At 39.6% G+C, this 143,688-nt stretch overlaps 5 protein-coding genes and 1 long non-coding RNA gene across 9 annotated transcripts; 3 read left to right on the forward strand and 3 right to left on the reverse strand.

The window, feature by feature from the left end:
* Positions 1-3,520: 3,520 nt before the first annotated feature.
* Positions 3,521-13,366, reverse strand: ALDH5A1 (aldehyde dehydrogenase 5 family member A1). The gene is given in 11 exon segments (XM_064422597.1): positions 3,521-6,324; positions 6,477-6,535; positions 7,286-7,455; positions 8,771-8,929; positions 9,622-9,765; positions 10,629-10,772; positions 11,203-11,319; positions 11,455-11,625; positions 12,555-12,638; positions 12,772-12,966; positions 12,968-13,366. Coding segments are annotated over 11 exon segments (1,833 nt in total). The 5' UTR covers positions 13,352-13,366; the 3' UTR covers positions 3,521-6,118.
* GPLD1 (glycosylphosphatidylinositol specific phospholipase D1) lies at positions 13,345-36,732 on the forward strand. Of its 2 annotated transcripts, none has more exons than XM_064422594.1 (25): positions 13,345-14,530; positions 17,373-17,428; positions 17,918-17,996; positions 20,552-20,649; positions 21,460-21,570; positions 21,828-21,876; positions 22,359-22,413; positions 23,042-23,149; positions 23,836-23,863; positions 23,944-24,083; positions 25,014-25,079; positions 25,310-25,430; positions 25,938-26,074; positions 27,090-27,276; positions 28,212-28,322; positions 29,346-29,420; positions 29,884-30,040; positions 31,726-31,867; positions 32,417-32,516; positions 32,618-32,711; positions 33,294-33,470; positions 33,764-33,924; positions 34,178-34,204; positions 34,297-34,347; positions 35,497-36,732. In XM_064422594.1, exons 1-25 carry the CDS (start codon positions 14,434-14,436, stop codon positions 35,572-35,574), a joined length of 2,505 nt encoding a protein of 834 aa, XP_064278664.1. In that variant the 5' UTR covers positions 13,345-14,433; the 3' UTR covers positions 35,575-36,732. The 2 variants fall into 2 exon arrangements, with proteins under 2 accessions (XP_064278664.1, XP_064278660.1); XM_064422590.1 differs by having other exon boundaries at positions 13,348-14,530; positions 25,307-25,430.
* A 184-nt stretch (positions 36,733-36,916) lies between these two features.
* On the reverse strand, positions 36,917-49,487 carry MRS2 (magnesium transporter MRS2). The gene is made up of 11 exons (XM_064422606.1): positions 49,277-49,487; positions 49,007-49,080; positions 47,456-47,492; positions 46,760-46,872; positions 46,170-46,343; positions 45,386-45,516; positions 44,590-44,706; positions 41,783-41,935; positions 40,561-40,678; positions 39,682-39,795; positions 36,917-38,712 (listed from the first exon to the last, which is right to left on the reverse strand). The coding sequence occupies exons 1-11, from the start codon at positions 49,470-49,472 to the stop codon at positions 38,602-38,604; spliced, it is 1,338 nt and encodes a 445-aa protein (XP_064278676.1). The 5' UTR covers positions 49,473-49,487; the 3' UTR covers positions 36,917-38,601.
* Positions 46,342-48,122, forward strand: LOC135302079 (uncharacterized). The gene is made up of 2 exons (XR_010363774.1): positions 46,342-46,849; positions 47,685-48,122. It is a non-coding gene; the product is annotated as an uncharacterized LOC135302079 (long non-coding RNA).
* Positions 49,488-51,701: 2,214 nt separating the features above from the next.
* Positions 51,702-107,969, forward strand: DCDC2 (doublecortin domain containing 2). 3 transcript variants are annotated; one of them, XM_064422605.1, is made up of 11 exons: positions 51,702-52,540; positions 60,167-60,218; positions 68,834-68,848; positions 73,453-73,529; positions 73,649-73,780; positions 78,366-78,509; positions 79,309-79,363; positions 80,836-81,022; positions 93,225-93,325; positions 103,752-104,087; positions 105,364-107,969. In XM_064422605.1, exons 1-11 carry the CDS (start codon positions 52,455-52,457, stop codon positions 105,469-105,471), a joined length of 1,293 nt encoding a protein of 430 aa, XP_064278675.1. In that variant the 5' UTR covers positions 51,702-52,454; the 3' UTR covers positions 105,472-107,969. The 3 variants fall into 3 exon arrangements, with proteins under 3 accessions (XP_064278675.1, XP_064278672.1, XP_064278674.1); XM_064422602.1 differs by lacking the exon at positions 51,702-52,540 and adding an exon at positions 55,499-55,908; XM_064422604.1 differs by lacking the exons at positions 51,702-52,540; positions 68,834-68,848 and adding an exon at positions 55,499-55,908.
* A 10,610-nt stretch (positions 107,970-118,579) lies between these two features.
* On the reverse strand, positions 118,580-126,921 carry NRSN1 (neurensin 1). The gene is made up of 3 exons (XM_064422611.1): positions 126,656-126,921; positions 120,751-120,948; positions 118,580-119,745 (listed from the first exon to the last, which is right to left on the reverse strand). Exons 2-3 carry the CDS (start codon positions 120,937-120,939, stop codon positions 119,347-119,349), a joined length of 588 nt encoding a protein of 195 aa, XP_064278681.1. The 5' UTR covers positions 120,940-120,948; positions 126,656-126,921; the 3' UTR covers positions 118,580-119,346.
* Positions 126,922-143,688: the final 16,767 nt, after the last annotated feature.

Below are 143,688 nucleotides of genomic sequence, written 5' to 3' on the forward strand. Positions count from 1 at the left end.
TGCTTCTGATTCTGGTTTGATTGTTCCACCTGCTTGGAAGGAGAAGTTATTCCTCTTACCATAAGAACAGGCTTGCTTTTAATATGTGGCACTTGCACAGAAGCTGAAAGCAATAATTTCTGGCTCAGTGAATTTGCGGTATCACGTTTGTGTCACTTGGCCAAGCATGTTTGTCAGAAATTTAGGAGGGACTATAGCAAGCCTTGTATCTTGATTCAGTATAATTGTTACTTCTAGAACTACTGCCTTTTTGCAGAATGTCAGTTCATACCTTGAATGAAAGGGTTAGAAAACTGGCTGTAATGGTGCAAACACAATGGCAGAATTTGAATTCTGATCCTTTGGTTCAGATTATTATAGATTCCAAGCAGGTTCTCAGTCCTCACATTTACTGCTGCACTCTGTTTTCCTTCACATACAGAAAGAGTACTAGCAGCTGATTTATAAAATTTCCAAAAGACTCATCTGCACTGAAAAGCAGAGGAGACCAGATAGAGCTTGTCCTGTGTGGCTCAGAGTCTACTGAAAATAAAGAATAATTTAGTTTGGCACTGCTAAGATACTGCCTCTTGTTGAAGGCAGACAGTGTAGTAATACGTGCAGTGCCTCATTGCCTTGAATTGTAAGCACTGAATTTTCATTTGCATCTTGATTTTACATGCACAAGGGATTGTCCAGCTATGTAAAAGGACTGCCTTTTTTGCATTTTAAGGAAGGAGTGTATTTTGGAAAATATTATTTATTTCCTAAGTAATAAACAGGTTCACTATCCAATTGTAGTATTCAATGCAGTACATACACAGCATGAAACTGCCATGGCTGCAAACAGGTAATTGTCTTGTGGATTTTATTTTCCTAACTAAAATCATGCTGCAGTATGGAAGAAAGTTTACCTTGGCAAATCTGTTGAGATCCACATCCAAACTCTTTGCCCTGTGGTTCAATCTGTCATATTAAGTAGAAAAAACAAAGCAAAATGCAATATGTCTAATTACAGACAATTGTTTATTTATATAGGCAAAAAAATAGTTATTCTTGCTTTGTGAGTAAGAATAGATTATCAACTCTGTCCTTTTAGTAAACAGTCTTACTCTCCGTCAGATGCATCAGATAAAAGTACTGTTCAAGTGTCTGTTTTGTGCTGTTAGCTGTTTGCTTATATGATGTCAACTTTCCTTTGCTTTATCTCCTTTGGGCAATCAGAAGTTCACACACATGCAAGGAATTTAACAGTGAGACAGTGAGTGCATGCATGTGTTCTCTGTGTTGGTGCAAACTTTCCTCAGAAACTCTGATGTTGTTGAAATAATTGAGTTCCTAGGCAAATGTTCTATTCCTGTTTTTATTCCTGATCTATTCCTGCTCACCTCAAGTGAAACTAATTTTGCCCCCCAGTATACCAGTAATGGGCAGTAGTCAGGTGGAGCTTTAGGGTGGTGGTAATAAAAGAACAGTAAGTCTAGTGTCTAGTCTTCTGACATTTAGGTGAGATTTGAGAGAGGATAACGTTCCTCCAGGAGAAGGGAAATGGCATACAGATTAATTAGTTTCTTAATGTCAGTTATTGCTGATCAGGGATCCCTAACTTGAATACTAATCCTATACTTCTGCAGCAAAGAAAAATCCATTTCATGTACCTTTCATATCCTTAACTCCTCAAGGCAAAGGATGGAAATATAAAATTTAGAAATAAAATTTTAAGAAGGAGGCAACAAAGGCAAATGATTTTTGTACAGGCTATGAATCAGGTGCAGATGAGCTGCACATCTGTATTTTGTCTCTGTATGAAAGCACTTCTCCCTGTGGGTGGATGGGTGAGCTATTACAGAATTTATATTAGGAATCTGTTTCTAGAAAATGTTATTTATTGCAAATGCTATTGTATTGTAACTGGAACCATTTCTGAGCTGAAATTACTACATTTATGTAACTATTAATAAAGTTTTGTCTTTCCTTTTAGAAACTTGTCAGATACTCTTTTAAGCATGGTATTCTGTATTGGATCCAACAAGTCAGGCCAGGTTCATAGACATACGTTGTCTTCCATAGCTTGTCCATACTCAAAAATAAAAGCAGTGCAGTAGCTGATTCCTTCCCTCCCTACTGGCAGAAGCATCTTTTACTAGAGAGGTGACATAATTGAGTAGGTCAGAGAGCAGGACAAAAATAATTTACTGCACTTCACAATAAATTTTCATGTGGTGCTTGTCCTTACTTGGTCTAATCGGCTGTGTGTAAGTAATCACCTGCTGTTATGCCAAGTGTGGTGGTTTCATGGGTGTTGTGGCTTACTCTGTAACAGATTCCATACTTGATTCAGCTGCTTAGCAGTAATCAGAGATACAGGTGTGCAATATAACCTAAAATATGCTGTTAGAGAGGGGTAGCTTATGCTGCTTGTTTCTGAACTGGAAAAGAAAAATCCTTCCATCATCGTGCATTAAATTTTGTGCCGAATAGTGATAATAAAAGGCACTATGAGATACAAGTGTCTTTCTGTAAGGAGAGAAATCACTATGAAAAGCAACTTTTCAAAGTCTGTTTGGATACATGGTGCCACAATCTAGGTGGTACCTCAAAACTGCCACTGGACTGCAAGGAAATCCTGGCAGCTGAATGAACCAATGAGATAAATGTGTCCTTTTTTGAAGAACGGAATCTGCCCCTTTGTTATTGCACTGAACATTTGGCAATAGCAATAGCCTTCCTCCATCCCTGTGAGTAAGTGGTGCAGCAGAGGATAACTGGCATGACTCCAAAACAACTTCTGCTTTGGCACTCACTGATGAAGCAACTGAACCACCAGCTTCTCATGGTTCTTCTTGGAAGGACCTAAGCAGGAAGTTTTGAACTAGAAACCCTTTAAACAAGTGGTAAAATGTAACTTAGATCTTCTGAACACATACTTAAATCTTTAAGATAGCTAAGTTGTTAATATCTAGTAGAAAGGGGAAACATAGTTTCTTGAGAGCTTATTACACAGAGAAGACAGGCAGTGGGTGTGTGTTTATGTTTGTGAAACAGCTGTTTAAAGACTAACTTAAGAAAATAAAATTAATCTTGGCCATGACTGTGTCAAGTTGGAAATTTAAACAGTTTCTGAGGCTTCAAGACTGTATTAAATAAATAGAAGTAAAAGAGCTCCCAAAACTCTATTTTAAATCTTAATGAATGAAATAAAGAATTATGCAAGTAATCACATTACAAAAGAAGGGAACACACTCTGATCTGTTTTGTGATTAAAATGTTTGACTCAGCATAAAAGACTGGCATACAAAACAACTGATGGCATATTACTATGCCCAAGTAGTCTCATCTATTTGATTTAGATTCAAGGGACTGTACTTGGGGGTACCAAAATCTTACACTATATGAACATGTGGATGCAAAGAAGTGGTGTCTTTTCCAGTGATAAAGCTGTCAGAAGAAAGTCTTCTGTGCAAATCTGAGAGATTGAACTTAATGTGGCTGCTGTCAATCTGTCAATTCAGCACTGAATAACATCACAAACCACAAAATGTGATGCTTTCACAGAAGTTATTTATTAACTGAAAACATTTTTTTAATCTCAGTTTTAATATCCAGGAATTGCTAAACTATCACAAGTGCAATCAACACAACTGAGGTGTGAGAATTCAAGTAAGTCTTTTGTTGAGAATCACAGCTTTTGCTATGAAGACAACTTTGATTATTCTGTGCTTAACTGATGTAGACTTTACTGACATGAGGATAGTATGCTGGAATCCAACCACACTCCAATCTAGACAAAAGTATTCCTTAAGTTTCTTACAGACATTATCTTTAATTATTGTTTGTGCTTATTATCAGGCATTGTAAAAGGTATTATCAGAAAAGCACATTAAAAAGACATTAAGATTTTAAATGTACCAATGCATCACCAGTAACTTGTAGTGAAGAGAGCAAGGGTTAAATAATTTATCCTCCAACTGCACTGTCCCAAGAAGTACACTCACATTAAATACTACACTGTCATACAGCTATAAGTAAGATGGTTTTAATTTTGACCTTATACAGTTCACAGGCAGATAAAATTGAATTTCAGTGGCAGATATTCTACCTGTGTACAATACCTGTAAGTATGCCTGCATCACTGTGTTGTGGAAACTGGGAACCTAGGCATGACCTTCTTTTACCCATCTGTTTTTTCCAATTAATACTAAACACATTGGTAGTCAGGGCTGGCAAACAGCTTTCTCACACAACACAATTCCCCAAATTCAGGCAGCTTGTGTGTGTAACTTAGATGTTGAGTATAGGAAAGTTTTTTGCAACTAGTGTAGAAAGAGGCCATCCTTTTTGTGTTTTTGACAAGCACAGATAACAGTACTAAAGTCCTCACTACCACAAATATGTGGGTTTGATGCATTGGGAATTGTTGGAGGGGCAGTAAATACACTTTAACTGTACTTCAGTTGGCATGATGCACACAGTACTGAAAGATAATGTGCTCCAGACCCCCCTCATCTCAACTGCTACACAAATACAGCCATAAAAAAATATTTAAAAATAAGGAGTAGCAGTCAATGCTACTTTATGTGCGCTTTAAACAAAAACCCTGTCAAACTATGTTCCAGCTTGCTCTCCCTCCCTCTCCAAGTCTTGTGTTACCTGATGGGATAAAATATTTTAAAATACTTCATTTCAAAGGGTACATTCATTACTTTATAGGAAGAAGGATTCTGTTGCCTTCTTTTATTTATTTTTAATAATGAGCACAAGAAACAAAATTTATTCCACTTAACTTCTGCCATGCTGATTTATTCACCAAATCAACATTGCACATTTAAAGTGCTTTGTTTGACTGCCATTAAAATGTTTTTAACAACATTGTTTATTTCATATGAAGGAAGCCTTACATCATCTTTTGAAGATGACAGAATAGTGAGGGCAAGCCAAAGGTCAAAGCCTCGCCTCTAACCACTACTATTTAAATCTATATTAGGTCACAAATAAGCCACGTTCAAAGGTTTTTAAACTTTCCTCTCTAATGGACCTTCACCTGTGTAACCACAAATCCAATTCAAGACACAAAGCCCACAGGGATGTGGGCTCCTGTTCTTTGAAGGGAGTTATATTGCTTTAGACACTGTGCAATATTTACATTAGGGACTGTACTCCTACCCAAGGAAAGTCATGGTCTTTTTATGGAAGAGAGGGAGTTTATCTGGATCATCATGTCACCACTTGTGCTTTCTTCACACAGCCCTTACAGTCTCCCCTTATAATTCTGCAAGTTGTTCCTATGAGTATCTTCTCTTCCTCCTGCTTCTCACTAAGCCAGCAATTCTTTGTCCTGGACTGTCCTGTTCCCAGGACTGCTGGGGCTAACAGGCATCGAACAAAGGCTATATTTCATCCTAGACATGCAAGCTGTTAAGCCCAAAGTACACCTCTTTGCTCAAAATCCTAAAGCAGCCCTGCAGTCATCATTAACAGTGCTGAAAAAGCTGTCTGATAGCTTATATGGATGCCTAGATATAGCTCAAAACAATTCTTCACCTTTTGTAAGCAGCAGATTTCTCCCACAATTAAAAAAAAAAACCACCCCAAAGAACAAAAAACAAACAACAACAAAAAAACCAAACAAAAACAAAAAACCCCCCAAAAATATCCCACACACTTGCTTCTAAAGGAGGTCACATAACCACATTAGAAAGAGTGAGTATTTACACAAAATTCTAAAGGGAGACTGCCATCCCAAAGCCTCCCTTATCCACACTGAACTACTAAAGGTAGTAAAAAATGGTGGTCTAGTTTCCCTTGCTATAGGTCACAACTTCTTTTCATTATGCACAAGCCTCAAAGTTCTCCTAGTTACACAGGGATAATCCAAGAACAAGAAATCCCTACTCTTTACTAAAAATAATGGACATTGTGATCACATTGCTTAAAAACTGGATGTATAAACAAAGACTATGTAAAAACATTTGGCAGCACAGAATACCGTAGATATCTCAATACACATACAGGACAGGGCTGATTAGTTCTAATGAAGGTAGAAGTTGCATTCATACATATTTCTGGCTCAAAAAAAAAAAAAAAATAAAAACAACAGCACTCTTTCCCATGTTGTGGGGATTGTGCTGTTTGAAGGCTTTTATAATCCTCCAAAGCAGACATATTTTATTTCTAAGTATTCATCAATGCCATATTTTGAACCTTCTCGCCCTAAGCCAGACTCCTTTACCCCACCAAAAGGACATTCCGCTGATGAGATTATGCCTTCATTAACACCAACCATTCCAACTTCCAGCTGTTCTGCAACTCTCCAGATCTGAGCTGGGTCTTGGGAGTAGAAATATCCTGTTGTGCAGACACACAGATACAGGAGTGAAAATCAGTACGAGCAATTGCAGGAGACTGAAAAAGAGACTTAATGACATTCAAAATCATCACCCCACAGCACTAAAGCTCACAAAACTGCAGAAATACTCTTATCTGACAGAGAAACATACCTGCTAAACCCACGTTAGCTGCATTTGCTATAGCAACAGCTTCTGCTTCAGTCTCAAATCTGTCAACAGAAAAAAAAATAAAAATAAAAATAAGGCCCGCAGTTCACATGCCGTCTTGTTGACTTACTGACAAGAAGCAGTGTTATTGGGAATTAAAATGTCATTTTAGTTTACCCAAAAGTGTACATTAAAAAGCTAATTTAACTTTCATTTTGAAACACTGAAGTGTCTACCTCTTCTCTTAATTTAAACTGCAGTTAAGTAGTTAAGATTGCCTTTGTACCTCTGAGGTAGCTGGACAGTACCGAGACATTTACTTCACATGCGTTAGCGCCTACCTATTTCCCCAAATACACAGCACTCTCAAGTCTGAGAGATAAATGTATGTTCTTTCATCACATCCAATTGCTCTGCACAAAGGCAAGGAAGGCTTTAAGGAGAAGAGACAGCTCCAACTCACACTCTGTCAGAAAAGCTTAGGACTAGCAAATCACATGACAAACTCAAAAGTCCCGTCTCCTATTTCATACCACAGATCATGAAGGCGATGAAGGTTTTGCTGCTATCTAGCCTTGCTTAACCATTGAGATACTTTAATTTTCAAAAAGTTCCTGAGATACTAAGATCAGATCAAGAAAAAGAAACAAACAAGCCACATATCCAAAGTATGTTTTCACATGTGTACCCCAGTCTTTTTACAAGACTTGTGTGATCACACAAAAATACTTTTTTGTCTTTCAAATTTTGTTTATTCAAAATAATATTTCATTGGTTTTTTAATTGTTAATCTGTGGAATTAACTATCTCACCTGATAACTGGTGCTAAAGGGCCAAATGTCTCCTCTTGGGTGCAAAGCATTTTTGTTGTAACGTTAGTTAGTAATGTTGGCTCAAAGAAATTCTTCCCCAAGCTGTGTCGTTTCCCTCCAGTCACAACAGATGCTCCTTGAGAAACTGCATCCTTAATGTGTTTCTCTACCTGAGGTATGCATAACAAAAATCTTCAAGTCAGCATTTAAGAATGAGCAATAATACATTTCCCACTGAAGAAATAATACTCTGCCAATATTTAAGAGAAAAATTTGAAGAGAAGTTTACATTTTGCAGAGGATCATTTGCAATATTATCTAATTTCTCTTCATTTCTTGTTTCTCTCAGTCTAACATAATTTCAGAGAGATAAATTATGAATGTGGCCCCAGCCCACTTTTCTGTAGAAATCAAAAGCCTCCACCTAATGTGAGAAAAAGTCTGTGCAGGACTAAAAACTGAATCTTATATCAGTGATCGAGCACTATGGAAATGAAGCGTATGACTTGCCATGGAAAGAGAAACAACTCTCAAGATGAACCTGGCATTCCTACATCTATGATTCGACCTACTCCCCTATATTTACAATTCATCTAAAGACAACAAAGTAATAAGAAAACCAAAGTAGCAATCCCCACCTAGAATACTGTCCTTTGAAATTACAGAAATTACAGAAAGGGACGATATACAGTGTTTGTTCATTTGTATATACAGTTGTACCTGATACACTTTTGTGATGCAAGAAGGGAAAACGTGAAGGAAAGAAATTCAAGGACTATATCCTTTGTCTCCCAAATAACTGAATATTTTCCCCTTCTTTTATAAAGAGAATCTGGCAGCATTCATGTATAATGGATTCAAACCAAGCCTGCATGCAACTGTGCTGTAATATCTTATACAGTATGGGCCACTTGACTCAATAATCTTTAACCTTAGGAAGAGTGAAACGTTATAAAATATGTGACTTAGTAGGATTTTTTTAAAAATAAATATTCCTGGAGTTGCAGGTCACCCAAAACAGAAGACCCAAACCATGCACATGAAGTTTCAAGTGATTACAACATCCAGAGTTTTGGTATTTTTAACTCTGATAAATTATTCTGCCTAACTTTTGCCAAAAAGAAACACTGCTCCTCAAAAGAAATCGTCAACCACAGTGCTTCAGAACTGCAGGATCACTGTACAGCTCTCACAATGTATCCAACTTCAGTGAATGGACTTGAGAACAGCTAAGGAGTAATCAGGAGGAATCAGTTTATCCTAAAGGAGGGCTCTCCCTTAAGGGAAACAGAGGGATGATACATGAACTGTCCACATCTGTTTGTCTATATGTACACATGGACTTAGGGGACAGAACACACTTCCAGCCACACTGCAAATATCCTCTAATAAAACAAGGGAAAAAAGGTGAAACATAAATGTAAAGTTATTTTATGGATCACAAAAAGAAAATTAGAATGTTAAAAATGAAACATTTACTTATACCTTCTCCACTGCTTTTTCATTTATTAGTGGTCCTTGGGTAGTTTTTGCATCAAATCCATTTCCAACATGTAGTTCTTTGTCTATAGCTTTAGCAAACTTTTCCACAAATTCATCATGAATTCCCTTTTGCACCAGGAAACGGTTTGTGCAAACACAAGTCTGAAAACAAACAAGATGAGACAAAACCCCGTTCATTTTTATTGTATTTAATCCATCTATTAATTCATTCTGGCCTTCATGTCACAGAATCAGGTTACTACACTGATGTCCCCTGCCTCCTCCCTCATCCTAAGCTGTTACCCAGCTATGCCATTTCTTTCACCACCCATTTCACTTCAGAAATACAAATTCAACAAGCTGTCAGTGGGTGTGGGAAATATGTCACAATGCTAAGTTGCTTATGCTGGGGAAATATTCTGCGAGTTTTGTGGACTCACATAGATGGATCAACTAAGGTCCAGAAGCTGCATGAAATACCTTCTAATTAGACTGCAGAATGCTGGACTGAGCAGCAAAAACTCAAGTCACACTTAGTGGTCAGGGGTCTTTTCTCTAACTCCTTAATTATCTGAGTTTGATTTTGCTTTCTTCCTGAAAGCTGTTTATAAGTGCTTTCAATGGTCTATTTATTTGTGCTACCCCTTTGCTCTGACAAAAATATATGGGATTTCACTGTTGCTATTTAGACTTGCTGGTAACTGGCTTTAGTGCCCAGAGCCATTTGTGAGTGCAGCACCTTTCTCTTCACAATGAAGTGTTCTATGCTTCCCTTTTACATAAAATAGCTTATTTACAGCTTAAACTTTATGTACAGCTCTTCACTGTCTAGAAACAAGGACAAAATTCCTCACCTGTCCTGAGTTTCTATACTTAGAAGCCAGGGCTCCTGCGACAGCCCGGTCCACATTGGCACTGTCAAACACAATAAAAGGAGCATGTCCTCCAAGCTCCATGGAAACTCTCTTCACAGTACCAGCTGCGTGTTTCAGCAAGATCTGTAGGCAAAAGAAGAGACACACTCATCTGCACCTCTAACAGATGTGAACAGTGGAATCATGGATGCAAGGGAGTGAAAAATTAACTCTGGCAAGGAAATAATCTGCATCTTCTCTACAATGTTAGACCATCTCCTATGACAAAAGCAACTTTCATCCATTAAAATCCTTAAAGATGAAATTCTGGCCAAGGACTAATGCAGAGAAAGATTTTGATGAACTTCAGGTCAGGTTAAGCTTTTATATACTAATATTGTCAACTTTTTTTTGTTTGTTCTATTTGTCAAGGTAATAAAATCTTGGTTACTCTTATGGTAGTTTTCCAGGATCTGACACAATTTGGTATTATGATTTGCCTTGATACCAGACCTTTGCTTCATTCTGCATACAGCCATCCTAGAGAACTGTCATTTTGTAGCCACACTGCAGTTTTAGTGATTCAGTTAGAGATGGTGACAAGACTTCTAATTGACTACGGTTGATAGCAGAGATTCCAGGGCCTCACTCCTCTAATACTTTCTCTCAACTGCTGAAGCCATTCTTGAATGGCTCCTTTCAAACTCAGTTTCAGTGTTCTTATTAGTATGTTGTCACCTTACGATATAGACCAAGAACATAGTGTACAGGACTGTTCACATTATAGTTTAATAAAGGGCAGTTATCAAGAATTACAGACAGGCATCGTTCTGTGAAGTACTGACGCTAAAACATATAAGCAGTATTTCAAGAGTTACACAATTATTTGGACAATCTGTCCACAGCAGCCAGAAAAGAAGGCTCTCTATAAAGGCACACACTTTCCCCCTACCTTTCTAGTATAATCACAGTAACAATCTTCAAGGATATTCTGTCCACGTATGTACCTTTCCTGTTGCTGTAGAGCCAGTAAAAGATATTTTGGATACCAATGGATCAGTGCATAGAACTTCCCCTACAGCTGCAGTCTGTTGTCTGGAACAAGGGACAACATTATACACTCCTGCTGGGATTCCAGCCTGGTTTGCAAGCTGTAACAAAAGAAAAACAGAATTTGCATAATTAGTGCATTTTGTAAGAGGAATAGTCACTTAATGATTGTTCATTGTTTTGAAGAAAACAGTCTGTAAGTCAATGGAAGCCAAGAGGACTCAGCACAACCAGGAACAGGTGCCACAGGTGCTGGAGAGAGCAGCTTTGCTCCATCTGTGTTCAAAAGAACCAAATTAGAGATATAAGGATATTTTGAGTATCAAAATGGCCCAATCCACTTTGAGGCTCTAGACCATATTAGAGGCAATTTGCAAAGATTCTCACTAAACTAAAACACCTGCCTGCATCAAGTCAGTTTGTCCTTTCTTTACATATGCAGCTGGCCAGAGCTACATTCTAAGCCCATCTGGATTCCCTGTTTACAGTATCAGTCAGTTGTTGAGGTAAATCTTTGTACTGAAAGCTCACCTCCCCAAGAGCTAATGCTGATAAAGGTGTGTCCTCTGCAGGTTTCACCACTACTGTACAGCCAGCTGCCAGAGCCGCACCAACCTTCCGGGTAATCATAGCGCTGGGAAAATTCCACTAGGAAGAGAGAAAATAGTACAATCAAAGTTGGGAAAATTTTGCCTCCTGTTTTTGCAGAAGTAAGTGACATTTTGAATGGGGGGGCTGAGCTGGAAACCTTAACGTGACTCAGAAGAGTTCAGCTGTGCTTACCGGGGTTATAATGGCTGCCACTCCTACTGGCTGCTTCAGCACCAGGACTCTTCTGTCCTTTGCAGATGCTGGAATAACATCACCATAAATCCGCCGAGCCTCCTCCGCAAACCACTCCAGAAACGAGGCTGAGTATGTGATTTCACCCTGTGCTTCTTTCAGAGGCTTCCCCTTTGATTAAATCAGATTGAAGATACATTGTAAGCAGCAAACAGAAGCAACACAAACAAATTCAAGCAATTACGGAGTTTCTCTTCTTTTCAAAGTACTTTATGATCCCCTCCCTCCGACGCACACTGTGATCTCCAGCAAGGATTATATGATTGCAGCAGCAGTAGTTGTGTGGATTCAATATACCATCATTGTATAGTCAATAATTTGTATGCTGTGCCTGGATTCACACCTGCCCAGGACAAGGAAGAGAAATAGCAAATGTAGTATGCATTTATTTACAAACTCTAAGTTAGCTGCTATTACCACTCTGAAGAAAGACACAAATCACGTCAAAACAGTTACAAGTTTATGCCAGGGTTATTTGTTTTGGCAATATTGCTTTGGACCACCCCCAGGTCTGATCCTATGGACCGAACGACCATTAGCAGCAGTGACACAACAGAGGATCTGCTGAAGTATCTTCCAGCAAGGTTTTGTCCAAAAGGTCACCAGTTTGTGAGCTCCCAGACTACTCAGTGACACCAACTGTATGAATCCAACTTGGAGACTTGCTTGATTTTTCCCAGTTACAAGCATTTCTGCCACGGGGACCATGGATGGTGAATGTACCCTTTTGCATGCCATGAAGCAAAACATGGGTCTGGTTTCCTCTGGTTAGGTACTACCCTTATCAAACCAATGCACTTTATGTATGTCCGGAGGAGGAATGTTTGAAACGTCACCCAGTGACGTAGCAGAGCAATGTGAGTGCACAATATGCCCAAAATTATTTAAACGGACATGATGGCTAACTGGTGAAGCACGCAGGGAGAGGTTTGACGGGTGTCACTTTTAATGGTGTCCCTGTTCGCCTGCCTGTGTTGGGTTTCCCAGCGCGAGTGGCAGCACGGGGCAGTGCCCGTGCCCACTCCCGCCGCCCCACTCACGTTCTCGGCTGTGATGATCCGCGCCAGCTCCTCCTTGTTCTCCATCATCAGCTCGTACCATCTGCGGAGGCGCGCGCTCCTCTCCTGGGAGGAGGGAGAGACAAGGCTGCCGCGGCCGCCGCACGCAGGGACGGGGAAGCGAGGCCCCGGGAGACCCGACCGGAGCGGAACGGACGGCCCCGGGGCCCCCTCGCCGCCACCTCCCGCGGCCGCTCACCTTGGCGGGGAGGCGGCCCCAGCCGGCGCCGGCTTCGTGCGCGGCCCGCACAGCCGCCCGCGCCTCGGCCGCCCCGCAGTCGGACACCCGACCCAGCTCCTCGCCGCTGGCCGGGTCCTGCACGGGGAAAGCGGCGGCCGTCTCCACCCATCGGCCGCCCACCAGGCCGCCCCGGCGCACCAGCGCGGCGGACAGGGCCCGGCTGGCGGCCCGCGCCGGCCCCGGGGCGAGCGGCGCGGGGCGCAGCAGGAGGCGGCGGCGGGCGGCGGCGGCGCCCCGCGGCAGGAGGGTGGCCATGGCCGCGCTCCGGCGACAGGCGGCACAGCCGGGCACGGCCCGCCCGCGCCGCCCCGGAGGAGGAGCTGCCGAGGGGCCGGGCCAGAAGCGGCGTCTCGCCGGGACACGGCGGCGGGTGGCGCCCGGGCGGGGGTGGGAGCGTAGCCGCGGGGGCTGGGGGCGGGAGGGGCTTCTGCTTCCCGGAGCCTCGTGTCCCGCGCCCATTGAGACCCCCGCTTCGTAGGGAGAGGGGAGGCCTGGAGTCACAGAGTATCCTGTGTGGGAACGAACGCACAGGGATCATCGAAGTCCAGCTCCTGGCTCTGCGCAGCACAGCCGGGTGTCACATCATGTGCCTGAGGGCGTTGTCCAAATGCTGCTTGAACTCTGTCCGGCTTGGTGGTCTGACCGCTTCCTTGGGGAGCCTGTTCCAGTGTCAAAGCACCCTCTGGGTGAGGAACCTGCCCCTAATACCCGACCCAAACCACTATTGGTACAGTTCATGCCGTTCCCTCATGCCCTGTCACTGATCACCACAGAGAAGAGATCAGTATCTGCCCCTCCTCTTCCCTTGGTGAGGAAGATGCAGGCTGTGATAAGGTCCCAGGGCTCTCAGTCTGCTCCAGGCTAACTTGTGCTTAGCTGCAGGAGCAGTGGCCCACGGGAGCCTGTGGGCCACTGGCTCCCATGGCAGCGGGTCAGTCTGTGGCACAAGGACCACGTGAAGCCCCTGCCCAGTGCCACCATCTCGCTGGGGACTAGTGTGGTTGGGAAATGCAGGGTGTCCAGCCTCTGCAGCCAGAAGTTTGTAGCAGTACACTTGGCAGGAGTACTTCCATGAGTCTCCCACATATCAGCTGGGCTTTCAATACTGACCATAAGACCCAGACATAAGTGTGCAATATTCTATCAGCTCACCAAAAGTTATGAATTTGGATCATCTGCAACTCAGGAGCTAGTGTTTTTCTATTAATACTGGTTTGGCAATTGGCTTTAATTTCTTTTGTGAAATGAGATATAGTTGCTCTAAGGCAAGCACACCATGAGCTGGACAAACTATGAGAGGACAATCTCTGCCACGCTGTTGGATTTAACAGAAATCTCACTGCTGCTGTTCAGTGATGCACTGATTACACTGCTCAAATCCCAGAGATGTTACAGAATTCAAGTGGGGAGAACACCCACAGTTTATTTCTTTCTTTATATAAATCACTTTATTTGCAGTAAAAGAAAGCATTGGTATAAAATAGCCTTTCAAATTTGGCAGTCGTTTGCTTGCTGTGTCAGCAATATGTGTGAAAGAAAAGGCATGCTCCGTAACCTACATTTCAAAGGTCACAGTGCTACTGCTCCAGGCTTCTGAAAACCACAGTTGGAGCCAGCATCATGGTTGGTCTGAAGATTTGGTCTGTCTCGCTGGTTATACTCTACCATTTCTGTCAGAGATGTATCCCATGTGGAATTTCAACACATGTTGAAATAGGTAAGACATGTTCAAAATGGATTTTCTTGTGTTCTGAATTTCTTGTGAAGAGAGGTAAATCCAGATTCAGCTGGAAAGCAGAGGGAGGAAATAATGTTAAAGTAACAAGCAGTCTACATAATTTTAAAAATGTGAATAACAGATAGGCTAAATGAGCAGTTCGATTTTGGAGTCTGAAATTTTACTTGGTTTTGTAAGTAAAATGCTTGAATTGACTTGTGTTGTGTATTTTTCCGTCTCCTAAGACACGGGCATTATGTAACTGGAATGTTTTTGTCTGTGAGTCGTACACAGACAGAGTTTTGCTTTGGAGAAAGAAAAGGAATGCTTTAGGCAATTTGTGGGATTGTTATATTTAAATTAAAGAATAACACAAGTTCTTTGTGGTATCTCTGTTTTTAAATCACAACTGTATTAATTATGCCATACCTGCACAAGTAGATAAAATTCTGTAATGTGTTTCTCTCTGTAACTAACAGCATAAACATTTTGTTCTGTGTCTCTTTCTGATAGGTTGCTCTCTGTAGCCAGAACAGCCTAGATTTATTGAGAATGAAGGAGACAACTGAGTGAATATCAAAATGGAGAAATACTTCTGTTTTGAATTTCCTGTTTGTCTGTGCTATTTTTAAAATCTGGTTTCTTCCGCAGTTTTGCAAGCACAAAGATGAGCAGTGTGAGGTTATTCTGAGTTACTCATAATAATGACAGTTTAAGTTGTTTTTATTTCTGGTTTTGTTTCTAAATCCATTGCTCAAACAGATGGTAAAATTATTCAGGTAATTTTCTCAGACTTTAAGTACTGGATACAATATATGCAACTTTGAACAATTTAAAGACTGGGATTATTTATGGTGTTTGAGACTGGAGTGTGTTCCCTTACTGAGTGTTGTATCCATGGTCAGCATCCTGGAACAATTTGCTTTTCCTAACAATATGTCAAGAAACCCATAATAATCTGTAGGAGAAGTCACGCTGCCTGAGGTTAGGCAAGTGCACACAACCCTGCAAGCTCCAGGCTCTAATTACCAAGTATGAGCTTCTGAGGACTTGAAATAACAAATTAGCCAGAATAGAGTGTGTTTGAAAAAAAAAAAATCTACAAAGAGAAGCTTACAGATCTGTCCCAAAACAGTATTTTTTTTCCTTTTTCTAATCAAGGGAGCATGTTGCAGAAAACTCGTGTTTATAGAATATAAATTGGTTGTCTGAGGAGTTGTGCATACACTGAATCATTGGGTTATAGATTACAATGAGTTTTGTCCATGTGTCAGAAAATTACATTAAACTGTGATCAACTCTGATGTTGCTGAAATGAGTACTCTTATTGCTCACATAAAAGTCTATGATGATAAGATGAAAATATTTGCAAAATATTTGCAAAATATTTCCAAATTCAAACACTGAGTACTCCAGGCAAACAAAAACAAGCAAACAAGCAAAACCAAAACAAAAACAAAAAAGCAAAATCAAACCAAAAAACCCAAACAACAAACCATAGGAAGTAATTCCTCTTACTCAAAGCCAGCACCGAAGAAATCCTTAAGTTAAAATGGTGAAAAGCGCTGCCTGTTCAGAATGTTGATCGTGTTCAGTATGCTTGGCAGAGCTGTGCTGTGTCCTACTTGCATGGCCCTGCCGGGAGGCAGGTTCCAGTGGGGAAGCTCTTCGCCCTAGGGGTTACTGTCAGACTTGAGAGGCTCTGTAGGACTGTGGGGATCTGGCATAAAATTCCTTGTGAAGGTGGTGTTGTAGAACCTGGTCCCACTTGAGTAGTGAGAGAAGTGCGGGGGAGGTGTGAGGCAGAAAAAGCAAACTGCCAAACTAAAGCTCTCCCACACTGGAAACAGAGATGTGTGTAGAAATGTCTGAGCCTTAAAATTTTAGAGTATTACTTACTATTTTGTTGCTGTTTCTCTTCTGGTGCAAGGCTGATCTTTAAGGTGTCTTACTTGCATAAGGATTATTTAGATTATTGGGTAAAATTCAAAGTGAAAGATCATTCAAACCCCCACAGTTTTGTCTAGATCTTATTCCAGAATAGTAATGGATTGTTTTGGATTTGGTAGGGGGAGTTTTTTGTTTGTTTCTGTTGTTGTTTGGTTTTTTGGGCTTTTTTGTGATGTGATTTATTTGGTAAGGAACTAATTAATCTTTGAAAATAGCTTTAGAGGAAATGTTGGGTGTTTTTAGAATAGTGTCAATAGATTATTCCTGGGATCTAATATTAATTAGGTGACCTCATTAAAGAAAAGGATGTAATTTCATTTAATTCACTTGTTTTGCCAGCTAAATAAAGATTTTGGCAGTAAAAATATCTGCCAATTCAGTGAATAAGTAGTGTTATTTACCTTGCTGATTTACCTTTAGATTTTTGTTACTTTTCATGCATGTTAAAAATTAATCAAATTGTTAAACACCCACATTGATTCCCAACATACCTTTCTCACTGTTAAGGGCACAAATGAAGCTTGAGTACAGTACAGTTAAAACTTTATGGTCCACGCTTTACATGTGCTGTGTGTGGTCATGTCAATTCACTGCTGTAGCTCATTTCTGGACATGGGGAGTTCATTTCCCTGTGTTTTCAGCTTGGTTGGTCAGCTTGGGAGCTAGGGATTAGAGAGATTGAAGATGCGCCACAGAAAGAGCACTTCCTTATTAACTCCCTGGGCGAGAAAGCACACCTTCTCACCGGTTCACAGTTCTGTGAGAAATGGTGTTTCATGTGCTTGGTTTGGGTATGAAAATGTAGGGTCTTGTGGTTCTGCTGCTGCTTCTACCAAAAAGTGGGCCTGGACACAGTACCTGTAAATTAAAACTTCAATATATTGTTTTTCAGCACATAGAGCTCTGGAATTTTTCAATAAGCATGAAGGGAGTGTTAATTATAGACAGGTAGGAAGCATATTATTTCTTAATTTTCTACACCTTTTTTTCTGAGTGCTTTTCTTTCTGTCTTCTTGCCTTTCTTTATTATTCTCAGTAATGTGTGTATCAATATTGTGCCCGGACTGTATTTTTTATCTTTTTTATTCAAAATAATTTGACTCCTTCTGAATATTATTGCAGAAATATAGCAATTATACCAATGTGTGTATATATACACTTTGTGTGGTTTCTTTCATGTTTTCCTATCTTTTTTAGTCATATTCTATATGAGCAGTTGTATTATAAGAATCAGTAGAGGACTTTGGAAAAGCAGATTTAATGAACCTAAGGTCAGCAAAATGACAGCAAGGTTTTGTGCACCACATGGTGTATTTTACCAAGATACTAGTTGTATTTTGCTGGGTATTTAGAATATATCTTTGATGTTGGCAGTAAAATGTGGTTTTGTGCTGTGCAATAGCATTCTGATTCCTTTCCTCCACATCCTTTCCCCAGTTATTACTAAATCACCAAGATGCTTTTCAGGCTGGAAGCATTTATCCTGATGCCTTTTATTCTCCAATCTGCAAGCGTGGTAAGAGAAGCTTTATAAGTCCAATATTATAACAATTACATTTTTATGTGGAAATCTTACAGAATTTAGTGGGTTGAAAATGGCTACATTGTAAGAAATGAAGTGTGGCCAAAAATGCTTTCCTGCAAAAACTATCCAACATTTTTGTTAGAGCCTTTTTGTAGAAATTTATAATAAAATAACACGTTTGAAAATGTTTTAGAAAGTAACTCTTGGGTAAATTTAACTATTTAATGGGTAGGACAATTTGATAGAGGACGTTGTTTGACTAAATTAGGTCAGATTACTGAGTACAGAGAGAAAAAAATGATTACTTTTTTATAAATCTTAGGGAAGGCCTGAAGCTATTTCTGTGTTAAAAATTATTTGTTTCTATTAGATCAGCAAGAAATAGGATAGGACAATCTAAAAATCCCACAGCAACAAAATAGTGTAGGACTTGCTGGGGGTGGGTGGGCAAGTGTTAATAACATCCCAGTTTAAAGCCTTTTTTTTTCCAGAGTGCAGTCTTCTGCCTTTCACTCTTCTTGTTGGAAATTAATGTCGGTCTTAATTTTGCTGTTTGCAGATCAAAAGACTGCAGTACAAAAATAGCACCCTCTTGCAATAGTTGTAAAAAGTATGTCTTGACTTGCAAGTGGTCCCCTGATTTTTCAGCTCTGAAAGGTCAGCTCTTGATCATAATCAGGTTCTTCAGCAACATTAGGGCTATAAAACAGCCAGCTAGGCCTTGCTGTAGGATATTTGCTACTGAAAGGGTAAATCTGCATAGTGAGCAGTTAGCAAATGGGATGAAGAGCCTATCCTCCAGGTACAAGCTATTAGGGTGTTTTAGGCAGATACCAGAGACGGGGCAGTGGTAAGTACTTTGTGTGAGGATATCTGGCCTTACTGGCTTCAGTATTATTGAGATATAGTGGAAGTTTAAAATACTGGAAGTAGCTTATTTTAGTGGGCCATGCAAATTCCATGAAATTTGAGGGGTAGTTAGGATCTTTGTTTGGTTTAGAGGCAAATCACACAGTTGCAGCCAAAGTTCTCATTTTTCTCAGACAGAGATTGTTGATGCTGCCTGTTGGTTATGCCGACTCCAGGCTGCCTGGTTCATATCCTGATGTGCTCATCACATCCAAATCACCTCTCTGTTCTGGCATTTAATACTGGTTTTGTCTTCTATCACTCATTGGGTCACTCATCTCTGTTTTCTGTCTGGCTCTGCCAACTTCTTGTCCCAAACTTCAGTCTTGCTTTCCTTGTTTGTAAAATACAACACTTATTTTCATGACTGATGTTCTCCTGGGATTTTTTTCAGTTCCTACTTCAGCTTGCTTATACCCATCTGCCTCATCTTTCCCTTCTAACCATTTTGACCTGTCTTATACCAGGTCACAGCTTCTCTATCTGCAGTATCCAATCTTCATTCCTTCACTAACCTTGGAGTCCATCTTGCCTTGTTAGAGTTGCACCACTTGTCAGCAGTTTCCTTAGTCAATATGGAAGAAATAGCTCTTCAGAACTGAGCTGTTTTAACTGAGTGTGACAAGATCAAGAACAAAGCCATCCAGACTGCCTCTGGGCAGGAGACAAGCTTAGATGTAGAAGGCTACTCTGAATTTGCTAAGCAAGAACCATCCTTCTTTTATCTATTTTAGCTGCACTGTTAATATGTCAAGAGGCCAAAACGTAAGTGAATTGCCCCTGAAGGTCTGCTCTCTCATTGTTTAATCTACCCTAGTATTGTGCAGTTTCACATTGCTGTGAAACATGCACTCTTCCTCCAAGAGTACTGATGGTCTGAACAGTCTCCCACCTACCTTCTTCCCCCCTTAGAGAATTTAACATTGTGTGGTGTTTGATCTCTATGTCAACATCCCTTTACATTTAGCTTTATGTAGGTACACAACATTTTTAGGCAAGCTCGCTGTTAGGTGCAACACAATCTTTCTGCCTAAATTCAGGTGAGACTAGTAAATGATTCTTCTAAATGAAACCTATTTTTTTCTGCTTTCCTCCCTTTTTCCCCTCCTACACTGACTGTATGTTGGCTAGTTTGCCTTTTTCTTGAAAATTATTGTGACGATAATGATGACATAGCCCGCCTCTGCCCTGTGGAAACTGATACCTGCCAGACAACATGACATTTTGAGTTGGCTGCCGTTCCCTATAGCTTTTCTGCCATCCAAGTGGATGCATTAATTTAGTCAGCAGGTTCTCTGTCAGCTCTCTTTACCCTCTCTGCTTGGGAGGCAGCTTTTCATTGTACTGTACCTAGTCACAGGCACAGAGAAAAGGAGCAGGCACCAATTTTCAGATGCTTCAAACCAAAATCATAGAAGGTAAATCTAGTATCTGTTTTGTTAGTATAAATCAGATAAAAGTAAGTCTCTTTTGGCACTTTTCATGAGCTGGAGTGCAAAATATAGAATCTGTCTGACATTAAATTGAGCAAAAGTCTGTGGGGTTTTTTAATGGAGAAAACCCCTTTCTTTTCTTTTTTTCTATTTCATTTTTCCCCAAAGAATGAATTAAATACTGATATAATTTTATTGCAATAGGAGTGTTCCATGATGTGTCTGAAGAAACTCACTGGTCACCATTTCTCAAAGCAAGTATTGACTACATCAGAAGGAATTATCCTCAGCCATGGGAAGAGGTAAGAAAATTTATTAACTTTTGTTTGATTGACTTTGTTTTCAACTGTTTTGTTCACCTTCACTAGTTGTAATTTCATCATTTGTGAGGTGTAGAAAAAACCCAACATTTTTATATTAAAGTCTCTGCTTATACAATAACACTTGAAATCCTCTTTTAATCTTTACCATACAAAAAACTTACAGTTTCCATATAAAGTCTGTCAGTTATTTCCACTGTGGTCTGGTGCTTATGATACATTTCATAGGTCCAAACTTTTAAATATAATTGGTGGTCTTGCATTCCTGTGAGATCTGGTTCAGGGTTTGCCATTTGAATACCAGACACCTTTTAGATTTCTTACTTATGAAATCTTGAACTTAGTCCGGATTTGCTCTTGTAATGGTCTGTAAGCTATGTAGGAGGAAATGAAAAACAATTTGTCAAAGTGAGCATACAGAGGAATGTATTTCTCTCCTCTGTCTGCCTACACAACAACCATGGTGGCAGAGGGAGTTCAGTCTTTGGAAGTGGAATTGTTTTTCCTTGGTTCAGAAAAACAGTTTGGTACACATTTAGCTTGAAGTATGCAAATTACCCTCACATCAACATGTAATTCTATGGCCTTGGACTGTTTAAACTGCTTAAAGCTTCTCAAGTTACAAAAGTTGACCACAGCATCAAGCAATGAGCTGTTAGCACTTTGTCCTGATAAACTCTTGGACTATAAGAGCTTCTTACCTGTATCCTTGTTTAATGCATATACATAAAATGCTAACATTTTCTTAAAGACAGGAATAAAATGACAGACAAATGGATTGTTGTTGTGTAGGCTACAGAGAAGCTGGTGGCTTTCCTGTTTGGAATTGCTTCACATATGGTGGCAGATGTTAGCTGGCATAGCCTGGGCATCGATCAAGGATTTCTAAAGGCCATGGGAGAAGTAAGCCTGTATTATTTTATTTATTCATACAACTGGATTTATTGGAATGGATGGCTTTGCTTTGGACTGTGGTGGGGAGGAAAGAGAAAAGATGGAGCCCTGCTTCAGGAAGATATTTGGAAAGACACAATGTCACAAAATTCATAAGAGTGAAGTTGGTCAGGTTTGGGACCACTAACCATTAGTGTCTCTTGGAGAGTTTGTTTCTGCTCATATGAAAATAAACAGGCAGTTCTCTTGTTTTTCTCTTTCTCCAGATTGATTTTCATGGTTCATACTCAGAAGCTCACAGTGTTGGAGATTTTGGTAATGTTTCTGTTTGCCAATCATAGATCCTTTTATTGGAATAAGTCCTCTTCAAAACCTGGTGGTTGATTCTGGCTCTTGTCCTGTGCAATGCAGGAATTAAGGATGGCATATGGACACTGTATTCTTGCCCTCCCCCATGGCTTGCAAAGCCCTGCTGTACCTGTCCTCAGGTTTCAGGAGATGTGATAAGGCATATGGACATTGGGATTAAAGGCAAAATGCAGACCAAAGGATGCTAAGATATGGATGGAGTCACTACTGTGATTTTAAATTATACATTATTCTCCGGAGGTATAAAATGTGCAGCATACTTTCAGGTGAACCATTTGTGTATTCTAAATACATAGCTAGAAGATCTGCCATATAAATGCCTATAGAAGAGCCATACATAGCTTCATGCACACTGTAACCCATGACAGAAAGCTAACAGGTTTTGTTTCTTGGGCTGTGTGCGGTTTTTTTCATTCTTTCATCCTCAGGAGGAGACGTAGTGAGTCAGTTTGAGCTAGACTTCAGTTACCTGGCGTCAAGTTGGTAAGATAATGAAGTTGTCTTCTTTCATATTTAATGGGTTTTTTGTATAATCATATTTAATAAAATTACACATAATATAATTCTGTTTTAATCTGTTTTAAAAAATTCTTTCCTTTATTTTTCTTTCAAAAAAGACCCTTGCAACACTTTTAAATATTGTGAGTTTGATATTCCTTATATGCATATTTAGTGTTCTCTGACATAAAAACTGGAAGGACAGAAGAGAGTTTTATGTATAGGAACACAGCAAAAAAGATTAAATTATTTGTGTCTTAAGTTATAAGTAGTTATATGTAAAATAACTAGTGAAAACCTTTTGCTGGAATGTCCTAGCAGCTAGTTAAATAACTCAGTTAAGTGACAAGCTCAGTGAGATATATTTAAAGTTTGGGAAGTTCAGGATGTTTAATTCAGTTTTAAAAGCATAAAAAGGAGCAGAAGACTTAGATATCCACTTTTTTAAAACTCACAGTTGCATGTGCAATCCTGGTATTTGTGGATCTTCATGACTTTATGTAGTCTTTTGAAATTTGGAATATTTTGTAGGCTGTTGTTATTGCAAGAACTGCAATATTTTATCAGGTGGTGTGGACCATCTGTTGTTGTAATACATTCTTTTTGGTTTTAGGTATGTACCTGTCAAAGACCTAGCTGCTATCTATAAGGAATTTTATGGAAAAGAGATCATAACTGAAAGCACAATTGCTGAATGTACTTATCTGCTGTTTTTTGAACTGTAAGTTGAATATCTCTGCCTGAACATTTGTAAGTGAAACATGTAGGAGAAATATGATAGTCATATTTGAAACACTTTACACATTGATGTCAGCAATGAAGACTCCCTCCTAGACCCCAAAAATCACATCCGAATTTTTGTAATGACTAGGATTCAAATTTGGACTACACAATGACTGCTAAATTATTATGCCACTGATGGTGAATCTTGGCTATTTAATGCATTTGTACATTTAACATATTTATGCTTATTTATTTGAGAACAGCTGTGTCTTCAAGTACCATTGCACTGTGGTGAGTTAACAGTATAATTATCATGCACTGAAGGAGTCTCTAGATACATGCCTCATCTACACTTTATGTAGATCCCTTCAAGTGAAAGAATAATTCATAAAGGACTTTGGATATCTGACAGTGTCTGCTTTTGAATATCCTGAATAGTTTAGCTGTTTCCTGTAGTTCAGTTAATTACCAATAGTCACACAACATTTACAAAAACCAAATCCTTCAAAATTAAGGGCAATAAAGTTGATATTGTTTTACATTACAACTTTAAAAATATATTAACAATCAACACGGAAATGTAATGGCTTGCATAGTATTTACCATATAGGACTTTTGAAAATAACTACTTAAACTATTAAGTATTAAATTAAGCAAGTTTTATTTCTGATTTTTTTTTTTCAGGCATGGAGAAAGGCTTCTTGTTGGCAAGGTTGGTTTTCTGTTTTCTTTATAAAAATGAGCATAGAGATGATGTGATTCATCTTACTGAGTATGTTGCCTATCCCTTAGCTTTTTCCAACATTTGCTAGTAAATCTCCATTTCTGGTGGAGAAGTTCCACGAATATTTCCTTGGGGGAGTGGATGACATGGCATTCTGGAGCAACAACATTTTTGAGCTGACGAGCCATATGCTAGAGAATGGAACCAGGTATAGTGTGTGTCCTAAACTATGAAATGCAGTAGTCAAGCGCTGACACCCACTTAACTGTTCTTCTTAAGGCAGGATCTTTCCTAGAATAGGTGCTGAGCTTTAGATCCTCACTTGGACAAGGGGATTTCTATGTCTGCCTTTTACCTGGGTGCACAGGGTTACATAGGCCTTGCATTTGTATTTTTTATGTGTTCATGCTCCTTTGCCCTAGCATGCCTCTGGCATGCCCAGGAGACACTTACCAGAGAAAATTTGGGGCATTCTTTAAGACATTCTCAAGGGCGTGCTTAAATGTTGCATAGCCATCCCCTGAGGTTCTGCCTAGACTGGCAATCTGAGTCTGCACCTTTTAACTGCTGCCATCACTCAGCAAAGATGTCCCTTGTGAGGAGAGATCAGATATTACCTTCAGACTCTGAAGGCAAATAGGATTAGAAAGAGTATGAGTATATATTCTAGTGTTTAAGCTAGTGCTTCTACTCAGAATTTCATATTGTTACAAAAGTTTAACCTTGTACAGCTCTCTTACAAATACAACCTTTTTTCTTTAGAAGACCAACAGTGGCAATTAATCTATCCATTTATATGAAAAATACCTCTGTTGCTATTTTGGGAAATTATGCTTGAAATACAGAATGGCACAATCTGTTATGTTCTTTATAACACTTTGATTAAAAGCACTTTAGATTCATATGCATGCATGTTACAATAAGTTTCCTTCAAGAGCTCTATAAATATTCATACAGAATCTAATCAAGGTCACCAAGGTAGGGGTTTCTAAGGATTATGATGATGCTCTGATTTTGATTTTCTCGAGAAAACTGATGACTTCTGACAGAGAAATCAGTAAGGATAAAAGTTGTATTTTTAGTTTCATTTCCGTTTTGATAAAAATCTTTAAAGTGCATCCTCTGTATTTTTCTTTAGTGACTGCTACCTGCCTGAAAACCCTCTGTTCATAAACTGCACAAAGGAGCACAAGGACAGCCACATGTAAGTAGAGCTCTGATGATTCAAAGCTTCAGTCTTCTGCTAATGTGGACAGTGAGATACTGAAAATTAGAGAATTTTGGGTAATCCTTTTGTGTATAAGTTTGAGATTCTCTTAGCATGAATAACTAATTTTTGTATAAAGGAACTGTGCAGAACCTAAGAACGACTTTTACCTCGAGTCTTTATTTCAGTTATATTAATTCTTATCACTGTCTTCTTTATTTTAGCAGAAACAAACAATCAAAACATGAACATCACAAGAATACAACTTCTTTGCTTCCAGAAACCCTTGAGAAGAATATAAACTATACAGAGAGAGGAGTTCAATTTGACATACAGCCTTGGGCAACAGTAAGTGAGAAGTAACAGATGTGTCAGGTAAAAGTAATCTCTATACAATATTCTTTTTGTTTCTGTCTGAAATGCTGCATGAAGGAGCAGGATCTCTGGATGGTCTTTGACTTCATGGACATTCCAGTACCATTGTTAACGTATATATGTACATAATAAATACTCAATTTTTAAACTTTGCTCATTGTACAGTGAAGTTAGAACACATCCTGCAATGCCAAAAATGACAAAATATATATTTAGTATTTACATTTACAGACATATTATGGCTTTTTTGGGTTAAGAACTCCCAGAAAAGCATAGCGGTGAATGATTAGTAGTGCTCCCTTTAAAGCATACTGATTTTTGTCTTTTTAAAATGGTGCCTATGATGTGAGTCAGACTCCTCTTAAATCCAGGTGCTGATTTCCATTGTTGGTGACTTGATTTTTGAGGTGTCCCAAAACATTCAGGAGTTTCAGCCTATGTTTTAACTACTGTTGTGTCCCTTTATTATTTTTATTTCAGAAATCCCTCCGCTTGATCAACCATGCTTTTAAAACCAATGTCTGGAGAGCATTAGGAGCTACACCTCAGAAATCTAAGCACATCTCCAAGGCAGCAGCTTCATATTTTCTGACTTCACCCTATGCTAGGCTTGGATGGTTGGTAATCTTTTCATCCCACTTTCCTCTTAATTTCTGAAAATTTTAAAAATCTACCAAAATATTATTGTTGGTCCTTTGGATACTCTTCAGAGGTAACACTGCAAATCAATTGGTACAAATCTGAGTGAATGTCTTATATTGTATGACCAGAGCAGCAAGTAAACGTATAAGATTTTTCTTTCAGATGTTGATCAAGCTTAGAATGTAAGGAATCAACATCAGAACTACCATTGTCTCTAGTTCTGAACTGCAGAGAATCGTTGCTACCCTTTTTTGGTTTTTGAATTGTGTTTGTGCAAAATTAATCGTCTGTCATGAGCTGATAACTGATGATGTCTAGTGAGACCTCTTGGAAATACTCTAGACTAGTAGGGAGGTCAAAGACAGATTCAAGACAGAGAGAGGCATATTCTGTCTCCTTGCCAATGAGGTTTTACCTTGACCTGCAACAAAGAAGAGTAATAAAACAAATTTGCATTGATGCTTATCTAACTTCCCTTATGCTGTCTCAAAATTTGGATCTAATTCTTGAGTTTACTTCACACTGGCTAAATTAACAGTAGTTAGTTTTTTCCCTAAACTGTTCCCTCTCTAAACTCCAGCATTTTACTGAGACCTGGGATCATTTTGCTTATCTCCTGTTAAGTTCATTGATTAAATCAGATGTTAAGTTTAAAAGATATTTAATTTCTTTCTTTTTTTTTTTAGTATTCTTTGTCATATGCAATCAGCCCTTTTTAATGCTCCTTGCTCTGATTGCTCTCAGGTGCCTAATGTCAGTAAAAAGCAGTTCCTAAAGATCTCAGATGCATTGATGGAAGATGATTCTTCTGGTTTTACTTAATTCAAGAAAACACAAATAAATATATAATATTTAAAATCGGTATAGATATTTACAAAACCATATGGGGAAACACAAGTCCTGGTTTATCTGAATTATGGGTTTTTCTTCCACTAATGTTGTGGTGGTCTGGAAACAAATGCTGATTTTGTTGACTCCCTTGCTGTACAGGGCACTGATCTCAACTGACCTAAACCAGGATGGATATGAAGATCTGGTGGCTGGAGCACCAGGGTACAGCAGCATGGGCCGTGTTCAGATAGGAAGGGTGTATGTGGTCTATAGCAACCAGTCAGGTTTGCCACCAGAGGACATGGATCTGGATAGGAAAGCTGACCAAGTACTACAGGGTCATCAGGTAAGGGGTCAAAGCAAAAATTTGTCACTTAAATTTTTTTTGCCTGAAAATTGGTGAATTTTGAATGAGCAATAGTATCATTAATGTGTGTGAGTATTATTCCTGAAGCACTCTTCCTGATGTCATATGCTTTTCAAGAAAAATAATCATTATTAAAGTCCCAGGAACACTTGACCTGATGGTGATCTGTAGTTTCACTTCCATTACTGTACCAGATAAGTGAGTATTAGGCCATAAAGTGACCTTAAATAAAATTCAGGTTGTGTCTCTGTAAGTCATAGTATAGCTAATTCTGGTCTGCATTTAAGAAAATATTGTGTTTCCTATCCTTTCTAATCTAAAACTATTGATTTTATATATTTTAATTCCTTTGAGGCTAAATTTCTTCATTAATTGATAACTTCTCTCCAAATAATTTTGTCTGTTGTAAGAGTATTGAAAAAAAAAAAAAGATAAAACTCTGATTAGACATGATGGTGGCTAGTTTGTAAGCAAGAAGTAAGAGCAAATGACCCTTTTGGGTGTTAAATATGATCCTCTGTAGAAAATACCTTTATTCATAAAGAAGATAATATGGAGAAATGAGATACATTTCCTTTTTATTTGTTTCTGTGATTATAAACTGTGGAGTAACAGCTTCTGTCTTCATACAGAGTGTTTTAGTGGTTCCCAGTCACAATGCTGTCAGGAAAGACCATAAACTTGATATCAATGGTGTACTGGACTCAGAAGAGGAAATAGCAAAGCAGTGCCATATTACATTCAGTTGTCCTTAATTTTAACACAGTTGACTTTGAATTAAGTATGTTGTCATGGGGGTTATTACTTAGAAGAAAAAGAATTTTTGGGATGGACTTTTGTCATCTGCTCCCAGTGCAAATGCACATTTGGTTTTCATGGTTTTTACTGGAAAACATGAGAGCAATCCCTTTTAGCCTTCAGGAAGGTTTGGTTCTGCCTTGGCAGTCCTGGACTTCAATGAGGATGGAGTGCCAGATCTGGCAATTGGAGCACCTTCTGTGGGATCTCAGTTTCTTACTTACAAAGTAAGCAACAAACATGGGTTTACTGATTTTTTTTTTTGTTTTGGTTTGGTTTTGGTTTTTTGGGGGGTTTTTTTGTGGGGGCGGGTGTTAAATTCTCCAAAGTGAATGTTTTTATTTATACATAATTTTTAAACACTGAAATGAAAAAGAGAATTTCTGTTGTTGCTCAAGGTGACATAATTTAAACAGATGTTTATAACCTTTGTGGGTACTTTGACTGCAGCAATGACAGCTACCTGTAGTTCTCTTTCAGTGGCCTTTTTGCACATTAGAAATCTAAACCAGATTGCAACTTTGCAGCACTGAGTTGTAAGGGGCCATTCATTAAACATAAACATACCCTTTTTGTTTAGGAACAGAGAGTCTGGAATGGACATCCTGTGTCAATGCATTTTGTCATATGCTGTCACAAGGCCAACAAATAATATCTAAAATATGATATGAACACAGACACACTTGCTAAAATAATCAAGTTACAGAGGCTTAATGACTTGCAGCTTACCAGATAAGCCTGTCTTTGAATATTTTTAGGCCATGCAAACTGAGAGGCAAAAATATTTTGATTTAAACTATATCTAATAAGCTTAAAACTCTTCAGAATTTTAGATACTAATTTAGCTGTCTAAATAAGAATTTAAGTTGCTTTTATTTAGACTCACCACTTGGAAAATTGTGTGCATCTGTTGTGCCTGGCACTGTTTGCCATTGCATTAAATAATAATTGTCAAAATTTGAGCCATCTGAACATGTGTATTATGAGTAGAAATACACTGTACTCCCCTTGTTCCTTACACACAGTATGAGCCCATGTACTTCTCTGCTTTGTTGCTTGGTTACAGCAGTACCAATTACTCATGGATATTCTTAGGTTTGGGGTGGGAAAGAAAGTATTATGGGAAAGCTCTGAGAGGGAAAATATAGCCCTTGCAGAGCTGTTCCATTCTTTGTGATTGACCTTGCATTTCATACTTGATACTGACATGCAGGTGCTCTCATGCCTTATTTTCTTTTTCTGCTGTTCAGGGTGCTGTGTATGTCTACTTTGGAATTGAGGGAAGAGGCTTGGCACCTCAGCCAAACGTTACTATAACTTGTCAGGTATATTGATAATGTAATGTCCTGTTTATGCTACCCCATTAGCCAGGCTAACACTAACACAGGGCTACACAGGCAGGAGGTGAGATAAAGGGAAAAAGAGCTTATGGGCTTGAAAAAATAATGTTAAAATTCAACTTACCATTGCAAGGAAATTTAGACTGATGGGGAGGGGGCAAGCAGGTGCTTGGTTAGATTGGTTGTGTTTGGGAAAGACATTTATACCCCAGTGCAGGAAGGCAGCAGGATGACTAGAAAGGTGCATAGCCCTCAAAACCAAAAAAAGCCACCCAAGAACCTTGACCCAAATCAAACAAAAAACCTAGGAAAACAAAATTGAAGCCAGGGAGTGGGAAGGTAATTTGGTCAAAAGTAAATTTAGTTCTTTAGAGTCAAGTTGCTCTATCTTGCTACAGAATTGATGGTTTCAGTTCTATTTCAGGCTTAAACTAACTGTTTATTGCAGTATTCCTACTGTAATCTTGGTTGGTCCCTCCTGGCAGCTGATGTTGATGGGAATGGAAATGCTGATCTGGTTGTGGGCTCTCCATATGCACCCGGTGGTGGGAAGCAGAGAGGACTTGTGGTTGCATTTTACTCTCATCTCAACAGGAGTCACCAGGGTAATATTAATTGAGTAAATTAACCCTCCCATAGTTTATGTGACTGGTTATTTGTTCCTTATTAATCTTGGCATAATTCAAGTTTGAAGTGATCTCAGAGGGTGTCCCTCCTACTCATGCTGTGAAGCCAAACCAAATTGCTCAGGGCTTTATCCAGCTGCATCTTAAAATCTCCAGTGGTAAAAATTGCAGAGACACTTCGGGCAGTTTTTCTACTTCTTGGTAGTCCTCATAGAGAAAAAAACTCTTGTTGAAGCCAGTATGAACATTTCTTGTTTCAGTTTATGTTCATTGTCTATTGTCCTCCCACCATGCATAGTGACCTTACAGGCACAGAAAGCATGGAACATCCCTACTAAACTTGCTCCAGTTTGTCAACATTTTTCCTGTTATGGAACAACGTATTATAGGTCTAATCTAGGGAACAATCACTTCTCTCAGTCTCTTTGCCATGCTCCTGCTTACATAGTCTGAGGCACTGTTGGCTGGCTGCTGTCAGAACCTCACAATCAACTCTGCTCACCAGGATCTCCAGGGCCTTTTCCACACAGCAGCTCCTCAGCTAGTCTGTCCCCAGTTGTGTCAGTGCAAGGGCATCTCCTTTCCCAGGGTCACTTTGCATTTGTGCTCACTGAATTTTGTGATGTTCCTGTCAGCCTGTTACTCCAGCCTGCCTGGGTGCCTCTGAATGAAACCACCCCCCTGCAATCTCAAAAAAGGGCAGCTTGTTATAAAAATATTTTATAATAAAGTGACCATCAGGATGAGTCAAAAAATTGATCCCTGAAGGCACTCCACTTGTTGCAGGCATTCAGAGAACAACACATGGTTCTCTGCTCTTGTCGGAGGGATAATCTCTACCAGGTTTTTCCCATCTGGTTTTCTGTCCATCTGGACTGCAATGTTCCAGCTTGGATGCAAGAACGATTGTGGGAAACTGTGTTGGGAACTTTACTAAAGCAATGGATTCAACCATCTATTGTGAGTCCGGGGTAGGCTCACTGCTCTTTCTTGGAAAATTGCAAATTAACCTCAACAAATTAATATTTATCATTCTGTATTTCCCTTCATGTGGCTAAAGAGGAATGCTACAAGTGAATACAGTTAATGAGGACAGGTGATGAGGTTTCTAGTGAATGAGGGAGGAAATGTTATATATGGAACTAAATAATAAAGCTTGGGCAGCTTTGTCAGAATCATGTAATTGAGATTTACAATAATGCTTAATTTTTGCAGCTTGTTCTAATTCATGTACAATTAGAAACCACAAGAACATGGGTTCAAAACACTACTAAATGACATTTTTGTAAAATCAAAGCACAGAATTAGTTATTTAAATTATAGCCAGAATGGTCTGAAGCTCACCCACCCAGCACCCTTGAAGAATTACAAGTTCTGATAAACAATAAGTAGTTTAGGGCAGGCTTGAGTGGTAGTTTTCATGTACTTCATGTAGGCTGTTGGAAGGATTGAGAAACAGACTGTGTCAAATGAAAGCTTTCACCAGCCAGTAGAGCTGCATGGTGAGCAAGCAAAGTCAACAACTACTGATGCCATGTCATGAACACTGTAACTTTGCACAACTTGAGAAACTTGTCATAGGATGAATCAGTGGAGGCTTGAAAATGGGTTTTTCAATGCCAGGGTACACCAAGATTTAATTTATTTTTTTTCTGGTCTCTCAGGACTTCTGTCAGTACAAGATGCCAACTGGATGGTGCAGGGGGAAGAAAACTATGCTTGGTTTGGATTTTCACTTGCCAGCTGCCAGCTGGAGAATGTGACATTACTGCTGATTGGTAGCCCTACATGGAAGACTTGTTCTAGGTGTGTTGCATGTGACAGCTTGCTGCCTTCTCCACTCTGCTCTACTTCTGCAAGGTTTAAGGTTTGCAATAGATTATACTTCCAGCTTTTTAGGAAGTTTCCTTTTTGTTCTGCTTAGAATATTTTTATTAAATTAATAGTTTTATGTCTTCACCCTTCTTTATGAAGACAAGGATTTTAGACCCTCTCTAGAGCAGGTATTTGTTATTTAAAGACACCTAAGCATTTCTTGGGTTTCCTTGAGAAGGGAGGAGAGAAGTCACAAAAATGCTGGTGAGTAAATGTGCCTTTAATAACCATATGAATAGCTCTTACTTTGAGATAGCATTTTTAAAAGCAAATTAAATATAAAGATGTATTGGATGATAAAAAAGTGGATAGACAGACCAAGTCTACACTCTAAGTATTGTGTAACTAATTAGAACAAGTATGGGAATTACTAAAGTAGATTTTTAGAATTTATCAGGCATTATTATTCCAAAGTAAAAGGGGAGAACATGTGTAATAATATGTTGTTACATACAAATTTATTTTGCATTGTAATTTCAGCTGCAGTCCCCTCTTGCCGGATGTCAGACAGAGTGTTGGGAAGGTGTATGGGTATAACCCACCAAGTATGGAGCGCTGGTTTGAGATAACTGGAGACAAGGTAGGGCTGCTTCTTTAGTGTGGGAATAATTTATGAATATTTGTGAATAATTTGAAGTGACTTTCTGTAGAAATTACATAGCTGTTTTAAAAATCTAACAGGAGATGGGCAGAATGGGTTTGTCTCTGGCCAGTGGTGTGCTGTCTGTGGCTGGGAACACAAGGAAAGTTTTGGTGGTGGGTGCACCTACTGCAGGTATGTCCTGAAAATTTGAGATCATTTCTGCTTAAGGATGTTTGTTTCTGCATTACTTGAGTGGAGATACAATATTTAAGGGAAAAGGGACTTATAAATTCCATATAATTAAAAAAAAAATTAGAAATCACTGTAATCACCTGTATATGCCTTACATATAGAGTCCTCTTTACTGTGCCTCAACTTCAGTGGGTCTTCTTCCTTCCTTAAAATAGGCTTAACAGCATTACCATTTTGCATTATTTATGTAACAGTGATTTTCTAGTAGACTGCATATTTCTCGGAATTGAAACAACACAGTATTTTGTCCTCACTGTGGCAGTAGACAGAAAGGAATTGAGGATGTCAAACTGCAGAAGTCTAACTTGAATGCATTTCTCCTCTGGTACTATGACTAAAAGATTTTTTTCCCTATGCTAATTAGTGTTAATCCTATATAATTGTTGATGTCATTTGATACATTATATTAATTTTGTCCACTTTATATAATGCCAGTATTACCTATAATTTTAAGCATTAAACCTGAGTTCCTATGTCTGATGCTCAACATCTGTTTTTTGGTGTTTTTTTTTTTTTTTTCAGACAGCCTGTCTAGGGTTTTATTTATGTCCTCAGTGCTGCATCAAGCTGGACTGGCTCTGGTATATGACCTGTCAAATAGCACCAAGCCTTCTCTGCTCAGCGCATTCAGTGGGGACAGGAGGTTTTCTCGTTTCGGAGGAGACATATACTTAAGTGATCTGGATAGCGATGGGCTAGGTAAAACTTGATGAATCTAGACCAGAAGCGAAGTATTTGACTTTTGGCAACAGGAAAATTGGTCACCTACATGTTCATACAAGTGCTCAAGTGAATTGTACTAGTATTCCATTGTGCCTTACAGGGAGGCCTTTCTAAAATCCCAAGCAACTCAATCAGAAATTGAAACATTTTAGTTGCCATCATTAATAGGAATTGTGGCATCTAGAGGCGTGTCAATGCCAGCTCTCCTGTGTTTTGGTCTACCATTAATTCACTTCTGCTATGCTATATCCTCTTTGTAATATGTGCAGATGAAATGATTGTGGCATCCCCACTGCGAACCAACGGTGTCACCTCAATCCTGTCTGGTGGGGCTGCTGGCCGTGTTTATATTTTCAATGGCAGACAGGAATCCTCAGGGAATGTGACAGGCCACTGCACATCATGGACATCTCCTTGTCCTGAGGAGTGGGTAAGAATACATGAAAATGGATTCTGGACATAAGTTTAGAATGACAATTAATTACTAATTAATTACATCCAGTACAAATACCAAGCATGTTCTGCCTTCGTTCCAGGTTTTCTCAGGTTTCTGAATCTGTGCAGAACTCTTAGGCTCCTCCTGTTTGTTCTTAAATTACTTTGCTGTTTAGGAGCTGGGGTTATCATACTGGTCTCCTACTCTCTTCCACTGACTTTTGATTTCCTTTTTTTTTCTTCTTTAGGCACAGTATGTCCTGATTTCTCCTGAGGTAAGTAACCAGAAAACAAATTACAGAGAGAAACTAAAAAGTCCTACTTAAGAAAACCTAGCAGCATTATAACCAGCAATGTTATTTTACAGGAACTATCAAGATTTGGGAGTTCCGTTACCACTGTGAAATCTGAAAAAAAGGTGAGAAAAATTACTGTGGTTGGTTGTTTCACATCATCCTTCTACCTCACTCGCATATACTAGCTAGCACCTCACATATATCTTACACATTTTCAAGTCTTAAGTTCTTTACGTAGTTAAGTTACTTTCTGAACCAATAATTAAGCCCATTTTATAGACTGATGAGCTATGGAGTTGCTAAAATTTTGGCACCTAAATTAAAAAAATTTGAATCACTTTAAAGCAGCCTGAATTCAAAACTTCTTAGGAGTATGCTGAAAGGTTCTATGGGAAATGCAGCATAGGTGCCTCCCAGCTTCATGCCAACCTGTATGCAAAGTAGATGCTCAGCTGTGGAGCAAATCAGGCACCCAAAACCTCATTTAATCTTTCAGGCTTGCTGTCCTGGCTATCACCTGCAATGAATGCCATTCATACATCACATGTTTCTAACCACAGAAGTCCAGTTCCTACCTGACTGTTTTAGGATGTGTTTGTGTACCTGTTTCTCTTTGCTTCCCTCAGATGCCCATTTTTTTTACTAATTCTTACCATTTTTTTCTACATTTGTATGATGCACTGAGGAGCCTAATTTTCATCTGGTAGGTTACTTAGTGCTTGTTTGGCCATGTTCCAATGTTCTGCTCACTCTAACATTACCTCCATGAGGACTGGAGTTCTCTGTGTGAGTACAGAGGAAGCCTCAGTACCAGGCTGAGAAGATCTTCAACAAATGGTGTTTGACTTCTTGTGTTAAAACATGCAATGGAGAAACACCTGGAAATTCTCAGCTAGACTAGGGTGCATAATCCAACACCTGAAACACAGGCACTGTTAAGTCCAAGTGAGACCATTCTCCAAGCAGTTGCTTTCTCTTGCTATAGCACCATTTAGTCCATGTTCTCCCTTCATTCCTATTGATCTTAGCCCTGACAGGCAGTTTATATGGGCAAGAGACTCATTTCATTTGCTTCCAGCTTGCTCCAGTTCCCCAAATGAAAGTCTGTTTTGCCAAACTATCATCTTAACTGCTACTCCGATGAGGTGGGCTGCTCTCTCATTTCCCATCACATTTCTATATTACACTGATGAGACGGTCAAAATCCACAAAGGAAGCTTAAGGCAGCCATGCACCTGCATTTTGCTAACCTTTGCTCTTTATCCCTGCAGAAAGAAGTTGTAGTGGCAGCAGAGAGAAGTTCTGCGAAAGCTCGACTTGGTGGAAGGCTTTTTGTCTACTCGCTCTAGAAGTTCGCAGTAGCCTTAAAGACCAGGCACACCTGGTCTTCTAGTGCAGAATCTCTGTAGTATTTGTGCTACTTTCCTGAACCCACACAAACCAACACACTGTGTCAGCAAGCTTTTGCTGAATTCTGTGGTGGGCAGCAGCATCGCTTATCTAGAACAAGCAAGCTGGTCTGAAAACCTTTGAGAGGTTGAAATGAGCAAGCAGCTGCATTTTTGGTAGTAGTATTTGGCTGTATAAAGAATGCTCAGTGGCCACCTTCTTTACTGGCCAGATTTGAGTATCTTCTTGACAAAACTGGGAAACTGCAGCACAGCATTTACAATTCTTACACACTGTGATAAGGATTCTAAGTTATGGAAAGTTACTGTCAAAATAGTAAGCATGGAGCAGGGGCAGCTCTAAGACTGACAGAAAGATGGGTGCTGATTAAGAGGACTGTCTCTTCTCTCTCTCAAGTCTTGAGGCATGCATTGAGGGTGTACTGCAGCTTGGATCTCCCAGGAAAAAAAGAACAAGACTGATAAAGTTTGAGGAAATGCAATTTGGCTGATTACTCTTGACATCCTTTCTGCTTTTATATAAAATTCCATGACCATGGTAACATGGAGTTGTTAATGGCTTTTATTGTTAACAGTATTGTCTTTAACTAATTAACACTAATTTTGTATATGCAGGTTTAACAGTGTGCATCAATTATCTATTAAACAACTTGAGCAGCAGAATGTGTTGATACAATTATTACCAATGCTAGTCTGTAGACACATATGTGTGTTTTCTCTCTCTTGCCTCCTTCACAAAGGCAAGGTATTATTTTTATTTGAAATAAAATTTCACATAATTCCAAAGGTCATACTCCAAAATTAAACACCTCAACTTACCTTCCTAGGAATTCTCTCTCAAGGATGTTGCTGTAAACAAATCCAAAAAGGCAAGGTGAACATCAGCTTGATGTACAATGCCTTCTGGTATCTATTTTGAGGACTTACCCAAATAGCCAAACACTTTAAAAAAGAAGTTAAAGCTGAACTTTGTGAATGAAGTAACTGGCTACAACTAGGATTGCAGTACTTATGTTACAAATCTGTTAACTGTGGTATGAGGCAAAACAAGCAGTGTACTTTCAAGGGCTGAATAAACATTTTCTCTTCAAATCAAAATTGACAAAACTAGTATGTTCTGTAGCAATTCCATTCTGAACATACATTCTCTACTGGCTTTTTTCTACGTATGACCTCCACATAATTTAATTGCACTTGACTGCATTTTGATTACTTGAATTTTAAGAAAAACTTTAAACATTTGCATATGCCTATAGATAAAAAACAGTCTTGTAGAAGACACGTCTTTCACTCCATGTTTTATTGTGCTCTGAGTCAGTTACATACAGGTAGAGTCAAAAGGAGTTCACAGAAGCCTCCCTGCAAAAAAAGCTTATGAGAAAGCTTCCCTAACAGCTGCACCAACACGTATCAGTTCTGGCCTAAAGAAACTACAGCTCATTTGAAAATATCAGGATCTATCTCCCTTCACACACTGAGATTCCTGGGGTTTATCAGTCAAGGCATGCAATTGTTTTTTTTCATTGGACTGCTCAGTTGGGTGATTTTTTACTCCTTTACCTGCTAAGCTTAAAGGCTGCAAAAAAAAAAAATCAGCTAAAAAACTCAAAAGCATAACAAGCCCCATTATTCTTCTCACCTCCTCATGTCATTAGTATCTGTACTTAAAGTCACGTACAGAAGAACTGTTGGAAAGGAACTACATACAACTGACTTTAATCAAATCAGAATCACAGGCCTGGACAACTTTAATTTATGAACCTTTTTATTTCCATCTTTGACTCATTAGTCCTGAGAAGAATGTTCACAGCTACAGCTACTGTCTTTTCAACCCTGCCATACAATGATTTACATGGTAGCACCTAAGGAGCCGCTCACTGTGTTACACATAGATTAAAAAATTCCAAAAAGGAAATTGACAGAGTGTGACGTGATTTAGACACACTTCATGCTCCCTCTACAACCTGAGAGAAACCAGTGGAGAACCACACCATTAAAGAGAAGTCCTAAGAAGAAACAAATAGTGGCCATAAGGCATTTACTCCTTCCTTCAGCCTATCACAGGACATCAGGCTTCCACACCTTTAACCCGGCTACTTAATGTGGTGCAGGCTAGTCCATGCTTTGTCTTGGAGGGAAGAGAGAAAGCACAGCCCACCTTAAGAAAAAACAACAATCCATCTGATGATTTTTACCAGAATTTGAATTACGGCAACAGGAGGTGTTAAACTGCAGCCGTATCAATGTGTGTTGAAACAGTGTCAGATGGAAAACTCAAGTGGGCATTCTCCACAGGCCTGCTTGCCCTGTTGCTAGAACAGCTGTTTGAAGCCTAAATTAATTGTTAAGGAATATACAAGATCAGCAGCTACATTTCAACACCTTTTATTGCTCCTTTTTTTTCACTGCTGCCAATCTAGAAGTCATGCTTCACAAGAGATGCAGGTATGCTTTTTACCTTAGAAAACCTGTTCTGCACAATTAAATAGGGCCTTAAAAATCCATTCAAGAAGTCACTCTTGGGGTGGATTTTTCTTTGAAGTCAGATTCCTAAATCTGCAGTTCAGAACCAGAATTATTGATCAATCCTGACTGCTCCCTTCTTTAAGCCAAAAATTCTGTCCTCTGTAAGAAAGACCACTAAGCAAAGCAGTATTTGACAGAAACACTACAAATGAGAATGCCCAAAAAGAAAGTACATGTATGTGATACAGAAAACTAAAGGCACATACATGTGGTGGAGGTGAAACTACTATAGAAAGCATTTTGCTTTGAGAGCATTTGCTCTCATGTTTCTCTCCTTATGTGCATGAGCATTAAAAATTTCATTGTAGTTTTTTGGCACAAAATATATATTAAATTAGCAAGTTTAGAAATTCTTGCAGTTTTCAGTAAGGAAGAACAAATACAAGGAAAGTGTCGAAAGTCCACCCTGTAACAACAAAAGTCTCTTCATTCCCGCTGTTCCTACTGGTTTGTTAATGTGCTTCTGCTCAGCCCAAATGTTTCTCCTTTAAGACTCGTCTTTATGTCCACTCTTCCAGCTGCTGGTTGGGATTTTTTCAAAGCTGCAGGAACCTAGGCAAGAAACAAAATAGCCTGATTACAGGAGAAGCTGCTTTACACGTAGCAGAAGGAAGTAAGGCTCCACAGATGTTTGAACCCTGATTTTGCTCCCCTTATTTTCAGAACAGTGTCTTTAGCTTCTCCCTCCCTCCCTCCCTCCCAATATGTTTCTCCAAGTCAGTCAGTATGTGCTGGACTTGGTTTCAAGCTACACTTCAGATATTCTAGTAAATTGTAGCCATAGTCAACAACCCACAACTACTGCCAGCTGATTCTTAGTAGCAAAAGAGGAGAGAGAAGAAGGGGAGTTTATCTGAGCCTCCCTTTGTCACTTGTAGCAACTTAACTTTTGACTTTACTGATAGGTCTGCTATAAATATTACAATGCAGAGATAAGGTAGACAACACAGTTCCACAAGTCCTGGAAAGTGCAGTCAATAGGGAAAATGATCCATACACGCTAATCTGAACATGCTCTCTTTGGAAATCTTCCAAGAACTCAGTACCTCAATGACAAAGATAACTGGTGTGTATGTAAGAAGCTATTAGAAACTTCAGACTGAGAGTCAGGACATCACAACCACGGCACTGTTCTCCAGAGAATGTTACAGCTAGTGCTCGTCCTCATCGTCCTTTTAGCTCTGCTTACTCTTGTAAAAGTCAGGGACTACAGATCCAGAGTTAGTATGAGGGTAGGAGGACAAGGACTACTTCTACCATTAGCCCCCGCTCTCCTTGGGCTTCCAGGTGAAAGTAAACACAGCACTTCTCATGGAACAGCCTGCAGCTTCACTATGGCTGGTGCTTGGGCTCCCCATCTCCTTCAGTCCAGCTAGGGAGCACTTTCTCTGTCATGGAGCAGAGCCTGAGCTGAATTTTGCCATGCTTTGTGGCCTACCCATCTAAATCATCTTATTTTCTGCCTTAGGAATGGACTGTACATGCAGAGAGTGAGGCAGGAGCCCAGCCAGCCATACGTACGTGAGGAGGTAGTGGAGGATCCAGATGACGCCCAAGGAAGGAAAGTAAGCGCCGCCAGATCAGACCACTTCCCAGAAACATAATCCCTGTCACCAACCAAAATATCCTGGGGTCCTACCAACAGAGCACTCCCATTAGTCATCCAATTATCTCTCCAGAAAAGGGATTATGCAAAAATAATCTCTCACTCCCCACCAGTGTTTTCTTCCTTTATGAGAGGAAGCAGTAAACTCTTCACTATCAACAGCCAAGCCCTTACTTGGAAAAAGGGCTGTTTCACAGCAAAGTATTTTATTTAGGATCACTACTGTATTCAGTTACTGTTCCATGCAGTTTTCCTTCCTTCATTGGGAAGTTTGAAAATTCAACCCTTATATTTAACTGATTTGAAAAGGAAGAAGTCTTTGCTTTCCTTGTTTATTCTAAAGGTAGCATGTGCAGTTTTAAAGCTGTATCCCCCCTGCCCCAGCCTGTACCTCTTTCTCCCCAGCTTAGGTATAAACAATTACTGACAGTAGAGTACTGCCTCTGATGTGCTGGAAATGCCCTGGCTGCTTGACAGATACCCTTGTATTTGGAAGACAAAGCTGCTCTTGTCAGAATAGATGATCATTAAGGAAACTTTAATACTTCTTTATAATTAATTACTTATACAACCAAAAATTTGTCTTCCCATTTCTTTTCCATGGACATGACACAGAAAAAAGGCTGCAATACAATACTGTGCAGTTTGCCATGCAGTAATTTGCTTACAGAAGAAGTGACTGTATGAACACATCAATCACTGTATCTTTGTCCATGGAAAAAATGAAATCGTACCAAATATGAAATAAACTGTAAGAGCAGGATTTTATGATAAATGCAGGACTTGTTCCTTACCTCTTCAAGGGATGACTCCAAGTTCATACCAAATGCAACTCCTATGAGTCCAAAGAGAGAGACAGAGAAAGTCCCCATGGTCAGCTGCAAGTTCAGCCTCATCATCACATTACGGTGGCTAAAGAAGGGAGAAACATCTGTAAGGGGAACCCAAAAATTTATTTGCTGCCTAAATTCTTAAGTTCCATATAAAATGCACTAAAAACAAATAGTGAAAGAGAGGAAGTCATGCTGAAATTAGGTAACCCAGTTGCAAAGATCATGAAACAACAATACAAAGAAACTACTGTTTTGACATTGCTACATCCGGACACCTCTAAAGGTTCTTAACCATCTGCTTAACCATCATCAGACTCTCCAGTATTGCTTACTTCTCAGAGGTACATATATAGAGTAACAGTAAATTCCTGCTGAAATTTGTGACCTCTCACCACCATCTGGATGGAATTTCTATGTCTATATTCACAATGGACAAGAATTTATTGTTACCTTGCAAATTAATATATTTTACAAAAAAATGGAGTTGCTAAATGCTACAGACTACAAACTTCAGTCATTTTGGGTGAATTCCATATTCAAGTCTTCCACAAAAAGATTTTTTGTGGTTTCCTGATACAGCATCCACTAAGTGGTTCTACAGATAACTCCTCAGTGCAGAGGAGAAAGAATACTAAACCCCACCCTCAGCGGCATGTTCTTGCAAATGAAAGCTACAATTCTTTTTCAATAAGAAATCTGAAAGTGAAGAATGTAGCATACAGAGAGAAAGAGAAAACTTGCTCCCGAGTTTTTGATTTTTATATCACTCTACAGAGTAATAATGTAACTTGTACTGGAAACCTGAGTGGCCTAGCCAGACTCTGGCTAGTAATCTTTTCTGAACAGAATTTTAATATGCTTCTCAATTTGCAGACATTTCCTATATAGGAAATAGCTCCCCTGAAGGGTCTAGAAGAAGATGGGTTTTGCTGCTAGGGAAGACTGGTGCCTAGCTACAGAGGTACATACTAATTACACACACTAATTAGGCTATCTTCCTGCTTTGCTTTATCCAGTTCATGACTAGAAAAGCGCAATACAGCTGCTGTGACTACAAGTCCATTAAGACATGAAACTCACTAAGACAGAATACTCCAACTTTTCTTGTAGTAAAATTTGAGAAAATTTTTGGCCAAGAAAGTCTAAATTCCAGATTTTGGTAATCTAACAGATGGTAGCTAACCTGTCCAGGTTGATAAAGATGATGCTTTCTGAGTCATCAATCAGTACTCTGAGTTCACGAGCTTCATTCAAAAGATCTTCTGCTTGCCTGTAATAGTTTTCCAACAGCAGCTCCATTTCCTCTGCATGGTCAATCCCAGACGTACTCTCCTCACTGTGAGCAACAATTTATATTTTCCTGGTTATATATACATATATGTACATACATACATATTGTATGGAAGTGTATTACCGATGTGGTAAGGCACATAATCGTTGTGGGGAAAAATATTGCTGTTAGACACTACACCACAAATCCAACCTTTTGGTGAGGAACTTCCATCAGTTCCAGCAGCACAAAATAAAATACTTTTGTATTTATCAGCACCTCAACATAGGCAGTTAATTATTTTAAGAAGCGAAGTTAACATTTGATGTGCCCAAAGTATGCAGACCACCACAAATCTTAAGTTTTTCAGATATTGCAAAGTTAAAAAGTTGAAAAAATTTTATATTATATATTATTGAGTTATTATAAAATGCTAACTATTTTGACAAATCAACGTTTTGGTGCCCTCAGGTGGTGAGACCTGATAACAGTGCAGTCAAAAACTCCCAACAATGAACTAACCAAAAGTCAATACAGAAACAATTACAGTCATGGAGATGGTTTAGGTTATATTAAAATGGTATAGTAGTAAAGCATTTGAGCTATACACAGCAATTGCTGCAAAGCAGTCTTCAATCCCAAAGCAGCCAAGGAGTGATCATCTTAATGAAAGATGCTCCTCTCTTAAGTGAAGTCTGAAAGACTTTCATCTTACTTCAGAGTGCTACTGCTGGAGCAGCAGCCTTCCTCTGAAATACATGTTTCTGGCATTGTGTAGATGAAACTAAGGCATGAGGCATCTGAGATCCACAAGAGCCTAAGCAAAGGAAACTAAGCAGCAAAGCCAGGAAGATTGTTCATATTTTTTTGTTTTGTGGTATGATCTCATTTCTCTAGGGAAACTGAAGTTTTTAATGGATCTCCTCCTGGCATTATTGACTGCTAAAGGAACATCTCTGAAAAAATAGTTTTCCATGAAAATAAGTGGTATGTCTTACAAATCAACTCAAGTAAGCTCCCTGAGGACCTTTAACGGAGCACCTAGTTTCTCTCTTTCTGGGGCAGAAACTGAGTGAGCCAACCTGATTTGAAAGCCCTCCAAACCTTTAGGTTTCCACTGCATGGAGATGAGAAAGTGCTCTAAGACTTTCAGACTATCTGCAGTATTACAGATTCAGCTCAAGGTCATACTTGATGAGCATCTTTACGTTTACATCAGCTCCTCTGGGGATATACAAAATAAAGACAGCCATAAAGACATGAAAGTAACTGCCACTGGATGTGTTTTCATTAACTATCTCATGAGTTTTCCACATTCTGGTGTTCCTTCACACAAAGTTAAGAGGTCTGCTTTATCTCTCTGAGCTAAGTTCACCATTCTGCTGCAAAAGACCTCTGACAGCAACTATCTGCCTAACTGGGCTCCTCCACATCCTTTCAGGATGAACTCAAATTTGAATTCACCAAACACCACCTATCTTGTATCAATCCTGAATCCAAAAAGAGCTGTTCACACATGGCCAATGTGCTTCCAAATGTGTTGCCATGGATTGTCTTTCCCAGTGTGCCTTGTGCACAGACTGCCTCACTGCATCCTGCAGCACAGCTCTTCACACAACCCCCTACTACCTCTCCTACTGGTGTCTGAAAGAAGGGATGCCTGTGGGTTTCTCTTGACACAAGCATAAGGTGCCACTGGGATCTTTCCTAGATCCCCTACACACCGTCTACCGTGAGGCAACAAAGGCTTTGCCAGCAGACTGTATTACATCTAAAGGAAGGCTGTGAGCAAAAGCAGGAAAAAGACCAGCTACTGATACAGGAGCAGCTGGAATTTAGAGCTACCTCTGATACTGCTCCAGAAGATGCCTTAGAAATGCAAACCATGTCCCACTTCTAGAACACTGAGTTTCTGCTGCACATTTAGATTAAGCTCTGCAGGGCAAGACTTCAAACCTGCACACCGTGTGAACAGGATTAAAATGTACAGGCAATGCAGTCAGGCAAAAGTATCATTCAGCAACTTCACAAAGTATGCTGGAAGATAACTTCTGTTGTCTGCATATATATAAAACACATATTTATGCCTGAGAGCCCAAAACATATTTGGAAATTGTATACATTATCTTTCTGGGGTTTAGTTTTTATTAAAGTGACCAGTGCTGCTGTTGCTGTGTGCTGTTCTTCAACAGAACCCCAGAGTGCAATATGATTGTTTCTGCACATACATCTCCTGGAATGCTGCTCTTCAGGTGCCCAAGGTTGCTCCAAGGCCTCTTTCTTTCAGGTTCTGCTGGTGAGCAGAATCTAGGAGCAAGGCATTCAGAACACTTCTAGTAAAGGAAGTGTGAAGTCTTTCCTATTCAAGCAAGCATTAAAACCTGCCCTATTTTGGTGAAACTGAAGAAAGTGCTCCCAGAAGGTGTTGATTTATATTGAAAAATAACATTTGCTTTTTCTGCCATCCTGCTCCTGTCCCACCACATACCACATGATCCAGTCTGATATGTCAAGAACTATTTGTAACTGCAACAATGGAGTTCCTCTCCAAAATGGCAACTACAATAGTTTCTGAAGTAGCAAGCATTAGGGTTAAAAAAAAATTATAAAGACTTTTTCTTTCTGTTTTTTAGCAGTAAACATCCAGTTTAGTGTTCAAGTTCTTCTCAAACAAAATACACTTTAAAAAAAAAATGTATGAGGTTTCAAACTATACATACAATACTTGTGGATCAGTCCATTTAGACAGACAGAGTTCTTCTATTACTTCTTCTTCATCTAAGATCTCCAGAATCGTTTCTTTGAAAACTTTAAGATCTGTTTCCAGTTCTGACAAGCTGAAAGACAAACAGGCAAAAGGTCAAGTAATCCCCAGTGGCACCAGTGCCCAAAGGTAATCTCTACATAAGTTTGCCAGCCAGCACCCTCGCCAGACCGAGTGGCCAGGGAAGACTTCCTTGTAGGGCTGTAAGAGCTCATTCAAAACATGTTCTACAATCCACACACTTAGCTGTGGCAGTGATCTGTCTGAGGACCAGTGAGGTACAGACACACACTAAAAGGCATCCAGATGTGTTTCTGGATGTATTTGTAAGCCAAAAAAGGAAACACTCTTTGAACACATAGCAAGCACATGTTTGCACTATCATATGAGAGAGGCCAATACATGAAGGCAGCACTGTAGAAGTAACCTCAAAGCACAGATGTACATGGGTTTACAAAGGTTTACATTAAGGGGAAGATTTTCACACTGTTTGATTCTCTTAGGTATTATTTTGTTTTGTCAAATGCTATTTAAGAAGCATGACAGTATTTCTGGCTATTCGGGATTTCTTTCCCTTTTCCCCCTTATCATTAGGTAATTCATATACTGATTTTTACATTTCCAAATAAGATGCACAATCCAGCATTACAGTAATCTAGGAAATTAATATCAGATACCATTTTTCTAAGACTTTAATGCATGCCATTTTCTATGGTCATCTTCTAGTGTCTTCACAGCTTATTCTTAGTTACCTCTTGCCATTTTGCAGAAGAATGTGTAGTTTACTCCTATCCACAGATAAAAGCTTGGGATCCACTAGGGCTTCCAGTGTCTCAAGGATCTGAGGCTGCAAAGTGTTAAGTCTTCCCTGCAGTTTGCTGATCTAGATAACAACATGATCCTTCATAAGAATTAAAATAATTCATTTAGAATGATTTGGGCAACTGACTCCTGTCTCTCAACACAGAATTCACAGTAACAGGTATTTAATACAACATGCTTTCCAGTGCCTGGGAAATACTTCCTATATGGATACCCCATAAACACAAAGCCAGTGCACAATACAGTATTGCATAAAAAGTGAACTGAAACCCAGTAACAACCACACCAATAAGGCTGATAAAGCTAAAACACTGATGTCTATAAATGTTACATTTGAATTAGCAAGCACCGATTTCTAATGACAGCTAGAAATCTCATCCTGACTCCTCCCGCTCAAGAGGCGAAAACCTCAGCACTTTTCTGTGATTTTCATTCCAGCTACAACATGTCTCTAGAAAGGAATTCTAACTTGTTTTTTAATTATCCAAATGGTAGTGAAGCCGTCATATCCAAATAGCACTTTATTGGAAAGGGAATGAAAACACACATACACACAAAACTGTAAGAACTAAGGGGTCAAAACAAAAAAAGAGGAAGTGCAGAATACATTTAAAAAACATGTATGTGTAAATATTAACACAAGTCTAAAGTCATACTGCTCTTTCTGTGTAGCAAGGACTTCCCAAACATTTTAAAAAAAATGAGATAGCTCACCCAGTATTGCAGAATTGCTTCTATGGCTCGGAATTCAAAGGGCAGGGAATATGTGACTAGTTGACCTTCCCCAGCCAGCTGAGATGCTAGCTCATTGAGGAGCCAGTGTTCCAGACTTAAATTACGATAATCTAGTATCAGAAGAAACTCTGGTGTTATGACAGCCTTCAAGAACTGAAAAAGACAGTACATGTAAGAAGTTCTGAAAAAAACTCACTGAAGATTTCTCATAATACTGTAGCAGATTTGATGATTTGAGCTTTGATAAAACCAATCTTCAAATGTCATTTCAGGTAAGAAAATAACAAAATCTCATGCTAACTGCAAAGAGGCTCAGACACAGCACTGTGCCAGCGATTGAGAAGAGGTTCTGCACCAGCCTTTACTTCTGTGACAATGTTAGTAATGTTTCTCCTGTGCTCAACAAGGAAAATGGTCACTAATGTGCACAGTTGGAACTCACACTCTGGTTCCAAAGAAACATTTACTGCTGGACTGCATGTCACAGAAAGCTGCTGTTTTCTTGCTGTGCAAGAAAATCAAAGCACAAGGATGACACAGGGTTTACACTCAGCTACAGGGACCATTACCTCCATTCTCATGATGATCCTGTTGTTCCTGGTTGCAATGCTCATCACATGTTGAAATCTTAGATCTCGAGCTTGAAGACCCAACTCCTGGTACAATTCTGTTTTCTTCTTTTCTATCATGAAAATATTTTTAGATGAAGATGCTTAGAGGACAAGCACGTATGTTCCAAAATTACATCCTAGTGTGTTATCAAGTCCCATAACAAAACAACCCAGCTATTCTTAAAGGTTTTCCTCCTATTGACTCCTCAATCTAAGTTATTTTCTACAAAATTTAAAAGACTGTATCTTGAATGGAAAAATTCTAGATGTAAGTGAAAAAGTTGGCCACGACAATTAATTTCATATCAGAAACAAGTGACTCATTTGAGAAAGCACAGGTAATCCTACATGGACAGACAAAAGGTTGGTCAAAAAGAAAAAAGCAAAGCAAAAATCACCTTCCTGTGAGAGATGGTAACACATTATTTTCAAAATATTACTTAATGTACAAAAACTGTAACAACAGAGATGCTATGAAGGCCCAGTGGAAGGCAGCAAAACAGAAGAAATGCTGCAATATAAACTCAAACATAAACACAGTGAAGTATCCAAAACACAATTTTTTTAGCCAAGTAGATTTCAATTGGGCTTTTCTGTATTGGACAAGGAAAAAAACTCAAAACAAACCCAAACAAAACCACAATAAAAACTTACCAAAATAAGTAGTATTTCCCTCTTTGTCAAACTTCATCTGGAGGAATGGGAAAAAAAATAAATTACAGAACCACTATAAAACAATAAATCAATTTCTGAAATTATTTGCACTTCCACAGATGCCAAATGGAAAACACATTATGAAAAGAAAGCAACTTTTATGCTCTCTATTCACAATTAAGCAAAATAATTGCATGAATTAACCACCTTTCACTGTGTTTGTGACCAGTGTCATCTGCATGACCATGCTCCTACCCAAACCTTGTTAAGGTGATTTACAGAGGATCCGACTTAGAACAGACTATTTCTGTTGGAAGAGACCTAAAATGATCAGTCCATCTGCTTCACCAGTTCAGGGCTGACCAGAAGTTAAAGCCTGATATTAAGGATGCTGTCCAAATGCCTCAAATGCTGACAGGCTTGGGATATTGACCACCTCTCCAGGAAGCCTGCTCCAGAGTCTGACCACCCTCTTGGTAAAGAATTGCTTCCTAATGTCCAGTCTAAACCTCCCCTGGCACAGCTTTGAGCTATTTCCATGCATCTTATCACTGGATCTCACAGAGAGGAGAACAGCAAGGCATCTTACATCTGGGATTGAAAATTCAGCTATTTGCTCTGTAACACTCGGAAAAATTTACAAATAAAACTTAAAAAGTAAAGATTACCACAGACTGTATGGTTAAGCTTTGTGCCCACATCAAGTATTGCAAAGACATACTATTTAGCTTGTAGCCTGCACCTAAATACTTCTTGTCTTAGCATCTGTCACTCATATTATTCACTTAATGCTTGTATTTCCTAGTAAAATTATTTTCTTGGCAAGACTGCCATGTCTGGATTAATAATGAAGTTTACTGTTTTTCCTCATAAACAGTGTAGCTTAATCCAACATTACTGACTTTTAAACTGACTTTCTAGCTAAGCATCCATTCCAGTAGAGCTGCCGTGGAGGTTACATGGCACCTTCCTGAAAAGCAGAATGACTGCTTTTTGTTATCAACAAGGAGACCACATCTTCCTTCACTGGCACTAATAATGTGATTTTTCACCAAATATATATTTAAAAGAAAAGCATAATGTGCAAATGAAGCAGCTTGGAAACAGCCTTCAGTTGCCTTTAAAAAGACAGCATAGAGAGAGCTTGTTTTTCACCAAATTCTATGTTTGCTTAGAGTTGCAGCTATCAAGACACAGGACTAATATTTCTAAAAGGTATTAACAAGCCTTGATAAACTTAAGAAGAAACTTCTGACTGGAACACTTCCAAGAGTCGACTTGCCTTCACAATGAGAGCCAGAGAACTTCCAGCAGATGCCGGGCCTTACAAAAGCATTTTCATCAACACTGTGTACTCTAACTGGTCCTCAAATCAGAGCAGCTCAAAGTAACAATTGAGAACTTAGGGATGTTCTCCCGGACACAAATCCATCCGGTTTTATGACGCCTTGAGATTAAAAAACAATCAACAGGGAACCAAACAAACAGGAGAAAAGCACCATCACCTAGCATCGGCCGCCCTCGCTGGTGGAAATGCCTGCAGGTACTCACCACTGCAAAAACAGGAGACACGCTGGCTAGGGTGGCTTGGGAGGTCTCAGTGGGAGCATGTTGGTAAAATCTACCTGCGGGGAGAGAACACAGCTCTACTTCCAGCACACCGCCCTTGGCACTGAGCTGCGCGGTGCCCCGCTCTCAGGCCCCGCCACAGACGTCAGGAAGCGCCGGTCACAAGGCCCCGACGAGCCCGAGCCCGACTCTCCCGGCCCGGCCGCTCGCTGCCCCCGCCCGGGTGTCCCCACACGCCGCAGTGCCGCTCACCGGCCCAGCGCAGCCCGCGGGCGCCCGGCGCCGCCGCCACGGCCGCGGGCCGGCCCCAGGCGCGGCGCGGCGGCAGCCCCGGGGCGGCCCGCGGGCGGGAGCCGCCGCCCGCCGCGCCCGCCCAGCCGCGGGCCGCGCAGCAGCAGCAGCCGCCGCCGCCCACGGCGCGGGGGAGCAGCGCGGCCCCGCGCAGCATCGACCCCGCTCGGCCCCTCGGCCCGGCACCGCTCCCGGCGCGTCCGCGGCGGCGAGGGAGGAGCCCGGGCGGAGACGGAGGAGGAGGAGCCCGGCGGGGTGACGGCAGTCCCGGCGCGGCCTGACCGGAGAGCGGCTACGGCGGTACCGCCAGGGGGGGCAGGCTGGGGCGTTTTCGATTTTGGAGTTGCGGGTCCTGCCGACCCGCTTCTGTATTTCTGTATTTCTGTATTTCTGTATTTCTGTATTTCTGTATTTCTAAACGCTCTGAGATAACTTAGTGGCGCCCTGGATGTTCGTAGCCAGTGTTGTGTATGTGCACAGATCCTTCGCACAAGCTCACCCAGGCTGTGTTCAATCCCACTGAAATTAACAGGATTTTGTACATGATGATTTGTGAGAATGGGGAAAAAAAAAACCAAACAAACCCAAGCACCCCATAAAGGTCACCTGAGCTCCTCTAATGAGGTAGGTCCTAATTGAAAATCCAATTCAATGGATAACTGTTCCCAAAGGTGTAAGTGTTCTTAAAATCCCAGCTCCAGCAGTGCTTATAATGTGAGCACACTTTACTGTGGCTGGGATTTTCCCAGTCGCACTTGGCCACTTCCGGATGATCTTCTAAAATACGGGGGGTTTTTCCAAGTGAAGTACAGGTTTGACTCCAGCAAATGTCTTGGAATTAAATTTCCTTATCCTATTTCTGTGTCTAAGATAGAGACAACCTGGGTGGTTAAGATGTAAAAGTTTCATTAGCAGCACACCAGCTTCCACTGTTGTATATCCTTTGTATCCTTGTATATCCTTTTGAAACTGCAGCTTTCATGTACAAAAGTGCAACACAGGTAGTAGGGGTCCTTTGGCTAGTCCTGCTGAAGTGTGTAAATCGTCCTGGAGGCAAAGCCTGCATCCAAACCCTGCAGCGGAACATGTTTTCAGAATGTACTTGGAGGACTCATTAATCCTCAGCAGGGAAGTAAAAAAGGAAGTGATTAATGAAATGATCCGTGCAGCATGGCTGCTCCAAGAGGAAGGCACAAATCTAAACACTGGTCAGAGTTTTGAAAACAAGGGTGTCACCAAACAGGACAAAAGAAACTTACCCAACACCAATTTGATGTGAATAAGCAGACCCTTCTTTTTTTGGGCACTGGGAATACACAGGATTACTGCTCCAAATGTGTCCCACTTAGTAAACAAAATTCATCCATTTTACATACATTTTTGCGAAGTCATCATTACATAAGTTGCTTTATGTACTATGCATAATACATCCGCTCCTAAATTTAACCTTTACAATAATTTGTTTTGCTAGTTATATAACTTCATTAATATTCGTACTCTAAGACAATCTTTGATCATCTCTGCTGAGCTCTACTGAAAGGCATCCTTGACATTCAAATCAAGATGGGAAGGTAAGGGGTTTCCGAGCAGCGTAGCTGTCGTATATGATGGTCTCCATAGTTTCTTGAACAAAACATAAGAAATCCAATGACTTCTTGATGAGGTTTCTATGGTTGCATATTTTAAACACAGTACTCCTACCATTGCTATATCTTATACTTTGCCATTTTCTACTTGTAATAATAACTAACTCTTTTATATGATTATACTATCAGAATATTTATAACAATTATACTATCAGAATATTTATAACAACACTATATTTATAACAACTCCTTTTCTTTCCTGCAGCTGATGACCTATGCATGCATGCATGACCTATGTTTGTTTGTACATACATACATACATTAACATACACAGATAAGCCTTTGTTCCAAGTGGATTGACATGCACAGAATCAAAAGGATAGTTTACACACACCTTGCATAAAGGTGAACGACCTCACAAGCAAGTAATTCAATGAAGAAGTTCCTCAGTGGTTATGGACAGCATGTATATGTAGACTGAAGCCATCAGATGTTTTCAGTTAAAGGGTAACCTCACCTGTCTGCAAATGTTGTCCCTATCCTACTTGAAAAAGCTGAAATCTACTCTAAGGAGTATTTTAGCTCTGGTTTTGGTTAATCTCAGCAGGTGGCAGTATGTGCAACACTAATTTAATTTCTTGGATGTCAGAGATACTTAATATTTGTAAATACCAGACACAGAATACACCTCAGGAAGGCAGGAAACCAGTGCACACTATTGCTGGAAATTAATGGCAGCTTATGTTGGCTCTGCATGTTGGAATGCAAAAACTAGGGAAGCATCTAAAGGATATCTGCCAGAAATTTACATTAAATGAATGTGCAGTAAGTCATACACAGCTGACATTTCAGAAAAAGCTGCTGGGTAGATCTGTTTGTTTTCCTTTGTTCATCTCTTTTTCTGGCTGCTAAGACAACAGAAGTGTAGGAAATAAGATGATGTAACTTCTCCCTGAATCTGTACTGATACAAACTCTGCTATGCCTGATCCAACAGGCCAAAGTAAGCACTGGCATTGTAGCTCATTACACTGCATTATCAGCCACCACTGTGACTGTCTGGAAGGGCAGAAAATAACCAAGTGTCACCAACTGCTAAATAAATGGAAAAAGAAAATAACCAAAATCCCCAACTTCCTTAGAAGTGAAGGCAGCACATCGGTGTGCACTGGCAGCCAGGGACAAGTCATAAAGCACACACACAATGTCTGACTTTACACTGCTGCTGACAAAAGATAACTGCAGATCTAGAACTGGCATCTATTTATTATAGCTCTAAATACCAACAAGCTGCTTGTTGATTCTGCTATCAGGTATCTGTCCTGCAGTGCCGACCTTCGGGAGCAGTTTGCTGAATTTCATCAAATAAATAGTGCGCCAAGCTCATCTGCTGTTTATTGAAGGTGACAAGGACAGGCATGACGACTGTTCTTCATTCAGCCAAAAAGAAAGGATAGCTCCAGCACAGGCTTGCTTAGTCATGAAACTGCCATCCAAACCAGAAGCTATTTGTGAGGTTGAATGACACGAGCAACTAGTTGCACTGCCAGCTGAATGTCAGTGCAGACGTGGGGGACAGCTCTGATTGCAGCTGGGCTTTGTGCAAAGGAACACCAAGGAAACACCAAGGAAAAACACAGGTATCATCAGAGAGGTCCTCATAAATCTCTGCTGAAGAAAAGCTCAGAGAACTTTTTGGTAAAATTATGGTAAAAAGGCATCTTGGTCTACAGACAGTTCTCAGTGAATAACTTGTCCATTTGATCAATCTTTTTTTATATACAAATATGTGTCTGTACCTATGACCTGTTTCTTCTCCTAAAAGAAATGCGCAATTTTATTCATATTGAGAAAATAAAAACCAGAACAACAAACAAAAAGGCAAATTAACAAAAAAAACTAGAGTTGCTACCAGACAGTACATAAGTATTGAGTGGATGATGAGTGCTACACAAGAAGAGAGAGACAGAAAAGTCCCCATAGAAAAATTGCCTAAAAACCCCACTCATGTTTACAGTATTGCTCTTACACGAATGAATCAGGATTATCAGGTCCCTTGATCAAAGGTAGCTACAGCAACACTCTGAAAACTCTTTGCTTAAGAAGGATTACTTCACTTTCATTACTCTATACCAAGACCACATAGAAGGTATCTTTCAACCTTTTCCTTACTTAAGGTAACCCACTGGAATTTTTTTTTCCATGGAGAACCATTTCCTTTTGTGCCTCTAAGGTTTGCTAAAGCCTTTTCCCTATGTAATCCTTGGCCACCTCAAGAATACTGTTGGATAGAACCTGTGCAGTCAAAAGCTGTGGCTGAAACTGTGATTGTCTAAGGTATTTTTTAAAGCAAAAATACTTGATCATGGTATTCTAAGGAGTTTTGAATCTGGCAATTGAACAAGGAGATGTATTTGCTATAACATGGGCTTTAAAATTTACAACTGCATTGGTATTTTACTTTTTCTAGTGTGTGCATGTGAGCTGAACCACTTGGTATTTATGTGCTTTAAACTGCCAGTGCAGACAGTTTGGCTACTCCAGACTTACAGCTGGGAATAAAGTAGCTGCTATTGCTTAGTCTGATTTTCTGATAAGCTGCACAGTTATTAAATGTGATTCTCAGCACTGTGTGCAATAGAATAAGCTGAATTTTATTCTATGTCTAGAAACTTCATCCTTTTCCATTCTGTCCATTTTGTTGGTCTTTTCTTCAGCACATTTCTGTCTTCCTGACTTCATGTTTTGCTGTCAGTGAGCATAGCTGGCAAGGCCCTCAACAAGCTGCAAGATCTTTCCTTGTTCTGAAATAGCAGAGGTCTCATGGCATTTTGGTGCAGAAAAAGTGACCCTCTTTGATGTTACATTATGCCATGGCTCTGCTCTCATCACATCCCCCAGCATTAGTGTATGTTATGCTCCTTGTGTGACCTCAGGGGATCCTGACACAGGACCTGACAGACTTCATGTAATGCACCAGCCTCATGTAAGATGAGAGGTCTGATGTTGCTCCACCATAAAGAGATTATGTGTCTCTGCATTTATCTTAATCATGTCAGTGGGTCCAGCAGCTTAACTCCTTGCTGTTGAGAATGTGATAGGAAATGGTTTAGAAGGTGAAACAATAGTGGAAATAAAAGGTCAGACCTTGGAAAAGCTGGGAGGAGCAAACTGTCATGGTTCAAGGCACTGCTATTATGGACTGAAGTGTCCAACCTTTTCTTAGCTTTGGTCAGCGGTTGTACTTAAATGAGATGGAAAACAAAGATTTTTGATGTTCACCAAAATTAGGCTGCTTTAAGGCTAGCAGTGGTCTGGTGCCATTTAAGGGATATTTTATTGCAATCCATAAAGTGATTGCAACTAGTGTGGCTACAGGTAAAGACCAACAGTATTTTGAAGTATCAAAAGTGTCAAAATGGGTGCACTAACAAAATATTCAGTGTCTTACTCCTATGTCAAAGATGTTGTGTGACTACAAATTAGACCTAAGATCACTAAATGTGGTAGAATCTGGTATAAAATAGCAGATGGTTGACATATCATTACTTGAATGCAGAGCAGTGTGAGGGTCATCAACATTTTAGGTTTTTACTCAAAACGTATCTTTAATAACAGAAATTTCCTTACAGGTTACAGTAGTTCAATGTTAAACAGTATTAATTCGAGGATGGTAAATGCTTGGTTCTCCCCTTTATTAATCAGAAGGAGACCAGGAACGAGTGGGGAACTTTAGTTGTTAACCAATAACAGTAGCATGTTTGACTGCCCTCACCCTGAAATTGCTGTTTTTGTAATGGTTAACTGCTCTTTTGTAACTCACAGCAGGGGGGTAATTTTCCAATCAAAGGAGGCAAGATAAAAGGAAAGAAAATTCTTTCCACCCCGCGTGTTAAAACCCATTTGAAAAGAAAATCATTACCGTACACTACACAAATTCAAGTAGGAAGGTCTAGTGCATTTTCAGACTTGAGGCTATCGGCGGGGGAAAGAGGTTGTTAAAGGAATTACATCTGAGTTGAAGGCACTTCTGTTTTACTTTCTCTCACGTTTTACGGCTTCTTGTCCCCAGGGTGTGCCAGAGCGCGGTGCGGGCGCTGCGCCGCCTCGCCGCAGCTCCGCCGCCAGCCCGGCCCGTCCCTTGTGGGAACAGGCGGCGGCCGGGCAGGAGTAATAAGAGCGGGGATTTCCCTGTCTCCCTCGTTCGGATCCCGTTCCCTCTGCCCCCGCGGCCCGCCTCTGGGAATGCCGCCCCTCTCCCTCCTTCCCGCGGTGGCTCCGGGCCGGGCAGGCTCCTGGCAGGCTCCCGGCTGGCTGCCCGGCGGGCAGGCCGAGCACACGCAGGGTAAAGTTTCCCAAGGAAAGCAGGCTGGCAGGGCTTCCCGTCATGGCAGAGCCGGAGGGTGAAGGCCCCCGAGGCTGCGGGTCCCCGGCAGTCCGTGTCCCGGCTGTGTCACGCCGCGTTTTCCCGCCTGGGTCGGCGTTGCCCGCACGGCGCTCCCCCGGCGCCCGGAGCACCGCGCTGGTTGCCTGGGAGGAGCCGCTGTGTGCAGCCCAGGCAGCGCCGAGCCCAGGCCCCGGCGGGCCGCGATCGCTCCCCGGGAGGTGTGTCCATGTGCCCGGCGTGGGCGGTGTCAGGGCCAGCGGGGTGCCCGGGCAGGAGCCTCTCCCGGGCGAACAGGTGCGGGCTGCGCAGGACGCACGGAGCCGCCAGCATGGCTAGTCCTGGCACAAAGGCGTCGTGGCTCTCGCAGCCCAGCGTGAAGAGCGTGCTGGTGTATCGCAACGGGGACCCTTTCTTCCCGGGGCGCCGCATTGTCATCCACGAGAAGAAAGTGTCCAACTTTGATGTGTTCCTGAAAGAGGTGACGGGCGGGGTGCAGGCGCCCTTTGGAGCGGTACGAAACATCTACACCCCCCGGGGTGGGCATCGTGTCCGACAGCTGGACGAGCTCCAGAGTGGGGAGCAGTACGTGGCTGGTGGCAGGGAGGCCTTCAAGAAGCTCAAGTGAGTGGCTGAAACGTAAGATTTATACAGAAATTAATAGCAGCCTTTGGGGTTTGGCACTGTGGCAGTGCTTCAGACGACCCCTCACCCTGTCCCTTTTATGAGTCATTGCAGAAGGAGAACTTAGAAGTTGTGACCCAGGGCAAAAGGAAAAGAGCTTTAGAAGTGACCCCCAGAAAGGGTATTCGTGCCATGAGTCACACAATGACAACTCCTTGACGTGACAGTAGAAAAGGAGAAACAACCCCTTAACCCGAAGGACGTGAGGGAATTGCATGTTGTTGTGATGTCTGTGCTTAGCTGAAGGGCCAGTATCCGTGTTTGTGCTCAGGGGTAATGCAGTGAAAGCAGTAAAAGGTGGAGCGTTGACAGTCCTGCCACGAAATTGATGAGCTTGGGAATTCAATACCCAATGCTTCCTTCCTTGTTTATTTTTTTTAATTCTAAAGTATTCTATCCAGGTATCTGTGTCTCCATCACTTCTGTTCATTTTGGGCACATATGTAGCCTTTTAGTATTTCTCCTGTTATTTAAAAGATGACCATTTACATTCTTTTTCCTACCTGGACACCAAGAATTAAACTGCCAGTTTGTCTGTTTTCTAGTGAGTCACTGGGAGAATAATGTGAAGGAGGTCAGGGCTTTTAGGTATATTTCCCGAGTGGCTCTGAATGTCATCAGTAACTATTCTTAATTCTGTCAGTGAGTGTCATGGTCTCAATTGGCCATGCTGTCTTTTGCTTTGTCTTTGTGGGCATTTTTCCTACAGCTGAATTTATGGAAATGAATCTCAAAATTAACATCCCCTTTCCAGAGCCGTTTGAGATTTCATATCATCAACTACCACCTTTACACTGTCTTCCTCATCTTGGTTCTGTAGAGTTGAGGACATTATATTTTTCAGGAGAGCTCATTAGTGGCACATTATGTTTCAGGACAAAACTTTCTGTGTAATGAACAGGATCTCTATCATCACCCTTACCATTTCTGTCACTAGCTGCTTCTAAAGATTTATTAAAGCTTCTTGCACTTCAGGAGGAAAGCCGGAGAGAAAGATGTATGACAGGCTAAATATAAGCCCTTTTCTAGCAGTACTTACTCTTTTATGTGTTAAATGCGGCGCTCAACGCTAATAGAGATCTACCATTTCTTTTTCATATTAAATCCTTTGATTCTGTGGATAGCTTAAAATTGTTAAGTTATCAGCACATCTTGTTACACCTCCCTAAATGTGTTTTGTCTTGATAGGCTACAAGTAAGTAAGTAATTGTTTGGCATTAGCATGCACTGTTTAGAGAATTGGGCACTCTGGATTTATACTGCATGGGGAAAAGTATTTCTTTTGGTCAGATTACACTATGGTCAAAATTTTATGGTGAGACTTTTTCAGACTTTTATGGTTGCAACATTCAACAAGGTACCTAATTATTTAAGGCCAACAAAGATAATACTGAAAGCAAACCCAACCTAAGTGACTAGCTAAAACCATGCTGTTTTATATATCCCTTGATAATATGTCCTAGTCCTGTGCTGTAGAGAGGATAAATGGGATGACTTGAGATCCTTTCCATTTCTGTATTCAGAATTGGAGTTGTTCACTTATTAGTATTTGTTTACATAGTGCTGGAAATGTTGACAGTGCTTTTATGAGCATTAAAAAGAAGCTGAAGGGCTTAATCTTGAAGTTGGTTTGTAGATAGAATGGTTCTTAATTGGTTTGTAGATAGAATGGTATTTAGGGAGACATTTTGTACAGAAAAGTCAGAGGAGAGGAAGGGTTAATTGGAAGGAACAGCTTTCTGGAAGGAAGTGAAGGAATTAAAGAAAAATGTGTATGTTTGTATGTGTCACAGGTAAACAGTTACAGTGTGACAGACCAAAGCATCTGCCTTAAGGGATCTGAATCTGGTCTGATGGCAGCAAGCAGTTTGATATTAAAAAAAAAAAATTTCTTATTATTTTCCCCCAGTGATTCTTATTGGACATATTAATTGCTATGATGGACTATGCAGGGCTGAACTTTGAAAGGGAGGGTCGTGGCACTCATGTGTGGGAGCTGTGGGAGTGTAATGGGGAAAGTATTCAAGGAGTAGCAGAAGTTGAAAGTGTCATTGTTCAGCTTCAAGCAGTGCATTTGCTTCTTCTCAGATGCCTTACACTGAGAAGTGAATCTCTTTCTTTCTTGCTCACAGGGAATTCAAGAAAAAACTGTGCTCACCTTTAGCACATGAGCCAAACCCTGACTCTTAACATTTTGAGGCTGATAGTTCTGAGGGCATATATTCTAGATAAACTGTTGAATAATTTTGAAAATAAAATAAAAATATCAGTATTTAGAAATTATGATTTTTGGGGAAAAAAAGTAGGAATTTTCTTCAATGGAGGAATTTTTAGTCAATGTTGGTAATTTTTAATGTAACATATAACAAGTTTTCCAGCTTGTTTTGTCATTTAAAGGTGTCCTAAGTTAACACACCCATTTTCATTGTATATGTGGTAAGGTGTGTTGGTATATTGGAGTTGCAGTGGTGAGTGAGAATGCACATGTAGGCTGCACCCCTGTGGAGTTCTTCCCCAGCTCTCAGCTTCCTGAAAGAAGACTGCCTATGCTGGAGCTGGTTTCGATTTTTAGCTTTTTTTCAACATGCTACTCCTCCATCCTCCTCCCTTTGCCCATTTACTTGTATCTGTGCTCATTCATCAGTGGCAGATTGTCCTCTTTCCAGCTGTGTCTTTCTAAACAATGCTTTAGTTTCATTGCTGGCTTGGCTAGCCATGGGTTGGAAGCAGTTCTGCTTTCTCAGTAAGTGAGAATGAATTTGTAAAATTTTTGGTCTGAGTTTTTTTTTTTTTTTGAGTGTCATCATCCGAAAAAAAAAAAAAAACCTTTGCTCTTATTTAGAACTTTTCAGATTTGCAGGTCCTTGAAATTTGATGAATTAATGCCCAGACTTCTGCACAATGATTTTAAGCCTTTGACTATATATTTGCTTTTCTTTGTCACTTTTCTTAGTTCTTGGTGATGTAATTCACAGGTGCTTCGAAAACAAAACCACAGTCAGTAGCAGGCTGTTGGAACCATTTTGCCTGTGGCACTTATTTCTTTTCAGTCTTGTAGGCTGCAAGACTTCTTGGTTTTGGTCTAAAGAGAATTGGTTCCTTTTTATACCAAGAGCTTGGAACAGTTGTTATTATTGGTTACTAAACATGAGGCTTTAAAAAATTGTGCACTTTCAAGCATGGCCTTGCAGCTTTGCTGTGTCTTACTGTCTGTCCCCTCACAACAAAGCCTTGAAATTCCTGTCACAATTCTGTGGTCCCTTGATAAATGATTGTCATTCCTTCAAAGAAAGGATTATGTTTTTTCTTTCCTTTTTTCCCCCTCTTTCCTGGTTTTGCACCTTCACTGAAGCCTCATGAATTCTTAACTTTGGCCAAGTAGGAAAGTTTCTTCTGGCAAATGAATCTAATCCCAGTCATTAACTACAGAGCATTACATTACTGAAGGGCTGCAGATGTTGTGAGATCTGAGGTCTTTTCGTGAGCTTGCTCTGGTGCTTGACTTTAGGTAAACCTGACTTCTCAAATAAGGTCTTCTAGTCAGAAACTCCTGGTAAAGCACCTTCCTACTGGAAGTGAGATCAGGGAATATCACAAGGATAACAAAATATTGTCCAAAGAAATGTATTTTGTTTGCTTGTCCAGTTGAGGCATGCATTTTTTCCATAAAATAATTATGAAGCTATTATTGGTTCATCCAGCCATGAGAAATTAAATATTCAGATGTGTCCACATTCTATTGAAACCTGAATGGTATAAATCCTTTTAAACTTTAGCTGATGCCCTGAGTTAAACTTGGGTGTGCAGGCAAAACTTCAATCTATCAGAGACTTACTGTGAGAAACTAAGAGGCAAGATTATGACTTTGAAAATTCTCGTAAGGTGATACTCTGCTGAGATTTATTGATCCACCTCACAGCTGTATATGAGCTTCTTTCTGACAAAGGGGTTATTGATGGTCTGTTCTAATCACCAGTGACATGAAGGTAGATGGTTGGTTCTCCCCTGTCTTTTATATTAACCCAGAAGGCTAGCCTGAAGATTTACATTAAGTGTTAGTTAATATTTATAATTACTTTCTTTTTCTGTTATTTTGAAGCATAACAAGTTTTAAAACCTTCATGTGTGAAAAAAAGTGTAGAATATTAGGTATTGTGTAAGTTAGATGTAAATAATCAAACCTGCTTTCTTTCCACAGCTATTTGGACATTGGAGAAACAAAGAAAAAACCTGCTGAAGTCAATAATGAGGTAGGATGGCTGAAATATTGAAGAAATAAACCTACAGTTTATGTTAGTGACATGCCTGCATTTAAGTCAGATTTTTTATTGTACATTTATTTTATTTAATTTTATAATAATACAAATATCTACCATTCTGTACTTATTTCTTCAGTGATTATTACTCTGGTTGCTCTGAGCTGATATACTGACTGTCTTCTGCTCAGCTTTCTAAATTGCCACATCCAGTTAAAAACTCAGTACGAAAAAAGATCTTCTGTTGTCTTCTTTGAATCTGGTCATAAACCTAAGGGAGATTTGTACTTGTAGAAAAAAAAAAAAAAAGGTGGGAATGAGACTTTTGGGAGTTTTGGACCAGAAAATTTTCTTCAAAACTTGGTATTTCCTCTGAAGAAGAGATATTTTTGTTTTAAAAATGGCAGTGTAAACTTTTAACTAGATCTAGTCTATAATTTGCCAAGCTCAGTTGTTTCTCTTCAGCAGTGCTTATGCTGTAGTTGGAGGAGATAACTGCAAGCTTCAAAAAGCATCATGTGGATTTGTGTGAGATGTGTGGCTCTGTATTATTTTTACTGTTTTATTGTGTATGGAGGTAGCAGTGACTCCCAGCAAACATTTGAGTTACAGCTTCTGCCTCACAAGAAGGATCAGCTCACTTGTTTGTCAATTTCTTTTGCCTTGTGCTCTTGGGCTGCATTTTCAGCAATTCAGTGGTTTGTATAGCAGGTGTCTTCAGACTGTAGGACACTACAAGATCCTCAAAATTGCCCTAATAACCTTTAGTGTGATATTCAGATACTTCTTATTCAGAAGCTATGTAATACAACAATTTTTTAATTTAGCATAATTTGTAACCTGTATTTTTTTGAATGGACTCACTGAACAGGAAGATCAAATTCAAGTTGAAGATTTGATATGCTGCTGCTACGACTATCCTGTAGATTTATTCTTAGTTGGATACTTATCAGTACAACTACAACCTTGCTTTTTAAAGGCTGGTTTTAAGGCTGATTATTTTGATGCAAATCCTTAGAAGATTTTTGATATAACAGAAAATGTGTGCAGTTTTAGAAGTTGTGAGGTTTTTTTACTTACAGTTGCATGTTTGATAAAAGAGGCTTTTATTATTTTGTCTGGAATAAGTGCTCATTATATATTATCTTAACACTTTCAGCCATGTCTCAGGGCTTTGAAGTAATCCAGTATAAACCCTCCATTATCACAGCTTTCTTCTTAATATTTGACTTATGTTTGCAATCTCCACTGTCTCCCTATGGAGAGCTTAAATCCCTGTGCTGAATTTAACTTTAACATGATTGATTTATCTGGGGAGAGAAGTAATAAAAATGAAATTAAACATCTTGGTAGTCCACAGATTTTTATCTGGGCTTATGAATAACACAATTGTCTTTATGCCCTAATAATTTAATCCTGGGAGTGAACTTTCAGGGGACTAGTAACAGAAGTTTTAATTCCTAAATTAGTTTCTGTTAAAATGATATGAGGCAGCAAGTCCCAAGTTATTTCTTTTTTTAGATGTTCACTTAGAAATCAAAACCCTAGATTTGTTGTAGGACCAAGAGAGGCAGTGTTATTCCTATCCCGCTTAAGTACAAGGGTATTGATTCTGATTCTATCAAGCACGTGTAATTTGGCATTTTCGCCACTAAAACAATTACAAATATCTGATTCTGGTTAGTGTTCAGGGAGTCAAAATGAAGAAAACTTTATGCAGCAGATGTACACTGTGTATTTGTATGCAGCTGTATGTTTTCTTTTGTGTTAGTTAAACTGCCAAATGCTTGACATCTGCTTTTGGGAGCACTTTAATGTTTTTCTTGCAAGGCAACATCTCCATTACTTTAAATTTGCAAATAACTAGAACATGTGTGTCAAACTAGAATTAAGCAAGTAAAAATTTATATTCAAGATGTGGTCTAAATCCTCTGGCAGAGCTATCATGCTGCAATAATATGTCTCAAAATTTTAAGATTTGTGTTACTAGTAGGCAGAATAGTAGAAAGATTTCATCCTGACCCAAGCTAAAGTTTTGTTACAAACACTTTCTCAGGTGTCTTTCCATCCATCACATCTTTTGGCAACTGAGCTACTTGTTTTTCAAGAGAGATCTCTTTTATACCAAAGCTGATGTGCAAATCCAAATACACGTTAAATTATGTGCTTGAGGAATCTCACAATTGATCTCTTGAGAAAATACAGACCAACAGAGTTGCCAGTTGTTTATTATAAGCTTAATTGTTTTTAAAAGGTACTGAATGTTATTTTCCAATTATAATGAGAAAAGTCTGAACATCTATATTTCTCTAGGCACTGTTTGATCTAGATGGTCTCTCCCTCTGCACTCAAAACAATGAATTTTACTCACCATTGGGGCTGGGCAAGCTGAAGAAGAATCAACTGAGCTTTTGCATTTGCAAATGCTGTAGGCAGCTATTTATTTTAAACTCTCTTTGCTTCATGAAAATATGTTCAGCTGGAGCCTCATTTCTTCTTTGACTTCTTCTGATCAACTAGTCTTTGAACTGTAGTAAATAAACTAGTCACTGTAGTAAATAAACTTTGCCCAGTGATACTGTAACAGCAAAGAATTACAGGTACCCAAGAAAAGCAGAAATATTTTCATATTGAATAACCAGTCTCTCGCAACTGAGAGAAAAAAGGAAGGTTTTACTGTCTGTATGAAACAGCATCTGTGATCAGAAGGCCATAGTAGGCCTGCAGAGAGCTACTCTACTGTTGATACATTTGCCCTTGGTTGATCTTTGGTAGTAAGAATGTTGCATTTTTTGTCTGCACTTCACTTTTTCTTCTGGAGTTCTAGGGCAAGGTGATTGTGTGGGCAGCTTTAAAAAAACTAAATCACATTTTCCCAGTGATAAATCACTTTTTCACTGTTTTACATAAACTTATTTTATTTTTCCACAATTCCTTTTGATTGCAACTTCTTGTTTTATCATTTGGTTTAGGTGTGGTCACATTTAAATGGAGTATTTGTTGAATGGAATGATCAATGTTTTTACCAATTCTTTACGTAATTCATACGAATTACGAATGTTTCTTCAGAGGACTAGTAAAGATTCCTCAAAGCTATCCTACATGTATGACCTGCATATCTGTATCTGTATACACCTCCAGAACATCTCTCCCTAGTGAAAACACTTACTAATCACAAGGATTTGAGTGAATGTCTGAATTTTTTGTAATTTTAAATTTCTTTTTCTGGTCCAGTGCCTATCAGTTGGCACATTGGTCACATTCTGGAAGACACATACATGGGCTAGGACACTGAGTAAAGTGCTTTTGCTTTCTAGGGAGCTTCACAGAATGTGTTTGTGCCTGTGATGAAGTGTGACTGCAGAGTGAAAATGTGACTGGCAGAATGTCTTCTACCAGTGGTCTCCAGGTACAGCCCATCACTCAGCAGCTGCTGAGAGGTCTTGTGGACCAGGCGTTCTTGGTTGGCAAATCTCAGTGTATGTCAGCTGGCCACTGTGTTTTTGGTGAGGTCCTGGGACAGGTCCTGGTTCCTGTTGTCCAGTGCTGACAGAAGAGGCAAGCACCATGACAGGGGAGTGTGAGGTAGAAAATACAATGTTTGAGACTTGGTAGATATGAACTGAGCACAAAAATTCTCCCCAAAAGCATTTAAGGTGCCATAAAATTATTTTGAATACTTGCAAATCCTGTGTTTCTTCCTGTTCCTCCATGTTTCAAAATTAAATTATTCTAGTATCATATATAGCAATTGTTTTTCCTCATCCTTTGTTGCTTGACACAGTCACCACTCATCTCTCAGCAGTAGTATGATTGCACTCACCTGTAAAAATTACATTTTGGAAGTCTATGATGTTGTCTTGGTTTCACAAATTATTTTGGTGTATTCACGCTGGATATACCTTGTATCTAACTTGACGTGAGTCATTCTTTTCCATGTACCTTCTCATGAAAAATCACAGTAGTTATAATTATTTTTATTTCAAGACTACTGTTTATCAATGTTTGACAACATGCATGTTTAATCATAGGAAAAATATTGTCATTTTTCAATTATTGGGCTCTTGATTCTATTTAACATCTAACTGTCAGTTAGAAATGGTTTATGGATATTTTGTCTGTACAGAAGATAGTTTTGTAAAAGGGACTGAATAAATACTAGAAATTATCCCAGGCTGTGCAAATTACAGCTTTTTGTTGTCAAAACAACGTAACTACATAAGATATTCTTTCCAGATTCTTTCCTAAGGATTAAAAAACCTCAAACATTATTTGTGCTACCCAAAATTGCTAAACACAAAATAGTGTTTGGCTGGTAACAAGTCATGTATAAAGGTCCACTTCATATTCCTTTGCCAAAATGCAAAACTATAGCTTATAGGTTGGATACTAGGAAAAAGATTTTTACAGAAAGAGTGATAAAGTTCAGGAATGGTCTGCCCAGGGAGGTGGTGGAGTCACCATCCCTGGATGTGTTTAAAAAAAGACTGGATGTGGCACTTGGTGCCATGGTTTAGTTGAGGTGTTAGGGCATGAGTTGGACTTGGTGATCTTGAAGGTCTCTTCCAACCTAGTGATTCTGTGAATTCTGTAAACCCTCTTGCTACTCCATATCTTACACATTTGATTTTTTCTGCTGGCATCACAGACTGGACAAGAATTTTTTTCTTTTCTTGTGTTAAATTAATTAGTAATTCTGATGCAAGTGTATTTTAAGGAATAAGACTATTAAAATGTGAAGTTTAAAAAAATGTAATATATATTTTTAATTTCCTGAGAACATCTTCAGTAGTTAAATGTGATATGCCATTGTTTGGTATTTAGTATCCTGGTAACATAATTAGCACAAGACATACAAAACAAATACCCTTCCTGAGTGTTCACAGCCTAATGCCAGGAGGAATTAGAGAAGAACTGCCCAGACATCCAGTTAGAAGATAAGCTGTGCCCTTTTTTTCCTTATTTGAACTATGGATGCATAAAACTTGCCTTTATATACTTCTGTATTACCTGAACTGTGCAGTTTCTAGTATTTTGACTAGCAGCTTGCTTACAAATGGATTTATTGAATTTTTGAGCAGCAGAAAGACTTTGGTTCATGCTGCTGGAGAATGCCATGGTCTATATTGAGTTTGAGATGAAACTGGAAAGTTCTTCTCTTCCTTGATTAAGACCTGCCTTGTTCAGTTGAGTAGCTGTTCTTCCTGGCCTGTGAGGAGGCCAGGAGAGAGTGAAGAGGTGCCAGTACTGAAGCTTTTAATGAGTCATGTGTTAGTGTCATTAATTATTTGTTGCTGTATATTAAATTGACTTACTTGAAACATTAAAAGCTTTCACCTTTGATTAAAGCAAAAACAAAGATTCTTTGGGCATTGTGTTTTGTACTTCAGCTGTTTGACTGTTCCTAGATTCAGGTCCTTCTGATGAGCCATAAAGGCCAGACTTCCTTTTGGTTTAATTAGTCTAAGGAATTTGGGGAAAATACACAAAATGTGAGGCAAGACCAGCCAGAATCGTCACTGTGATGTGAGTGTCAGAAATTAATATCAGGATCTCTTTTGGTTGAATAAACTCATTTATTGATGCCATCATTGTGCATTGTAAGCAGTGTGGGTACAGCATCATGCAACTCAGAGAAGAAATGGGAGCTATTCTTGGGATCCAGAGAGAACACAGATGTGATCTATGTTGGATCATTGCATAGACTGGGTGTCTGGGCCAATGAGGCCATGCCATTGTTTGACTTATCCCAGCTGAGTATTTGGCTGTTAGTCCCGTGTCCCAAAGTCATGGCAGATCCAGACTGAAAAAATTTCTTTCCAGTGCTTAAATAGTTGAGGTGAGATGTACACAGAATATAAACTCCATTTCACTTACTGTGGCTGAAAAGGAGGGCAATTTACCTTGGAGGTGAACAGGTTGGCTTTAAACATTCTGGGAATTTTGTAGGAGCTTTGCAGTCTGGAAGGCTCCCTTAGTCACTACATGACTGTCTGCTGTGGAATAGCTCATTTCCAGCTGTGAAAAATGTGTATTTTATGATTGGCTTTTCACAAATATTAAAATGAATATTGTATTATGCTAGAAAGTTATGCTATATTAATTTTCTTAAGTAGTGTATTAAATATAGTTTTAGGTTATAACATAATGTTAAAATAGAAACTATGCTATGCAAGATAATTGTTTAAGAAAGGACTCGCACCACAAAGAAGCCACAGGACACCTAAATCTTTCAGAGAAAGGCAATTTATTGCTCCCTTTTCAGCAGAAAACTAACTTCTTCCCACCTCGCTCAGACAGGAAGACGGCATGAGGATTAAGAGGAAGAACTTGACAGTGATCAGACAGAATCCTGTGTTTGAATGGAATTTATACATCATGTATGAGATGTATGAATATGCAACAGGTGATTGTTTTTAGGGGTTAATCCTCTGTTAACAAGGGTCCTTTTTTGGGCTTGTGTTGCCCAGAAAAAGGTACCCGGACGTCCGTATCTCTTTGTTTTTATTGTCTCACATTGTCCTAATCTCAAATGTTCAAATTTTATTATTCTAATTATATTACCATTTTTATAACCATTTTATTACTATTAAACTTTTAAAATTTCAAAAACAAGTGATTGGCGTTTTTCACACAACTCATCCATGTTTTCTGTATGCTGAGAAGTTTGTGTGCAGCTGTGGTCTTGTGGCCTATTGCTCAGTTAATAGCAGTTTGAGTGTTGCTTTGTATCCACACCAGTAGAAAGGTTTGTAGTCTCTGGCTCATGACTGGTCTGTACTATCCAGAGCACTATCCACTAACAAAGTAGCCAGGGAAATGTGGATTATCCAGGTTAGTTACTGCATAGGATAGCTGAAATGGTTTTGACTAGGCAGACACCTCAGTGAGTTTGGCTGTGCAACTTTAGTCAATGTGTAAAAAATGTCCATTATAAAAAAGTCATGTTTCTATGAAATAGATAACATGTTTCCTGTGTTGTAATAGCTTTAGAAAACTTATTGTTCTAGTTTGGTTTTGATCACTGAACCTTGAACATTCCTTTCTTTCACATCACAGGGTGGTGGTGGTGTGTATCAATGGGGTTTTGGTTCTTTTGACCCCAGTTCTACCCCAGGGAAATGTAAATATTTGTTCTCAATTTTCCTGGGCACATTGATTAACAAACAGCTCATTGTAACAAATTGGCAAGGCCATGGCTCATTGCATGAGCTGATAAATTTGGAATGTAACATTGTGTTGAAATATTTAAAGCTTCGAAAGGTTAGTTATAAAGTGACGTGAGTAATGAGTGAGATGTTCACAGCATCCAGGACTACATTGGTAGCAGTGAGAAAGGCCAACTTTTAAGCCTGCACAAATCAAAGCAGCACAGAGCATCTGTTCAGACATGTTACATTTTTTGACTCTTGCTTTGTTGCTGTCCGGTGTGGCTTTGTGATACACGTTATCCTGTAAATCATGCAGCTGTTTAATTGCCCCCTTTGATGGGGGGACATTTCTGGTAAGGAAATAAATCAGTTAGTGATACCATTTCTTAGCTATGAGTAACTTGTGTGTGTATTCATGGCAGCACTGTGAAAGTGCTGCCAAATCCCTGTATTTAGAATATGTCTAATTATTTAATGACCACTGAAAGGAAAATATGAGAATGGCACATTTCTATTTGAACCTATCCTCAAGTGCATTTTAGAAACTGAATATGTAGACTGGCCTGTTCAGAGACCAGTCAAAATGCTAATTCATTAACTGTATACTTTTCTTATATACAAGTGTTGACTCTGTGAAGTGTTGTGTGCCTTTTGCAAATCCCAAGTAGCCAAGAAGAGATTGGGTAGTTTTCAGAGTCTGTCCCACTTTCCAGTCGATATTTTTAAAATAAGTGTTGAGAAGTATAGTGCAGCATTCATAGAAACAGAAACTCTATGCATGGGGACCAGCAAATAGATTCACACCAACCAAAACAAATAAACTTAATTTTGATACATCTCCATATTAGATATTATGTTTATTATCTTTTACTGGTTAGCATGTGTCTAAAGAAATAAGTGAAAACCATTAATTTTTATCTGTCTACTTCAAACCAATGTGTGCCTTGCTCAGAGTCCTTACATGAATAGTCATTGTCAATGATGATTTCCATTTAATGCCATATGTGTGATATTCTTTTCCCAATGTAACACTGCTTTGAGTTAGAAAGATGGCATAAGCAAACCCATTCATTGTGTTCTAAAACGGAGTGACATGTTTTTAGTTATTTAATGAGTTTGACTCTGCGTCTTTTGTCATTGTGTATAAAAACACCTATTAAAAAAAAAGTAATGTTTCTAAGAAACAGATCCTTCCTGTGCTGTTATGGCTTTAGAAAACTTACTGTTGTAATTTGTTTTCAAGTAGTCAGCTGAACACAAATTTAACAGAATTTTTAAAATGAAAATTGTATTAAAGTGTGTATATATTTATGCATACACACATATGATATTCAACTATACATGTGGATATGCACAGACTAATTCAAAATGGTTTTCCTACAAAAATATGACACTATGCCTCAGGTAATGGTTTTGCTGCTGATCATTTAACTTTGTTTTTGGGTTTTTTTCCAACAGTCAATACTGGAAGATGTAAGTACCTAAACTAGATTGAGCAATGTGTTGTATGTTTCTTAAGTGTTGTATTTGTGTTTGTTAAATTTTGAAAATATTTAGAATATAGCTATGTTTAGCATATAAGTGAAAAATATATAGGATGTTATTTAAAACAAACAGCTGTGTGGGCATGGATTTTATTACCTTTCTTCACTTGGATACTGATGTGCTGTGTGTTTGTATTTACAAAAGGCTGTTAGGAGACACTCAGAGCTAATCACAAGTTCAACCTCAGTGTGTTATGACCAAAGATGAAAGCTGGACTCCCAAGAGACTCTGTAAAGTGTTCTGAGATTTAAGTGTTTACAGAGTTCTCAAACACTGCAGAGTGATTCCCATTCCCAGAACCTAACCTGTGCTGAGTTTAGCTGTTTTGTTTTTCCCAGACTTTGCAAGGTGCTTTGCAAAGTCATTTCACAGATGATAACCCCTCTCTTAAGTAAAGGAAATCCATTCTGCTGTAAGAGGCTCTGTGTAAAATACCTTTTAGTTAAAGAACAGAAAAATAAAAAATTATAGTGGTTTTGAGTATCTGTGATCCCATGGTGTATTTCCAACTGTGTAACTCTTGTTGCCTTGCAAATTGTCATTGGATTGATTGCTTCCAGCTTACATGAAGTTTTCTCTGAGTTCCTCCTTCCTCCCTTGGACACTTTGTGCTGCTTCTGTGTGTTGTTGTGTAATACCTCAGATAAGTATCTCATCACAAATTATGAATTGTTGGCAATGCTTGTCAGTAGGAAATGGAAGCTGCCCTCAAATGGGTCTTTTCAAACAAACTGAAAATGTACAAAATTTAAAGATAAAATCATAATGGGGTCAGACCATGTTTTATGTAAATCTGCTTGCAGTTGCTGACGTAAATGGTAAAGTGCTGATGTACATCATCAGAGAATGTGGCTGGTGAAATGAAAAGAAAATAAAGGGGTTAGGGGGCTAGTGATGCCAGTCTCTTAATGTAAGCACAAACTTTCACCCAAGACCACTTGGTTGTTAATATGTAACTCTACAGTGCCAGAGGGGTCAGGATATTCCAGACACTGCAACAATGTGGTGCCTCCTACAAACATAATAGGAGCAGAACTATGTATTCTTTGATTAACCCCTGAACCAGGTCTTCCACTGGGATGGTTTCATGGAACTCCATATACCTCAAAGGAAATAAATTGATTTACTGTGGCTGAGCACTTGGTCTTTTATTTATGTATACTCTTGTATTTTGAAGTTAGGTGCCTTGCTTTTCATGACCATAAATAGTTTGACATTGATCAGGCAGAAGTTATTCTAAACTCTAAAAAACAGAACAGTCAGATTAATGAAAAGAAACACGTATAGTATGGAAGTGGTGGTTTTTTCCTTACCTTTTTTTTCTTTTTTAATCACTGTGTAGTGTGATCTTTATAGAACATGCCTTCAGAGTTTGCTTCCTTGCACTGATTTTTGTAGTTTCACTTTATCAAATGTATTATTGCACTAACATATTATCTCAATTTTTTAATACATATTTTTTAATACATTGATTTAAACAGACTTAGATAAACAATGCAAGTTTATATTTTGTTCCAGTTTAGGACATGCTTAGGTAGAACAGACAAATATTTAGTCATGGCCCAAGCTGGTCCCATGTTATAATCCCGTGCAGTTTGCTTGTTTAATAACAAGCCTAAACTTGTAAGGGGCAGAAGGCTGCCAGAAATACTAATGATCTTCAGAGAGCAACCCAAAAGACAAACTTCCAAGTTGATGCTTCCGTATCTGTTAGGGGCAGAAATGCAATCCTTCAAATAATGAATGGGCTCTTAACATCTGTCGGATTATTGTTTTCTCCAGGATCTGGTGACTGGGCTACACACAGTCATTTGATGGCCTTCTGAGGAGCCTACACCAAAATTAATGGTTTCATAAGCCTGCAGGAGCAACCAAGTAATAAGACACACCTAAGGCTATCCTAAAGGGCTTCTTTATGCTTAGTGAATGCTAAGGTGAAAGATTCACAACTGTTCCAGTGAAGTGTGAAGCATTGGAACCTGAATGTTGCAGACTGCATCTGAGAATTTAATTTGATGGACTCTTTGGAGAGACTCTGGGAGAGCTCTCCAGTGAGTGAGCATCAGGAATGGATGTGAAATCAAATTTTAGAAAAAGTGATTTTTAATTTTACTATTTATGTATTAGATATTTTATAGGGGATTATCCTGGCAACCTACCAGCTACAAAGAAAGGTGTAAGGGCATACAAGGTTCAGTAACTCCCATTTTGTGTTTGGAGCCTAAACATTAAGATCTGATGCTATGGAAGTAAATCAGTATTGTCTTAGCCTCCAGTAGCATAACCTTTAGACAGTTACTTTTTCCCCCCTGTATTCTGAAGCTCTTTATTAGACTGCTTACACTGAGAAAATAACCCTTTAATGGCTGACAGCAGCAATAGAAATGTTTTCAGATGTTGCAGTTTAAAGTTTATTTTTTTTCCCATTAAATTTTCATTTCAAATTTTGTTGACATAAATGACCAGTTATGCTCTGAAGAATATGCTTCAAATGTTTCTGCAAGAATGGCTGAGCTCCTAAGTTACTTGGCAGTTCTCAAAAAATGTCTTTGCCTTCCCTAGTGAGCTGTATGACAACAACCTCTTACTCTCTTTCCAAGCCTTTAGTAGAAGTTGTGAATCTTTCACCTGATTCAGATCACACTGGAATTGACAGCAAGACTGTGAACTACAATTACCTTAGGCATTAATGCATAGTTTATGTACAGTCTAGTACAAAATTTCTCTTTGTATGAGGCCAAAACAAACATGCATAAACAAAACAGATCTTAAGGAGTAAATGCAAATGGCTTGTGAATTGTTTGCATTAAAGGAAGGTTCCCAGCCACGCCACGAGTCTGCTGCCTAGTCTGGTCTGCAAGCAATGCTGGCACAATGCAGTAGTAACATCTTCCTTGCTGTCTCTCCTTTTGTAGATGTCTCTGGCCAAAATATCCATTTGCACTGACCTTCAAATCACCATGCCCTTCTGGGGCTGATTGCTTCTCTTTAGTCCTTTTAGTCTATGGAGCTGTGCAAAGCCTGATTCTGCCTTTCTCTATCCATAACCACTGTGGGCTTTATGTCCTCTGAGTCTCTCAAAACACAAATGTTTGAGAGGGCTACACAGCTCACAAGGGCATTTGAAAAACACAAAAAGTTGAAGTGAGTTGAATTCAGAATAAATATGTTTCTTTTTCAGCAAACATTGAAAACAGATTTTGTTAAACAGATTTTCCTGTTATATTTTACTTGAAATGATTGTACACTAAGGAGTGCCATTGTTGCTTTTGTTTTGTTGGTTCCTTTTCTCCAAAGTTTGCTATCTCACCTCCAGAATTTATGTGCTTGGTGCAGAATTTACTGTGTGATATGCTTTGACCCATATGGGGAAGTCAGATTTGATTATTTTAATAATAATTTTTCACCCACTGGGACTACCTACTCGGTTGAGCACCTTTCTTTTCAATGTATGCCCAAGAAACAAGTGGAAAATATTCTAGTCATTACTAAATGAGTTTGTGTGAAAATCCAAGCAAAGACTGAAAGCACTGAAGTTCAGACCATTTCCTACAAATTAAATGAGAAATACTGGTTAAGTTAGCACAGAGTGTGATAAAACTGCAACATACCATGTCATTAGACTACTTTACACGGTGACTGGAAAATTGCCAGTTTAAATAAACTTTGTATATCTATTTGAAAGCATGTCTCTCTGCACACCAGCTATTTAATCCTTTAAGCTTCTATGGTATTTTTTTAGAAATGTAGTGGACTTGTAAATGCAGGTACTGTAACTTTTGAATGTTTGTTTGTTTGTTTGGGTTTAACACCTTATTTTGATTTGCTAATGATGAAAAATTAAAAAGAAATGTTGCTAATGATTTTGGAGTTTGTGTTTATCCTTTTTTTTTTAAACTTTCTGTTCAGAATAACAGCATTAATGTTGATCTCAGTGCAGTGTCCATTCAAAAGAGTAGAGGGAATAATTCTGGGAATTAAGTACCCTATGTATTATTCTGAAGGCTAAAAATCTCCAGTTCACCTCACTTTTGAGTCATTGCTCTGAAATGAGCAAAGTATTCAGGAACCTTTATAAATTACTGATGGATTTGTACAAAGGCCTGTACAAGACTGAAAGTAGTTATTACAATAGCAGAGGGATCTAGCAACGTCATTTATTGTTAAAAAGAGAAGATAGTTAAATTGCCTGCACCGTGGTTATAAGCAATAAAGACTAAGACAGCATGAACAGCATTTGGGCATATTTCTTTGGGTCTGTAGAACAGCCAAAGATGTCCATGGAATTCTGTCTCCTCAGTGCAAACCTCGTGTTGTGCCATGTTGCACTGTGGTATGCTGCGCTGTGGTTGTTATTCATCACACACATAAACCTGCAGCAGTAATTATGTGTGCTGTGTAGAAGGTGAAGCTGGCATGGAATAAAATGCATGCTTTAAAGACCTGCTGTCCCAGTTGCTGGTGGTGGTCAGGGTAAACTTTTTCTGACTATGAGGACTGTGTAACTTCTAATTCTTCTTTTGTTCTTGCAGGTCAAGCCAGTTACTCACAGTAGGATCACCGTGTCAGCACGGTTTCGAAAGGCACTCCAGGAGCCCTACACTATTTTGTAAGTAGAATTTTCACTTAGTGGGTTGCCATTTTAGGGGTGGTGGTGGTATTGTGTTCACTTCAGGTGCGCTTTGCTTAAAATGCTCCTCCAAGTTATTTTACTTTGCTTTATTTCAGCCTGCTTGCTAATGGAGACCTTATTAGCCCTGCAGTGCGCCTCCTCATTCCCAGGAAAACACTGAATCACTGGGATCATATTCTTGAAATGGTGACAGGAAAAGTTACCCTGAGAAGTGGAGCTGTTCACAGGTATAAGGAAGCTGAATATTTGCATGATACATTTTATATGCCTAGATATGTTTCTAAAACTCCATAGGTAGATATAACGGATCATTCCTATTTTATGGAAAGTTTCACGGTAAGAAAATTAAAACATATCAAAAGGCCACAAAGTGGAGATATGTTGACTCTAAGTAACCTTCACATTTTATTTCTACTGCTATTTAAAAAAGAATAACTGCAATTTGCTTAAACTGTTATTTTAAAACTAATATTTATTAAATAATTATTTAATTAGCAGGCCTGTAATAATACAATAATAATGCAATATATTTAGTACTAACAAATAAGTTACATGTCATAATGAAAGAAATGAGCATGGTAAAGTTGGTGAAGATGTTTGGAATGTGAGATACATGTGATGTGTGTTACTTTTTAATTTTGATAGTTCTTTAAATTCATTGGGGCAAACAATTTCAAGGAGAATATTATAGATTCTTTGGGGTTTATATACCTGGAGAAAGACTAGGATGTGCTTCAAATTCAGCCCTCAGCCTCTTAATAAAAGCCAAGGCCAAAGTTGTTACTGGGGTTTGCCAGTTCCAGTATCTAAGCTGGTCTGAGTTGTTGAGGTATTTGAGGAATAGGAGGTAACCTCTTGGATAGATAGGTTTCAGTCCCTCAAGGCTTCTACAATGTAAAATAAGTTACCTAAAATGGCATTTGGTAGTTGTTAGAAGTTTTAGAGCAAAATGATAGATGAGATGTCCACTGCAGTGTAAGTGGGCTCTCAAGGTGTGCAAGCAAATTACCGACATTCCAGTGTTGCCCCATGCAGAGCACATTACAGAAATCACTTCATCAGGTGGGAAAGGACCTTTTGTGGAAAATCATTCTTCACAGTCTATGCAATGTCTGAGGCTAAGCTTGCAAAATCTTTCTCAAAGCAATGAAGATAAGGTGGTCTTTTAGTTCTTCTGCTTGCTTTCCAGTTTGATAAGGGTGAGAGAAGATTAAGGTAATGCTGTTGAATATTAGCTCTCATAAAGGTTTTTCTCTCAGCCCCACATTTCTTTGCTCCTGTTAGCTGGCTGCTTATGACTTTCACTTGCAGTAAGGTAAAACCTGCATGTGTTGAAGCTTTCAGGGTCTGTTTCTCCGCTAGTGTAATTCAGAAGTGAACAAAGAGAGAAAAGACATTTACAACATACCAATTCTTTCTGCTCTCAGGTTGTTTAGCAATTTAAAAATATTTCCAATTTTATTCTCATTACTTGGTGTCACTCTGGTGAAACTGAATGTTATACATTAAAGCATTCAATATATAACTAAGATTCCTTTTGAGACATTCCCTTCAGTGCTCATCTTTAATCCTTCAAAAATAAGATAATGTACATGACATTTTTAATTATTTAATGTTTTCCCCTTGCTGTTTTTCTATTAACTCAGTTTTCATTTTCTTTCTTAAAAATATTAGAAATACATATTAAATCCAATCCAAGTGATCATAGTTCTCTAGTAAGTTACACATTATTTGCTGGGGTTTATTGAAACTATGTTAGCATTGGGGGAGATTTGATAAGACCACTGACTCTGGGAAGATGTAATTTCTCATTAAAGAAGCCTAAGTGGGTTTACAAGAACCTGCATTATGTACAAGGCAGCTTTTTCTTTTCCATGTTATGAAAAGACTTAAAAAGCTACCAAGTCTCACAGTTTCACATGGGGCTTTTTAAAAAAGAAATTATTGATCACCCTGATCAGAATAGAGATGCAAACATGAAATATGAGAGCGGAGATAATGGGAAAGCAGCTTTTCTGCTTGCCAGATTGTTGATGGGGATGGGGTGCAGCAACCTGATGGGCAGGTACTGGCTACATCGGCAGCTGGGAATTTGGGGATATTATCCCAGAAATTGTGTCTTTGCTGTCTCTCCCTTGCTCAGCCTGTATGCTTGCTTTCCTTTGGCTGTCACTTTTTAGCTTGGATTCAGGAAGGAAAGTGGAAGTCTACATCTTCTGACATTTCACAAGGCAAACTTAGGTCATCCTCAGAAGAAGTGACCACAAGGACATTTTTGTTATATAATACAAGCCAGAGAACCCAGCTGGTCTGTGAATGGTTGTGGCAAAGTGAGTGGGTGAAAATTATGGCTTTAAAATTCAGAAATTGTAAAAAAGTAGCTTCAGAAATTTGCGTCACAAAACTTGTGTGTGCTTGTTAAGTCCATTTAGTTAGTTATTTGTTTGAAGATCCATTTAAAAAAAATATGGTTTTGATTTCACTTTCATCTTCAGAGACTGATTATGTTAGATTTTGCTATTGTGATTACTATTTTCAGAGTGAAAAATACAATTAAAGATTGCCAGGTAATCTGTAACATTTTTTTGAGTTATATTAAATAAGCAACTTCTGCACTTTAAATATAACATTAAAGCACAAGCAAAATGAAAGGTCAGGAACAAAAATACCCCAGTTATTTTGTATGTACCCCCCTATATCTGCAGCCCCATACAAATATATAAACAATTCTTAAGCTGTGGTACACTGATTTGCTGGTTTTTCCCCTGAGTTCCCAAAGTGAAATGCAATCTAGCAGAACACAGTAAGATTAATTCAGAAATAGGCTTCCTGCTGATTTTCTGATAGCTTATTTTATTTTCATTGTTTGTGTGTAACTGGTGTTGACTCTGTGGTAGTGAAACATAAATTGCTCTTTGAATTGCTGGCATGCCTGTGGAATGTTTGCACTATGAAATAAATATGAGTAATACAAATGAGGTGCTCCAGAGTTAAGCATACCTCTTCTCAAAGAAGCAGCAATGTGATCTAGATTTAAAATAGCTGCAATTTCACCATGAAAAATGTTTAGTCTTTGCACTTAGAAACGTGTTCCCATGTGGCAGGAGACACACATAAAATTAGGGTACTTTCACGAGGGCAATACAAGAAAGACATGGACATGCAGGAACAAGTGCAGCAAAGCGCCATAGAGAGGAAGGGCTTGAAGATACTTGTAGTGTGAGGAGAGCTGGGACTCTGCAGCCTGAGGAAGAGAAGGCTCAGGGGGATCTTTTGAATGTATGTATTTACCTGGTGGGAATGAGTGAAGAAGACAAAGCCAGGCTCTTCTCAGTGGTGCGCAATGATAGGACAAGAGGCAGCAATGGGTATGAAATGAAAGAAGGAAATTTTATTTGAACAGAAGAAAAAAGAAATTTGCAGTAATGGTCATCATATATGGGAACATGTTGCCCAGAGAGGCACTGGAGTCTCCATCCTTGAAGGTGTTTAAAACATACTTAGAGACAATCCTGAACAACCTACCCTAGTTGTTCTTGCTCTCAAGGTATGATTGGTCTAGGTGGTCCCCAGACATCTTGTTCAACCTCAGATATTCTGTGATTCCTCATTCAGTAAAGTGCATGATTTTCTTCTGTGATTATTCAAGATTATGCCACCACATGTATCAATTTTAAAAGCTCTTTCTATATTAAACTGAGAATTTTTTGCACATTATAAGTCAAGGGTGTATTCAACGTAGCCTCCTCATATTCTTCCCCAAATGTTCATAGTATGGTTGTGTATATAATGTTACATCTCCTTGCAGTGTGTTGAAATTTATGACTATAAATTCGTACATAGTATAGCTCCTGTAGAAGGTTTCTAGAAAGGCAGTTAAGATAGCCATTCAACATTCCTGCATTTAAGACTTTAATGAAAGTTGTTATTGTTGACTTTTAAATTAAATATAAATATTGTTGAATTTCAAACCATGCTGTGTAGGAAAGAGCTAATTTATTATTGAATGTTCCTCCTTACTCACTGTTTTGATCATGCCAAAATAAAATCATGAACTTGACAAGGAAGTAAATTCTATCCACCAGTCCCTGATGCATTCCTTTCTTCTCAAAAAGAAGTCATTATGGTAAAAATCCACCTGGTGTAACAGACATAGTCATTATTGGTATGTGCCCAAGATACATGGCTTCTTGTTTTAATGTAGTATTGTATTTCCTATTGTTCCCATCCAACCTTCTAATCTACACAATGCAACAATATAAATGCAATGTTATTGGCATGGTCTGTGATAGGTGGACAGGGCTTTCAGTGATGAATACCATGTTCTTGCCAGGTTACTGCATAGTTCCCTGAGCACAGATAGGAGGTGGAACTTGGTAGGAGAGGGGTCAGGAACTCATGGAATATATTCCTTCCACAGTAACAGGGAAAAGATATTGAAGACCTTAGAAATAGAAAGTAATTTATTTCTTTCTAGAAATTAGGGGAGTATGTAATCCATTATAGCACTTCATTGATTTTATATAAACTGAGATATAAATAGTTATTTTGCTAGTTTTTCTTGGTGGTTTGTTTGTTCTGGGTTATTTTTGGATTTGTTTTTTTTTTGGTTGGTTGGTTGGTTGGTTGGTTGGTTGGTTGGTTGGTTGGTTGGGATTTTTAAAAATGTAGTTTCTGATCATTGTGTGGTGTCTGCTGTACTCTGTTGGGTTTGTTATCTGGAAATTCAACATATATTTAGTGAGTTTAGATTAACATAGCTTTCACTGAATATTAGGATTTATTATAATTAGCATTTTCATATCTTTTCAGACTCTACACTGTAGATGGAAAACTTGTTCAGAATGGGTCAGACTTGGAGAATGGGCAAATTTATGTTGCAGTGGGTAGAGAAAAGTTTAAGAAATTGCCGTATGGTGATCTGCTGTCCAAATCTACATCAAGAAGGTCACAGGGGTAAGTTCTAAAGATGTGTGATACACTCCTGTGTGCTTGTGTGTGTCAATAGTAAAGTACAAAATTACTATTCCAAGAATGATGCATGGGTTAGTATGGGTGCAAACCTTCACTATCAGCTTCTGAGAAAGCTGAGATAAAAGTAACAAAAGCAGAAATGGAAATTCAGAAGGCCAGTTCATCTCATAAGCATTCCCTTGATCATGTATCACAAAATTAGCATCTGAGAAAAATTAATCCAAGTCAAAGTAATCCTATTTTTGTTCCTTGGGATACAAATGTGTACAGCTGAATGTGATTAGGTGCAGCTACTGCAGTTTAGGTCTGCTCTTGGTTAGTAATGTGAAATATATACTCCCTTAAGATTGTTTTATGTTTGGGTCTATTTTTCGTAGGCTAGAACAATCACATAACAGAGTCCTAAACTGGGTGTCTGTAAGGAGAAATGTGTGCTTTTTGTACCTTTGGAAAACATGAGGATTTGGAATAATTTTATTGAAATAAAAGGAAAGAAATTGAAGTTGTAAGGAGAATTCACATAGTAATTCACTCGATACAGCTCTGCAAGGTTTTGGTGTATAAAGTATGCATTGTGGGGGAATGCACTTGTTGAATAAGTTAATGATTATGCATTTAAACATAGTCTAGTAAACAGAACAAGTGATGCTTAGTGAAAACACAAAGTGAAGAAAACAATTACCTCTGTTGCCATCTTGGTGTTATCTGCCTTGATTATAGATACATAGTGTCTGTGCCAGTGACAGGACACACAATTCTAATATATGGCTTATTCCTGCAGTTCCAAAACCTCGGTACTTCCTCCAATTGTGGGATCTCGAAAGTCTAAAGGCAGCGTAAGTATAAAATTTCTAATTTAGCTAAATTCTGGCAGATGGAAAGTCCCTGTCCTTTGGGTTTTAATTAAATCTGAAGAGAAAAAAATTCACAGCCATGTGGTGGCATGCTTATTAAAGCCTGATGAATCTGTAGCTATTTGCAGTGTCAATTAGACAGAAGAAATCTGAGAAAATATTGTTGTGATAAGGGCTGCTTTGTTTTTGATAAAAGCTTCCATAGCAAAGATCAGCTGCTGGGTTGAGGTCTTTCCTATAAACCTGACTATTTGTCTATATATTTATTTATTTATTCAAATTATATACTGAAAAGGAAAAACACAGAACCTTTCACAAAGTTTTCTGAACACTGAGTCTGAAAAAGGTCCTACACCAGTTTGCAATCTGGTATGTTTTCTTCTAGGTAACCACTACATACAGAGCTTGATCCTTCACTGCTTTGCATCCCGTTTAGCTATTTATATGTGTACAAAATGAGTCAGGGAACCATTAAGGTTGGAAAAGACCCCCAAGGTCATCGAATTCAATCTGTGATCTGTCACCACTGTGTCAAGTAAACCATAGCACCAAGTGCCTCATCCAGTTGTTTCCTAAACCCTTTCAGGAATGATGGCTCCACCACTTCTCTGGGTAGCCTGATTAAGCATCACTGCTTCAGTGAAGGAATTTTTCCTTATGTCCAACCTGAACTACCCTAGTGTATCTTGAGGCCTTTTCTTCTTGTCCTGTTGCTTGTTGACTGGGAGAAGAGCCTAACCCCACATTGCTGCAAGAAGAATCCTCTGTGGATTTAATTTCAGTGCGAAAACAGAATATAAGTATCTGTTTTTACCAGTTCTCCAAAAGTGCAGTTTGCTGTACAAGTACAAGACAGCAGGGAATCAGACTCACAGTCTGTCATTATAATTGTGGTAGTTGATCATGTCCATTCACTCTTTACAAAAGAAAACAAAACAAAACGAGTCTCTGGAGCCAGTAAAAAGAAGTAAGCAATAAAACATACAAGTTTCTGTTCACATTCCATTGAATGTGTTACTGCCCTGTGAAGGCTGTCATTCTTCTCCAGCTTCTTTTGACACTTAGAATAATCCCCATGTCTCATTTACACAAACAGTGATTTATTAACAAGTCGTATTAGCGTGTTATATCTTGTGGTTGTCCACACATATGGATGAGAGATAACTGCACATAATATGCATGCATGCATAGATTCATCTACCCATTCTTTTTCATTAAATGAAACATTATTTTCTTATAATAAATATGTGATTTTTCTCCTGGAAGCTGTTGAAAATTTCATTGATCAGATTATACAGTAGGATACTTTTCTGGATGACTTAAGATATCACTGAAATGTAGTAATTGTAAATTATTATGCTTCTTCACACCTGATACCAGTCCTTAATGAAATTTTAAAAATAAGCTTTTTAATTTGCTGATAATCACTGATAATTACATCCTCTTCTTTTCAGGGAAATGATTGGCAATCTAAATCTACCAGTGACCGGGGAGAAAACAGTTCCTCACCTCAGCTTCCCAAAAGGAAAGACAAAAAAAGCCAGAATCCAGAGAATTCTGTTTCCAGACGACACTTTTCTAACCACTCTACAAAAGGAAAACAGACAGTAAAAGCTTCCACAGGAGTCCTTCAGGATAATGGTCAGTACTGAGATAAACACTGTTGTAGCATAGTGGCTTTTGGTCTTCAGTTATACTAGTGAAATAGTAGAATAACACGCTTGAATAGTTATTAAATTGTCTATTTACTCTGGGAAACTGGAATTGCCAAAGTTCTTTCTGCTTGGGAAATGCACCTGTGCATCCCTACTACATTCTTGGCTTCATTTACAGAGCACAAGAGGCTGTGTATGATGTTTAGTATACCTTGGAAGTTAAGCTCATATGGTTCTATCATTATGCTTTTGGTAAAGGAAAATAAAAATATATATTTTCACCATTTTCCCACTGTTCTGTGCTGCAATATGGTGAAGGAAAGGAGCTGGTGTTCTCAAAGGACCCCTTGCTGTCTCTGAGAATCCCTGATTACCTGCCTGACTCTATGTAACAAAACTAGAGCCTGGGGGAGGAAGGAACACAGACAGAAGCTCCAGTTAGCTGGTAGCTGCTGTGACTAATTCTACAGCAGAAGTGCTGGAGGCCCTTTCAGAATTTGCTCTTCTCTGTTCTGTGACAGCAGTGGCAGCAGTTTGCAAATTTAGGCACAAACATCCATATATAGGGAAATTTTTATGTCTCTGTATGTAATGCTGTTGCTGCTCCACCTGCTGACAGAATTGGTTGGAAAGCCTCTAAGTTTATTGAAGAAGTGACTGTTTCCTTCTCACTTCAGCTTTTCTCTGCTTTGTGAGTCTTGTGTAACTAGGAGAAGCTGTTCAAGGCAGCAGATTGTCTAGTTGGAGCTCAAGTGTATTTTTGGAGAAGCTCTGTGATCCTCTATTTTAGCTCCATACATAAAGACGTGTTAGTAAAAGTGGAAATGGGCAGTTGTAGCCAGGTGTGGTTCAATCTCTTCTCCCGGGTAAGAAGTAACAGGACAAAAGGAAATGGCCTCAAGTTGCACCATGGGAGGCATAGACTGGATATTAGGAAAAATTTCTTCACAGAAAGATTGTAAAATATTGAACTTGCTGTATAGGGAAGTGGTGGAGTCACCATCCCCAGAAATATTCAAAAAAAGTAAGGATATGGTACTTGAGAACAAGGTTTAACTGGTGGTGGTGCTGGGTTGACAGTTAGACTTAATCTTAAAGGTCTTTTCCAGCCTTAATTATTCTATGGTTCTGACTCTTGAGAAATTAAAGTCTTTTCACTCACGTCTGACTCACTCACTCAGTGGAGTGTGGGAGCTCCACTGTAGTCAGATCTTTGGTAGTTTTCAGGGAAATGGTTAAAAAAAAAGGTACTACAATGACTCCAAAATGTCACTTCTGGCAAAAGTGTTGTCTTTTGTACATTCTGTTCCGGTCACACCTCAAGATGAAGTGACCTGAAGCACAGGCCAGGCAGGCTGTAGGAGCTGTGAGCCTTGCTGCTGTGGGAGCATCCCTTGTCCAGCCAACCCTCATTGTCAAAGACTGCCCTTGACAGAAAGCCAGCACTGCAGAAGTGCCCATTATGGTATTTATGGTATGGATCATTCCATGGTCCATGTCATTTATCTATCTCATATAAAACTGAGGGAAACCTTTTATCCCATCCAGATGCATGAAGTGTAAAGTAGCTTTTCAACAAACCATCAGCATGTTCCACCATCATATTTGCTTGGGGATAATAAGATTAATAATTTCATAATAATATGAAAAATTCCTTTGATACTCTCCTTTCTGTCACAGTGCTATACCATCATGGTCAAGAATGATCCATTGTCAGTTTGTATGTAATCTGGAACAGGAAGACTGGTAAAGCAGTTGTAGAGCCCTGAAATGGTAGCTTTGGCATTAGCATACCTGCTTTAGTGACAGCTAACAGTCCAAATACCACTTTCATTCCTGTCAGTACATGCTTAAAACCAATCGATGCTGAATAAATTTTCTCATTCTTTTCAGAAAACTTTTTGTGGGCCTGAATGATGAAATATTCCCATCAGGCAATTGCCAAACTTCTCCTTTAATGCTATTGTGTCCTAAAGTATTTTCTTCATGCTCTGGGATTGCAAGGGTATGTGAGGTCCATTGTCTTTCCCCAGGTAAACCTAAACAGACTTTGGCAGTATAACATACATTAATTTGTTCATTAAATTCTGGTGTGTGGGTCCTATTTCTTTTAAAATGTATGTCTAATTTCTCAGCATCCATTGGAATGTTTATTGAAAATTGAGCTCCTCTATCAACCATATCTTTCAAAGGATGTTTTCTAGGTCCTACTGGTAAGTAAATTGGTAAGCCATAATGCACCCGGTGATAAAGCCTAAAGTTCTCCCAGCACTTTGTGAGGTTTTTTCTTTCTTTTTTTTTTCCTCTCCTCAAATGGTTGCAGGTATGTTTTTACTGTGAAAGCTTTTATTTTTTTCATGTGTCTCCCTTGCACTCTTTTTACTAAGTGTTCTCTGGTTGTTGCCTGAGAGCTGTATTCGGAATACCTAAAGCTATTGCTGTCCTCTGCAGCTCATTTTGCTTCAGGGGTGTTTTGATCCTTCTTCTGTCTCAGGCAGAGTATGTTTAAAAGTCCTCACCTGGCACTCAAGAAGTCTCTGCACTTCAGGTTTTGGGCCCCTCTCAAAGGCCCAAGTTTGTTCTCCAGGATGGGGTTTCCCAGCCCATTTCCCTAGCATGGTTTACTGTGTCATGAAAGAGTCTTGCCCAAGAGGAAAGGTTGTCACCCTAATTTTTAAAGATTTTCTAAGCCTTCTGATGTTTCCATTCTTGTAGCAAACTTTCTCACACACTTTCTGTAAACAACTTACTGTTTTGCATTCTTTTATGGAGGAGGAGAAATTTGATGGACTGTTGGTTTGTCCAGTGTCATTGGAGAGTGACACTTTCACCCTCCAATCTACTGTCACCTTTGGAAATCTATAAATGTTGGAATCAGAAAATAAACTCCCCTCTTCTACCTTGAGAACAGCAGCATGTTCACGTCATGTTGTTTTGTGTCCTATAGTGACAAAAGGATATCTTGGGGATCTTGTAACTCTTCACTATGCATTACATCTCCTTTTTGTCTTGTCTTTGTCTTCTCTATTTTGTCTTGTCACCCTACTGAAAACATTTTTAATGTTTTCAGGTCTTCTTTAATAGAGGTCTTAACATACTAGGATCCACTTCTGCAGAGATTGGGATGTGTCTAAGTGTCCATACCTTGCCTTGTAACAGTGGTGAATATTTCATGAGATGACTACATGGGTATGGAAGCTGGTCCTGCTCTTTCCATAACCTCTGTTCCTCCTGCCCAATACGCAATCCTGCTGATTACAGAATGAGGTTGATTGATAGGCTCAGGTCCTAGGTTTAATAAGACTCCTGGCCCCCAGCTTCACTTTGTCTAGCAATATTCTACTTGCTTCTGAGAGACTTACTCTCAACAAATGCTCAGTCTCTGACTCCCCTGGTTTTCATCTACATTTTTCCTGTATGTCTGCCATTTGCAAAAGGTTCCAGGGAGTAGTTCTGACCATGGTTTTTTTTCTGACCTCTTTGAAGTCCTTTGAGTGCTTCAGTCTTCATTATGGGTATCATTCTAGAACCACTTCCTTTTTAGAGGAGGACCTAGAGGTTCAGTCATTTCGTTGGAGACTCATTCTGCCTCATCAGCATTTTCATCAGGGTTTTCCCAAATACCACCATATCAATCCTCAGGTGATACTATTAATTTTTTGATTTTTCTGACTGCTGAATTGGTGAGTTTTAGTGTCAGCTCTAATTTTTTTTTCCCTCCAAGGTTTTTTGCTTTCCTTTGGATTCTTTCAACTGTTGTTTTACTTGTCATTTTGATACCATAAAGACAATTTTTCTTTCCTTTATTTACTATGTCAGATGCTTAGTTTATTTCATAATTTGTTCTCTTTATTGCTATGCAGCCTTTAAGCATAGCCTGCACAACTGTAGTGTGCTTAGTATTAAAATTATGGAAGTGTGTTGAGAACTAAACAGAGCAAAGAATATTGGTTTTGGGGTTGTTTTTTTCTGCACTTTAAGCATTCATTACAAGTTAATGTGAATACTGTGCTACAACTGTGGAACAAGAATCTTTAATTTAGTTAAAAGGAAAGAAAGCCAACAGGCAAACTGGACAAATCTTGTTAAAAAACAAAGAGCTGTTTCATTTTTAACAAAAAAACCCCAACACCCTGCATTGAAGTTAATGTTTAAAGATACTGGGCCTCTGGGTTTCAGAATACAAATAAGTGGGCATGGTTTCCTCTGGCAGTATGACATGCTGTGTGCATACTTGTACTTATCCTGTGCCTGTATGCTTTGTTTATGTGTCTGCTGAGGACCTGTCATACTTCTCTTTGGGTTTGGAAGGAACTTATTCTGCTGGAACCGTGTCTTGGGATCCAAAGAGTGGGCAGAGGGTACATTCTCTTTTCTGGGGGCACCACTTCACCTGTTGTTTTCAGTACCTCCATACACTGGAGACCTGCATTAACATCCGGTCCAGCTTGAAAGGGCAGAATACAGGTTGTTCAAGCTTCTCCTAATGTGTGTGCTTTTAGTGCTCTGAAAGTTTCCCTATCAGCAGAGAATCTTCCTTGCTCTGGGTGAGATGACTAGTGGGGCTGCTGATGAAAATATCTTAAAAGCTGGTCATCAGATTGGTTTATTCTCTCAGCTGACAGTGAAATTAGAAATCTAGATTAGACCAGGTGCTGAAGTATTGGATATATGAAGCAGGTATATAATTGCTGCCTTGCTGCCTTGAATGATGACATTTTCAGGTTCATTTTAGAGTGAGGAGTTTTATTCTGAAATGGAGATTTACTCTTCATGGAAAACTAAAAGCCATCTCCAGGAGCACAGTGATAATGGTGACTCCCAAGTACTGTTTTGATCAGTACAGCTCCACTGTCTATTCTGAAGGCTCATTGCAGTTCCTAAATTGGCTTTGCAGTTTTATTCCAAAACAGTCCTTCAAACTCAAAGGCTTTGGATTAAGGGATGCATTTGTCACTATCTTAAGAATTTTATTTAATCTTTATTATAATTTTATTTTTTCCTGATGGACAGTGAAAAAGGCTTTTGGCATTTTATCTGGGCATTTGGCTGTCACTAATAAGTGATTAATTAATTTTAATCTGAAACCAATTAAACTGTACAGTGAGTTTACACATGCATATTTTGGGGTGTATGGAAATAGATAAAAAGAAAATGTTCATAGTAGTGAATGTATCCTGTATTCTTTCCTGTCCTTTCCCCTGCCAATTTAGCATTGCATGGAATCTTCTCTTGAGTGCTAGACTGTTTGAAAGTGATTGTTTCTTGGGTCTTAACATCTGAAGAATTATGCACACAGTGTATTTAAGTCTTAACCTAATCTTCCAACTGAGTTTAGTTGGGTGAGCTGTGTATTTACTTTGAATTTATTTTTTTTGTACACTGAGAATTTCACCAGCATGCCATTTATATTACAACTGATCTATGTCATAATCCTCTTAAATCAAGATGATTAAAGAATTTCTTGGAGTTGAAAGCTCGTTGTGCAAGACTTACATTCACCACTTCTCAGGGCAAATCGAGTAGATTGTGAGCTGATGCTTTGGTGTTTGAAACCTATAAAGCAGTTATGGAGCAGACCCAGAATTAAAAAAAAATGTGGTTGAATGAGAACCGCTTTCTTAAGTTAAAAATGCAAATGGCCTTCCTTAATGATCTATAATTTAAAGCAATTAATAAATTGGATGCTTGGAAACGTGGAGAGTAAGTGGGATGAAGGGCCAAAACGGGGAGAGGGAAGAAAAAACCCTTGCATTAAGACACTCAATCCTTTGTTTTTGTAGCTGTTGATGTATAAAGATGAACAAGCTATTTCAGCTTTTGCTTTGCTCCAGCATTACCATATTTCCTATCAGTAAGGGAGAGTACTCCATACAAGGGCAACTTCTAGAAGCACCTTTTGCAGTTTCTGTTGAGGTAATCAGATGCCAGCATTTTCTAATAGCATCAAATTATAACAGATTTAAAATTTTCGAAAGAGAGGAAGCAATTGCTTAAAAACTTCACATTGCAATAGTATTAAGGGAAGAAAAATATGTACTTTTTAATATTCTCAACAGTTTCATATGTATATTGCTAGCAGGTTCTTTTCAATTACATTGCATTTTGATGACAGGATTCACAGGCATGAACATACATGCAAAACTATCATGAAGGCAGTGCCTCTTTGTTGGAAATAGGCCTTGTTCAACAGTGATACTTTTAAATTAAATAAACCCCAAAACACCCACAAAACGAGAAAATAAAATTATGTTGTATGCAGACATAACCAGATGTCCTCCTTTTTCCTCACAGCAAACTATTCAATTTTATGAGCCAATTTTTTATTTTTTATATCTTGTTTTTAATTTTACTTACTGCTTTTATGATGCAGCCTCTTTGTAAGTCACATTAATTTTTCTTATAGTAACATTAACTTCCTCCCTTACCTATAGGACTGACACATAGTAAATGCTTCAGATTTCCACAAAATATCCAGGACAGATTATTTGTGGTTTCTTTCTCTCCAGGCTGAACTGAATGCACAATACACTGAACGCTTCTGTGTTGAAACAGCTACTAAAATGTGACCAGTGAAATGTTGCTAGTCAAAATTTTTTTGGCATTTATAAATTTGCTCTTGCTGGTAACTTACCTGTTCTGTACCTATCAGGAGATTAGGAAGTAAAACAGACCAAGATAATAGCTAGAAAATTCTCCTGAATGGGCAGCAGAATCCCTTTCACACAAATGAATTCCCCAGGGCTGCAAAGCCAGCAAGAGCTGGCATGGGTAAGGGCCAGGACAGAGTAGGTAACTCTCAAAACAGAGATCTTTTAAGAGTCATTGTGCAAGTCATTAGGAAGTCTTAAAATTGTCTTAAATTGAATTGGTTTTATCTGTTCATTTGCAACAAAGTCAAGCTGAAAAGCTCTGCAGGAATACAGTACCACCTTCTATCTTTGGTGAAAGCAGCTGAGTACTGAGCTGCTTACTTTGAGATAGAACTTGGCCAAGTACAAAATCAGAAAACTCACCCCCTGTTTACCAGTCATTGTCCTTTCCAAGGCTCTCATCCAAACCTGACCATAGTGCCTTTCTCTCATCTGTAGCCTCTGGACCTGATTACCAAAGACTAAGCATAGTGGTAACATCCTGCTCCTGTAATTTCACTGCCTTTTTCAGCTGGAAATTTCTCTTGTTCTTACTATTTCTGTGGCATCCTTGCTCCTAGCTGTAGAGGTTGGCCATAAAGTAGATGCCAGTGTTTCAACACCTGTGTCATTTGAATTTACTTGGGGCAGGTTGAGTAGGTCCATGGCTTTTTTGAAGCAGTAGTTACCTTTCCTCGGCAGGGCTGTTACCAGGCTCCAAATGTTCCCTTTCCTGGTAACCCAGACAAGACTTCAAGGAATTCAGAACTTTAAGCCATCTGGATCCTCTTGAGATTTCATCTCTCTGTGGGATTGTGGAGCTGGAGAAGAGGCAGGAGAGAGCACAATTCTTGAAGATACTCTAGAGGAAAGTACTTATGGTTGCAGTTTTCATTCATCTCTTCAGCATGAAACCAAAAAATCCTGTAAGAACTCTTTCCACTCTCCAGAGTCTTAATAAGTATTGTTTGTTGAAGAAATAAATATGAACAAAAAAATCAGTAAAAATACTTTCCTGAAAACAAGGATAAATTTTTCATTGCTGTTGGTTTTTTTTTTGTTGTTGTTGTTGTTGTTTTTTTTTTTTTTTTATTTTTAGTTTTTGGCTGCACTTCTGTGTGTGTGGTAACATCAGAACATAGACATTCAGTTGCTGGCAGGTAGTAGTCCAACAGCATTCCTCTTTGCAGGGTTTCCTGAAGAAAGATTCTTTTAGGAAGCTTAAATTGGCTTGGATACCTGCTGACTTGGCTTTTTCCCCCCCTCTCATTCTTTAAAGCTTCTACTCTTTTACTCCCTAAAAGCCATTTTTCTGCCTTCCAGTCAGTGCATTGGACCCCATTACTTCCCTTTTTCTCACCAGCATTCCCTCATCTTTGTATTTGCTCTTGTACAGTTCCTCATTCCACAAATCTTTTCTAACATCACTGTGCCTTCATCATCTCCCTCAGTGTCTCTATCCTCCATCCTCTGCGTATTCTCTCTGCCCACCTGGCTGCTTCTTTTGAATGATCTGTTCTTTGCCCTTCTGCAGGTTCTTCTTCCCCCTTTTTACCTAAATTACTGAACATGACCCTGCTTTAAGATAATCAGAAATAACGGGAGATGTTTAGGTTACCTAACTCTCTCTGTTTAGGGCATAAGAAATAGTGCTGATTTTAGGCTCAAGGTAGTCTATTGTCACGCAGTGACTGGCAAAACTTGAAAAACTCCAGTATCTTCTTTTTGTCTGGACACCATGGGAAAATATCCTCACAGAAGATCACAAAACTTTCAGTAATATTTTGCTTGGCCTCTTGACAGAAGCTGCACGTGCTGTGGCATTGAGAACTGAGAACCTAACTGAAATAAATCCTCTGTTTATATTTACCAGCAGTGCTGCGGGGAGACATATCTTCCTTTCTTACCCCCTTTCAGAGCTCTTCTGCCCCAGTGTTGCCATGGCCCTGTTTGTGGTCAGTTCTCAGGTAGTTTGAGGCACAAGAAAATCAGAGCTGACTCATAAAAGAGGAGCATGATTAATCTACAATTTTGTATGAACTGTTTGGAGTAGTCATAAATGTCCCATTTAATGGAAGTGCTGGAATTTTTCTTTTCAGCAGGGTACACCACATATTTCTGCTTCAACAGAGATTGCAATAGAAGCCCATGACAATACAGGATGAAGACTTGCAAAAATGTTTCTTCATGTAATTTATGGCATTTTCTAAAATGCTTTCTTGTTTTTTCTCCCTTAGAGACATGTGAAGAAACTGACTAATCATTCAGACACAGAGATGTGAAATATTGCATCAATAAGATTTTTTCATGCTTTTTTTTCCTAAACCAAAAAGCATTATCTATAAAATATGAGGCAAAGTTACCCAACTGAAAACATTTTCTTGGAAGTAACTCAGAGCACCAATAATTGTGATTAATGTGGCCTGCAAGCTCCTGTTGACAATATCTTGACACAGAATCAAACAAACAAGAAATGTGTTGGCTTTTCACTCAGCTTCTATCCTCCAGATATTCGTAACTTCACATGCAGAAAATGTAAATACTTTTGGCTGTAGAGTAGCAATGAATAATGTTAACATTTTAAGCTATTTTCATAATGCTCCATTTATTCAAATTAATTTTATGTAAATTATTTTGCAGTTTTTGTATTTGTTTTCACTTTTTGTAACAAAAGACAACAGTGTGTGTCCTAATGTAAGACTAATTGCATTCCTTGCCATTTCCTTTGGAATTTTTTGTTCAAGCATTACAACTTCTCCATTTTTCAGTTAGCGTCATTTTTTTCTTCATCTGTTTTGGCACATTTCAAACCTAAGTGTGTTAATTCCTTCCCTGACTATATATGTATTTTGGACATCTGTCTTCCATTCTCTTATGTTTGTGCAGAGGTAAATAATTAATTTCCCTTTTGTTGTAAATGTTCTATTTTTCTTAAATAATATTTTCAGTCTGTGGAAGAACAGGAGTGCTGTTTCTCTTGAGAATGCTTTCTCTGCAAGACAATGAACAGTGTATCCCCGAGAGATGCTGCAGTGTTGTGCAGAGTTCTTTTCAACTAATATCTTTTCATTTATGACCAGCTTTCTGAGCAAACACCTGCTAGAAAGTGCTTGGAGGAAATTCCATGGAGATTTCAGATTTTGCTTATTGAAATCATGCTGTTACTACCTTTTTGGGCACGCTCTTTTAAATGAGAAATATGATTCCTTACTGAAACTTACAATCTTCTTTCCTGTCTCCTGCTCCCTCCTGGTTCCATGAGTAAGTTTTTTCAGAATACTGTATGTCTGTCTCCTTGGGTTGTTCAGCATAGCCCTGAGCCTGATCTGATCTTCTAAGAAGAGGTGCTTTAAAATTGAGAATCCTCAGCTCTTGAGTGGATTTGGCCTCCAGGGCTAACACATGTTCATCTCCCTTGTACTCCTCCTTTTGTCCTGGCATAAAAGCCTGATGAAAATTGCCTTTGTACCAAAATCCTTTTTACCTCTAGAGGCCAGACAGTCCCCATTTTGGTTGAAAGACTTGGGGACCTTGAAGGCAAAGGTGTTATTAGAGAGCCTAAATGGAAGGATGGTGATATTAAATGCAGTTCTTTCAGACACTGAGTTGACTTTTTTAGTTCAGTGAGCCAAGGAATCTGAGGCAAGGTTATTTTCTTGCATACTTAGGGGAAAGCCTTGAAATAGGAGAGTCTTCATGGTGGCTTTTAGGGAACACATTATGTTTTCCTCTCAGAATATGGTGGAAATCTGTAATTCAAGTGCCTGTGGTGAGAGGCAACAATGATAATACCAGGTAAGTGAAACAGAACATTCTGTCTCTTAGAGAGCTCAGAAGAATGGGAAATGTGAAGTGCATTGATCATTTGAAAAAGTACAAGTAGCATCTGTTCAGATACATTTTTTTATTATCCTCAGCCACTCCATGTTTTTACTGCTGATTTTGTCAAAAAACCCAAACAAGTCTTGTGTCAAAGGGGATTTGTAATGAGATATATACAGGTAGATTGTCCAAGGTTTATCATACTGCCATCAAGTATTGAATGTCCTTAGTTGGTTTCAATGGAACATCCATGCACATGCATTGTATTTAATAAATGCCAAGAAAAAAAGAAACTAAAAAAGAAAATTGTTATTTTCACATGAAGTACAAAAATGAAGTCTTGAAAAACATGTGTGAGTTATTTAGGATAAGAGTCCAAGGATGATGCTAAGACCCCTCTGGTATTTCCAACAGGGGTACTTTCAGAGGACGTAGTAGTATGGATCTTTTGGTAGGGGGGAGGTTCCAGCATGCCTGAGTAATCAAGCTGCTCTGTCCATCAGGAATTCTCTCTCCTAAGATGCACCCAGCAGTACCACTTTGGAATTTCATTGTTCCCAGGGCAAACTCTTCCCTTGGCTCTCATAGTGATGAAAAAGTAACTGGAAAACTACCGGAGTAGTTCAGTGCTGACTTTTTATGTGGATGGACTCTGGATTTCTCTAGGTCTTGGGGCTTTATTAATTATTTTTCCACCAAAGTGGTTCTGTGCTACACTAAAGATATTCATTTAGCAGCATGCAGCAATGTAGATCAATTTGCATGGTCAGTTGATATTACCAAGTTCAGATGTTTTTATGAAGAACTAGAAGGCAGTCAGAAACAGCAGAAATACTTTTTTGTCCTTCTTGCTGTAGTTACATATTATTTTGGATATGGACACATCTTCGTCTTTCCTAGATCAATGGAGAGAGATGATTTTCAGTAACTTGTGCCTTTAGTTTCTGGGCTGTTTTTTGTTCAGGGGTAAATATAAAGGATTGTGCATCACTTGGAAATTGTTTTCTGTGTGTACCTATATTCACTTTCCTAATTAGCTGATACCATAAGACTTGTGCTGGAAACTTCAAAGACCCCTAGTTACTCCTTATAGTTAGGGAAAAGAAATTACTTAAGCTAAATGGTGTAAAATATCTGCAAAATGTAAACATTAATCCTTGTTTTCCAGGAGTAGGTGCCTTTTAATGTGAATGTGAAGTTTCAGCCATAGCTCTACTTGCATGTTCCCAGAGTTGAGGAGTAGAACTAATCCAACTGTTTCTTTTAATCTTTTAACCCTGACCTGATTCAGCATGTTTGGTTTTGATTCAGAGGCTGAAATTTTTGATAGATGTATGTTATAATGCTCATTTACTAAAAGATACTATAATTGACTGCAGAAACAGAAGTATTATGTTGTTGTTGTAATGTACCTAGTTTGGATTCACTCCGGACCTTTGCCCAAAGTGAAGGAAATTCTGATGCAGGACTTTGTTCAGTTCCTTTCCCCTTTGCCTTTTTTCCCCTCTTCCCCAGCTGGCGTCGTATGTAAATATTTGTTGTTAAAAGGAAAATCAAAAAACCAATTGACAATAATGGGAGACTGAAGACTTCCTTGAAAGAACTGTATGGGGAATGATGGGTCAGCTCAGAAAGCTGTTCTCAGAAGCAAAATTGAATGTGCAGTTCAGCAGTTGAGCCACACTGTGTCACCATTGGACTTCACTTCCTTCCACTCTATCTTTCTCATTATAGGTGAAGATATTTACAAAGCCAGAGAAGAGGGGTCTGAAATGTGGGGGGCAGCTGAAGTGCAAGAAGATGAAGATACTCTTGTGGAAGTTCCACTGGACCAGGTAGTGATCAAGCTTTAAATAAATAGCTTTGCCTTTTTTTTTTTTTTTTAATTACAGATTGTGTGTTGTTTCTCTTTCCTCAATTTCTTTCAAGTGTACAGCATAATTCTGCGGAGATGACTGTAAGCAATACTGCTTCTTTTATGGCAGCTTTATCAAATCTCCCTTTCTGTGTTAATATGTCAAATGTCAGTTACCTTTTCATCAGCTTCAGAACTGCTCTGAGAGTTCTTACAGAGCCTTAGAGAATCAGGACTCCCTCCTGTTACATGCTACCAAATAGCTTCACGTGAATAGCAGTCTCTTTATACTGCAGTAGAGCAGTATTCCTCCAGTCCTGCATCACAACACGTGCAGATTTCTCTGATTTTTGTTAAAGCTGAGAGCAATTTGTTCTGTTGGAGCAACACAGTGCTTCGTTGGCCAATTTTTTAATCCTGAGATTTATGTGCAATAAATAGGTCTTGATAACTAAATACAAGATTATATCTCCCTTTTTGTACTTTGATTTGCACTCCTGTGGACTGAAATAATACAAGGAATAGGCAAATGGAACCTAACAGTAACAGCAGTTACTGTCCTTTATCTTGCTTTCAGTATAGACTTCTGTAGTTGTAGGAGAAACTGGAAGTGTGGTAAGTATGGGGAAGAAAATATCCTTCAATGAGGGTAGGGACTGGATTCATGGGCTAAAAGGTAGGTGAAAAACCAGCTGGTTTGGTGAGATTTAAAAAGTCAGCTGGTTGAGATTTAACTGGCACCTATTTACAGATGGTGGTCCTCATGGTTTGATACTGGATCTGAGACATTCTAATATGTTCGTGGGTCACACAGATCATTGCAGGGGACACAGCCTTATTCAGGCCCAGCTGTCATTATCAGGTGAATGCAGGGCTGTCTTTTAGAGCAATCTCAACAGCTTGAAGGAATAGGATGGCTTGAGCCTCATAAAGTTCCACAGGAAAGAGAGGTACAAGGTTGGGCACCTATAGTGCAGTTAACTCTCAGTGTGGTCTTGAGACAGGTGGGCTAGAAAGGAGCTGCAGAAAGGCCATGCAGCTCCTGTGGCTGGCAAGTTGAGTTGGTACTCCCTGTGTGGTTGAGGTGGACTGTGCGGGCTGGGCTAGTAAAAGCACAGCCAGCACATCAAGGTCACTGATTATCCTTCTTGACTCATCTCTGAAGTTGCATCTAGAGTATTTGTCCAGCTTTGAGTCCTTCTCAGCAGAAGAGAGATACTTAGAAACAGGAGAAAGTTCAGCACAGCCGCAAACTGTAAAGTTTACAGGCTAAAGATTATTACACTATTTAATTGCTTATTAAATAGTGCTTACTGTCTAGTTGGCTGATTTTTTTCAATTTATTTGTATTGTGTAGAAGAATACTAGACATATATACCTTTAGCTTGTGTTCTGCTTTTAAACACAATATCTGAGGGGAAATAGTTGTTGTATGAACTTATTAGCCACTTTGAAGACTGACACCATACCATCTGAAAAAAATTACAGATTTTTATTATTTTAGGCTCCTGTTGCTAAGAAGGACCTTTCTCATTATTTATTCACTTCATTGGGAAGGAATTTTACTTAGATATTTTATAGGCATTGTTCTTGAAGACACATGAATCTGGACTGTCTTGGTCCTTGCAGAAGGAATGCTACAGCTGTGTCTTCTCACAGCACATACCTGCCCCAGCCTCAGAGTCTTATATGATGAACACCATTGGGCTCATCAGTCCTGTTAATTGTGGTTGTCCTGGTGAGGTGTAGTGACAATTAGGATGTGTTGTATTATATTGATAGCACTGACATTGGGGAAGAACATGCTGGCTGTTGTCTTAATCTTTGTTTCTTATGGCATCCTGAAGCACATCCTACTCTGTTCTTGACAGTGTAGTAATCAAATTTAGAAATTATTAGCCTGTTTATTGGCCTCTGGAAGTGTGTAAAGAATTCCTGTGGGTAGTGTAGAACATTTGGCTGTGTAAATTGGGTTGTCAGGCCTTAGTTTTTAGGCTGACTGCAATTCATACAAAATCCAACCCTGGAGACAGCTGCCTTACTTCTCCACAGAGATCCTACACAGGCAGTAGCTCTGTGTGTCTCCCTAGTTTGCCTCTGCCTGCGGGTGGTGACCATCCCTAGGGGGGGGAAAAACTCTCTACTACCACTTGTCTGTTTGCAGTGGAACTATTCACACAGTTGCCAGTGAGCATCAGATGTGCTGGCAAGCTTGCAATGCTAGGAACTTGCTGAATACCTCTAAGCTCCTGTACCAAGGTCCATTCATCATGTTCAGGTGGAAATATTTTTTACTTACTACCAACAGCTTTTGCTATCTGGACAAGCAACTGCAGGCAGTTTTATTTGATGGGGAAAAATATTAAAAAATCAGTCATGCACACTATGAATAATCCGATTTTCATGTTTCCATAAAAGCCAAGGAAAGAACCAAAATTTATTGCAAAACAAGCCATGGTTTATATATAATGTTAAAATTTCATGTATAGTTTCCTTGGTAATCTCACAAGAAGCCATGTCCTTCAGAGTATCACTGAGTAGTTTTTATTCCCAGATAACTAAAGTCACACTAACCTTAGAAGCATTTAGTATTTTGCATGTTCAGGTTCATATTAATGACCACTTAAAATTGTTTTAAATTCTGTGATGTAAAGCTTTTTAGCTTTTTCTTATCTACACTGCAGTGTCTGTTATTGCTAGAAATATGGGAAAGGACAGCCAGCCAGGGCTTGACTATCTTGCATAAAGCATAAATATTTACAAGCCAGCTTTCACTAGAATGCTGACACTTCTGATAGGCTATCATTTCCATCAGCCACATAAATGAGGTGGTGAAGATAGAGCTTCATATTTTTTTTCTTTTTATGCACCTTCTCTGTCTTGCTGTTTGAAATACACAGTTGAACAAATGCCAGATTAGCCATTAACTAAACCTAGTGTTATACTGGCTAGGCTCTTGCTTATGTCCTGTTCTGTAAAATGCTGTCTGCCAGCTGAAAACACATTAAAAGAACAGGCTTTGCTTTACTCCAGACTAGCTGACAGTTGTAATTGAACATCAAGGAAGAAAAAATGAATATTTTGCCTTAAACCAAACCAGACCTTTCTGTTCTATATTCTTTACCAAGACTTCAGCTCCCAAATACAGAATGATTAGTTTCTTCTTTTGACATGCAGGCTTACTCCAAGTTGGTTGTTTGCATCACTGGGTCAACATTCATGGGGACTGATGACAGACTATGAAACCAGTTGTGCAAATAGCAAGGGAACAAGGTGGTTTGTGACAGGGAGGCAGCAAAGCAATAGTAGTTTTTTATTTGAGATAGTAATTGTGTGTTACTTTGAATTTGCTGCTAATAATGCAAGTATATTCAAAGCAACTTAGAGAGAAAAATTTCTAACTTTTAAAGCTTTCAGAAATGTCTACTCTTTTTCTTTCATTCTATATAGGTTCTAAAATACGAAAGCAGCAGTTTCTAGTGATAATACTGAAATAACACTGCAAGTTTGAACTTGTTTATCCATTTCCATATCTTCTCCCATGCTGAGCCCTTGGGAGGTGGAGTAAGCAGGAGAGTTATGAGATCTGAAGTTATCCAGTGCATAACCCCATAAGGAATTCAGGCGTGTTGTTGTGCCAGCCTGCTTTGCCATGGGGTATGTGATACTTGCTATTAAGATGTGATGTAGAAAGAGACTCCATTTGGGTTTTGGTTTTGGTTTGTTCTTTGGATTATTTTCTCCCTCCAGATTTATCATCCCCATCTGCTTCTCTCCGTCTGTATTTATTTGTAAAAATTAGTTGGTGATAAATTTATCTAACAGGCACTGGTTTGGAGTTTTTCTGTAGATGTTAATATTCTTGATTCTTTCACTATCCATTTGCTTTCCACTTTTACAGACATGTCCACTGATTAATGCAGTCCTCCACTCATTATTTTCCATTTCCTGCTCTGTGATGTGATGTGAGATTGTCTATCTCCCCTAGGTGAGCTGGAGCTGGAGTATATCATCAGTAGCAGAAAATTTGCACCTTTCATTTGCAGTTTTCATTATGGAGTACACATTTTGCTTTAGAGACCCAAGATTCACCTCAGTGAGCAGAATAAACTGTTTATCTTGCCCATTGCTGAAGGCAAAATGTTAAAGTTTATGTTAATTCAACATTACAACAGGCTGACTGCTTGAAGAGACATTCTTTCATTAAAAAGGCTACAACTTTTCTCGAGGAAACATTTTGCACTACATCAGTACGAACTTCAAAATGGCATTTGGAAAGAATACATGCAGAACTTATGCTCAGATTTCTCTACGAATGATGCAGCTGTAATTTAAGCCTTATGAATTTTGAGTGCTGACAAGCTAGCAGATAATATTTTCCACTGTATATTCTCCTTACAGCTCTACTGATTTCCATTTAATGTTGTTATTTTTTGTCTGTGTTAGATAGGGAAACTCTGATTGGATCTTTGCAGTTCAGAAGGAGAAGGGAGATCTTTCCTTGGTTTCTGTTGTGCCTTGAGAAGGGTGACCTAGAACAGAGGCTAGACAGAGTTAAAGAATAAAGTAGGTATTTATTAAAAGGCCTTAATGGATACACCTTGGGCAGTAGAAGAGCACCTTCTCAAGGCATCATCTGCATTGGATGACTGTGATTTATGAAGTTGTAGTAGCAATGCCTGATCATGTCTTTAGAAGCCAACAGCTGAAGGGCCTTCACTTCTTCTGAGTGAAGCCTGGGAATGCAAATCTCTTGTAAAACTAGTTTTGATACCACTTTGAAAAAAGCTTCCTCTGTGTAACCCTGTTTTCAGAAATTTCAGAAATCCTAGAGCAGGCAGTTTCTCAAATTGCATAACTTACTTGCTTTAACTTGTGTTTTTGCAGTCTCAGTAGGACTTTTTGTAAAGTGCTTAACAATTTTCTCATTATCTACAGGTATGCTCAGCAGATCATACTATATTATAGGAAGTGAAGTTTAGGGAAATTTTATTGAAAAATTTGCATGCAAATATTGTGGGGAGAAATAAACTTAAGTGTCACTGAAGTAGATGGAAAAAAGTATTTTTGACTTAGATACATATTAGAAAATATTTTTCTAATTTTATTATAAGATCATAAAATCTTCAAATGATTTGGGTTGAAAAGAACCTTAAAAATCATCTCATTTCAACCCCTCTACCACAGGCAGGGACACCTTTGACTAGACCAGGTTGTTCAGAACCTCATTATGCTGGTCTGGAACACTTCCAAGGATGGGACATCCACAGATTCTCTGGGCAGCCTGTTCCAGTTTGTCACCACCCTCACAGTAAAGAATTTCTTCCTAATAGCCAATCCTATCTCCACAACATTTAAACTCCACCTGGAGCAACTCCAGGTGGAGTTTAAATGTTGTGGGGATATAGTCTTTTTGCCTTCGGGAACAACAGTGCATTTTGTGCAAATGTGGGAACTATGTGGGAAGTGTAAGACAGTTGAACCTTAACTATTCATTTGCTTGTTTTCAAGAGTCTGGGTTTTGTAAATGATGTGGAAGAGAAGAGGGCTGCTGTCACTTAGCAACACTTTCTGGTTCAGGAACAAAATGTTTTGCTGTTGGAATCTATGCAGTGCTGCTACAAAACATTCCTGAGTAGGAGCAGGGGAGCTCTGTTCTGGAGAGCTTTGGTGCACTTGAAGTCAAGTGTTCCTGTTGCTGCATTTGTAAGATGTATTCATGCTGCTTTTCATGACCATTAAGATTTTTGTTGTCTGCCACATTGTTTGTCTGCTGTGACCATTAGTCAAATAAACATTTCCAAACTACTTCAATAAAGCAAAATTACGTATTATATTAATGGTACAAAATAATTTCTGCCTTAAATGATTTGTGATACTGCACTTTTCAGTATCAGTCATGTACAAACCTTCTGAGAGGTTTGCATTAGCATCCCTAGAGGAAAAGAAGCCAAATGCTTCAATGTCTGAAGATTTCCTGACTTGCTGCTTTTGAGTGATGATGGCATTTGGTAATGTAGCTCTTAATGAAAGATGGCATTATGAGTGTAATTAGAATATGTCTTTCTTTTTTAAACACTCTGTTTTTGCTGAGATTAAAAATACTGTCAAGCAATCACACTTCTTGAATGCAAAATGAAATTGGCTCTCTTTCTCATCAACCTGTTAGTTAAGTCAGGAGGTTTCCAAAAGGCAAGCTGGGTCCGTATTTCCAGCAAGAAGCTGAAACTGCTTCAGTTTTTCTGCATGCCTTTGGTTGACTATGCATTTCAATGTGCATATACAAGTCTTTTGTTAGTGAGTCTTTTTATTGCTAGTCCATGATAAGCAAAGAACTATTCTCACATTCACACAGGTATGGTTTGAAAACTAGTTATTTTAAGTAATGTGCTTTCAAGCATGGAACTGCAAAAGCATCACCTTTCCTTAAAAGCGGAAACCAGCAATGCAAAAAGGAAGGTTACTTCCTATTTTCTTCCAACCATTCAAAAGGCAAAATTACAAACCTTATTATGATTAGTTCTGACTATAGGAGGAATTGGAATAATCTAGCACAGGGACTGGAAAAGCTCCCTGCTCTAGAACTCACTTGACTGTGAAAATTACCTTAAGGAATAGGAATGCTTCTCCAGTCCAAGTTCAAGTTGTGCTGTTGGTTTTTGAGGTGTCTAGATGGGACTAAACTAATGCAGGAACATTTATGCTGTAGTTCATTACAGTATCCATGTTCAGTTACACTGGGCTACAACTGGCTGGTTGCTTCCAACATGAATTTTTGATGTGCCTTTTGTTCTCTGTTATAATCCTTAATATCCTTATGATAACTGTGTTACATAGAGGTGATTGAGGCACTCAGGCCTGGAGATATATCCAGAGCTGTTTCTCTGAATTTGAGATGCCCTGAGATTTTCTAGGAACCACAGATGTGAGGGACAGCTTCCTGTGAGCCAACACAATGGCCGAAGGCTCAACTCTTGACTTCTGAGCAACAAGAAGAGGAGTACCACATCAGTCTTGGCTATCCGTCCAATTCATTCCATACAGGAAGTTATGACTAAGAATAGTTTGATTATTTGAAAGGTGACTGAAGAAAAGCTAAAAACTAAGATGGGAAATGTCACTGCTTCCGCATCAGTATACAAGGTCATTGCTGACTTGAGTCTGATAATTTCTGCAAGGATAGATAGGTCTTAGTCAGCACACCTGTTTTGCTTTCAGTGTGCCCATCCTGCTTTATTCTGACTGAGGGAGCACAGTTTGTGGTAATTTTGGTGCATATATAATAGGCAATTTGTGCAGTCGTAGGTGGAGGTATGGCTGGACTGCATCAAATTCAATGAAAAGGTTCCCAGTGACTCCAGGGGACTTTAAATTACACCCTGACCCACCAAGTACTTTAATGTAGGTTTTAGTTCACTATTTCAGGATCACTGCTATCACTGAAATTGTTCAAGAAGGTAAAGTTAAGCATGTATAGCACTTACAGGCTTTGTACTATTAAGACCTCTGGTTTTCTCCCTTTTTCTGTTTTCTTCCCTGCGTGTATATATGCAGATAAATATTCTCTTTCCCTAAATATGAAAAATTTTCTCAGTATACCTCTTTCTCAGTGAAGAAAGTGTACTTAAAATAGAGAATGCTAATTTATGCATAGCGAGTAGGTCAATAAGATCTCAGTAGAAAGTATCACACTTCTTACGTAAAGAACAATGTACTATTTGGTGGGTGGTTTTGGCCTTCAGTTTCCTCCCTATAGTCCTGTCTTAGGTCTGCTGTGCAGTCTGAAATGCACAGTTAGTGGTCACATCCACATTTGAAAGGCTACCTTTGACTCTGCAATGCAGAGGGAACCATACTAGATTTCAAATTACCTTGTGAAAAGTCTTTTACTCTGAATCAATATTGATTTTTAACTTGTTTGAAATGTCCATTCTTATGTAGTGTAGCTTGAAAGGAGATTAAATGAAGATTGTGTTTTGCTTTCCAAATGAAAAGCTGAAAATGTGGCTTTTTATTTTTGTCTGTAATAATAATGACATTGTAGTAATATGCCCAGCTATCTTGAAATTTTCAGTTGCTATAAAAATAATATAGTTGCACTGGTGGGAGTTGTTCTACTTATCTTGTACTTATCTTGTCTTGTATTATTTTTCTTGCAATTTAGCTTGATTGGTCAAGTTAAATATGTTGGAATTTAAAATGTTATTTCATGCCAGTACTATTCTCTGTGAGCTTTCAGTGAGTTTCTGTGTACAGTTCAATAATTCTGTGTTTATATTCTATGTTGCTCAGATTTAACTCTTCAAAAATTTGCACCCACACCTATTTTAGACAGATAAGGTCAAATGAGTCTAGCTAGCATAGCACTTTAGAAAGCCACTGTCCCTCAAATGTTCATTTTGCCTCTATACCAAAGACTGCTTCCAGAGCAGTGAAACCAGTTAAAAGCATTGGAATACACATGTTTACACCATGGCATAAAGCCTACACACTTTCTTCTGCAGTCCAGAATGAGCCACGATACTAAAGCCATGCAGGCAAGAGCATATATTCATTTCTGCTTGTACCCACTACCAAAAAGCTGAAAATTGTAATGTCTTGGATGACTACAAAGTTAACTGAGAAAGAATGTGTTGACTTTTCTTATCCTCCCTTTATTTAGTGTGTGTAATGTCATGGCAAGTAGGTGTCATTAAGTAACACCAAACACATTTTTAGTTAGTGGTGTCTGGTGCATGTAATTTGTCCCACCCTCCCCTGTTTCTTGTCAGAATCCAGAGCTTCTAATTTCCTTAGCAGACTGAAAGAAAATTAGTAGATAATATGTCTAAGAGTAACAGGTAACTTCTGAGAATTTATGGATCTACAGATTCTTTGCTATCTTTATGTGCTGCAGGTTATGAAGGTTGAATCAAGTTTGCTTTGGATGGTGCCTTCTTTGAAGGTTTCTGTAAAGATGTGGCTTGTTAAAGTTTTATTTTGGTGGTAATAAGACCAGTTTGATGTTACTAGATGAAAGTGAGTCAGAAAGGCTTGAATAAAAAACACATAGAAATGACTGTACTTCAAAAATCATTTATGGAGCCACTATTTACCTGGTTGTGTACCCATGTTCCTGGTAATTCCATATTCTGTGCATTATTGCAGCACAATAACTTGTTCTTTTTGCAGCTGTGCCAATAATGGCATTGTGCACTGGCATAATAAAGTCTTATGTTTCTACTTAGATATCAAAGGAAAATCAAGAGGTTTCATCAAGAGGCTTCAATAAATTCTTGATCTTACTGTACTGGGTCTTAATACATTGAAGGTGATGTGAGAATTCTTTTGAAATGTTATGACTAATGAGGAAAAGAAATTTTTAGAAGACAACTTACTTCTGTGTCGCAGATAGCTGCTTGCATGAAGGAGCTACTGAGGACAGTAAAATTCCAAACAATTTTGATTAGGAAATAATCTATTGCTCTCAGCTAGTTTGCTTTAGATTTAGAGTCTGATGAGTCTGGGAGGCAGATACCTTGTGGCTCCTGTGGGATTTTTTCACTTTATTTTCATTCATACCTCAGCACAAGTAGGTAAGTAATCTTGGCAGGTGGGAGCATTGGTGGACTGAATAGTCAGGTGACTCTTCAAAGCTGAAACTGGAGGGCAAATGACAAAGACCAGACAATTTGTGCATCCATCTCCCAGGCTGTCATGAGATGATGCTGCCAGCAGCTTTATCCATAGTGAGTTTCCAATAACTTTTCTACAAAGTGAGGCACGATCTTGTTTCTTCTGGCTGCTGCTGCAATTCTGTGTAGGAAAAAATTGCTGCCAAATGTCCAGCAAAACTTAACCAAGCCACCCTACATAGGGATCTTTGGGAAGGGGAATGATGTCTTGGAAGTGACCAATGGTAGGTCTGCCTCATCTCTCTAACTACTTTTCTGTGTATTCAGAGAAGACAACACCAATGGTCATGGCATGTCCTGATCCATAGGTAAAATGCTTCTGGGGAACAGTTTGTAGGCTAGTAGTATATGGTATTTTCTTGTGACAGGACTTTATAAACAAGTATGTACTAGATGCTAGAAAGTCAGAGAACCTGGAATAGATGGAGCAGAGTTCCTGTTGCTGTGTCAATTCAGTTTAGCTCATTCCAGTTGTTTTGAGTGTGGTCAAATGGATTAAACTCCATATAATAAATTTAAATCTCACCAACACATTTTGGAAATGAATCAAAGGGCATTATTCGGTGTAAGTAAAGGAGCACAATTTTCTGTCCACGTAGACAAACCTCAAATTAGCATACTTATTACTCAGTAATGATGTAATTGTGAATTTGATGTCTGTCATATTTCAGAATTGCATGCAGCATTCTGATTTAAAATACCTCATAATGCTGCTGCTTTGTCTTTCACCAGAGACCAGCAGAAACTGTTGATGAAGAAGAAAATGTAGAAGAGGAAGATGACAGGGGAGAGGAGGAATATAAAGGAGAATATCCAAAAGTGAATGGAGAGGAAGGTGGGGAAACTGTTAAAGAAAGAATTGAAGTGGAAAAAAACGAAAAGAAATTAAATGAAAATTATGAAGATGAAGGAGAAACACAGAATGTTGACCAAGCAGAGGAAAATGAACTTATCCATTTAAATGGCAAAAAAAATGAAGGAAATGGTGAGGGAATGGAGCATTTGAACTACCAAGGTGATCTTCAGCCTGAAGAAGAAATAAAGGAGGATTCTGGCAGTGAGAACCAGGTGAGTGTTTATTCTTTCAAACTGTTTTTCTTATGGTATTGTTCCTCATTCATCTCAGCCTTATGGTTCTCATCTGGTCTCTAAGTAGTGAATTTCTAATAAAGTCCTGAGACCATTTATGAGAACTTTGGTTTGTGGAAAATTTATTTTTCATCTGTACACATCAGTTACATCAGTAATTACATTATATGCCCTTTGACTGAGAGAGCAGATGTTTCTCACTATTTTATGAATCTTCATCTACTACTTTCCTTATGTATTCATAAGCATATTCAGTATGCTGAATTTTGAAAAAAAAAGTAATGCAAAAAAATTCTTGCAGTTTCCAGAAAAGCAGAATCATTATATATTTCTACACTACTTTGTCTTCTAGGACAGAGCAGAAGGGTGTGTTCATGACACCAGTGCCTCATTATCTTGATGAGTTGACTTCCACAAAGTTGCATTTCATATAGAGCTTTTGCCATTGTTTTGTGGAAGTTTCATCTCTTTTTCTTAGAAATTGAAAAATACAGTGGATATGTACAAGATCCTTCAAAGCAAGGGGTTTAGTCAGTTTAAAAGCAAATATCCTGTTAATTTAGGATACATGGTAACATGCTGTTGGCTTAGATGGAGGGATGCAACCTACATAAATAAGGAGAACTCCCCTGACTGTCAGATGAACTGACCAGCTCACAGAGTGTGGGAAACAAAGTGGTTTGTTTGATAGGGAGAATCCAGATCTGGGAAGAGTGGGATTCATGAGTGTCAGAAGCAGAGCAAATTGCTGCACATTCCCTGCCTACAGGCTACTGAAAAAGAGTTTCTTCCTCTGCTTCCTGTGACACTGGGAGTGGTTTCTTGCACTTTGCAACTGGGCTTTCTTCTGTTCCTGTGTGACACACAAGAATATTTTTCAACTGAGAGAGCTGAGTAACATGACATTTTTTTGGGCTCTGAATTTATTCTGTGCTTCATATATTTGAAAATTTTTTTGTTTTAGATAAGCTGAAGTTATTTATGGAAATGGAGAAAGTGAGTGAGTGTTCACTTTAAATGCATATGTGGGTAACTGGATGCTTGATGAAAGAACTGTAGGGAGGAACCTCTAATGTGAGTGCTTTCTCATTTAGAACATATATAAGTATAAAAAATTTTAACAGGATCACTCTTGGAATTTTTCACATTAAGAATACCTTGTGGAAATTTTAATATGAAGAGCTTAATACTGTATTGAAATGAAGTGAGATCTTTGGTACCTATGACGTTAACAGTGCCTGTCCTTTTTCCTGAGGTTGATCCTGGTCTTGAAAAAACATCCACAAGCCCAAGGGTGACAATCGCCAGCCCACAAGAAAGTGAAAAGAATGACCAGAGCAATGACTATGCAGCAGTTGCATAAAGAAGAAAAATGTCAGGAGCAGAAAATGAAAAAGGATAAGACTTTAAATATAAAGCATGTTGTTCTTTGTGATTGGTAAGGAAGGAAGGTTGAGTACTCACGTCATGAGTCGAGAGATGATGATGCTCTATGGACTGATGAAAAACAAGTGTTTATATCTCCTAGAAGAACATAGAATTATTTTTACAGGGTGAGATTTTCTGATAGGATTTGAGGGGGGAAAATACAAGAGTACTTTATAGTAGTAATAGAAATGTATGAACTATTCTGTGGTATCAGATAGTTAGCAGCAATAGAACAACCACAAAAATTTCACTGTTCCAGGGAAAGGAAAAGAGACGCACCCAGATTCAATGTCAAAACTTCTTTGTCAATTTGTTCATGAAAAGAAACTATTTTTCACATTTTAACTAGGGCATGTGTAGTTTTTCCTCTAAAATTCCACATGATAAGTATCATTTCCAGGTATAACATTAGGATATAACTAGAGTATGTTCCTCACCTAATGGATTTATGCTTGCAGAAAATGTCTTACTATAATGAGGGACCAGTTCAATGTCACTAAATAGTTTATTTTCAGTATATTAATTAGAATTATTAGGTTTTTGCATGCATAAATAGCACTTATTTAGCACTATGAATACATGTGGACAGCTTGCAATACTGCAGCTTGTTTCCATTTAAAACAGAAAATTTTGTGCCTTGTCCTGCACTGATTCACTAATAGTGAATTACTGTCATCATCAACAAAAAACAAAGGAAGAGTACATAGTATATTAGTTTAAAAATTTGAATTTGAATGGATTTATAATTCAGTCTAAGGGAAGCTTAATTTATTAATGAAATTTAAGAAAAAAACACATCTGGATTCAGACTGAAATTTCCATGAAACCATTGCTGTTGATGGAGCCATTTAATATGTGAGACATCAGGATGAGCCCACCCAGCTTTCTGTAAAAGTCAGGAACAATTATTGCATTTATGAACCCTTTGCATAGCCTTAATGGTTGGAAGTGTGTCATCATCCTTTTGAGCTGTCTCCTGATAGGCTGTGGCTTAATATGCTTTAGTAAATAAGGCATTGATCCACAGTATTAGTTCTCTTAATGACACTGATTCCATTGGTCTTATCATTTCTCTGTTAGTAATGGGAATAATTTGTAGTTCGTAGAAATACAGCCCTGAGCATAATTTTATTAATTATACACAATAAATAGTGGGTTTCCTTATCATTAATGCTAGTAAATTACTACTACAAGAAACTTAGTGTCATTTTTGTTGATTTCATGCCATTAATACAAGAATTACATTTATGAACAAATTGAACTTGAAGCACTGTGTAAGGAATGTGAAGAGCACTTGTCATAACTGAAACTCAAACAAACATCTTCCCTTCTTTTACTAGTTATTAAGTACATTTTTGTAATGTAATAGAAATTTGTGGAGATCTTTCAGCATATTTCTGTGTTTTGGCAATGTAGGCATAAAAGACATGTTAAAAATGTATGAACAGGGTTAGAACAGTTTGCCCTGTGGCATCTCTGAATTGTCTGTGAAACCTTCTGTCTGTGAAACCTGTAGCTTCTGTTGAGCTCTCTGACAAAGATTGAAAGGAATATTGCATTTGTGATCTGTTCAAAATAAGCTCCTAATTTAGCCAAGCTCTTAAGCAAAGTATGCATGCTTCTCCTTTTTTTTGTGATAGCAATTAAGCCTATGCTCCAGTACATTTCATTTCTCTGGGATTTAAAAAGACATTTATAGTTAGCAGATGTAAAAACCAACCAACTCTTCCCCCCCAGCCCCAACAACAACAGCAACAAAAGCCTGAAACAGAATGGATAAAATAACTGTGGGTGATAGTGAGGTAAAATGACACAGGTGCCTTTATTGTTGGTTTCTATTTATAACTTCTGAGCTCTTGTTTCTTTCCTTTTCTTAAAAGTTTGGTATTTTCCATGCTTAAAATACTTACAGATATCAATAAGAATAATTTAAAGGATTAAACTAAATTCTAGAGAAATGTAATGTTATCATTTTTCTTCACAGGAACATGAAATTCCTGTGAGTGTTACTCAAGTTTGAAAATGTTTCCCCCTCTGTTCTCTTGTAAGAAAGACAGGATCTATTTCTTCAGAAAAGCAAATCAGACTGGAAATAGAGATATGACCATTTTATCATTCACCTTACAACACTGACAACATGAATTTTATATCAGGTTCTTTTTATTTAGGGAAACTAGTTTATGCCTAACAAATAATTCTGGTAGAAATTAAACTAGAATGATCCAGGTGGTCTTGATAATAGTTTCTCTGTCATGATATGCTGTGTGTGATGGCTTAACTCAGTTTTACTTGAGAAATACATTTTTTGTAAAGTTTATGTAATGTTATTTTATTAAGCTTATGTATAACAATTCTGAGTGTTTTTTAAAGAATTGTTTTCTTGTTTTGCTTTTATTTTTAAAAATAATTTGCTATTAAAGAGAACAGTACAGATATTCCTGTGTTTTCTCTCATATCAAAGCCTGTTTGATGTTATATCTGTCTTTGGGTTACTGACTTTATAAATTTGGTGATTTTGCAGCTGATAGTATTCTCCCATAACTAAAACTTTAAAAAAAAACCCAAAACCAAAAACAAAACAAAACCCTGATTTGGTAGTTTTGCTATTGCAGCTGTGAAAGAAAATATGTTGACAGTTTAGCTGATACATAGTTATAAATGTAAGACTCTTGGCGCAGTTAAATTTGTTACCAAACTTCTACGTGTCTCCCTGCAGAGATTCCTAATTTCAGCAAAGCATTAAAGCATAGGCTTGAATCCTATAAGACTGCAGTTTTCATTGAATTTTAACTAATGCTCTGGTGTCTTGACATGTCAGAGCCAAAATAAAGTTAGTTTGTGGAAAATAGTGAGTGAAAACAAGGAAAATATAATCACTTTAGATGAAACTACTCAGTTTCATCTAAAGTGCAGTGAAATAAAGCTGTGTGTAGAAGAATAAAAGAGTAAGTGTGAGTATTCTGATCACTTGAAAATACAGGGAAAGGATTGTTGCTGGGCTATTTTAATTGATTACCCCAAATATACGTTAAAATAACCATTAGATAATAAATGTAAATGTACCAAATGAAGTATCTCCAGGAAGGGTGTGTTTACTAAGCAGTTGCAATCAGAATGATTGAATGGGATGCACTCAAGGATGTTTTGTTCTGGGTGGCTGACAGCCTTCAGTCTAAGTTTTGATTTAAAGAAGTGCTGTGGACATAGCAATAGGCAGTGGAGCATCTGCTCTCTGTAGATTATTGTGTGTGTGCACGTTTGTATCCAACTTACAGATGTGTGTGAGTGCTGAAACTGCAGGCGTTTGCTGTGTGCTCACACACACTGCACACAACTCATGTGCATATTAACAGTTTAGTTTTCTTATAATGTTAGTGACAGGAAAATATTATTGGTTGTAGCTGAAGTTTGTACAAGATTATATAATATTATATATATCAAAACCTAGTAATAACCTCATAAAAAGGGTGATGTATTTTCTTATGTTGTGTGTACACTTCAGTGCTTTGCTGAACCAAGCTCAGAATTCTTGAAACACTGAAGTAAAAAGGAAATGCTGGCCTGGGAGCTACTGGAATCTATGGGGGCCATAAGGAAGTGGACAAGAAAGTACAAGTCTAGAGTGCAACACGTGACACCAAAACATTGAAAGGTCTTTAGTATTAACCTGGTGAGCAGCAAAGTGCCCTAGCATTGCCACATGGGGCTGTCCTGCAAGAACCAGGCTGTGCTTAGAAAGCCACAGGTGAGCCTCCATCTGGCATCTACAGCCTGAGTGTGGCAGAGCTGGAACCCTCTGCCCTCCTGAGCTCTCTGCCCTTCAAGGCAGGTTTTTCCTTCAAGCACTGCCAGCATGGATATGGTGGTGTTCCTGGTGGCTCCCAACCCACTCCACTCCTTCAGAGACACTGTAGAGCCTTTTCTCCATCCCTCACCCTTCCTACAGCAGCTCACCCCGCTGACTGCACATTCTGGGAGCACAGCCCAAGGAGGGTGAAAGGCAGCCCTTTGCATCTCTGCCAGGCCCTCCACCGGCGTAGACCAAGGATCAAGGACATGGAGGTGCCCCCATCCCTCCCTGCTGGCAGGCTGCCCACTGCCAGTCATAGCCTGTCAAAAGACCCCCACAAAGGAGTCTCCAGATCCTGCACCAGAGCACCAAAAGAGATACAGTGTTGTATCAGATACACAGCGTTGCAAGGGACAGTGTCAAACTGGCTCCTTGAATGGGAGTTACGAGGGCATTCCCACCTGGCCCAAATGTATATTAATCCATTGAATTCTATACTTTTCAGCAGCAGGAGGTGGGGAATCCTCACCACCAAAAAGACCAGATGGAGGGGAGCAACAAGATGTCATTGGGACCCTCGGGAGGGTGATATGTTTCTACCTAATCCAAGTCACTCTCTCCCTGTGTCATCCCCACCTTCCCCTTTTTCTATTCCTTTCTTTCTTTTTCCTTCTATTTGCGCTTTTACTATTAAATTAAATATGTCAACTTTTTTGGCACAAAATCTAACTTAATTTGGTTTTTTTAGTCAAGTTTTGGGGTATATTTTGAACCTTTCTGCGTTCAATCCATTTTATTCACAGAGACTTTTTTTTCTTGGCTCTTCTGTGTTTGAATCACCTGGGTGCCATACTTGGCTCTTGCCCTGGTTGAGTTTCAGGCAGTTCCTGACAGCCCCTTTCTCCAGGCCATCAAGGCCCCTCTGCTTGGCAGCAAAGAGCAGTTTGTGCTCACCATTCAGAGTAACATGACTTATTCCCCACAGGGGAGCACTGTGTTCAGACACTAAACCAAAAGGTTTATAAGAATCTAAGGGAAAGTACTTTTCTTAAAATTCACTGCATTGCTTTAAATTCTTAGTTTAAGGCTATTCTTGTTTTCTTCTTTCTCATCCTATCTCTATCAGAAACTAAAAAAAAATCCTGTTCAGATTTTAAGGTTTTAAATATTAAACCATTTATGTTTCCTTCTTCTTCAAGGCTGTTCAACACAACAGAATGAAAAAACATTTCTAGAAATGCATATTCCAATTTAAATGCTATACCTGATAAGACAATTTCTGTCAAATGCTAAAACCAACCCCCTCCTCCCCAATATTACACTATTTATTTTTAAGCAAATTATTTTTTAAAAAATTAGATTATTCATATATATATATTTGTCATTAAGAAATTAACTCCCAATTACCCTTTCCCCTCTAGCTGAACAATACTTTCCCACACTGTGAGTATCCCAGTGGCTGGAAACTCTGTCTGCTGGGGAAGAGGTAAAGTGGTATGAGTCTTTGGGACTCCTGCTTGAGAAGATGGGAACAGCCATCCCCAGGGGGGAGAAATAAGCAGTCCAGCCTTCAGCTGAAGTAGTTTTTTGGATGAACCAGTTGAATGTTGTAGAACCAAGGAGCTCAACAAAATCAGTGCTTGAGATATGAGGCAATTCTTATTTTATTACCAAATACTTAGGGGGTGGGTGGTACTTCAGGTTTGTGTTCACAGAGGTGAGTGAATTCTCCCACTCTTTAGAGAAGAAAATGTGTTCAGACTTCAGTAATACACAGACTTTTCTCCTTGTATTAGTTGGGAAGGACATCCGATTTAACTAGAGATTTGAGTGATTTAAATTCCCCAGTCTCAGTGATGAAGTGGTGGTGTCAGAGATAACCAGTCACACTGCCACTGCACTTTGGGTACTCAGCTTGCTATCCTCACAAAGATGTTGCCCTTGCTTCTTCTGCTGCCATGGATTGTGGTTACATCACTGCCTACAATCTCCTCATCCTTCTGTTTCTCTCCTGTGTTTGCTTCTTCCAGTTTGGTTGTAAGAAAAGAAATAATGCCTGTACCACAGGCATTATTTCTAAAAATAATGCCTGTACCACATTCTTCCTTATAAATTGTTGATTCAAGGCTGGCATCCTTAGAGTAACCTGAGCTTTACATCTTCCCATTCTGTTATTGTTCCCAGTGACCCCCACAGAGTTAGCACCAAACAGAAATGACCTTGGTGAGACAAGGGCTAGGATTTGCATCCACTCTTTAAAAGTAGTCTCCTTCTGCAGTGAAAGAGAGGCATAGGTAAAGACTATTTCTTCTTTTCATGCAGCACAAGGTCTAGTTCAAGATGAGCAAAGAGTTCATAGTTTAAAGTACCCTGACCCCGTGACTGTAGGTGGCTTATCCCAGGACAAGGAAGGTAAGGTAGCTAACCCTTGGCTTGGGTGCCTCTGGCTGGGGGCCTCACCCTCAGGCACATCTGATCCTTGCAGATGGTCCTGAGTATGTGCAAAGGGAGGCAGACATCTGTTATAGCAGCATCATGCTTGCTCATGGGAATTAGAGTCTTTCCATGGGAGAACCATCCCAAGTAGGATTTTCTGTGGGAACACTGAAGCGGAGGCTTTTTTGCATAAAAGGAGTGGTTGGTTGGTTGGTTGGTTGGTTGGTTGGTTTGTTTTGGTGGGGGGGTGGGTAGTTAATCTCAAAGACTTAATATTGGTGTCAAGACTTTTTTTCACTCACTGGCACCTCTGTACACTTGGATGTTCTACTGCTGTCCCACAGCAGGGAGAGCCCTGGTGCTGCAAAGGGCCCCTGAGCGTGGATGCTGGGGCTGGGCAGGTTCCAGGAGTTGCCAGGCTGGTGTGTGTGGGAAGCAGATCATGGTTTGCTGACTGACCTAGTGGTGTTTGCCACTGCTCTCAGACAAATGCCTACTCCTCTGGGAGCTTCCAGCAGGTGAAAAAACTACACACAATCACACAACACTTCCTTATGAGGGCTCCTGTACCAAAAGAAGTTGTACTCACATGTTAGTGGCTGTGGACATTTGGCTCCATGTGGTGCTCCCAGCAGCTTTGCTTTTTTACCTGCTCAGCCCTGCATAAAAGCAGGGGGCCAGTGAGCCAGTGCTCGATTAGCTCCCTTACACATGGGATGCAGACTGCAGTCCTTGACACCTCTGTTCTCTGCACTTCACTGTAAGTGTGCCTCAGTACAGGCGTGATGTGCACAGGAAACATGGCCAGCAGCCCTCCTTACAGAGTAGATCTGGAGATACTTTGGTGTCCACTTTGAGTTTCTTCTACACCAACATCTGTGTGATCCACAGCTGGATGTTTTAAAGATAAGGACTTGATGAGCTGCTCTGTACTAATCCTGGAGAGAGGTTTGGGAGCTGCCTTGTGTATGCCTGCTTGCTGGCTTGCTCACAGGCAGCCTGCATGAGGAGTCTTGGCAACACACCAGACAACTAGAGACCAGAGCTTTCTCAACATGGATGCCATGAATGCATCTGCAGAGACAAAATAATCTGGTGATCAGGTCTGAGCTGTTTTTGATCTGGGGCCTTCAAGGTTTATGCCAGTGGTTCAGGCAGGTGAACTTCTGTGCGATATGGAGAATGTTTTCCCGTCATACGTTTGGCTAAACACATATGGTGCCTGAAGAGCAAGAAGTTTAGTTCAGAGAGCCATGCTGAGGCACTCCTCAGAGGCCAGTCACTGCTGCTGGAGGGGCAGAGGAAGAGCAGAGGACTCAGACAATGCTCCATGTCAGAGCAAAGATCTGTCTACATCTCATGTAAGACCTATGGTCAAACACAAAACACGTTTAAACCAACAAACTCAATTTATCACCTTCCAGTTACATGATCACCTGGAAGTCAGAGCAGACTCTTTGCCATCCATTCTGCTGTGATTTTAAGCTAAAGATGGGCTGGCTGCAATCATCTTTCTTTAACTGGGGTTCACTGCAAGGGACCAAGCTCTTACTGCTCCTCCCATGGCATAAGACGGTGATGTCTTCTGTGGAATCCTCTGACTCCACCCCCTCAGGGAAATCCCCAGGGCCCTGCCTTGGAAGACTGTCATAGAGTTTTCCCCATCTAAGCTGATAGAGAGGACTTAACCCATGATGCTCTCAGCACTACTGCCAATCTACATTAGATTGCCTTCCCCATTGGCCAGTTGATCCTGCCCATCCCACTGTTCATCCTCATCCCTCATCCCTACATGTTGCTGCCCTTTGCCTTTCCCTGTGCCCTCAGGTCATTGGTCACTGACGCCCCACTTGGGTCCTGCAGACTACATGTCTAGTCTTTTGTCTTTGGTCCCTTTGGTGTGGTGGATCCAATAGAACCCTTGCTGAAATATATCATGCAAATACACTTCCTGTCTTTCTTCTGCTGAGCTAGTTGTGGTGTGTTCATGGACTTGAAATGGCTGTTTTCATGGCCTTTCTCTGACCAGCTTCTGAAGGAAGAGGAGATGCCTCAAAGAAAGTTGCAGCATTTCTACCACCCTGCCATGCTGCAACAGTCTCCCTCTGGTGAAATCTTAGACCTTGGCTCTCAGGGCACACAGGAGTTCACATGGCTGCTATGGTGATTTTTGGAAGAGTGCTGGAGCTGCCTCTGCCCTAAAAGCTCAGCTGCAGGTCAGAGCTAAAAGCTGCCACTGGCTTATGTGGCTGTTCTGGGTCTCAGTGAATGCCTCTGCTCTGATTCACACTGATGTGTGCCTTGCCCAGGGCTTTCTCAGTCACCTCTGATATGCAAGGGGAGGTGCAGATGAACCCACTCATTTGTGACCTTACAAAGCAGGGAGCCAGAAACCCAGTCAATCTGTATGTGAGGGATACTGGGGCAGCCTCCAATTTGTGCTTCTTGGAGATAGTGGCTCTACTCAGTAGTCTTTGAATTGAAGATTTTTGCCTGGGCACAAACTTGCTCCAGTTTCAGAAGTGCCTTTGCAAGGGGCCATTCAAGAGCTGAACTCATTCTGAGAAAAAGCTACCTGAAGAAATTTTTCTTATCATAGTATCCTAAAGGGAAAAACATGTCCTCACATTATAGATAATGCACTTGTCCAACAAAAAGGTCCTCATGTTTGTCTGCACTGGGGGCTGTCATGCTTGTCTAGCCCTGAGGGACAGAATATTGCTGTCAAAAATTGATTTTTTTTTAATGTCTACTTCCACAAAGATTTTAGCTGTTGTACTTAAGTTTTTCTGGTCACAGGTTTTATACCTGCAGCAAGTTTTTCTATGCTTTCAATATTCACTGACTGTCTCTTCTGATATTCACTGACAAATGACTACAACCATATCAACACCAACACATCCTTTTAGCCTCAGGCTGAAGGGTGCCTTTAGCTAGGAAATGGCCTGAAGTGATGAGTGCCATAAGTTTTGAGGCTGAAATTGCTGGAGCAGGATAACATACATTTTTAAATTGACTAGCTTATGAGCATTGTTTAAAACTGATGTCCCATCTATATTTGCAAAAGTCCATGAATGGAAAATTATGGGAAAACCAGAGTGCCTTCAAAAATCAGCTGTAAATAATTAGGAAAAAAACAATAAAAGAGGTCATTTGATGCTGGCTCTTTTGTCTGAAGGGCTGTTAGAAGTACTTGCCTCACCTACTGTCAATATGCAGAGATTATTTTCATCCCAATACCTCTGTAAATTATCTGACAGCTTTGGCCTGAGTTTTGGCCTGCTTAATGTGCATCAAGTGAACTGATGCAGGAAATGCACACTGTGTGGTCTGCCACACATCCAGATAAGAACTGAAGAAAAATTAGGGGATGGATGGATTTTTTGCCCAGAGACCAGAAGGTTCCAGAAGAATCACACACAGTGTCTAAATATTGGAAATAGGAGAAAACTTGGTCGGACTTCCCATTTATAATTATGTTCCTCTGAGACAAACTGTCCCATGGGGATTAACTGGCAAAACACAAGCATTGTTTTTCTAAGAGGTGCATGGGCATTAACCCCAAATTGACTGGTGCAGGAGATGTTGCTTCCTTCAGCTGTGTAAGAGGTAGAACACAGAAGGGGTGAGGCTGTGCCTCTAGAGCCTGTTCATGCAGTTTGTATTTTATTATCTCTCTACCTCTGACATGCCATAAGCTGAGAGGGCAGCCTGCTGTGTAATGGCAGGATGACCAGTCACTGCTGATAATTCCAAATGCTAATTCATTTATTTTACCAAAATTGTTCCATTCTTAGCCCTTTTAGAAAGCTGCTGAGAAAGTGCATCCAGCTAAGGTACTTGTAGTCTTTTGCTGTCTCCTTTGTATTTCATGTCCTCAAGGGCTGAGGCCTCCGTGGTGTGCAGGTTGTGCTGCTGCTCTACCCCTGCCAAACCTCTCTCTCTGCAGCCTCCCCATTCTGCTGCTTCTGCTTTCAGGAAGAGCTGTTTGCTTGTACTTGTGCATGATTAAAAGCCTCATACTTTGAAATGGCAGGCTGAGGCTGTAGCTGAAACTGGGAATTAAATCTGCTTACAGGCAGCTCAAGAGGAGGAATGTTTCCATCTCTGCCTTTTGCCTGTGATTCACCATGCACTAGGAAAAAAATGGAAAATAAAGGGGTTGAGACAGCCTGGAGAGTGGAGGACAGAACAGATGCTAACAGAAGCCTTTTCTGCACAGTGTACTGGGGAAGCAGAGCTAACCTTCAGAACATCTATTAACCAAAATGAAGCCAGTAATTACCACTCAGATGAAAATTGTGATTTCTTTCACTACAATTGCAGAGAAAATGATGTTGGGCTGGGAGGGATTGCACTGTAATTTCAAGCCAAATGTAGTTAGAAGAGGGGCAAGAAATAAGGTGAGCATGAAGAAACTGAAAGTAGCCTCTGGAGCAGGGAGGTCAAAGGGTTGAAGAAAGAAGAGCTTGGCCGCTTAAACCAGTTCATTTGCACTGGGGTCTCCATTGATGTATCCTTTGGAAAGCTGATTGGCAGTCAGTGCTTGGAGGGGAAGTCCCAGGCAGTCCCACAGTCGAGTGTGTGCTACAATTTAATGAGGATGGGCAAAGTGAAAAAGTTACATGGTAGAGAAATTGATACATGCAGGGACAGATTGCCCTCAACCTCACTAGAAACTTCCCAGGGAGCCTGACTGCCTCTTGCTGGTCCCCATCTGGAGGCCATATCACAGGCATTTTCCAGAAGAACAGCACACAGTACATTTCCTCTACCTTCTTCCAATGCTTTATTTCCTCCACCAAAGGGTGAAGGTGATAAAACATTACAAGAAAATGGATCTTAAAAATGTTCCTGAAGTGTCCTAATCTTTCCAGTATGTGGTTTCTTAATAGTAACAGAGCAATTTTCTGCTCAATATTTCTACAGAAGCTGTGTGTGGCACTGATTCTCTGCTGTGAAGGATTGCAGCCTCTGGAGGTCTCAGTTCCAGAAAAGCTCCAAGCAACTGAAACAAGGGTTTAATGAGATAAAACGTGTGTGGCAACGTTAGCCATGACAGCATTATCAGCTTTGCTGCTGCTGCTAAATCCCCAATGCATTTCCTATGCCAGCAAGCTTCAGGAAAACCCTCAAGGGCATTTCTTTTCTCCTAGCACCTGGGTAATGCCATGCCATGACTCATCTGCTTTTGTACTGTCAAAGCATGTTCAGTTCTGTGCAATGTGACTGAGCACCTGATGTTTGGATCCGCTCTATCAATTACCTGTTGGGTCAGTTGTTCTCTGGATGAAAATTTTGTGACACTTGCATGTGTGGTGGAGTGTGTTTTAAAGAGAATTGAGCACCCATATAGCTAGTTTGGGTGAACTATCCCAACCTCTGCTTTCTTTTCCAGCTGGATTTTCAGTCAAACTTCCAGTACACTGCTAACAAAATGCAAGTGAAGAGAAGGGACTCAGCTACAGGAGCCCTCACTCTCATCTCCTTCTGTGAACTTCACTGTAAAACTTAAAATGTCACATTTCCTCCATGCACAATTACAAAGTCTCAGCTGAAAAGGCCAGAACAGTTTGACTCTACTGCCCACGCAGGGATAGCCTGACAGCAGTGAAAGTCAATGGCTGTAAACAATAGTCCTTGCAACTTGGATAGGAAATGCTGAGGACCCTCTCTACCTGGAATAACTAACAAACAGCAGCAGTGACACCTCTCCATGTGCCTTGTGAATAATCATACTCCTCACCCCTGTGCTTGATGGCTTTCTTTATAAATACCCAGTTCACCTTGCCAGTGTTCTGATAGTTTCCTCTTTAGAACTGCTTCATCTACTTGTCCCTTGAGATTACAGTCTTATTTTGAAGTACTGAGTACAATGTGCCTTTGCATTTCTAATATATGGGTGCCAGTGATTTGCCAGATGCCTTTACACCTTTCTTTCATTGTCTGTGACCATGTGTGCATGTGAAGAGCTCTTGACTGTCCATCTTTCCAGTGCTAATGCTTGGACTCTGCAATTGTGTTGCCAAGATGGGAACTTTCTTTGCAGAAGAAAATTTTACTTCCCCTGGTACTGTTGGCCATGATAGTTATTGCAGATTCAGCTGAAATTTCCAACCACGTATGATCTGACTTATTGCTGTTGTAAGCCTGAACTGAGTGTCACAGACCATAAAATGTTTTATGAGCAAGGCAAAGAGCACAGCTCTTACCACATACCTGCCATTATTGTGGCAGAATCTCCTTCATACAGCACCTAAGTGGCTTCCTCGCTGCTGTAAGATGAAAACAGACTGCATTAAGAGACCAGTGAGTTTCAACAGCTGATTTCTCCTTTAAGTAGTGCTCTTAAATTTTTTTGACTAGAAAGAAACTTTTCACAAAATCCATGGGTGGCTCACGCCTGGAATTTTATTCAATCCATTCAAAAAATAGACAGAACTATAAGGTGGCACATATTGTCAGAGAGTACAAATGTCACATCTTTCTTTATACACTTTAATTTAAATCCATAGATTAAGACAGTAAAATAATTGCCCTGGGTGAGAAAATAATTAAGGGTATTCCATGAAAGGACAAGTCTTTAGGTAAGCATTTACACAGATGTATCTGGTTAAGCATAACTTTTTCTATTCTCTATAAAAATATAAACAGCATTTCAAAATGTCTTTAGATACGTATGTTGAGATCATCTAACATGGCATTGATGTACTGACAGAATACAGGGCCTGGGCATGTCAAACCACATTTATTCATTCTCACCCAGACAAAACAAAACTATTTTGTATTAGCCTCAACATAATAATCTAATGAAAGAAACAATATCAAAGCAAAGACACACAAGTATGATGTTCCTCCTCCCACAGGAATTCCTTATTTTAATTTTGTTTGTAGATTTTGCTAACACGGCAATGACTAAGACAGAAGTGGCACTTTAGCACAGGTTAGTTGTAACTCGGGATCAAGTATAACTTGCCTTTCCCAGGAAGTTACATTGCTGGGAAGTGACAGGATCAAATTAAGGGCTCTGCCTGACATGTATGTTTCACCTGTGCAGTATTACTTTGATACAGACTGTAGCATGTGACAGGAGGACAAGTGCAAATTACAAGGGCAGAATTTTGGCTTCCCAGACAGCAGAACCAGGTGGGGAATGTAAGACTGAACAGTATTTTAAAGGCAAAAACCCATAAAAATTAAATGAATTAATGAAATTGAAAAAATAGCAAATTGATCTAAACTTTAAATAGTGGGATGTAGAGTGCTCCTGGTATAGCTTTAATAAGTGCACCTTAGGTTTCCCAGGGATGCAATCTGATAAGCTAAACACCTAATAATTGTTGCAAGAACTTACTGTACCCACACATATTAAAAGGTTCAAATGTACTGAATATACTAGTCACAGGTCTAATCACATAATTTTCTTTTCCCCAATCCTAAATTTTTACCAGAGCAGCTCCCCCATTAGCTGCATGTTAATATAGCAGAGCACTCAATGTTTTACTTGACTAGCACAGATGCCAACAAGGGTTGATATTTTCCACTTAAAGTGATCTACAAGAGAAACAAAACCTAAGTGAAGGGTCAGGTTTCAGATAAAGGCTGGACATTTTGAACTCTGGACAAAGTGACAGGTATCTTTGATTCTCCTGGTGCTGGCGCTTTTGTGACTGGGTTTGCATGGGCTTTTATATCAGCTATTCTCTCTTTAAATCTTTGCTGGAGGTACTTCTCTTCTTTGGAGTAACTTTTAGCAAAAGCAGACATCAGCAGACACGCTGCCACAGTGGACCCTCCAACACAAAACAAGATTGCTCCTGCCAGCTTGCATATATCGAGGGACCCATTGAACTGAACAGCACGGGCATCCACAACAACAAAATCATCCTTCCCAAGGGCTTCGATTTTCGGTGGCACAAGGAAACCCACTACAAGAACAGCTACACCTATCAGCATAAAAGCCGTCCCAGAGATGAGTCCGACCTGGAAAACAAACAAACAAAACCCCCATTAATTTCCATTTCCCTTTCCAGTTTCAGTTGGGAAGTGTTCCTAGGAAGCAATTATCTTTCACTGTGTCTTGTAGATAGAGTTCTCTCTCTTAGGAGAAAGTGGGTATTTTTCTTTTAGAATATATGAGGCCCTAGTAGAACTAGAATATGTGGAAAAATGCTCTTTTTACAACTTATATTTATATAATTGAATACTGACATTTCTGGAAACAATGGAATATGCATTACTATCTTTAAACAGCATTTCATGTTGAAAGACCCCATCATAGAGAGGATCAGAGTTTAACCGCAGTGCTGTGCAAAAGATTATTTCTTTAGCTTTAGCTGGTGGTTAGCACCAACAGTTCAGCCCCTGCTGGTAGTCTGCCATATCCATCACTTGCTTTTACTTCATGAAATGTCATTCCTTTGCAGGGGTTGGAAGGAAGTTGCTATTGCCATATGAACATATCACAGAGAGTTTATAGCACATTTCAAGTGTAAGTACAAAATTTGGTACACCCAGAATGTTCCTGGGGTAGGGATCATTGAGGGATAGGGACTGCATGGCCCCACCCAACCTCTGCTCTTCTCCAATTCTGTCAAATTCCCTGACCTTAGTGGAAATCTTTTGGTTTTCTTGATCCCTATGTTACACTCTGCTCTCAACCTACCAGTCCTGTTCCCAACAATCTGGAAGAACTTCTATAGGTGCAAAGCAGAGATAAACTACACTTTCAAGATGTACATGCAGTTCCCAGACAAGACATTGGTGTTTCAGTGACACTGGGACAGAGAAACTAGATGATCCAAAGACCCCAGGGAGTTGACATATTTTGGTAAGAGTGCTCTGCTTTCAGACATGGTTATTTGGCCACCTCAGGCAAAACTGAGCAACAAAAAAGGCCTTTCTGGATGAATACTTAATATGAGTAGTTACACAGGGAAAGTCCTGAAATGGGAGTGTCTCTCTCCAGTAAAAAGCAACAGGCAGTACCTTCCAGAATACAGAGCTCCACCTGCTCGGCGATCTCTGGATCTGAAAATCATCCTCATACTCCCAAATTGAAGCTGTACAGTCCTCATAAAACTGATGCAGGTAGGACCGAACTCCGTAGCGTTGGTACCCTCCCTCGGTGCTGCCCTGCGTGTGCTTGGACCCGCAGATGTCAGCATAGGAGCTCATCCTTCCTACCTGCAACGAGAGGTTTCACACAAAGCAGATCATTATCAGTGTAGTGGGAAGACCAAAGATGGCTGCAAACTCTCCAGATGTGATGAAATAAAAAAATGGCCCAGGAGAAACCTTTCCCTCATTTTGTTTCCACACTGAGAAATGAGCCGGGTACAGCTGCATGCAGTGAGTCAGCCTGACCAAACCCAAGGAACTCAGTGACTTGGCACAGCACAGCCCAAAGGTGCTGCAGGGAACATTCACTCCTGTACACAGGGTGCTCACTCCCCATCTTTCACACTAATGTGCTACTGGTTTCCACGGAGACTGAAAAAAGCAGGATATGCCACGTAACAAAATCCAGCATCCCTCAAGGGCTCATGTTGCCTCTCTTCCAGACTGTCTCTGTCACTCTGTAGAGTTTGCCACCCTATGAACTTTCCAAACTGCTGCATACGAGGGGCTTTTTAAAATGTTTCTTTCTGAGCTTTTGAAGTGCAGGACTATGTGGTTGTGTTCGAGGGTCCCCAGGACAAGGGAAGAGAATCTTGACTCCATGTTTCAGAAGGCTGATTTATTATATTATTATATTATATTAAAATGCTATATTAAAAATAATAGAAGAATGATACAGACAGAAAGCTAGAAAGGACTGGAATGGAGTGAATAACAAAAACCCATGACTCTCACAGAGTCTGACACAGCTGGACCATGATTGGTCCTTAATTAGAAACAACCAGCATGGACCAATCAAAGATGCACCTGTTGCATTCCACAGCAGCAGATAATTATTGTTTTTCTTTTCCTCTGAGGCTTCTCAGCTTCTCAGGAGAAAAAATCCTGGCAAAGGGATTTTCATAAAATATCATGGTGACAGGACTAAGCATTGATATACCCTTCACAGCCACGGAAAGCAGGCAAAATAAGTCCTAAACAGATTAAAAGAGTATATAACTTTTATTTAAATAGGAATAGCTAAAAAAAATTAAAAATGCCTTAAAAGCATCAATCTGCTCAGTGAGACTGAAATGTAAATACTAAGCTTACAGCCAAGTACTGCTCTCTTGAAGAAGTTGATGCCCAAACTCCTGCTGACTTTAATAAAATCAGAATTTTGCCTGCTATGAAAACTACCAAAAAAGTTTCTTACTCTTTCCATTTCATGTAAGTTCTCCATTTCACACAAAACCCATATTTAACAATGCAAGTCCAAGGCCTGAACTTGCTTGCGTGAGTGTGACGCCACTGAATTCACTGAAATACTACTAGCCCCTAAAAACAACTTGAGCAATAGCTAACGTCACTTAGGCTCATTGGCTTCTCTTTAAAGAAGTTCAAAAAGCCTTGGTCCAAAGGGAACTGTTAATCAGAACTAGCACCTGAAAGTCATGGCTCAATTTATATCAGCTTCAAGCAGTATGTCAGATTTCTGCAGCAATTTCACTTAGAGGGAGGGAGGTTTGATGTGCCCATGGTAGCTGGGACCTCCAAGTTTTGCAGCCCTACAGACCTTTGCCTTTGGGAATGGGTGATCCTGCTAAGTATGCCTGAGCATGCAAGCATTCAAATTAAGGAGAATCCAGAAAATATTGGTGGGGAATAGCAACAGTCTGGTTGAATCTTTTGGCTGGCTCTGCTAGAAATCAGTGCTGGCATAAACACTGAACTTCCAGCCTCTGGGAATCTGTTTGTGTTCTTGGCTCAGGAATAGAGGGGGATTTGCTTTTTCTTCTGTACAGAAACCCATTATCACGGGGTTTTATTTATTTTGTATATCTAATATGCATTTAGTTTGGCATTTCATGATCTCAGCACCTTACAGTTGCAAATGTCTCTGATACAACCCAGTGATGAGGTTTCAAGGCTCTCACAGAAGTCATGACCCAGTGGAGAAGGCAGCCCACGTGTTGCTGGGAGACCTGCCAAGGGCCAGAGGGAACACTGCTGGGTGACAGAACTTCACAGAGCAACAGGGCTAGGGCCAAGCTCAGCTACTGTCAGGAGCCCCCTTTTTGAACTCCTAACTGCCTCTGTACTCCCTGTAAGTTTTTCCCTTTTCCACCTCAGCCACAGTAAAGCTTTAGGAAATGAAAGAAGTGCTCTCCAAGTCTGTGGATGGGCTTGCTCTCTGCTGATAGACAGCACCAGTGTCTGTCAGAGTGCGTTCAAGGTGCTGGCCTTTCAAGGAATGGTGGAAAAACGGGCATGGTGGAGAGAGACCTTGAGACAGCAGGGAACTACTGGGCAGCACCAGCTGCTCACCAGGTGAACTGGGAGAGCTTGGCCCGGGGCCCACCCTGTGTCAGGTTGTACACAGCTAACACTGATGTTTCCAACTACAATCAATGTACTGAAAAGCATTTGTTTGTGTCATGGTTTAAGCCCAGTGAAGCACCTTGCAGCCACTTGCTCATATCTACCCTCTACCCTTCCACCATGGTAGCATAGGAAGAAGAATCAAAAGTGAAGCTTGTAGGCTGAGATAAAAACAGTTTAATGATTGAAACACAGTAAAATATAATACTACTAATACTAAATTTAAACAAGAGATATAAAACTCAAGAAAAAGAAGTGATGCACAACACAGTTGCTCACCACCTCGACCAATGCCAAACCTTGTCCCATCATCCCCTTCCTGGTAACTTCCACAGTTTCACTACTGGGCATGATGGTCTATGGTGTGGAATACCCCTTTTGCTAGCTCACACCAGCTGTCCTGGCTGTTCTTCCTCCCACTTTTTTGTGCAGCTCCTCACTGGCAGAGCATGAGAAACTGAAAATATCCTTCATTTAGAGCAAGCATGAAGCAACAACCAGCAACAACTAGTGTTATCAACACTGTTCTCATACTGAATCCCAAACACAGCACCATAATGGCTACTGAGAAAAAAGTGAACTCTATCCCAGTTGAAACCAGGACAGTTTGTTGTGCTTTTTTATCATGCTATGCAATTTTGAACACTATCATTTTCTGAGGTATAAAAACAATATATAATTGTGTTATGTATATCATCTGGACTGTTGTGGGGAAAAGCTGCAAGTTATTTTACTTTTTGAGGCTCTTTTTGTTTCCCTCAGGAAAACTGTTTATTCCCTACCCAAAGAGAGAGAACAAGAAGTCCTTTTTCCTCACTGCCACGATTTCTTCAACAGCTAGCTGCCATCTTTAACAGCACAAGCACTGAGAAGTTCTCATAAAACCAGAGTTCTGCCCACCTCATAAACCATACCCCAAGGGGAAAGGAGAAGAGGAAAAAATTGTGCTGTTTACCACAGCTGCTTCAGCTCTCCCATGCAGGGTCACACTGCCTATACCTCAATGTTAAGAACACTTTAAATCCAACCCCCTCAACCCATCTTTGGTTAAGCAAAGATTCCAACTCACACATCAGAAATAGAATAAAGAGGTCAACTAAAGTTCTGCAGAAACTCATTCTCTTGGGTCCTTACTTAGATCTTTATTCTCACATCAACCCTACCTTCTTAATAAATTATGCTTAACGTTTGGCTAGCTTAAATCACTGAGGTAAGCAAATTTAGCATCATATAATGAGCAGAATGGTAGGTATTTTCCCCAGGTGCAAGATCCTCCATAAGGTCAACTCAGGGATGAACCAGAGTTAACATGACTGGATAATGTGGCCTGCCAAAGCTTGCTTGTATTACTCCAGCTGCCACCAGCAGCATTCAGAAAGGAGGTGAAACACTTTGCTGATCAGCAACTTTAGTTATTGTGATAAATTTAAAAAAACCAAATGTGACATGACAGAGACCTGTATAAACATGATCTTGCATTCACTGCACTGCCTATAGGTTCAGTCAAGAAAGAAAAAGGAGGATGCAGTGTTTCTATCAGCTTGATGAAGAACAGCCTGTAAGGACCACACAGCTTACATGACATTTAGATTCTTTTTCTTTAGCAATGTAAAAGGCTAATAGGTGGTTTTGGTCAGGTATATGAGCAAAATGATAAATAGGAGCTGGGAGGTGAAACAGAAAACAAAAGAATGATCTTATGCTTGAAAGAGTTGTGATACCATCAAGTAGTATGACCTTTAAAAATGGAAGGGAAAAAAAGAAAAAGAACTGTAGGAATCTAATTCTTTTCAAGGACTGCATAGTATTAATTCTACTGAGCATTTTCTTCATGGTCAGACTCTTTCACTTATAAATAATCTCCTATCTTTTGAAAAATATCTTGCCCCTTAAGAGAAGGCAGCTTCCTAGCCCAATATGAAGCAGCCTGGTAATGTGGGCTAAGATGGTCTCTTTTCTCAGCTGCAATGTAGTGTTGTGTAGTTCTTGCTACCTACAGATAGGGCACAGGAACAGTCAGAGAGAAAACAGTTCTGCACAAGTAAGAAGGAACTGTGTGTCACAGTACCAATTTATACTGGATGAATAAATATTGCAGTAGCTATGATCTCCTGAGTGTTGATGTGTATTTGCATGTCTTGCCTTCAGGGCTGAGAAACTAAACACTGAAATGTTGAGAAACTTTTGCTAAAAAAGAGAGTCGCTGTTACCCAAATCTGTGTTATCTACAATCTGAAAACATACATCCAGGCTGAAAGAAGCAGCTTAATCATTAAGTTTTTCAGTGCCTAAACCCAAGGTGCCCAGGAAAATGTGGGATGTACGATCACAGCTTCAGAGAACACCACTGCGTAGTGGCAATCCATCCCCTAGCAACTTTTGTTTCCATGGCAAAAGCTGTCCTGTTTACTTTGAGCTTTACTATCCTCTGCTGATCTGGAGAGATGGGATTGGATTGGTGAACAGACAGATTAAAAGATGAGCAAGCTCCACAAAAAATTACCCAAAATTTTTTCCAAATACTTTGCTTTATTGTACCAGGATCGAAGGCATCTTAAAAAATTAAAATGTAAGGAATTGTCATTTAAAAAGCAGCACAAAAGGAAATATGGATGTGTCATTGCTCTGTGACACTGTACTGCCACCGAATGTAAGCCACGAATGATGATGGTTGGCACAGGTGAAGTCGCCCTCCCCATTCTTCAGATTTACGTACTTCGACCTTTCTGCTCAAAGAGCCATGTTTCCAGTCCTTACCTACAGAGAGCGTGCCTTGTGAAGGAGGAACACTGGCACCTACAGCCTGCCTTTGACGGCAGTCTCCGAGGTGGCCTTTCCGACGCCTCCTGAGCTGCCGGCGTCCCCGGGCCGGCAGCGGGGCTGAGCCGCGCTCCGCCCGTCCCGGCGCCCGGGGCTGCGGCGCTGCCGGGGCACCTGCAGCCGCTTCCCTGAGGATAGCCGGGATGCCCAGCCTGCCCTGCACGGGGGGTGCGAGCAGCATCTTCTCCCGTGCTCCTGGGGGGCGGCCCCGCCCGCTTGGCCGCCGCCAGGGGCCGGAGCGGGATGCTCTCCGTCTCCCGTTTCCCGGCCGAAGCGGAAGAACTCCGCAGCGCCCGGACGCGGACGAGATCTCGGCCCCCACGACCCTCGCGGCCCGCCGGTGCCCTCGGAAATCCCGGTCCGGCCAGCCCCTCCCCGACCCCGGCACAGGCGGCGGGGCAGCGCGGCACCAGCCTGCCCGGGGAGAGCCGCGTCCCCCCCGAGCCGTGAGGCGAAGCCCGGCGCGCCGCTGCCTTCCGCGGGACGCTCCGCGCCGTCCCCCCGCCGTGAGCCCGCCGGCGGCCACGGAAGCCCCCGCCGAAGTGCCGAGCCCAAGTTTGCCGAGGGGCCGGAGCGGCGGCCCCGCGGTTACCTGTCCCTCCCGGCGCTGCCCTCGGCCGGCGAGCCCCGCGCTGGCGGCGCTAGCTGCGGCTGTCCCGGCCCGGCCCCATCTCCGCTCTGCGCCGCGCCGGCCCCAGACACCACGTATTATGTACGGCCCGGAGCGCCGCTCGCTCCCGCGCCGTGCCTGCGCACTGAGGAGCCGCCGCCGCCGCCGGGCGCGGAGCGGCGCCGGGCCCGGCTCGCCACGCCGCCCCCGCCCAAGGGCGGCCGCCCGCGGGGAGCCGGCGCTCCCCGGCTGCCCTCGCTCCCCGGCTGCCCTCGCTCCCCGGCTGCGGCGCTCGGGGTCCCGCCGGCCGCGCCGGGCAGGCCCGCAGCGGCACGCCAAGGTCACGGCGGTGCCCTCCGTGCGTGTAGGCGCGGAGGCCTCTGATCGCGCCCCCCACACCTCCTCCCCCTTGTAGTGAGCGTGGAAACCCGCAGGGACCCGGTGCTGTCTGCCCAGCCGAGTGCATAGACGTGACAGAAAGTGTCCTGCGAAGGACAAGGACTGAGATCTGGGGGTTGGGGGAATGGATCGCTCAGCATGAGCGAGGGGGACTCAGGGAGACAGTGTGAGGCTGAGGGCCAAGCCTTGCCTTCTGGGGCTGCCCCGATAGCAACAGCTTGGTTGTTCAGTGGGAAAAGATTGCAAGAAAGCAAGTTTGGGGGCTAAGGAAGCTACTGAGGAAAGAGCATCACAAGGCAGTGAGAGCTGGAGATGCTAAAGTGAATCCCACAAAGATTCCCAGCAGTATGTAATTCCTCTGAAAAAATAATGAGAATGCAAAGGTCAAGAGTTCTAAATGCTCATATACATGTGGCGCACTAAAATATGCACAGAAATAGAGTGTTGTTGCATGCAGAAAAAGTGGAAGTGCACTAAAGCAAAGTAGGGTAGTATTAGCCAAAGGAAAAACAAGGTATTTCCTAATCCAATCCTAAGGATTGCTTTAATCACTATACTATATAAAGAAGAAGGTGAGAGTGATGGTTTTGTTAATAGTGCAAGCCCTGCATTTCATGACAACAGTGAGTTTGGGTAGTTGCAAACTAGGAATCATAAAAATAGCTATTAGAAGAAGAGTAAGCAAGGGATTAGATTTGGAGGAAGAAATGTGGGTTTCAGTGCATTTCATCTTGTCCTTTCAAAACTGTTACGCCTCTCTTGTTTCAGGCAATGAGTAATGTGTTCCCCTGCAAAAGTGTTCCCCTGACCTACCAGAACTACTTCACAGCAGTGTGCTGTTCAGTGAGTATAATAAGCATACCCCAGCCCACAGCAGCTAGCACATAATAAACTGACAACTATTTGTGAAAAAACAGGAAAATACAGTGAGGTGATAAATGAGAAGCCAGATGGGCTATCAGTCTTAAAAGAGATTCTGTGATTAATTGTCCTGTTAAACTAACACCAGATTTACACGTAGTATCGCAATTACCACTGAATGCTGCTTTATCTCAGATCAGGAAGATGTCTTCTATAGAAAAAGCAATTAATCCACATGATGAGTCCTCCCTCTGTTTACAAAGCTTCTTTTGCTTACTTACCTATTAACAAAAGCAATACATAAAAAGAACATTAAATACCTGTGTTGGCCCAGTTTTGTTTCCTGACACAGAAGTTACATGCTCAGCTAACCAAGACAAATTAATGTTTTGGCAATGGAAACATTTGCAGTAATGTTGATCTGTGAACTCCAAATTAGTAACCCTAAAGGGGTTACCAAGGAATCACCATAGGTGGTATCATAGGTTGATTTTAGTGCACTTTTAGCACATTAGGAAAACTTTAAACTCAGCCAGAAATCAGAGGTGTTCTTGAAGTGTAGCCTAGCTTGGTTATGAGAAACATTGAACAGAAGGGTGCAAATGCCCTGTTTAGCCTTGAAATAGGTAACATCAATGCCAAGATGTTTTAAAATAGCAGGATCTATACATCGTGGTGGGACTCAGGGTTTGAGCTGCTGGTCTATGAAGGAATTTTCAAATGTAGTCTTTCCTCGGTTACCAGCTTTCAAAAAAATTAGACTATGCTTATCCTGAGGGCTTCAGCTGGTAGGGGCATGGAGAGGAAGTGCAATATTCTACCTCAAGCTATATATATGGTTTGGTTTTTTTTCCCCTTGTGGAAAGGAAACCCAAGTCTAGTGCTTTCGTTATCTTCCATCTGCTGTTCTAAAGGTTTGTAATGGACAGTACTGAGCATGCCAAGGAAAAAATCCTGTCAAGAATTTCCGTAGGTGGTGGTGTTGGTTGCCATAGAGTTTACAGGCTTCTCTTTTACTGAGAATTGAAGTGATTTTATCAGCTGGTTCGATGAACAGAGTTTAGGTAGCTTCTGAGAGCCTGTGCTGAATTGGAGAAATTACAGCTCCTGTAAAATACGTTTCTGCTGTAGCAAAATGCAGCAATTGGTATGAGACTCAAGTTCACTGAGTTGCAGATGTCTGTTCCTATTTGCTTAATGGTGATGGCAAGATTCCAGAGGCTCTTCTTCTGTTTCCTGTGTTGTGGCCTGAATAGTTCTGCTGTAATGACATTATTGACACAGTTGCCTGTCCTTACCGTCCTAATGACTGGCTCACCTTCATCTGGAGAGCAAGGCACATAAAGATTCCACTTCTGGAAAACCTGCAGTTGACACAGATCCACAAGGAGCAAGACTAATGACTAATAGCTCTCTGCCCTTCTGGCCTCGAGGCTCCTCAAGGAGCTGTCCTGCCATTAAGGGGATGATCTTGAGTGGCCAGAAATACTGGGGAAGAATGGGGCAAAAAGGTGAAGGTCAGTTCAAGTCTGTAGTGTTGTTCTAGGGCTGGGAGGATATATTGTAAATAGTATTTTATTTTTCAAAGCATGTGATGCAAAGCATGGTTTATGAATCAAAGAGGTATCTTTCAGACTCAAGACATGCTGCCAGCTGCTGCATTCCTGTTTTATATGAGGTGGTTTATCTGTTGCTATTGTCCAGAAATCAGTGCCTGGCTACTTGTTTCTCAGACATTGCTTTCTCAGTGCTTTGTTCAAAGTGTTCTAGCTAGCAAAAATGATGAATTGTCATAATTTGTCACATTCTGCCATCACTGTCTTTGGATATAGATTTTTTCTTGTCCCTTGAGCCAGAAATACAGAAGATGCTTTCCTAACAATCAAAATCATAAATCTAGGTTTTTTTCCTATTTTACACTGAAAATATATGGGCTAGGAATTGTTTGTTCACTTTTTCATTCCTGTTGGTGTTGGTGAGTTTGAATATCATAATCCCTGGAAATATTTAGGAGCCGTGTAATCCAAAATGCACATACACAAGTGATTGAAGATGTGACAGGGACCTCACATGAGTCAGTGAACATTTGCCTGTGAGGGGATGCTGAGTGAAGAGGAATAGGCAGCAGGAATTAGAAGTATTTCAGTGACCCATCTTCATTCGGGAGACTGCTTCCATTCATCACGTTTGTGTTTCCACTGTTCAGTAAGAAACTTTCTTGCTCTTAGGCCTAACTTTTTCCAAATAAGCTTTGCAAGTGCAGTGTGTCTACATGGTTTCGAGGCAAAAAGCCTTAATTTAAACCCAAATGAAACAACAAAATATCAAACCCACCATTTTCTGGAATTGTCAAGTGTTGGACAGCAAATGTGTGCAGCAGAGAGTATTTTCCTTGCAGCAGCAGCTACTACAACCGCTAGAAGGCCGTGTTGTTTTAAAATACACTGCTTATGAAGATCAGTGCCTGGGAGCTTGGGTTAATTTTTCAAATTTGGTTTCTTAAGGGAAGAGGAATTCAAAGCCATGGGCAGGGGAGGGGAAACTGTTCAGTCATTCTAAGAAATTAAGTTTCTTCCTGAGGAGGTGTGGTATAATGTTAAGTGCAGAGCACGCCTGCCAAGGGAAGACTTTCCAGAATGCTCTGCTCCCAGAGGCACAGCCAGTCAGGGGCTGAGTTTCTCGGCAGGTTGAGCTGTGGCTGCTGCCTGTGTGGCCTACTGTGTTTGAATGGGTTAGGACACATCAGATGAGTTTCTCTCTCTTCTGTATTCCTGTGCGCCTGTGAGGAAAAATGTTTGAACCAAAGAGTCTTTTGGTAACTCTTGCATGCCTGTGCATTCTGTTCCCAGAGGTGAGGTTGCTAAAGTTGCTTCCTTTGCAATGTACTGAGTTCATCTGTGTTTTGGTTCCCACATGGAAGTGGGAGCCACTGAAAACTTGACCTTTGCTGTGAATGCTGAGGGTCATGAGGATGACATTAAAAACTGCTCTCAAAATCCCCTGGAGTCTTAATATTTTATCTGTCTGATTTCTATTCCAGAGGCCATTATATTTTTCCTATTATCTTTTGATAAGCTGGTTGGCTTTTGTAAAGTAGCCATTGTAAATTTATAATGCAGCTGCTCTGGGGTTGGTCTCTTTTACACCATTATTACATCATTTTACACAAATCTTAGTAACAGGGCAGAGTGAAGGTAGTTCACAGATACAGTGTAATCAACATAAACACAGTTTTAAAATATATTTTGATTGTAAGAACAAAAATGGGAAGGACAACACTGTGCTGGTGCTGTTGCCCATGTATTCTGGTAGTGTCTGTGAGTTGCTGCTATCAGCAGCTATAACCACATTGTCTGGAGGATGCTATGAAGACCTCTGTGCAAAAGCATCTTCTGGTTCAAGGAGTTCTTTGTTTTTGTTCACTGAAACAGTGCAGCCACTGTGTTTTTATAATGTAATTAGCCATTATACCAAGCATCAATTGCCAAGCTGTGGCTTACTGTCTCTTAGTCCATATTTCTTCTTCAGAAAACACTGCTAGATTTAAGCAATAAAAGTCTCTCCAAACAATTACTTCCCAGAGAGCAGTGAGAAGGATAAGTGCCATCTCAGCTTTTGCAATCAACTGTGTATTTATGGTGGAGAGCATACACTGATTGTTCCTATGATTTATAGAAGTTATGAGAAAATAAGCATCTCAAACCTATCCACGGTGTTTGAATAGCGACACAAGGAAAATGTAGTCTTTTTTGTAGCAGTCCAACAGAAATTTCATTCCACCTTTGATCTAATGTACTTTTAGTGGCCATGGGATTGGTGAAATTGCAGGCAAGTAGTACCCTTAAGAGACCATTCAAGAGAACACTATTATTTCTGAACTAAAAAACAGTCAAAGTTCTGTGGTGACACTGTCCACCTTAATTCATTGATGGTGTTCAAAAGTAAACAGACAACAATCATAGGCAGACAACTTCCACTGTCATGCACACTTGAGAGTAAGAAGTGTAATCTCTGATGTATAAACCAGCAAGGTTCCAGTGCCAATATCATCCTTTTGACATCATCCTCATACTTCCGTGTGGGACAATGTTTTTATTGCTGCATTTGTGAATATGTACCAAGGACAGATTGGTGGATGCAAATCTTCTGCTTGTGACTATACCTATAGAGTTTAAAAACTGTTTCACTGTGAGACTGGTGCTCTGCAGTTGGTAGAGGTAATTCAGCAGAGCTCCTTTCCTGTCCAGGATCTTTGACCTCATAACAGTTGTGCGCAGACTTCATGAGGAAATAGCACACAACACCTAACAAAATGTGTTTCACTGTCTCTTTTCTTCTGTTTGCTTGCTTGGTGCTATATGATAGTGTGTTGTCTGAAGAATGAATTTTTAACTGGGAATGAAGCCACTTTTTCATTCTATTCCCTTGTTTAATAGCTTAGGAAATTTGGCCTTTCTGGGTGTTTTGTGCTGAAAATATTGAAGATTAAGGGACAAATCTTCAAAACTGCATTGGGATCTAATTATTCAGGCAGTGGTATCTCATTTAAGGAAGCTAAGCCCTTTTAAATCAATGAGATGTAGTTATCTAAATAATACATTTGAATGCCTTTTATTTAATCTCAGGAAATTAATGTGATTTTTATTTGTTTATTTGGGGGATTGTTTCTTTATTTTTTGTTTGGGTTTTTTTTTTTTTTTTTTTACCAGTCCATACTTTACAGTGAATTATCCCCAGTGATTTTTTACTTGATGGTAAGATGATCATGATGTCATTGACATGGTTTGGTGGGTACTGACATAGGCTGGAAGTTTCACTGGGTCACCAACTATGCCCTTTTTTAGGGGTTTTGAGTGCAATTTGAATGCTCTACAGCTAGAAGTGGAAAAAACTAGGACCTTCCATTCATGATCAATATACCCAACATTCAAAGGGTATATTCATTCAAAGGGTATATATTATTCAATATACCTTTTTGCTTAGGTTATCTATTTCAAGGCTGAAAGATACCATTATACTGGGCTATTCAACATCTCTCATAATCAAGGTCAATAATTCTGTTCTCCAACTCTTAGAATGATTTTTACCTATTCTGTAAATGAGGATGTAATTTTATTTTGACAGACTGTAAGTTCACTGAAAAAAATGTTTCTGGAAGGTTGGAGAAAGGAAATATCTTTTTATTTGGTTCAGTGGAGAACGGAAAACATGGAAGGAGAGCAGAAAGATTTTGAAAAACACATTTTGCTAAAGCACTTCTCAAAATCAAATATTCCAAATAACAATTGAAATATCAAAATATTTCTAGTTTGAAACTTAATAATTTGATTCTTCCATTAAAAAGAGTTTGATTTGGTTTTGTTTAATAAATAGACCAAGACAGAGAGAGAAAAGGTAATATAAGGAAATTTATTAGTCTCAAATGAAACAAAACCTCTAATTTTTGTCAGTCCAAAATAAATGTTTGTGTTTTGTAATGAAACCTTAAAACCCTTTTTTCTCCAGCTATAGCGGGGTTAATGACTTTCCTGGTTACTCATTCCAGTGATTAAATGGTTTTGCTGTTGTTAGGGTGCATCTTGATCATAACCTGTTTAATTACATTGAATAGACTATGGCTTTTATAGAGGAGACTTTTTAGCTGATTTATAGCATTTTCATTGCTGTAATCAACACCGTGGCTGTTGTAGTAGAGGCATTTTCTAGTAGTTAATAACTGTAATTTTAGATAAAATAATGTTTTGTGATAAAGGTGCTCAAATTTAATGCAGTGCTAATGCAGGCTAGAAATGAGGAACGTGGTTCTAACTGTAACTAATTGTTTTAGCAATTTGCCTAAGAGTTTGCTAGATTCTTCTCTGTCCAATTTAATAATCAAGATTGGCAGTCTTTTTGGAAGATGCCTGAGTCCACAAGAAATAACAGACTTCATTCAGAAGCTGTCTGAAATTGTATTATTATTGTATTTTCTGAATTATGCAGAAGACAAGAAGACACTTTTATGTTTTATGTTGTTATCTTAAGTGACAGTAACACCTCTATTACCTCTTGGGCAACAGTATAGTTCCATTGGAGTCAATGGCAAAATTCCCCACAATGCCAATAGAGTTCACATTTCACCACTGACTAAACCTAAAGTGCTTCCTTAGCTTAGATGGCTGTGTGGAATAAAACTTTCCTTTGAACCTTAATTGTGTAGGTGGGGATGATAAAAGTGTTTTGCCAAGAAATTGGACTTCCTTCCTGAGTGTTGTAGTAATGGCATCTAAATGCAATTCCAATTCAGTTATGAGGAAGAATAGCATTGCAACGCTCCTCAATCTCAGACTTCTTCAAGCCTAAGGCCAGAGACACTTTCAAATGCCTCTAGTACCTGTTGTACTGAGGGAGCTTACTACAGTGCATTTAGAATTGCTACACAGAGATTAGTGGATTGAGGAGGTATTCCAAACTTACCTCGGCAGAGATGTTAGATAGTTTCTGCAGGTTCTTCCCTTAACCACATTAGGGTTTTGGTGGTTTTGGTGGTTTTGGTGGTTTTGTTGAACTAGCATTTCAAAATAAGACTAGTTTGTTTCTTCATAAATCACAAAAGAGTAATTGTCTCAACAGAAAACCCAATTAAAACATCCTGCTACCATGGCTCAAGGAGCTCCTGAATGCATGATGAATACTCTTGTGCCTGTTGACTTCTAGTTAATAGGTATCTAATCTATTACCCTACTTAAACCCAGGTTCAGGAGTGCTCTATAATGCTGATCAGTCACATGTGTTGCCTGGCTTATAAAGGGAAGAGAAACTCAACTTCTTTTGTAGTAAAGTCAAAGGGAGGGCTGTAGATTGCAAACTAGTGAGCGTGAGATTGTTGGTAGCAGCTCTTTCTGTTCTTTGGTGTGTATTAACTTCTCAAGACTTGGCTTAAATTGCATGTTGCCAAGCAAAAGTAAAGTTACTTACAAGAGCAAGCTTAGTTCCTGAGGATGCTGGAAGGAAGGAAGCTCATTTGGTGGTTGTGTGAGTTGACTATAAAATACTGCAGCACTGTGTTTGTTCACTTGATAGTGGTCCCCCCTCAAGAGAATTTTCTTCCATTGTAAGTTGACCATTATGTTCATATCTTCAATCCTTTATATGTTCATATCCAAATACATATTTTTTTAAAAATGCCAGAGGAGAGAACTGGGCCTTGCCAGCATCTTTAATGTTTACTGCTGCCTCCATCTGCTGCTGCTATGATTTCGCCTCTTGAGATCCTGTTTGTTTTGACTCTTATTCCCCTTGTATGTTAATTATATTCATGCTGTGCTCTTATTGATGAGGAAAAAATTGATATATAAAGGTCAACAAATAACTTGCTCTTTTTTACTTGTATCTGCTTTAGTAAGTAGGGGCATTCTTCCGTTAAAATTTTTGCATGTTTCTCTGCGCTCCTGATCTTGGTAACTGTGAGGTAAATTAGGAAACACCTTTACTGAGTTCCATTAATGCTAAGCCAAGTTGGAGTTTGCTATCAGTTTTTATTTAATTTGACTAGATATTTATATACTTCTGGTGTCTTCTGTCCCCAGAACATGCTACCTGTTAGATTGTATGCTTACTTAACAAGCCTTAAAGGTGTTTTGCAAGGGATACTACTGGGTGCTGTGCTCTAAAGCTGTGGGGAAAAAAAGAATCTGAGGTGCTTGACACTGATGCCTGTTTTGATTGCTTCATTTCTTAGAGGCACATCTTTGAGGGAAGGGGTTCTAATACCCACTGTTCTTGCATCTGAGAACATCCTGAATTGTGGTTGGCACTGAGGGAATTAATGTACTTCTCAAGAAGGATGATTTATTCCTAACTATGTGTTCATACATCACAGTAGATATTTCCCTCACCAAATAGCCATAGATAGTGTACTCAGTGACTTGGGATTACAAACTGGGAAAAGATGCAGCTGTGAGGTCTTATTTTTTAACATTTTTGTTACCTTAGCACATGTCCTTCAAAAATACATTCTGACTTTTATAGTAAAATCATTTGGTATACAAATATACTCAATGTCTGGTATATTTTGAGTGAGATGGAGCTGGAAATGAATAGAGACAGTGATAGAAATAGGATTAAGTAATTTGATACCCATGGATTTGGAGGCCTGAATTAATCTATCATTTTTTAAATTACCTGATTGCATACTGTAGTGATTTATCATTACATGTTAGTAACTGTACAGCTTTGTAGAAATGTGTGTATTTTATTCTGAAGATATGAGAAACAATGTCCAAAGGTGAAGTTTCAAAACATTTTGAAATCCATGGAAATAACTCAAGATTTTTATATTATTAGTTCAGCCAATGAGTTAAGGAGTGGAAAATGGCTGATAGGTTTATCAAGGTCATCTGAGGTGACGATTATTATAAATGGCATGATTTATGTTCAGCATTACACAGGCTTTATAAATTCTGTTCCTAAAATCTCATTCTAGTCTGGTTAACACTGACACTGAATGTTACAGTAAATTCTGGTAATCCACACTTCCATTCAAACCTATTGCTGCATTCTAGTGAGACACAGCAGTCTCCAAAGTATTTGGAGTGTACTTGTGTTGCCAAGATTTTTAGTGAAAAAGCCTCTGCTAGGATTTTTCCTGTCCTGAGGAGCTGAGGGCCTCAGGAAAGAAATGTAAACAATAACTCTCTGCTGCTGTGGAGTGCCACAGGTGAATCTTCCATTGGTCCATGTGGATTGTTTTCAATCAGTGACCAATCACAGCCACCTGTGCCAAGGCTGTGAGCAGTCACAGGATTTTTGTTATTCATTCCTGTTCTATTCTTGTCTTTGTAACCTTCTGATCTTCTTCTCTCTGTTCTTTTTAGTATAATTATAATGTAGTATTTTAGTATAATATATATCATAATAAATCAACCTTCTGATCAACATGGAGTCAAGCCTCGTGTCCTCGCACCAGGGGTCCAAGTCAAAGCAACATACTTGTTTTACTTTGGTGTTCAAAAACAGTTCTGCAAGAGACGTTTTAGTGTCTGGTGATCACATTTTTATATTCACAAGAGCATTCCTTTTCCTGGGTATGTAGATGCCTTGCAAAAAAGGAAACTGCCTACATTCTATAACTCATTGCACAAAAATTGCTCTCAAATGTTAGTGAAGGTATTTTCAGCTTGGTGCTTCTAAGGAGAAATGTGTAAGGATACCCAACAAGTTACCCATACAGTGATGTCCTAATACTAGAATCTTTGTAGCTAACTCTTAAAAACTTAATTTTTTTTCTTGGCTGTTTCATCAGGGAGGAGTCCAGAAGTACTCACTTGTAACATATCCCTCTTTTGAGTAAATTGATATATCTCTTCTTGAAGGTAGTAAAACTGTGATGAATCTCATCTTCTGGGACCTGTGGTCATAAAGCCAGAAATTCTCTGAAATTTGAATTGCATAACAATACCCTTCATCTTGCAGAGAGGCATATGATTCAAGGTGATTCGACTTTGAGTATTGTTTCAGAAAAACATGGCCAGCCAGGGATTGTCTTGTAGTACTAGGAGATTGTTACATCTCACAGAACTAAAATACAGCCAAATGTTAGATTGTTACATCTCACAGAACTAAAATACAGCCAAATGTTAGAACAGACCTGTAGTTAAACAAAATTTTTAGAACATTATGTCGATGTGGAATGGTGTGTGTAGTATTAAGTATCCTGTCTGGAATGCCTGCCCAGGAAGCCTTTGCTGGGGAAAGCTTGAAATTATTGAGAGAATAGGCTTTTAGTAAGAGACTTCCCTAAAAACAGGTAGAGTGTGACAATACAGACAGCTAGTTATTTGGTCACTTTGCTCTTGTTCCAGCTGTGTACTCCAAGCAGTCTAAACCACATGAGAAAGTTTGTGGAAGTCATCTCATCTCATGCCAAACAAAATACTGCTTCCCTCACTGTTGGAACACTCCAGGGACCATATGAGGACTGGCTGGTGATGGGCAATGCTGTTTGACTGATGTGGTTCATCACAAGCAGTGTCATCTCTGTGAAGGAGGAAGCCTTGATCAAATTTTCTTCTTGCTGTGTCCTCTGGTGCAAGGCACTATATTTGGGAATTGCCTCTTCTATCTGCTGACTCATCCATGTCAAAAATAAAAGGACGTTAGGCTTTTTTTAGACCAAGGAGACCATTATAATTTTTATAGAACTTGTCATCTCTTAGTAACAGAAGGAATTGTCTCTGCAGTTCCTAGTACTTCTATAAGGTAGTATAAGTCCCTTCCAACCCAGTTCATTCACATGTACATGTTTATCAGTAAATAAAATGGTCCAGGTCCTTTACAGTGTGGCCTTGAGGGCAACTTGGCCTGGCCTGGCTTTTGTGTCTAGGGCCACATGCATGTCTATCCCCATTTTTCTCCACTATTCATGCTGCATGTGGGAAGCGTGCTCTGTGGCTATGTCCTTACATTGTCTGGGTGACATGATATAAAATGGGGTCAGTGTGACAACAAACAGTGTCATGAGAAGGTGTTTTCTCTCTGTGTCCTTGCTGGATCATTATTATAGACATAGTTATGGGGGATGGCAATGAAGTTCCAGGTTCATGCTCCAGAGCCCTTTGTTCAGTGGCATCCCCCTTCTGCTGTTTTCCATATTCGCGTCCACATCTTCTGTCTGAATCAGAAGGAACTTGACTTTCTCTGAGCCCTGAGCCTAGAGGAACTTATCCATCAGCTGTGGCTGGAGAAGATAGCCCTTGTGGTCAGAGTGTATTGGAGGGAGTCTCAAAGAGTTCCAACACTGTTTTGTTTGATGAAGTGTTGGCTGTATGAAGCAGGAGGATGGTTTGTCTCTTTGCATATTTGATTTCTTTACCAGTTAAAGAGAGGGGGTGACCTTTCCCACCTTAAAATGCTTGGAAATGCATCCTGGTCTGACTTGCTAGACTGAACACCACTTAACTATGTTATGTGCTCCTCAATTGTCTCACTTTTTAGAAACCCACATTTTCGTATTTTCTTCTGTCTCTTGTGCTTGTTAAATTCATTGCTAATTGAGAAATAAATTTCCTAATTACACCAAGATTCTACCTGAGTCCTGAAAGTATTGAAGTTGTAAATTATCTGTTCCAGGCCACTGTGAAGCTGTAATTGCATTTTAAGAGCTCAGTAGTTTACCACAGAGATGTCTTTTGTTAGGCATTAACACTTTCCTCAGGTGGTGAGGTCACAACAGGGCATTTCTCATTGCTTTTCTCTGTCTTTGCTGTCTGCTCTTAGATTCTATGCTCTTGAATTTTTGAAGTGGGCTAATACATGTACAGGCATACCCATTTACTAATCTTAAATAATATGCAACAAATGTAGTTTTCTTTTGAAAATGCTTATACTGTGTTTTGTTAACTTTTTTCTTCCCTGGACATGAGAGAAGAATATATAAGAAGAATATTCACCCTGTGACTTAGTGCCCATCTTATGTTTTGTGTTGTTCAGTCATGACTACAGATCTCACCTGAGCTAATGTGGAAGTTCCCATTTCCAATGGTTCAGGAGATATGTGGGAAAATCTGTGAGCTAAGTATTGTGGTGTTTGTACATCAGGAAGAGTGTGTAGCCATGGTAACTTAGGACCTTGTTACCAAGACTTGAAGATGATGCCAGTAAGCTTTGGTAAGAACATGGTGGTTTGTCAAAAACAGGGAAACTGAGATGAATAATCAGGGTTATGTCTTGCTTGAGTCCACTTGTATGACACTTTGGATTTGCAGTGGAGCAGTCACACTTTGGGATTGCAATGGAGCATCTACCACAGAATAACTCTGTTCTAAGCAGTGTTTTTTCAAGGATGGGTGCTTTTCAAAAGGCCAAATCAAGTTCCTTCAAACTGGAATATTTTCATACTTGAGTGGGCAAAGAGTGAGTCAAAGCAGGTCTGCTGCCTCATAAAGATGATAAGAGGATAGGTGTCATCTCAGAGCACGGATAAAGTGTACATTTGAGGCCTGATTTTTAAAATGGTTGAATAAAACTGAAGAGGAAATGGAAATAGAGGACCTGGAAAAGAGCTAACATGGACAAAGCCGTAACTAATCAGTATGATGCTCTTTCACAGGGAAGATTCCAAAGCATCTGCACACTACAGTCATGCCCTAGATAATATTCCTCTTGGCAATATTGGGGCACTGCTGAATTCTTATGATTAGCCTGGAAATATCCAGAGTGAGTGTGCTGGAAATTCAGAAGCAGTAAAACTAAAGCCTTAATATGTCCTTCAAGGGAAGTGTGAAGGAATTGTTCTCTGTTTAAAGCAGTGACTGAAGTTGGGGCATAAGATTTCAAGACTGTTACAAAAATGGGGAAAATCAGCTGCCTGCTAAGACTGTGGAGAACAGGTCATAACTGCACAGCAAGGGTTTGTCTTGAGTAATAGGGACCATTTTTTAAACTGAATTCAGCTATACAGTTAAATATACAGTTGTTCTTAAAATTATTATTCCAAGAAAAATCTTTTAGATAGACCACCTTTGTCAGGTTTTATTCTATAATTAGTCCTGTCCTACATTTATTTTTCATGACTAACTCACACAGGAACTATTGGGAGGAAAGCATGCTTGAAAATCCCCTGAATTACATGCTGAGCTGATGATCTGTGAAAGCTCATACATGATAATGGGATTTAAATGCTTAAGATACCCCTGAGAAATCTGAGTATGAGGCCTTCCAAGGTTTTAGAACAATGACTGAAGAGCCCTGAATTTGAGCATAAATTGCTCCTTTGTTTTCTGAAAATGGAATTCATAAAATGCTGAATATCTCAACGGCTATTCTAGCCCCTTGAGATCCACCTCTGTCTCCTCAGACACTGTCCTTCCTGTGCCACAGGTGCCTAAATGTCTGATTCAAGGTTCTCAGTCTCATGTACTAGAATAAATTGATGTATGGACTATGGAAAGTATAAAAGTTAAGATTTGTTGATTCTTATACCTCATGGATGCCTTCTGAAAATATTTTCTTATTCCTTCTCACAGTGGATTTTAGCAGAATGGTCAAGGACTCTCCAGTTCCTGCTCACACTGGACTAGTTTTGAAAATACTGGTTTGCTATAAGATTATTATCCTGCTCTTTTGGTTGGTCAACTTTTAGAAACATGTCTCCTGCAGTAAGAGATTTTCTCTGCTCACAGCAAAGATTTTTTTGAGTTGATATTCAAGCATGTTATTATTTAAAGGTTGTGGCTTTTGGTTCTTTTTCTTTTTTTTCTTTATTCTCAATAAGGGCTATTATCACCATCACCAATACCCTCTTAATACCACAGACCCCTGCATTTGAGTACTTGCATACAACTTGCTCAGCCCTTCTATGTAAAACTTCCCAACCCTCCCAGCTGCACTGCATCAGAAAATCGATTTCCAACACAGAGTGAATAGCTTTGTGATACAGGAATGAGACCTACAAATCTGTAGGCTTTTGGTTTTGAGCTCAGAAACCTCTAGTATAAGAAATTAAGTTACACACAACTTTACTGTGGTGGTTTTAGTGCTCACTGGACCTGGAGAAGGATGGATGATCTTCTGCCAGCACTCCATGACCTCTTGCACACTGAACTCCTGTGGAACAGGGAGTTATACCTCTCTCTGTTCCTTTTCTGTGAGACACTGAAACAATGTAAGTGAAATATGGAAGCAGGCCTTGAAAAAATCTGTTGACAGAAGGCTATGTGCTACCAGTCCCCTCAAAAACCATGTTTCCTTTCCTGCTTTATATGCTTTAAGAAACTGTCTTCCCACTTCTCAGGCGACAGAAGATATGAATTTTAGTAAGTTCAAGTGGGTACAGGACTATGGCCTTTTGAAAATTTAAGCACTGGAATCTGGCAGTGCATGACCTTGAACACTGTGAAGAGAATTTTGAGACAAGCTTTAAAAGTGAAATGAGAATGCAGTTTTCCTCGGCAAAGGAAATGTGAAGTTTTTGTGGGTGTGCAGGTGTTTCCAGCTAGGATGCCTTTGGGATAAAAGATGCCAAAAATGAAGTGATGGATGTTGCAGTGAAGGTAGTCACAGGTTAGTCTTGAACTGCTTGAGGCTGGGTTTAAGATTTCTCATATAGCAATACTCTCACTTTCTGTAACATAAACCATGCTATCTCCATCTCAGTAGTTTGCAGCACACCTCAACTGCACGGTAAGGAGTGTGCACAGTAAGGAGTGTGCACAGTAAGGAGTGTGCACATCCTCTGTCAAAGTCATTTGGCTGGTAGCCTTTATGTTCTTGGTGATTAATCAGTCTAATGTGCACCAGAGCCAGCCTCAATCCCTGACACTTTCTGTTGAAGAGGCTTTTAATGGAAAAGGTGTTAACAGGAAAGGGCAGAAACAGAAAAGGTGTTAACTTGCAATTTTGTGTTTTGAAAGTCAAAGGGACACATGCTTCTGCTGTATTCGCAGAAAAACAATTAAGAAAGTAACCAAAATCAATTATCCACATGATAGCTGTTCCTTAAGTTCAAGGTTAAGTGGACCACTTTCTCAATTTGAAACAAATGCATGCAGCCCAACCCTGATGAAAGGGTAAGTTGCAGGCTGCACAGTATATCAAGAACTTGTCATTGACTTGGTTTACATAAAGTAACACTTAAAATCCAAGTCCAGATGGTTAAAAGTGCTACTGAGTTTGTGTTTGCTTTTATATAGATATATACATTATATATAAATATATAGAAATTATTTTAGGAGTTATACTGAATTCCCAACTGCTTTTGAGAAAGCATACCCAGGAGCAATTTTCTGTAAGTACTGCATCTTATTCCAAGGATGTTGGTTTTACAGAAACTGGTGCTGCTTCTATATATTTTTAAGATATTTAATTCACTAGGATAGTTTTCAGTTTTTTTGCTAGCTTTAAAAAATGTAATCATAAGACCTTCTCCTTCAAGCCCTGTAGTGAAACTCTGTTGTCCTTTATTGCTGCTTTCTCTTCTTGGAACTTGCAGAGTACAAAATTAATTTTTGTCATGATATTCTGGTTCTGTTAGTTAGTGAAAATCTCATCTGACTGCTAGTTTTTGTTCTGTAAAATCATAAGAGGCTAGATTCTTGGAAAAGCATGAAATTGATATTTTAATTATATCTTTTAAATTGTACTTGGATATTACCCCCCCCCCATGCCTCCAAAACTGCTAAGAAATTTCATGTTCTTTGAGTCTTTATGTACTTCAAGGAAAATGCTGCAGTAACATTAAGCTGTGTAAAAAGGTTCCGTTTCATTACCTAGACAGTAATTAGTGAAGTAGTAGTTACTACAGACATACCACTTTTTTGCAGTTCCCTTGACACTATGGATTCTACAACTGTTTCTAAGATGGTGGTGTCCATCTCACTGAAAATTTGGAGGAAACCAGTGTGGTTTATGTGAAGCTTGTAAGTTGAGGCAATGCTGTGATTAGGACCCCTGTGCTCTGCCTCTACTTGCTTTCATCTCACAGCTGTAGCAGCAGTGAATGAAGTAGAAGTTATATTTAGTTCTCCTTGGTGAGTCAGAGGCTGTTAAGAATGGCTTGAAGGAAAATAGCTGAGAATATTGAATTGCTGACCAAGCACAAACTGGTAATAATCCTGTGACTTTACAGCGCTGTAAAGAATGACTGACTGTCACAGGACTGACAATACAAGTGAAACCACTACTCTGCTGCTGAAGCCCTCTCTGTCATTTCACTTTCAGGACAAACTTTGCTCGTATATTGGCTTGGAAGGGAGCAAACTACCTTTCTGTGGTGCTGT

Source organism: Passer domesticus, chromosome 1, assembly GCF_036417665.1.
Source record: "Passer domesticus isolate bPasDom1 chromosome 1, bPasDom1.hap1, whole genome shotgun sequence".
Taxonomy (NCBI): Eukaryota; Metazoa; Chordata; class Aves; order Passeriformes; family Passeridae; genus Passer; species Passer domesticus.

Excerpts from the sequence above, each read along its gene's own strand:
- GPLD1 (XM_064422590.1), top strand. The coding sequence starts at position 14,434 with ATGGTTGGTCTGAAGATTTGGTCTGTCTCGCTGGTTATACTCTACCAT. Across the intron at positions 17,997-20,551 it reads TTCTCCAATCTGCAAGCGTG|GAGTGTTCCATGATGTGTCT; the intron begins GTAAGAGAAGCT and ends TTATTGCAATAG. Across the intron at positions 24,084-25,013 it reads ATGCTAGAGAATGGAACCAG|TGACTGCTACCTGCCTGAAA; the intron begins GTATAGTGTGTG and ends ATTTTTCTTTAG.
- MRS2 (XM_064422606.1), bottom strand. The coding sequence starts at position 49,472 with ATGCTGCGCGGGGCCGCGCTGCTCCCCCGCGCCGTGGGCGGCGGCGGC. Across the intron at positions 46,873-47,455 it reads GGGAAATACTACTTATTTTG|AAAAGAAGAAAACAGAATTG; the intron begins GTAAGTTTTTAT and ends TTTTCATGATAG. Across the intron at positions 45,517-46,169 it reads AAGCAATTCTGCAATACTGG|ATCAGCAAACTGCAGGGAAG; the intron begins GTGAGCTATCTC and ends GTTGTTATCTAG.
- DCDC2 (XM_064422602.1), top strand. The coding sequence starts at position 55,514 with ATGTGCCCGGCGTGGGCGGTGTCAGGGCCAGCGGGGTGCCCGGGCAGG. Across the intron at positions 79,364-80,835 it reads CTCGAAAGTCTAAAGGCAGC|GGAAATGATTGGCAATCTAA; the intron begins GTAAGTATAAAA and ends TCTTCTTTTCAG. Across the intron at positions 93,326-103,751 it reads TGGAAGTTCCACTGGACCAG|AGACCAGCAGAAACTGTTGA; the intron begins GTAGTGATCAAG and ends GTCTTTCACCAG.
- NRSN1 (XM_064422611.1), bottom strand. The coding sequence starts at position 120,939 with ATGAGCTCCTATGCTGACATCTGCGGGTCCAAGCACACGCAGGGCAGC. Across the intron at positions 119,746-120,750 it reads GGAGCTCTGTATTCTGGAAG|GTCGGACTCATCTCTGGGAC; the intron begins GTACTGCCTGTT and ends TTTGTTTTCCAG.